The sequence below is a fragment of the Podarcis pityusensis genome (genome assembly GCF_964106645.2).
Source record: "Podarcis pityusensis genome assembly, chromosome: 9".
Lineage (NCBI taxonomy): Eukaryota > Metazoa > Chordata > Lepidosauria > Squamata > Lacertidae > Podarcis > Podarcis pityusensis.
In genome coordinates, this window is record NC_138034.1 from 78006525 (window position 1) to 78120634 (window position 114110).

At 55.8% G+C, this 114110-nt stretch overlaps 8 protein-coding genes and 1 long non-coding RNA gene across 27 annotated transcripts; 4 read left to right on the forward strand and 5 right to left on the reverse strand.

The window, feature by feature from the left end:
• The first annotated feature begins 9110 nt into the window (after positions 1 to 9110).
• LOC308484718 (uncharacterized protein) lies at positions 9111 to 19533 on the forward strand. The gene is made up of 4 exons (XM_081019726.1): positions 9111 to 9521; positions 13995 to 15615; positions 16812 to 16886; positions 19113 to 19533. The coding sequence occupies exons 2-4, from the start codon at positions 14423 to 14425 to the stop codon at positions 19309 to 19311; spliced, it is 1467 nt and encodes a 488-aa protein (XP_080875852.1). The 5' UTR covers positions 9111 to 9521; positions 13995 to 14422; the 3' UTR covers positions 19312 to 19533.
• A 2437-nt stretch (positions 19534 to 21970) lies between these two features.
• Positions 21971 to 26583, reverse strand: LOC308485384 (BCL2/adenovirus E1B 19 kDa protein-interacting protein 3-like). Its single transcript, XM_081021244.1, has 6 exons — positions 25293 to 26583; positions 24967 to 25093; positions 23596 to 23647; positions 23251 to 23324; positions 22994 to 23134; positions 21971 to 22511 (listed from the first exon to the last, which is right to left on the reverse strand). The coding sequence occupies exons 1-6, from the start codon at positions 25582 to 25584 to the stop codon at positions 22463 to 22465; spliced, it is 735 nt and encodes a 244-aa protein (XP_080877370.1). The 5' UTR covers positions 25585 to 26583; the 3' UTR covers positions 21971 to 22462.
• Positions 26584 to 27687: 1104 nt separating this feature from the next.
• On the reverse strand, positions 27688 to 32512 carry AUP1 (AUP1 lipid droplet regulating VLDL assembly factor). Its single transcript, XM_081020978.1, has 11 exons — positions 32392 to 32512; positions 31965 to 32256; positions 30431 to 30618; positions 30176 to 30248; positions 29914 to 29987; positions 29623 to 29689; positions 29319 to 29427; positions 28924 to 29064; positions 28421 to 28566; positions 28209 to 28297; positions 27688 to 28053 (listed from the first exon to the last, which is right to left on the reverse strand). Exons 1-11 carry the CDS (start codon positions 32451 to 32453, stop codon positions 28005 to 28007), a joined length of 1290 nt encoding a protein of 429 aa, XP_080877104.1. The 5' UTR covers positions 32454 to 32512; the 3' UTR covers positions 27688 to 28004.
• A 118-nt stretch (positions 32513 to 32630) lies between these two features.
• Positions 32631 to 37009, forward strand: HTRA2 (HtrA serine peptidase 2; the record flags this gene model as incomplete). Its single annotated transcript, XM_081022213.1, has 8 exons — positions 32631 to 33025; positions 33484 to 33688; positions 34098 to 34292; positions 34521 to 34553; positions 35136 to 35244; positions 35448 to 35517; positions 35765 to 35860; positions 36041 to 37009. 8 exons carry the CDS (start codon positions 32631 to 32633, stop codon positions 36204 to 36206), a joined length of 1269 nt encoding a protein of 422 aa, XP_080878339.1. The 3' UTR covers positions 36207 to 37009.
• A 1286-nt stretch (positions 37010 to 38295) lies between these two features.
• LOXL3 (lysyl oxidase like 3) lies at positions 38296 to 54614 on the reverse strand (the record flags this gene model as incomplete). Of its 3 annotated transcripts, XM_081020790.1 has the most annotated exons (15): positions 38296 to 38824; positions 38907 to 39018; positions 40007 to 40143; positions 40369 to 40484; positions 40743 to 40986; positions 41274 to 41433; positions 41947 to 42102; positions 42420 to 42574; positions 42939 to 43119; positions 43521 to 43740; positions 43991 to 44050; positions 46020 to 46070; positions 51663 to 51874; positions 53403 to 53566; positions 54305 to 54614. In XM_081020790.1, 15 exons carry the CDS (start codon positions 54612 to 54614, stop codon positions 38751 to 38753), a joined length of 2352 nt encoding a protein of 783 aa, XP_080876916.1. In that variant the 3' UTR covers positions 38296 to 38750. The 3 variants fall into 3 exon arrangements, with proteins under 3 accessions (XP_080876916.1, XP_080876914.1, XP_080876915.1); XM_081020788.1 differs by lacking the exon at positions 46020 to 46070; XM_081020789.1 differs by lacking the exons at positions 43991 to 44050; positions 46020 to 46070.
• A 2610-nt stretch (positions 54615 to 57224) lies between these two features.
• On the reverse strand, positions 57225 to 58070 carry LOC308486014. Its single transcript, XR_013990900.1, has 2 exons — positions 57746 to 58070; positions 57225 to 57612 (listed from the first exon to the last, which is right to left on the reverse strand). It is a non-coding gene; the product is annotated as an uncharacterized lncRNA (long non-coding RNA).
• A 4702-nt stretch (positions 58071 to 62772) lies between these two features.
• Positions 62773 to 66536, forward strand: DOK1 (docking protein 1). The gene is made up of 5 exons (XM_081020904.1): positions 62773 to 62913; positions 63672 to 63968; positions 64305 to 64401; positions 64691 to 64863; positions 65361 to 66536. The coding sequence occupies exons 1-5, from the start codon at positions 62845 to 62847 to the stop codon at positions 66420 to 66422; spliced, it is 1698 nt and encodes a 565-aa protein (XP_080877030.1). The 5' UTR covers positions 62773 to 62844; the 3' UTR covers positions 66423 to 66536.
• Positions 66537 to 67100: 564 nt separating this feature from the next.
• Positions 67101 to 85664, reverse strand: M1AP (meiosis 1 associated protein). Of its 17 annotated transcripts, XM_081020896.1 has the most exons (14): positions 84456 to 85128; positions 83941 to 84230; positions 83544 to 83582; positions 80747 to 80828; positions 79556 to 79687; positions 77485 to 77774; positions 76194 to 76379; positions 75229 to 75427; positions 71915 to 72091; positions 70730 to 70886; positions 68643 to 68784; positions 68199 to 68417; positions 67717 to 67860; positions 67101 to 67515 (listed from the first exon to the last, which is right to left on the reverse strand). In XM_081020896.1, the coding sequence occupies exons 6-14, from the start codon at positions 77740 to 77742 to the stop codon at positions 67384 to 67386; spliced, it is 1614 nt and encodes a 537-aa protein (XP_080877022.1). In that variant the 5' UTR covers positions 77743 to 77774; positions 79556 to 79687; positions 80747 to 80828; positions 83544 to 83582; positions 83941 to 84230; positions 84456 to 85128; the 3' UTR covers positions 67101 to 67383. The 17 variants fall into 17 exon arrangements, with proteins under 17 accessions (XP_080877022.1, XP_080877015.1, XP_080877024.1 ...); XM_081020889.1 differs by lacking the exons at positions 80747 to 80828; positions 83941 to 84230; positions 84456 to 85128 and adding exons at positions 79771 to 79946; positions 85492 to 85664; XM_081020898.1 differs by lacking the exons at positions 83941 to 84230; positions 84456 to 85128 and adding an exon at positions 85201 to 85400.
• A 10680-nt stretch (positions 85665 to 96344) lies between these two features.
• On the forward strand, positions 96345 to 113505 carry SEMA4F (ssemaphorin 4F). Its single transcript, XM_081020787.1, has 14 exons — positions 96345 to 96501; positions 106752 to 106903; positions 107244 to 107303; positions 107506 to 107604; positions 107843 to 107936; positions 108256 to 108375; positions 108496 to 108638; positions 108901 to 109076; positions 109843 to 109984; positions 110092 to 110314; positions 110405 to 110517; positions 111064 to 111221; positions 111648 to 111712; positions 111955 to 113505. Exons 1-14 carry the CDS (start codon positions 96360 to 96362, stop codon positions 112578 to 112580), a joined length of 2313 nt encoding a protein of 770 aa, XP_080876913.1. The 5' UTR covers positions 96345 to 96359; the 3' UTR covers positions 112581 to 113505.
• The last annotated feature ends 605 nt before the right edge of the window (positions 113506 to 114110 follow it).

The window sequence follows — 114110 nt, forward strand, 5'->3', positions numbered from 1 at the left end:
TGGGAGGAACCTGAGAGGAGAAGGAGGAAGACATCTGAACCTTTGCACCAGATCTCTCCTCCTGGAAATGGAATCCAGATGGTTTAGTCATAGGTTGTTTTACCTCAGCAGAGCCATTGGAGATGGCCTAACAGGGGCAATGACAGTGAGTTATGATCAAAGGTTTACTGACATAGCATTTTCAAACAACAGAAGTGACTCTCATGGCTGATGTCGGCGGTTTAGGAGCAAAACAATGTGCAATACTCATTAGGTTGTGCAGGTTAAATGACAGAGAACACACCAGGCTTCAGGAAGAAAACTTGCTATGAGCAGTGCAAGCTTCCACATTTCTGTATTGGAGCTTACATGGTTGGGAGACCAAGCCCAGGAGAACCAGCCAGCGCTCTGGTGCTGTTTTCAGGGGCCACTGGTCAGCTGAAGACAGCAGACCTTTCTCCAGTTCCTGCAGTGACTTGGCTGGCAGCAGTCATGCAGCTGCTTGCATCAAATAATGTGACCCATGGAAGAAAAGAAAGGAGGAAAGGGGTGGGCACGCTGGACTCTTGGTGTCCCCGCTGTCCCTCTTTTGCTCTGTGCAAGAGTCTCTGTGAAGCAGGAGGAAAGGCTTCTTCATCCCCACCGCAGAGCGTGGAGTTTGCTCTTTTCTTCCCAGTGCAAGAAAATGTTGGTAGCTTCACTTTCCTAATAGCCTCTGTCAGCGCCTTTGATTTGTGAACAAAACGTTCCCCTCCAAGCTGTACACCAGCATCATGTCCCTGTTCTCGGAACGAGAGGTGACACTCTGTGCACACACCGCTTGATGGGGAAGGGATGGAAGTGGCACGGACCGACACCCCAAAACCAGCTCACGATGCGCCCGGACTCAAGGCTGTTGTCTGGCCAAGCGACTCAGGAGGAGGAGGGCTGGTCTGTGACGTTTCGCTCCGTCGAACCCCATAAACATTTGTTCTGGCCAGAACTTTTGTGGCATCCCAGACCTGTCCCCACTCAGGTATTTGTGTCGGTCAGTCAGTTTGGCCAGGGATGTATCCTCCACCAGGGTTCTTCTGCCCGGTAAGGGCAACACCATCAGCTAATGAACTGACCCAAACCCTGAGATCATCATCGGAGGCCCTTCTTCGTGTGTCTCCTCCCCAAGAGGTCTGGAACACAAGAACAAGCCTTTTCTGTGGTGGCTCCCCATTTGCGGGATGCTCTCCGCTGGGAGACTCACTTGGCGCCTTCATTACATCTCTTTAGGCACCAGGCACACACATTCCTCTCCTCCCAGAGCTTGGGCTAACTAAAATATCTATAAGGGGGAATTGTTTTTGTTTGTTACTATGTTATGCATTTTTGTGTTTCTGTATTGTAAATCACCATGATTCTAGGATGAAGGGCAGCATATAAATTTATAAATAAAAATAAAATAATGGTACCCAGTTAGTCTGGGCATGGCCTGAGGATTGTCTGCTTGTGGTACCACAGAGGTGGCCTTTTTCATGGGTGGCACCAGTCTTGCGGAATGCCCTCCCTTTGAGATTGGAGAGGCATTGCCCCGACTCCTGAAGACACTGAATTTGAGATTATGGACTTCCGGTTTAGCACGATCTCGTCGCAAGCGGGGATTTTTCCTAACGGAGAATCCCATGTTTTTCGGAGAAAAATAGGGGTTCCACAGGGCGCCGTGGTCCCCTGAAAAGTACCTGGAGGGTGTCCAGATACACTGGTTCCCGCAGAGCCGAAAACGCGGACCTCCCGGCCGTCAGGTAACTCCCGTTAGGGAGCGAAGAGTACGGCGGGGGATACGCGGGCTGAGGGGAAGCCATAGCTATCTCCGGAAAACAAAGCCCCGAGCTTGCAGGGTGAGCGCTGGATTCTCAAAAGAAAGAAATTCGATCCTAAAGATTCTAAAAGAAGCTGATTTGTACCAAAGGAAGGATTCGGGGAAAAAGGGAAGTCAAAAGAGCTCAGCTGTCATCTGGAATCAGCTCAGACGCAGCAATACAAGCAAAGCGGGATAAAGAGTGAGTGTCGCTAGCGGCTAAAGTTTCTCTCTCCCTTCTAACTTTCTAACTATCCAAGAAGATACAAAGTAATTTAAAGAGGGGAAAAGTCAGAAGGGGGGAGCAAAGGGACTAATATATCGTTACTTTAAGTTCTCTTTGTAACGGTGAGACGAAAGGAGAAGATTGAAAGTACTTTGGTTTCACTTTTAAAAAGTTCTGAGCAACGGAAGTGAAGCTTCCAACTCCATTGTTCTTTTCTTTGCATGACAGAGTTAACGGGGAAGAAGAAGACATATCTTACTTGGAATTTTTATTTTTATTTTATTTTTTGGGACTTTGACTTAAAGTAATTTTTTATTGTCTGGCCACTATTACCATTTGATATTTTGGATTTAAAAACTGGCAGATAAAGCTGGGAAACTAAATTGCGGACTCTGCTTATAGTTAAATTGCAGATCCCTGGTGGATGGGAGAGAAATTACAACTTGTTTTTCTTGTGTCTGCTGCTCTTCGCTCTGGACTGGGGGATGGTTTGCCATAAGGAAGTGATTTCAGGAATGAGTGCCACTTTATTTAATTTCTAATATTTTGGAGGTTGCCAGTTCTTTCTGGAAGAAAATAACGGAACTCTCTGTATTTATTGGGATATTAAATATTATTAAGGAAAAATTTTCTTCTTTTCTTTTGGATAATTTGTGGATTATTTTTGGATTATTTTTAGAATTGGAAGTTTTTTCAAACAAATAAAAAAAGGACACATTTGGTTTATAATTAAAGAGTTAACTGGACTTTAGAGATTTTTGTGAGGATTTAGCCTAATTGGTGGCAAGAAGACTAAGACCAAATCTGAGGGAAGTTTATTTTTCTTTTGGGGGTGTGATTGGAGCTTTGAGGGGTTTATAAGTATCATAAAAGGTTCCAAAGAGGATTGGCCTAATTGGTGGCATGAAGATTTGTGACAGTGGAATTAACCTGGACTATACTTTGGAAGGACTATAATTGGATTTTGAATTACAATACTTTCACAGGGGCTTCTTGAAGGATTAGCCTAATTGGTGGCAAGAAGATTGAGTACACATTTGGGTCTCCCCTGGAGTATTATTTATTGAAGTAATAAGGCCCTGTTTGGGCCGAAGATTGGGCTGAAGACAACGGAAATTCATCAATACTGAATTATATTGAACTATATTTGTACTTTGGTTGTGTTTTGTTTTTCGAAATTGATTTGTGTTCTCTTGGTTTATGTCTTTCTGAAGTTATCGATAAAAGGGGGTGAGTGGTTACCTTTCCAGTTGTAGAAGTATTAATATAATTGGGGGAAATGTCTCATCAACCAAAGAAAGGAGGTGATGTGGGAACCCCAGCAGAGAGAAAGGGGTCAAAGCAAGAATCAGATTTCAAAACAGAAATATTAAAAATGTTTGCAGATATTAGGCAAAGTGAAAAGAACTTAGAATCAAAAGTAGAACAAGTAGATACGAGGATTGGGAAAATGGATAAAAAAATTGATGAGACAGTTAATGAACTGAAGGGATAAATTAAAGAGGTGTCTAAGAGAACACATGCGTTGGAGGAAGGAATGAAGAAGACAAGACTGGAAATGAAGGAATTGAAACGGGAAGATGAGAAGTTTAAGGTGGGGCTATTAGAAATAAACAAGTCACAGGAAGAAATGTGGGACGCGATTTCCATGAATGAACTACGACAGCGGGAAGTGAACTTAAGGCTGAGAGCCATACCAGAGATTCAGGGTGAGAATATTAGACAAAAATTAATAACAGAATTAGCACAATGGTTGGAATTACAAATTGAAGAAGTGGCAAACACAGTACAAAATGCCTTTAGGATGAGAGTGAGAACGACTAAATCAAGGAAATTTCCAGGGGATTGTTTTATAACTTTTAAGGACAGAGAAATGAGAAATTTGATACTTCAGAAAAACAGAGAAAAAAGACTATGCATAGACGGAAGTTACATAATCATTTTTAAGGACATTCCAATCAGACTATTAAAGCGAAGAGACCCATATAAACCCCTGGTGCAAATTCTTAAGAACAACATTGAATTAAAATGGGAATACCCTGAAGGGATTTCCTTTGTTTACAAAAGTAAGAGGCACAGGTTGACCAGCCCAGAGGAGATAGGCAAGTTTCAGAGAAAATATAAGGAATTAACAACAGAAGAAGAAGAAGAGAAAGGTGCAATAGGAGGAATTGGAGCCACAGGCGGGACGGATTTAGACGAAAAAGAGAAGAACGGAGAAAAGACAGATGAAGAAGAAGAAGAAGAAGAAGAAGAAGAAGAAGAAGAAGTAGACAGATTATAGAAAAGTAATTTATAAATTTTTTAATCAGGAAGCATTATGGCGCTAAAAATATGGAATTGGAATATTAATGGGATGAATGAAAAGAAAAAACGGAATAAAGTGGAACAATATTTAAAAAAGAAAAATTTGGACATTATCTGTCTACAAGAGACACATGTGGCAAGAAGACATAGAAAAATTTTGATCAACAAAAGACTTGGGAATGAATTCATATCCTCTGATAAAGAAAAGAAAAGAGGAGTAGTTTTGTACATTAAAAATAAAATTGAAGCCCAGCAAATTTTCAAGGATGAAGAAGGAAGAATCATCGCTGTACAGATCAATTGGCAAGGCGAAAAATTAATAATTGTCGGGATCTATGCACCTAATGGAAATAAGACTGATTTGTATAAAAACTTGGAAGAAAAACTGTTTGAATACATGGACCAAAAGATAATTGTGATGGGAGATATGAATGGGGTAGTTTCAACAGAAACGGACAGACTAAGAGATAAAGGGACGAAAGAAGGTAAACTACCCAAAACTTTCTTTGAAATGTCAAAAAAATGTAATTTGATCGATATTTGGAGACTAAGACATCCACTCGAGAAACAGTTTACATTTTATTCAGAACCAAACCAGTCAATGTCTAGAATCGATCAAATCTGGATTTCTAATGAACTAACTCCAAGAATCCTTCAAATCGAAATCCAACCAAGAGTAATTTCAGATCACAGTCCGATTAAACTGGAGATGAAAGGCTTTGAAGAAAGAACATTTAGATGGAGAATGAATGATTATCTCTTTGACGACCAAAAAATTCTACAAGATGCGCAAAAGACGTTGACGGAATACTTTGTGGATAACTGTAATAAAGGTACGAAGATGAGTATAGTCTGGGATGCAAGCAAGGCGGTGATGAGAGGGTTTTTCATACAACAGAATTCAATCAAAAAGAAGAATAGAGAGAAAGAAAAGAAAGATTTTAAAACAAATAATGGACAATGAGCAAAAATTAATTAAAAAACCAAACAATTCAAAAATCAAACAAAGTATTAAGGTCTTGCAAACACAATTTGCCATGATAATAAATAAAGAAGTGGAGTGGAATATCAAAAAGTTAAGACAAAGAAATTTTGAATTTGCTAATAAATCTGGTAAATGGCTTGCTTGGCAAATCAAGAAAAGAAAAGAACAAAGCACAATCAACAAAATTATGGTGGAAGGAGAAGAGATAAACAATCCGAAAGGTATTAGAAAAGGATTCCTGGACTTTTACAGACAACTGTACAGAAGCAAAGAAAAGAATAATATATAATATATAATATGTGTGTACTCCCAAAGATGTTATTCCTATTTCAGATGATTCCAATACTTAAAGGGACAATGATTTTCAGAAAGTGGCAAAGAGTGATTTCAAGATATATCTGGCAGGGCAAAAAGCCGAGAATTCAATATAAGTTACTAACAGATGCAAGAGAAAGAGGAGGCTTTGCCCTGCCAGACTTGAAACTATATTATGAGGCATCATGTCTCTGTTGGCTAAAAGAATGGATAAAACTAAAGTTGGCTAAAAGAATGGATAAAACTAAAGAATACAAAATTGTTGGATCTAGAAGGATTTGATAACAGATTTGGGTGGCACGCGTATTTATGGTTGGAGAAGAAGAAGAGTCATAAAGCTTTTGAAAACCACATCTTCCGGAAATCGTTAATCGAAGTATGGGATAGATATAAAAATTTACTGGAATCAGGAGTCCCACACTGGTTGTCCCCATTAGAGGTTATGTGTGTTAAGAAAATTAATATGAGAGGTAATTGGATTACTTATGGAGATCTGGTGGTTAAAGATGGAGAGAAATGGAGATTGAAGCCATATGAACAAGTAAAAGAATATGTATTTGATTGGTTGCATTATCAGATAAATGACATGTTTAAAAAAGATGTGAAAGAGAAGGGTTATATAGAAAAAGACTCAAAATTCCAAACAGAAATAGTAAACAATGATTGTAAGATAATTTCAAAAATGTATAAAATGTTATTGGAATGGTATACGATGGATGAGGAAGTTAAGTCGGTAATGATTCATTGGGCCAGAGATTTTGGGTACAATATATATTTTGAAGATTGGGTTAAAGTATGGAATGATAACTTGAAGTTCACAGCATGCATTACGCTAAAGGAAAATGTTATGAAAATGGTATACAGATGGTACATTACACCAGTTAAATTAGCAAAAATGTTTAAAACTTGTAATAAGTGTTGGAAATGTAAAGAGAAAGAAGGAACCTTTATTCATATGTGGTGGGAATGTAAAAAAGTGAAGGGGTTCTGGGAGATGATATATAATGAGTTAAAGAAGATGTTGAAATATAGTTTTGTAAAGAAACCAGAAACCTTCCTTCTAGGAATAACGAGAAATGAAATAAACGAAAAGGGCTGTAAACTTTTTCAGTATGCGATAACAGCAGCGAGAATATTAATGGCCCAAAAATGGAAGCAGGAAGAACTACCGACTCTGGAGGAATGGAGAATGAAGCTAACGGATTATGCAGAACTGGACAAGTTAACCGGGAAAATTAGATATCAACGAGATCACAAGTTCATTGAGGACTGGGAAAAATTTTCAGATTATTTGAAGAGTGTATGTGATGAGCAAACAACGCTAGTGGGTTTTAAAGAAGCTTTGTGAAAAAATAAGGAATATTGCAAGAATGCAAATAAGGCTATAAAGGTATTTTTAAAAGGCAATACTAAATTTGAGGAATGCGTAGACAAAAATTTAAATACGGATGATTGTCAGAGAAGCTGAGGGAAGTCCAAAAGTTGAAAATATGTTATTTGGGAAATTGTTTAATTGGAGATATTTGTGCAAAATTTAATAAAAATTTATTTTTTTAAAAAAAAAGAATTTGAGATTATGTTGCCTTAACATGTTTTTTTTAACCTATTTAAATTGTTTCACTTCTTATCTGCTTGTTTTATTGTATATTTTAATTAAGAATGTTTTGATTTAATTAATTATGGACTGATTTTACAGCTGGGCAGTTTTTGCACCCTTCCCTCTGTGCACCTAAGGAGGAAGAGTCCTTGTCCACAGGCCGGACTTAAGGAGCCACTTTGCCTTCCTTGCCACTTGAAATCAGGAGCCTTGAAGGGCCACCAGCCACACCTGGGGGGGGGGGTTGCCCTGCAGGGCAGAATCTGCATAGTTTGGGTCCAAAAGCGGCGCTCTCGGCCCAAGCGGCTGATCAATGTTCAATTTCTATTCCCATCAGCCTCCAGAGCGTAGCTGTTGTCTTCATTCACACAAATTGTGCCTCGGACAACCCCACTGTCCTTTGCTCCAGGGTCACTGTGGGCCTTTCCAGCAGCTCCATTCACCTTCAGGATGAGGAGTGTCTCAGTTTCACAGAATCTTAGAAGGGTAGAGTTGGAAGAGAACTCCAAGGGTCATCTAATCCAACCCCCTGCAATGCGGCTAAGGAATCCCTGACAAGTGGCCCCCCATGTCTTTGCTATGGGGGGGGGCTTTCCCCCGGAGACATTTCTACTTCTGGCTCACAAAGGAGTCTGTTATATTTCATTCGTTTAATCAGATGTCTATGCCCCTGAATCATCTTAGAGATTGCCCCAGGCCACACACTGGCCCGGAAGGGGGCCTTCCAAAATAGCCCCCGACCTTCGGAACGAGGCAGCCCCGAGGGGCCGCGGGGGCTTCATCGGCTCAGGCGGGGGTCCAGATCCAGCAGGGGTGGGGGAGCAGAAGCAGCAGCAAACCCCAGCCCCCCAAGAGGGCCACTCCTGCCAGGAAGCGGGGGGGGGGGGCGCCACGCCCTCTGCACATGCTCGGAGGATCTTCTCCCGAGCCAGGGCCAACCCGGGAGGCAGAGGAGCATCCCCGCGACGACGCGCAGCTGCTGCCGGGGCTCCGCTCGGGGTCGCGCACGTGGCCGGGCCGCCCGCCGAAGCCAAGCCCCGCCCAGGGAAGGCGCCGCGCCCCCCGCCCGCCCCCCGGCTCCGCCTCTCCCGGCCGAGCGCTGCTCGTCCTCCTCGCGGCCGGAGGACCCTCTCGCCGGGGAGCGAGCAGGCAGGCAGGCAGGCAAGGAGCGCGCAGGGGGACGGAGGGGATCCGGAGCAGCCGCCGCCGCCGCCAGGGATGGCAGGGCGCGGGATTGGCAGGGGTCTCTTTTGTGGCTGCCATGGGGGGGGGGGTCGGCAGCCCCTCTTCCGCGCCAGGGCAGCTGCTTGGCATGCAGAAGGCTCGCCCGCGAATGGCTTCGCCGGCCTGGCTTCCCCGGAAGAGAGCCGCTGCTGCCAGCCCGTGTCGAGAAGGCTGAGCTAGGTGGACCAAGCCTCGGCTTGGCTACTCCACACACTCACACGCACCCCCTGCTACGGAGCCGCGGCTGCTGCCTCGGCCGGGCGGATGCTGCCAACCAACGCCTTTCTGGGTCGCGGCGCGGCGGCTGGGCGCGCAAGCGGAATGGGGGCCGGTGGAAGCCTTTGGGGAGCCCTTGGAAGCGGGTGGGGGCTAGTCTGCGGCGCCTGCGGGGGTTATATTGCCCCCACCCCCCAAAACCCTTTGAAAGAGACCGTAAGGCGCCGAGGGTGATCTGTCCTGGGGGTGGAAAGTTTGCTCCGCGGCGCCTGCGGTGTTTCGGGGAACTTCGGAGAGTCGCCGCTTCACGTCCGCAACTCCCTTGGCGGGGGGGGGGGGGCGGCTGGTGGTGACGATTGTTTTATCCGGTGTCTTAAAGTTTAGGCTGGGGCCAAAAGTCCTGAGGTGCGGGGGCTGGCTCCGCCTGGGTTTTAAGGGGGGTTCTGGGGATTATTGGAGGGGGACCCCAAGACATGTCTGACCCCCGTCTCCTCCCCCCCCCCGCCCCTTGCCAGCAGGCCAAGGGAGCAGGGACCAACGCAGAGGCTTAAAGACCTACCCCTTCATTGTGGGATGTGCTTTTGGGGAGCAGGCTCCAGCCCCCCAGGCTTCAGGCTGCCCTGAGAAATGCGTCTGCCATGCAAGTGCTGCTTTGGCTGCATCAGACTGAGCAGCTGCCCTTCAGGGGATCTTGGAAGGGGGAGGCAGCCAGGGGCCACCTTCTTCTGGGCTTCCCACTCCTTTCTTCTTTGCAGCTTGGACCCTGGATCTCTCCCCCGCCCTCTGGACTCTGGCTGGGAGCTCCTGAGCCGCTTCTCTGCTTGTGTGTGACCCTGAGGGCCAGGTGAGAGCCTGAGGCAGGGCTGGGCTGGCGCTCCCTCTTGGCGCCAGCTTGGCTTAGAATCATAGAACCATAGAGTTGGAAGGGACTGCAAGGGTCATCTAGTCCAGCCCCCTTGCAATGCAGGAATCGCAGCTGAAGAATCTCTGACGGGACCACCAAACGGCTGCCTGGAAGCCTCTGTTCTGCCGTCAAGCGGTTTGTACTGGCAGAAAGTTCTTCCCAATGCTTCATTGGAATCTCTTTTCCTGCAGGAGGGGCTTCTTTCTCCCCGGGGGGGGGGCACCCTCACATTGGAGCAAGGTCCCCAGTCCATCTGGCTGGCCACTGCTTGGTCTCCCCCTTCCAGGGCGGCCACCCTAGAGGTTCAGCTTTATGTGGGGCACAGCCGACCAGCCTTGAGGCGTGGGCAACGGAAGCTCTCCTTGGATAGTGCCCCACAGCTCCAACCTGCCCCTCTCCTGTTCTTCTGGCCTCCAGGGCCCCCTGGAGTCTCCTCTTCTGGCCCCTGCCTCACTTTCCCTGAGTGCCTTTGCCCCCTGCGGGGGGGGAGTGGAGGAGCCCCCTTCCTGCCTTCCCTGGACTCGGAGGTAGAAGCCTGGCTCCCACCTGCCTCACTGGGCACCCATTATTTCTGGGGTCTCCGTTTCCAGGCTTGTGGGCTGGGGGGAAGGGGGAGGTGTTTTTTGCATCTTACCCTTCGGAGGAGGGTGACCAAGATGGCGAAGCCTCTGGAAACCAAGCCTGATGAGGAAGGGTTGAAGGAGCTGGTGATGTTTTGCCTGGAAAAAAGGAGACCGAGAGGAGATGAGGCAGCCACCTTCAAGTACCTGAAAGGCTGTTACCTGGAAGAGGCACCTGTCCTGGATCCTTTAGCTGAGATTCCTGCATTGCAGGGGGTTGGACTAGATGACCCTTGGGATCCCTTCCAGCTCTGCAGTTCTACTATTCTGAGAGCTCTTGAGCTGGATCAGGCAAGAGGTGGCCCCTTCCGGCCAGCATCCTGCTCCCACATTGGCCGGCCAGATGCTCCCAGGCAGGATCTGAGTGCAGCAGCCGCACTTGGGATGATCTCCTGCGACTGACATGCCGAGGCGTCTTTGCAGGGGTTGGAGAGCGTGGCCAGTGTGTCTTTTGCTCTCTGTCCTTCTGCTCATTGCCTCTTAGGCCTGCAGCCCCCAGCCGCCTGCTCCAGGCTGGTTGTCTCGTTCTGCAGAACATTCGTAGAATCACAGCATGCTAGTGTGGGAAGGGACCCTGAGGGTCATCCAGCCCAACCCCCTGCAATGCAGGAATCTTGACGAAGGCATCCATGGCAGATGCTCCTCCAACCTCTGCTTGAAAGCCCCCAAGGAAGGAGACCGTTCTCTCCCCCCATCTGCCCTCAGGGAGGGGTCCTGCTTGTGATCATGGGCAGCCGGCTGGGCATTGGGTGTGCTGTAAGCCACGCACAGGCGCATGCCCCCCCCCGCCACTCTCCTCACCCGGTGTTGCCAATACTAATGAGAGGCCCTTCCAGTCAGGTCTGGGTCTGGGCACAGCTCCAGGAACAGGAAGAAAATTGCCCAGGTGTCTGCCTGGGTGGCAGGTGGTCCAGAATCCTCAATTCTGCTGCAGCAAAATGGGTGGGGGGAGCAGGCAGGCAGGCAGGCAGGCAGGCTCCCTTCTCCTCCTCCTCCTCCTCCTCCTGGGGTGCTCTGAGGAAGGCCAGTGATTCGCTCGCTCAGCAGTTGGAAACTTTGCTTGTTAGCAGTGCGGGAGAAAGTCTGGGCGGCTGTGCTGAGCTGGCAACTCCCTTCCTGCTGGGGAGAAGCGATGGCACAGTGGGGGGGGGGAGGCACTGCAGCTGGGCAGAAAGGGGCTCTTCTGGCCTGGCCCTCTTGCCAGGAGGCACTGGCCTGCCTGGGACGCCCCTCCTGCGCAACCTGGAGGCCTCTGCCCTTCATTCTCCCTCCTTTCTGCCAAGTCAGCTGCAGGAGGGGAGAGTGTTGTGCACAGGGCACGGCTTTGGGGGCTCCCACCCGGCTAAAGGGCTTTCCCTTGGCTCTCTGGGAATTCCCACCTTAAAGAGGGAGCTCCTGGCACCTTCTTTAGGCCTTTTTAGAGCTCTGCTGGATCAGGCCAGCAGCCCATCGAGTCCGCCATCCTGTTCTCATGGCCCCTGACAGTCCTGTGGGACAGTTTCCATTGCATGCTGAAGACACACCATTTACTCTGCCCTCGATGGCACCTGGGGTTTTATTTCTTTATTGAATTTCCATTCCACCTTTTTCTACAAGGAGCTCAGGAGGGCAGGTGCATGGTTCTCCCTTCCTCCTAATTTAATCCCCACAACAACCTTGTGAGGTAGGTCAGGCTGAGAGGAGCATTGACTGACCCCTGAGATCCCCCAAGGAGTTTCCTGGCCGAGGAGGGATTAGACCCCTAGTCTTTCCCAGGTCCTAACCCAGCACTAACCACTGGCTCTCTATTGAAGATACCGGTAGACAGAGCCCACAATAATTCATATTAGACTGTTTTTAATACTGCATTTTTAAATGGCTGTAACCTTCCTTTCCTTTGTTGTCAGTTGTTAAGCAGAGGTCAGATGGACATTTGTCAGAATCATGGACTCAGTTGTGATTCCTGCAAGGGGAAGGCCTGGTCTGGATGACCTTTCTGTCATTCTGTATCCTGGGACCTTACGGTGGTGGGCAGGCAAGAAAATCAAGAGCCATTGATAAAAATGACAGCAATGTAAAATGTTCACAGGCTTGCTACCTATTGCTTTCTCCCCCCAGTTCCCAAAGGTGCCCCCCCCCAGCACAGCCACTTGGAGGTCAGCTGGGAAACTGAGTGGCGGGGGGAAAGGGACGCCAGCCGGGGAATGCTCTCTGTGGCAAAGAGAGGCTGTGGCCTCCTCCTGCCTCTGGGCTGGGAGATGGACCCCCTAGTCGGTTTGAGGGGGCACAGCAAAGGCTCTTTGGGGGTGTCCCCTCCCTGATGCTCCTCTTGGAGGCCGACACAGGCGGTGGGATGGCTGTCCTCGTCCTCCTCCTCTTCCTGCTCCCCATGAAGGCCAGGCTGCTATTCTTAGCTGTGGCTTCTGCCTGGCTGGCGTTCCTGGCCTGTTTACGCTGAAGGGCCCCTTCTCTCTCCCCCCCCTTCCCTCTCTCTCTTCCTCTCTCTCTCTTTTTTCGAACAGAGGCAGCAGCAGCACCAAAGACCAGAGCTTGTCGCTTTGTGTTTTGTGATCCTGCCTGAGACTGGAGGTGGCAGAGGGACGGGAGAGGGGTGGTTTTAGGGGGTGGCCACGTGGCAGAGGGGGTTGTGGGAGCCTCCGAAAGGAAACTGGGCACGTTTGGGAGGGGCTTTAAGAACATCAGAAGAGCCTGCCGGGTCAGGCTGGGGGCCCATCGAGTCCAGCATCCTGTCCTCACAGGGGCCGACCTGTGGGAGCCCCCCAAGCAGGAGCTGAGCACATGGCAGCGCTCCCCTCCTGCCACTGGGATTCAGAAGCATTGCAGATTCCGACTGTGGAGGTGGAGCAGGGCATCCTGGCTAGTGGCCCTCGATCGATCGCCCTCTCGTCCTCCACGAATGTCTGTTTCACCAGACCTTCAGTGGGATGGGTGGGTGACAGGCTTGGGGAGTTATTTCAGAAGAAAAGTGAATGGAAAGGAAAGGGTTAAGCCCTCCCCCTCAGCCCTACTCTGATGCAACCCCCCCCCCACAGCCGCTCTTAAATGGTCAGCCCCTTTAGTGGCCTGATCCAGCTGCTACAGAGCTCCCTTTAGGTTCTTGTGATTCCTAAGTGGAGCCTCATGGATAGCATCAGTCTACCTTAGAAAGGTGGAGAACAAGAGGGGGAGAGGGCTGCTGCTCCCAAGTCCCTTTGAGGGCATCTGGCTGGCCAGGGGGAACAGGGGGCTGGACTAGGAGGCTCCACTTTGGTGGCCTCATCCCGCAGCAGGCTCTCCTCCTCTCCTTGGCGCCTGGGCCACTTGATCTGAGCCTCCCCATCTGCTCTGCATAGCGTTAAGGCCGGTTTATAGGCCAAGTCAGGGATTCTTGTCAGTGTGGTGTAGTGGTTAAGAGCGGTAGTCTCGTAATCTGGTGAACTGGGTTCGATTACCCGCTCCTCCACCTGCAGCCGCTGGGTGACCTTGGGCCAGTCACACTTCTCTGAAGTCTCTCAGCCCCACTCACCTCACAGAGTGTTTGTTGTGGGGGAGGAAGGGAAAGGAGAATGTTAGCCGCTTTGAGACTCCTTAAAGGGAGTGAAAGGTGGGATATCAAATCCAAACTCTTCTTCTTCTTGCATTGCATTGCAGGGGGTTGGACTGGATGTCCTTTGAGGGTCCCTTGCAGCTCTACACTTCTCTTATTTTCATTATTCCTGTCTTACTTTTGCACTGTTTTTCTTAGCCCTGGTTGTAGTGTGGAATATAATTGGAACGGGTTCCCACCCATTCATCTCCTCTCTTCTCTCTGCAGGTCCATTGCCCAGGGAGGCTATGGGCTGGTGCTGTGCCTGCCGGCCCTACAAGTGACCAAACCTCAGGAAGCGGAAGCAGCAGCCGTGAGCAGGATGGGCTCCCTTCTCCCCTCTCCCTTCTCCCGGCCCAGAGAGAGGCCCTTGGTGGCCAGGGACGGACCCTAGAGAGGGGGGAGGGGGGGAGGAGAGCAGGCCATGGGGTTCCTGCCGGCTGGGGGGCAAAGGCCAGGCCTCCTCCAGCCATGAGGCGCCGGCTGCCCCCTTGGGAGTCGCTGAGGCTGAGCCCCAGGCAGCAGCACCCACGGGAGAGATGCTTTGCGCCCCGGCAGAGGGGGCAGCCGAATCGACGCTTTCTGGGGAACGGCTTGCGGTCATGCGGGGCAGGAGGCTGTGAGGCCCCCCTGGCGGGCGGGGCAAAGGGGCTGCCATGGCCAGCCAGGAGGCAGCCCCGGAGGCCGGCCAAGAGAAGGCTGTCGCCGGGGTCCGCTCCGTCTTGCTGAAGCGCGACTCACCGGGTGCTGAGGACCGCCTGCAGCGCCGCCGCCGCCATCGCGCCCAGCAGGTCCGCTTCAAGGACCTGGAGGAGGGCGGAGAGGAGCCCCCGGCCAGCCACCCCCCACGTGCCTCTGCCGCAAACTGCGCCAGGCGGAGCTGGCCCCAATCCGGGCCCCGCCTGCTGCTCGCCCTGCCGGATCCCCACGGGGCGACCGGCATCAGCACCGCCAGCCAGACGTCACCCAGCCTGCAGCGGCCCCCCCGCAGCAAGAGCTCCTGCGACCTCGCCCAGGAGGGGGCGCCCTGTGCAGTGGGCCGCAGCCAGGATCCGCCCCTGGGGGGCACCACCAGCCTTGCTGCCCTTGGTTGCTCCCTCGCCTCACCCCACGCCCAGCAGTGCCCCAGATCTCCTGCCACCCTGTGCCCCGGGCTGCCACCTCCCCGGGGGTCATGCCCCCCGTACCCTGGGTGGGGGGCCCCGTGCCTCTCAGCCAGCTGCTCTTCCCAGCGCAAGCACCGTGCCCCCTCCTCCACGCAGCCCCATGGCACCCCAAGCAGCTGCGGCAGCTCTGGCGCCCCCTGGCTGTGCCCACCCCCTCTCTGTCAGACTCCCTCTGAGCAGGCCTCGAGAGCCCCTCCCTGTGCCCCCCAGAGGGGCATCCCTGCCCCCTGCCCCCTTGCTCAGGGCCCCCCCACCGAAGATCCCACCTCTGCCTTCCTGCTTCCCACAGCAGGGCCCCCTACGTCAGGAAAACCAGCAGCACCTGCGGCCTCCCCAGGGAGCCTCACCACCACTCAGGCCCAGCCCCCAGCCCCCACGCCTTCCCAGAAGCCTCCGGACCCCCTTCTGCCCTCCTCCGGTCGCAGCTGCCCCCCTGAGACCTGCCTCTCCGCCAGACCAGGGGAGACGTTTCCCCGCGGCCAGGACCACCTTCTGCAGCTGGTGTCTGTGGCTGCCGCGCAGAGGGAGCCCCCGCCAGCATCTCAGGACCTCCCCAGGCGGGTGGGTGACATCCACTCCCAGCTGCAGTCCCTCGAGGGGGTGCTGGAGACCAGCCAACGAACCATCAAGGTGCTACTCGATGTCATTCAGGATCTGGAGAAGAAGGAGGCGCAGCGCGATGGGTGAGGCGGGTCTGGGGGGGGGTCTGGGTTGCCCCCACTGGCCAGGCTAGAGCCGCCTTGACCCTTTGGAGCCAGGGATGTTGAATAGATGCCAGGAGAGGCTGTATTTATTAGATATTCTCCTTCCACACATCTGTGAGTTCTGCAGAGTGATATCCCTTTTGCGGCTTAAAAAGAAGCTTAGATGGGCTAGTTTAACCTTTCCGTTTAAGTAATCTAGGATGTTTTAAGGCAGATTGGATTCTCCTGATATTTCCCCCTTTTCTCCCCCTTTTAAAACAATAATCACACAGTCTTGTAATAGAGTAAAATAACATCTACTCACTCAGAGTTTCTGAGGCTGAATAACAGCAGCTTTATTCAGGCAGGCTGAAAATGGTAATTCAGTTACAGAGACAAAATTTGTCGAGCCTCTAGGGACCCTGAGGGTCATCTAGTCCAACCCCCTGCAGTGGAGGAATATGCAGCTATCCCATATGGGGATCAAACCTGTGACCTTTGTTTTCAGCACCAGGCTCCAACCAAATGAGCCAATTTGAGAGGCAGACCTAAGTTTAGCTTAAAATGGTGTCTGAGCATTGGAGCTCAGACTTCGCAGTTGTTCTCCCATTTCTGGCTTGGGGATGAAGAGACAAAAACGAGAGCATGTGCCCAGGCAGGCAAGGAGAATGGATCTATGGCTGTGCCCTCTGCCCGTCTGGGCTCCGTGGGACTGTCTCTCACAGAGTTCTCTCCAGCAAACACACAGGGAAATGCTGTGAGCTTCAGCTGTCCAGCAAAACACTACTTTTTGGTTTGACTGCGCTTTAAATAATGGAGCGTTTTTATGGTGGCAGCAGCGGGTTCTGCGGGCCACAAGCCAGCCTTGGCATCGCCTGGCACTGTGCCTGCTCACTTTGGAAGCCGAAGCAGTGCCACTGTGGGGCCAGCCCCCTTGCCTTGGGGCGGCCTCTGCGCTGTGAGGCCTGAAGGAGTCCTTGCCTGCCTTGCGCTTCCCTCCCTGAGACCTCCCGGGGGTCTCCTGGCCCCCCAAGCCAGCCCTAATGCTTCCCCTCCCCCTGGTCCCTGCTGTTTGACCAGATGCCCTTTGGGCATTGCTGCTTGTGCCCCCCCCCGGCACCAAAGGGGGCCCTGCGACCAGGTAGGGAGGCGACTTCTGGGCCTTCTGCTCATGGGCTCCTTCTGCTCCATTTCAGGCGGCAGTCCTACCGGACAGGGCAGGACACCACCAACTGCGGGACGTGCCGGGACTGCGCCTGCATCATCTACAGGTAGGAGGGGCCTGGGAGCGGGGGTGGGGTGGGGTTTGGGGGTGCCCAGTCACACCAGGCCCCCTGGCGTCCCCCACCTCCTCTGCTCTTGGCTGCTGGCCACAGCATCCACCGGCAGCCCAGACATCGGCTGCTGACCTTCACATTTCACATCAACATAAAATGTACGCCTCTTCAATATTATTGATGTTGATGATCCTGCACAAAGGGGGCTCTGGAGAGAGAGGAAGGCTGTATCATTGGCCCGGCTTCAGAATGGGGTCTGGGGTGAAGAGGACCCCCTCCCTAAAGGGCCAGCATCTCCCCACCCCTTCAACCCACTTTCAGGCTAAGCCCACCCAGCTCCTTTGTCTTTTGTCTGCTTTCCAGTCTGGGGGTCCTGCTGGGTCTCAGGCAGGCCACTCTTCTCCCTGCCCAGCAGATTTTCCTCTCGCCTTCTCCCGCCCCAGACCACCCACTTCTCCAGCAGAGCCCCTTCCCTGCTTTGGCCTATGGCTGAAGAGCTGGAGGTGGCCAGGCTTCAGACGGTGAGGCTGCCCCCAGTCCTGCTTAGAGACACCTGGGCCCTTGGTTGGATGGCCACCTGTCTTGCATGCTTTAGCTGAGATTCCTGCATTGCAGGGGGTTGGCCCAGATGACCCCTGAGGTCCCTCCAACTCTCCAATTCTATGAGTCTGTGTTCTTGACTCTGACATTTCATACATTCATAGAGTTGGGTTGCACAAGAAGAGTCTGGCTGCTGGATCAGGCCAGTGGACCACCTAGTCCATTATTGTGCTCTCGCAATGGCCAGCTGGATGCTGGTGGGCTGGGTTCAGGGTGCCCTGGGGGCTGCCAGAGGTCTTGGGTGCTGGAGAGCTCCCAAGGGAGCTGGCAAGGGCTCCCATGCCTGCCCGCCCGCCTGCCCCAGTCAAGTTCTTGAGGGAAGTGGAGGCAAGCGTTTCTGGCAGATGTGATATGAAGGATGCCTGCGAAGAATGACAGGCCGCCACAGCCTGTCTCCTCCTGCCAGAGATTCTCAGGAGGACAGAGTCCCTGCAGTGGCAGCCCCCCCCCCAGCATGGCACGAGAACGGAGGCTGTGTCTCTGGCCTTGCCCCTCCCTCGCTTTAGTCCTGGGACGCTGAGTCAGCCAATGACTCCCACTGCCTTGAGGCTGGGGAGGGATGCCAGGATGCCCCCCAGCCCTGGGCACCAATCTATCTATGGTGCCCCCTGCTTCAGTGGGTGTTAAGGAGGGTAGGTAGTTGGTCTGACGCAGTCAAAATAAACTAAAAAATTAAAAAATTGTCCAGTAGCACCTTAGAGACCAACTCAGTTTGTTCTGGGTCTAAGCTTTCTACTCCTGAAGAAGTGTGAAGGCACAGGGAAGCTTCTATCCAGAACAAACTGAGTTGGTCTCTAAGGTGCTACTGGACAATTTGTTAAGGAGGGGTTAGAGGAGGGTTGTGAGCCAGGATGGTGAAAGGGCTTCCATGCCCAGGGAGAAGCGGGTGTCTCTGCCAGTTCCTTGCCGGGGGCAGAGGTGGGCTGAGCTCTGGGTTCCATAGAATCAGAGTCCTAGAGGGCTCTTGCTCTCAGCCCTGGCTGTTTGGCACAAGGAAGACATCTTCCGCAGACCATAGAATCCTAGACTTGTAGAGTTGGAAGGGACCCCTGAGGGTCATCTAGACCAGCCCCCTGCAAGCATCCCTGGCAGACGGGCTCCCGACCTCTGCTTAAAAACCTCCAAGGAAGGAGAGCCCGGCAGCCTCTGCTCCTTGGAGCCTTTTCTCTGTGTTCCTCCCCTACGTTTCCACTGACCTTCGGAGGCTGTTTCGGAGGTGGGGGTGCTGGCTGTGGAGAGCCTCCCTGGCAGGACTGGGCCCTCTTCCTCTCCCCGCCACCCTGCCTGCCCCCCCGTCTGCCCGCTGGCTCCTCCTGGCCTCCTGCCTGTGTGGCTCACACAAGGCCTCAGCACTAATTGGGATTGACGGGTCTGTCTCTGCCGCTGCAGCGACGGGTGAGACATGCCAGGGTCGGCGGAGGCAGGCGGGCTCCCATTGGTGGCCCCCCCAGGCTCCTGCCAGCTGAGCTGCCTCCTCTGCACCAGCTCCCACGGCCCCCCAGGAGGGATGGGGCAGCCCAGCCCAGCCAGGCCCCCATCTCTGCCCCCAATCACTAGCGTTGGCTGAGGGGGGTTCCTTGGGAGACGCCTCCCTCTGACTTGCTCCCCGCCTCCCCACAGCGTGGAACATGATTTCCGGAAGCAGGAGGGGCGTTTGCAGCAGGTGCTGAGCACCATTGAGCCTGAGCTGAGCCACAGCCCCCCGGTGGCCACGCGAGCTGCCACGCCGAGCCACCAGGAGCCGTCGCCAACGCTGAATCTGCCCGTGGTCAAAGCGGAGCCCAAGAAGTCCCGGCGAAAGTGTTTCTGGTTCCTGTGATGGTGCCGTGCCCAGAAGGGTCCGGGGGTCTCCCTCCCCAGTCAACCTGCCACAGAGCCGCAGCGTGGAGGGATTGCACCAGCCTTTTTATTGTTCAAATCTGTCCAGTTTAACTTGCAGAGCCCCCCACCCTCGATGAAAGGATGGGAGGAGAGAAGGGAAGACACACACACTGTATCCGAGGAGGTCTCAATAAACTCCTGTGAGGCACCTGTTTTCAAACTGCTGCTTCTTCAGTCTTTCTTCAGGGAAGGGGGGGGAGGCTGCTTTATCCCAGAATCAGGACAAGCCCCTCCCCACCCCTGGCAGCAAGGTAACTTCCTAGTCTGTGGCTTAGGAAGGGGGGTGCAGGGAGTGCGGTCTACCTTGGGTGTCATCACTGAGGGGGGTGACAAAAAATAACTCCCGCACCCACCGCACGCCCCTTCCTACGCCACTGCAGAAGCCCAGATAGCTGGGTGAGGTGGGGGGCACTGGGCGCCACACCGGGGGGCCTGCAGCCTGCCTGAGCCATGCATCTTTCCTGTGGGGGGGGGGCGGACTGCCTGCAAGCTCCGGGCTGCTTTTTCGAGGGCTTGCATCTGCCCACCGCCCCAGTCGCCCTACAGCTGAGGGGGAGGTTGCGGAGAGGCTCCACGAAGCACACCCCACCTTGGCTCACCCCGTCCCCATGGGCGGCTTGCTCTGCCCCCGGCTGCAGGGCGTGCGCCCCACCCCAGGCACCTGAGTGGCTAGCTACGCTGCTGTTCCTAGTCACCTGGCGGGGGGGGGGGGCACTGCAGGACCCAAACTGGGGCACCAGTAAAGCTCAACCAATGATCTTTATTATAAGATACTGACTATTGGGGAAGTGACCCCCACATTTGGGTTTATTGTTTCAAGCACTGAAATATTTTGGCCACAACTGATGCAAAGTGTGTAAAATCAAAGACCCACATCACATGGGAATCTAACCAGCAGTTCTTAAAATTGTAGCTGGAGTGGGGAGATTCCTCCCCTTCTGTCTCATCTGCTAGAAAAAACGGGGGTGTCGTCACCCAGTGAAGTTGATTGGCCAGAGGATCAAGTCCTTCTGTGGGCCAGAGGCAAGTGCCTGGGTGAGGAGACACTTTCTGGTGGCCCCGAGGAACTAAAGGGGAGGGGGCAACCCCCTTGCCCTCATCTGCCATGGCCAGTCTTGATCGGGGAGGGTCCCTTTCTGCACCCGCAAGGCCCTCAGGGTGACCACGAACCTCCAATTTATTCCTTGCACAACAGAGTGAGGCTTCTGGAGCTCTTGGCTTGGCCTGGACTTGGCAGGGAACCAGGCCCACGTGGGCTCCTGACCTCTGGCTTGGCATCCCCGATGGGCCTTTCCCAGTCAGTGGCTGCAGCAGCAGCAGCAGCAGCAGCAAAGGAAGCTTGTGTCCTGCCTGCCCCCTTTGCCCCCCATGGAGGGATCCAGTGGGGAAGAGACTGAGCTGCTCGGCAGGGAGGCTGTCAGCCCCCGCGGTCCCAGAGGTGGAAGGTGCTGGGGGGCGCCCAGTAATCAGAGCACAGGAAGAGCCTGCTGGATGAGGCCAGTGGCCAGCCAATGGGAAGAAGTCCACAAGCAGGACCAAAGCTCAAGAGCCAAACTCTGATTCCTTGTGATTCCCAGCAACTGGTATTGAGAGACCTCTGTCTCTGATTCTGGAAGCAGGATACGGCCATTGTAGCTCGTGACCATTACTAGCCTTCTTTGCCACAACCTCGTTTAAAGCCATCCAAGTGGGCTTTTCCTCTTGTGGCAGTGAGTTCCACAGGTCTATCGAGGGGCTGTGTGAAGTCCGTTCTCCTGCCTGTTCCAAATCTCACTATGATTTCAGCTTCCATGGATGCATGTCCAGATAAGCAGCTCTAGTAGCAAGACCAAGGAAGGGAGGAGCTGCCAGTCAGAGTGGGCTATGCTGGGCGCACAGAGGCAAGTGGAACCTTCCCTTGGTTTTGCCTTGTGCAACAAGGTCAGGACTAGGAGACCTTGGCTTGCAGACCAGCATGGAGGCGCCAGGAGAAGGCCAAATGCTGGACTGCAGCACCCTCTGCTGGTGGCGAGGAGAAGTGTGGGCTCCATATGGAGTGTTAAAAGTTAAAGGATAAATACAGAACATCATGGAAGGGGGAAGTCAGTGAATAAATTCAGTGCTTTTTTCTATTAAAAAAATGTTGAGGGGTGCTCTCATTTTGACTCAAGAAAACCACAATTTTATAGTTCAAATCGCACCCCTGCGTCCCTCCAGAAAACAAACACTGGATAAATTAGATGTTAAAGTATGTAAACTTTTGAAAACTAAATAGACAAAAATAAGAGCAGTGTGGGGTCCAGCCAGGGACTGGAGAAAAGAGAGGTGCCCCCAGCCAGGCTGAGAGCAGCTGCTCCCCCCAGCAACATGGGGTGCTCCCCCCAGTGACGGAGGAGGCCTCAATCCAAGGCAGCCCACGCTTCTACAGGTACACAGGAGCCAACTCCGAGGGTCTGAGGTCCCTTTGGCTCCCCCAATAACATATTTGAGGGGGTTTCTTACCCCATGGCATTGCCAGGACATGGTGCCCCTCCACACCCAAAGCACAACTACTCTCCTCCGTACATTAAAAATAAACACCTGGTAGAGGTTTTTTTTAGGATTTTGAAAAACAGGATTTATTTTGAATGAAGCAACGGCATGTTCCAGTAGATCAGCTGCCATGCTTTGATGCAGATTGTCTTTCCGAAGCTCCTTGGATTGGCATGGTGGGGGGGGGGTGTAGCGCAACCTCCAGATGTGGACTTCCAGATGTGTCCAGGCTCTAACTCCCAGCTGCTAGCAGGACCCACAGGAGAGGAGGGGGAGGAAGGGAGCTGCTGCTGCCACCGCTGGAGTCCAGCAACCCAATCCCCTCTGCCCCACTGCAGCAGGGAAAGTGGAGAGGGGGCTTTGGGGCTAAGTCTTTATGAAGGCTGGGCTCCACAGCGGAGGCAAGGAAGGTTGTGTACACGGAAGTGGGTGGGTGAGGGTATCAGGTTTGATGCTGGGCTCTGCACCACTTCTCAGGTGGTCTTGGGCAAGAGGGGGCCGTGCAACAGTTCAGTGGGGAGCGTGGAGAAAGGGGAGCTGGGGTGGGGGGGGTGTCCCAGGAGGCCCCTCGCGGCTTCTCACAGGCTGCTTGCTGGGGAGGCAGCCAGACGCTTCCCGATGCAAATGCTGGAGAGAGGAGAGGAAGAGGGCAGTGAGTGAGGGGCTTGGTCAGGAGAGACAAGGCCAGCAGCCCCCTCTCTTGCTACGCTCCTCCAGGCAAGGGCACCCACAAGAGAAGGCTCTGAGCAGCAGAAGAACATGAGAAGAGGCTGCTGGATCAGGCCAGAGGAGACCCATCTAATCCAGCACCCACTTCTGCAGCAGCCAGCCAGGTGCCTGTGGGGAAGCAGTGCTCAGAGACTTCACCGCAGGTCTCAATATGTTTTGGAGGGGAGGGGGTAGGAGACAGACACTATAGGGGGCTGGCTGCACTGGGCAGAATTAAGGGTGTTTCCGTAAAGGGAGAGAAAAATCAACCCCCATCCCCATGTTTTGCCACGATCCCATTTCTCCTCAGCTGATGGGCCACTGCTGTGTGTGAGAGAGGAGTCCAGGCAAGAGGTTTGTGCCTGGTTCATTGCCTCCCCCCCCCCCCCACCCTGACTCACCCAAGGCCAAAGGCCAAGACGTGGCTGAGCAGCAGAGAGGGGATGACCAGAAGCAGCAGCTGGGGGTCCCGCAGCCCCCTCCTCCTGTGTAGAACTGGGCTGAGCAGGGGGGCACACGCAGGGGGCAGGCAGGCCAGCTCCCTGCAGAGAGACAGACAGACAGAGTCCAAAGTGGAGCAGGCAGTGGGGTGAGAGTCTGGGGGGGGGTTGCCTGAAGCCAGGACCCCCGGGGAAAGGCAGTGAAGAGCCATCCTTACTTTTGGTGCTCAGGGGGGCTGGGCCACGACCAGGGCAGGGTCCCCAGCTGGACAGACCCTTCAGCGTCTTCCCTCTGCAAAGAGAAAGTGCAGCATCCCATAATATTTTTTTAAGGGTGAAGGGGGACATGTCACCAGGGCAACCATCTGGGCATGTCTTGTGGGTGGGTGTGAACACACCTGTCTATGGAACTCGAGGTGCTTCATGGGTCAGTCACCACAATGATCCCTGAGATTAAACCTTTCAAGACCCCAGTTTGGTTGGCGCCTTCTCAATCTGAGGCTACAAGACCACAAGCCCATGGCCCAGGTGGGTCCTTTGCACACCTCAGCATTGACACTCACCTGCCCTGGGCTCAGGTCCTCCACACCAGGAGCCTTCAGTGCAAGGAAGGAGCTGGAAACACAAGAAATGGAATCTGCTGGTGAGAAATTGCTCTCGCTGTCTGTGTGTTTATGCACAAGAGAGATTTCGCTGCCATGCTGTTTGTGAGCATGCTCAGAAGCTGCTGATGCCCTCACTGGACCTAAATCTCTACCAGGCAAGAGCTGTCCACAGCCCGTGAGGATGCTCAGGTGAGCCCTTCAGAAGGCAGGAGCCTCCTGTCCTCCTGGGCAGGTGAAGAGGCTGGCCAATGGAGCCCTGCCTCAGACAGGAGAAGGGAGCTGAGTTGTCACCCCACAGAAGCAGCCCAAGTCATCCTTGCAGGGGCTTTTGTGTGTCATGACTGGTGGCCACTCCCAGGCCGGTCTTTCTGGGGGAGCAGCTGTAGAAACCAGAGCCCACACAGCAAAGGCTCCTCGTGACTAAACCCCAGGAAGAACTTTCTGAGCTGGCTGACAGTGGAACAGACTCTCTAGGGAGGCAGTGGAGTCTCCTTCCTTGGAGATTTTAAAGCAGAGGTTGGATGGCCCTCTGTCATGTTGTTGAGTTCCTGCATTTCAGGGGTTGGACTAGATGGGCCTTGGCGGTCCCTTCTAACTCTACAATTCTGTGATTCCATGATTCTTCCAGCTCTGGTACATTTATAATGGCAGGATGTGGGGTTCACATCCCCAGGTTCGTGTGGCAAAGTGGAGCCCAAAGAAAATCATCCAGACTTTCCAATTTCTCAGTGAGAAGTTCAGAAATACAAATCTCAAGAGAGGCGATTTGGTTCAAACTTTGACGTTTCAGAGCATCCCAAAAGGGAAGGGAACAGAACCGCGAGTACTGAGGGAACATCTGTGCAATAATTGGCATTAAAAGGAGCTGACCGGAATTTGCTTAGGAGCGCAGTTATGCCAACTCCAGTAAAAGCCTAAGGAGCCCCACATGCAGCCCCATAGCCTGGGTGGGGGGAGTCGAGTCAGGCTCACGGGAGGACTTTGGGAGCACTTGGAAGGAAGAGCTGGCCTCCCCCAGGCAGTGGGCCGCCCCCTGGGTACGCAGCCCTGAGCAGGGGTTAAGGAAGGGGCGAAGAGCCAGGGATGCCCAGTAGCGCCTGTCTGACTCCGAGGGGCTGATCTGCCGTCCCCTCACCCGAGACCCGGCAGTCCAAGCTTGGTCTCCCACCGCCCCCCGGTGTCGTTGCTTCCCGGCCCTTCGGAGCTAGCAGCCGCCGCCCGCTTGTCCACCGCAGAGCCTCCCTTTTGCCTGCTGCGCTCACGGCCAGTTGCAAGGAGTTCCGCCGACCCCGCTGCCCACGAAAGAGTCATCCGCCCACGGCCACCTACCCCTCGGCCCGCGGCGGCTCCACCTCCAGCTGCGCTTCCAGCAGGATCCGTTCCATGTCGCGGTGGGGGGCACAGGCCGGCGTGGGGGGCTCCTCCAGGTCAAGTGGGGGCACCTCCACCCAGGAGCCTAGGAAGCGGGCAGGCAGGCAGGCAGGAAGGGGCAGTTAGAGGGACCGAACTGGATCCCCCCACCGCCTGGGGGATGCTGCTGCAGCTGCTGGGGGGGGGAGTCCCAGAGCCCCTACCCCAGTCTGGCCCCGCAAGGGACTCGGCGCGGGAGCGCGCTTCTCCTCCCTCCCCCCGCCCGCCCGCCCAGGGCCACTCACTCTGCAGGGCGTCTTCCCGGGGCGCCTCCATCGCTCCGCTGCCTGGGGCTCCCTCCCGGTGCCAGGCAGGTGCCCGTCCCATTAGCCAGCCGGCCAGCTGGAGGCCACGTGACGCCCAGCCGGCTCCCTTCTGTAAACAGAAGCGCCGGGCACCCTCGCGCCTTAAAAGGGCGACGCCAGCCTGCTCCGGGGAGGGGTGGGGACCCCAACCGGCAAGGGACAGGGGAGGGGGCACCGCCCCATATGCCAATATCGGACGGGCTGCTGCCCCAGGAAGACGGAGCCGGCTCATTTCCAGCTGCTCCGAACCACTGGAGTCAAAGGCTAAGGAACGAAATTCTGTCTTTCGACAGGAAGAGCCGTTCTTCCTCGGAAGCAGCGGAGTCTCTCCCTCGTAGGAGGGATGCTTTTGCAGGGATGCCTGCAGTGCCGAGGGTTGGACTAGATGACCCTTGGGTGACTTCCATCTCTGCAATTCTAGGATCCTAAGGGGAAGGCTTTCTGAACATCACACCATCGAGTCAGAATCAGAATTCAAAATGACCGGAACAGATTGGAGAACTGGGCGCAAGCTAAGAAAATGAATTTCAAGAGGGACAAATGCTGGGACAAATGCACTTAGGCAGGAAGAACCAGATGCACAAATATAGGACGGGCAGCGCCGAATTTACGTATAAGCTAAACAAGCTCTAGCTTAGGGTCCCACTCTCTTGGGGCCCCCAAAGTTACCATATAGCATATACTGCATTCAACACAAAAAACAGCAACAATTTGTTGTTGACAACGGGCAGCTGGACACATAAAGGACCCCATTACCTTCAGGAGCTGAGGGCCTCATCAAACCTCAATCCGGCCCTGAGGACGGGGGACACCTGGCTCACTAGCAGGACATGTGAAAAGGATCTCGGGGTCTTGCTGGACCACAAGCTTCACGCGAGTCCACAGTGTGAGGCAGCAGCAAAAAATGGCGAATGCTATCCCAGGCCGCATCAAGAGAAGTCCTAGTCCTGCTCTGTTTCTTTCGGCCTCGCGCTGCCCGCTGGTATTTCAACGGGGCGCCGCCGAAGCCCCGGAAGGAGGGAGCCGGAGGAAGGCAACTCCGGGCCGCCTCCTGTCGCCCCTTTAAGAGTAGCCGGCTACGTGCTCCATGAATGAATGCGCGCCCGGGAGGGGCGCAGCCAGACATGCCGAGCTGCACGCATCTCCCGCCCGGGAGGAGGAGGCTGACCTGGGCCGACCCCGCGAGCCGAGCAGAAGGGAGTAGCTGCCCGCCCCCCGCCCAGCATCCTCCGGAGCGCGCCGCGCGCCCCCGTCTCCCGGGTAGACTTCCTCGCCCCTCTCCTCCTCGCAGCATCATCTGCCCACGACTGCGGGGCGGGGGAAAACCCCCCCCCAAGGGACATCTAGTCTAGCGCCCACCCACCCCCGTGCAGGAAGCGCTCATCGAAAGGATGCCCAGAATACAGGCAGCAAGGATACAGAGTTCCTCCTGCCACCCTCGTAGCCACTGGATTCTGGCAGGTGTGGGGAGCACCCCCCTTGCCCCCTCAGGGTCGCCTAAGACCTCCCCCTGGAACCCGGTTCCCTCCAGGAACTGCCACCCTCCCCAAGTGGTCAGGAAGGTTCCCTTTGTCTAAAGCACAGGCAGCCAATTGGACAGAGTGCCAACCACCCACTTTCAACTCCTATGTGATTTTCAAGGCTCAGGTTGCTTGTAATGGATCCCCCTCTCAAGGAAAACAGCATGCAGGTGGCTGGGCTTTCTTTTCTGGGGGGAGCAGAAGGGCTGGCCCCACAGCCCTCCTCAAGGATCCAAAGGCTTCCCCTTTGGGGCACCTGCTCTACATTCTGGCTGTGCCTGGATTTTGCGGCAAGGCTGCCGCCCCAAGGAGACCAAAGGAAAGAAGCAGCCATCCTGCTAAGGGAAGAGCAGCTATAAAAGGCCGCCAGGCATTGGAAGGGAGCCCATGGGTCATCGAGGCCACCCCTCACAATGCAAGAATCACCCCCAACACTACAATCACCCCTCCATCCCACTATCCAGCAGCCCCTCCACCGCACAAAGCTAAAGCAGACTCTCACCACACAGAAACAGAAACCAGAGACTCAAGATGGTGAGGACACAAAAACCAGCCACTCAAAAGCACTTGGGATGGAGCTTCGTGTAGCTCAGGCTGGGTCAGGACAGGAGGACCTGGCTGGAGGCAGGAGACAGCTCAGCCCACCAGCTGAGTGACTCGGGGCCCACCCCCTCCGGAGCCAGGGCACAGAGGGCAGAGCCAGAGGGAAGGCAGCCTGCCCCCCCCCCCCCGTCCTAGCAGCTTCTCCCTTTGCGGGGCTGCTGCTGCCTCTCAAGCAGAGTCAACAGCAGCGAAGGAAGGCGCGTCCGAGAGGATGAGAATTAGAGTAACGTTTATTTTGATAGTGAAAGCTTGCCCCCTCCCACCCGCACTCTGAGGCAGGCCGTCGGTGGCCCCGGTTGTGTGGCAGGGCGATGTGGAGTCCGGGCCTTGCAGTGGGCAGGGTGGGGGCTGGGAGCCTCCCTCTTGCCCTGCGGAAACGTCAGGCGGGATGGGCGCACACCACTCAGGGGCAGCCACGGACACACTGCCAACCCCACACGGGTCCAGCGGGGCGGCAGTGTCCACAGCAACCCTCCACAAAGATCCAGAGTTGATCAAGCCAGCAGTCCTCAAGAAAAACACCAGCTGGTCAGTGGCTCCCCTCCTTCGGCGTCATCCCATGCTTCTCCATGAATCTCCTGCGAAGGCAAGAGAAGCCTTTCATCAGCACACGGTGGCGCACAGCTGCTCAGCCAGAGAAAGCGCAGACGGGTGGGGGGGGTGTCAGAGAGAGACTGCTGGGGAGGGTCCATCCCTTGCTCCTTCTGCGACAGGGAAAGGGTCCCGGCCTCACCTCCTGGCGTAGTCGTACAGCAGCCGCTTCCGCTCCTGGAGGGAAATGTGCCTTGCCTCTGGGGACCGGGCAAAGAGCTTCATGGGGGCCTGCAGAGAGAGTGGGGGGGCAGAAGCTCAGCCTTGAGAAGCCCCAGCACCTCTTCAGCCCCCCCACATAGCCCCCCAGCGCCTGCTCCCTCCCTCCTCCTTGGGGTGGGGAGTGTTGGATACCGGGGTCAGGGGAGTAGAGGCGAGGTAGTGAGCGCCAGAGACGGACGGGGCAGCTGAGGAATCCTCTGCCTCCGCCTCGCTGGGGATGAAGGGAACCCGCCCCTCCAGCAGATTGGCAATGGTCGCATCCACACAGTTCGTCCGAGCTGGAAGAGAGAGAGAGCAGGAGGCCAGACTTAGAACTGAGCGCAGGCTGGGTGGTCCTCTCTCAGGGGCGCTTCAGTTGGGATGCCTGCGTTGCAGGGGGCTGGACTAGGGTCCCTGTGCAAGCCTTAGACAGATACACGTTACTCTGGTGCAAGACCTAACTTTTTATTAAAACTAAATGGAAATATATGACTAAGCCTCAAATATCTAACAGACCACCTCCTTCTAGTGTCATGATGAGAGATTCTGTGTTTCTAGTGGGGGGAAGCTGCCCTCCCCAACCCTCCTGGGTATGAGAATCCCCCCTCAAGCTCTTACCCAAATGCTTTCGCCTCGCCCCCCTCCATACCACGCACCTAGATCCTTGCGGATGACTGCCAGGGGCACGTGGGGCAGGACTTCTTTGACACGCTGGGCCATGCCACTCCAGCGGACATCCTCTGCAGAGGTGACACTGGGAAAAGCTCGGTCCTGGGTCCCCAAAGGCTGGCTTGGAGCTGAGAGAAAGGAAGGAAGGCAAGGGGAAAGGGGGCGGCTGAGGCACAGAGGCCTGGGGGGGGGGACACAGCCCCCATGGTGGCCTGGATCCTCCCTGCCAGCTACTGCTAAGCAGAGTGGGCAAGACCCTTGCCACCACCAGGAGAGAGCTGGGAGCAGGCAGAGCCCAGGCAGGAGTCACCCAGGGCTTGGAGCTCTGCCAGCAAGCAGACCTATGGCGGCAGGGGAGACGAACCGCTTCCACCCCACTCACCTGGGGGGCTGTAGGGGGCTGAGGGGCTGTGGCGCAATCGCTTCAGGTGCTCAGCTTTGTCAGCAGCAGTGAGTCGAGTCGACACCACACCCAGCTCCAGCGCCAGGAGCTGCAGGGAGGAGAGACGCAGGCCGGGGCTCAGCTGGGAAGCTCCCCAGTCCAGGCTCTGACACAGCCTGAGCAGGCAGAGGCAGCACCTCAGCACGGGCATCACGCCCCCCCCCCCACCGCTGAGGAACATGCAAGACCACAGCCATGCCAGTCAGTCTTTCATGCCACCCCCCCCCGAGGCCTCTGCTCCTACCTCCTGAACCCGCAGCGCAAACTCCTCACGGGTTTCTTCAACTAGTCTGCCGATGGGCGGAAGCCACCTGGGGAGGAAGGAAGGGAAAAGGGGAGGACAAGCCCCAGGCTACCCAGGTGACCTGCCTCCCCCTCCCCAAAACGAGGACCAAACTTCCCCCGTTGGCAAAGGCAGAGAGAGGGGCTCAAGGGCAGAGGCTTCCTTCCCTTCCGCTCTGAGAGCCTCTCCCCTCTCCTTCCGTCCAGGCCCCCCTCCTCCCCCATGCAAGGAAGTAGCAGAGACTGTTAGTACCTTACTTGATAAACAGTGAAGGGCACAAAGAACGTCCAGAGCAGCTCCGTCACCCAGGAGGCGTCAGCCACACTCTTGGGGGAGAGAGGAGAGAAAGAAAACAGTAAAAAGCCAAGAGGGGTGGGGGCTGCTGCAAGCGCAAGCCCTGGCCCTTGGGATGGGGGAGGAAGCACCCATCACAAACACCCATTGCTGGCGGGAGGTTCCTGTGGGTTCTGCTTAACAGCAGCAAATAGACAGCCCCCTGCCCCCCCCCACTCACCACAGCGACAAAAGGCCTCTGGACTTGCAGAGCCACTGGCTGGACGCTGTCCAAGATGGAGAACGGCCATGAGCTGGAGAGGGAAGGGTGCAGTCAGTGGGGCAACGAGCAGGAGACTCCCCCCACCCCGCTGTTTGCTGGCTTCCCCCTGAGGCACCTGGTCGGCCAAAATCAGAACCAGATTGTGGGCTGGATGGCCCTTGGCCTGATCCCGGGGGATCTTCTCGGGCGCCGGGCGCCAGAGGCTCTGCCCACCTGAAGCGCAGGAGACCCACGCGGCCGTTGGTGGTCGTCTCCTCGGGGAAGAGCAGCAGGGGCGGGTTGCTCCCCTGGGAGGAGTAGGCCTTCAGGGACTCCAGCAGCTCGGCTCGGCTCTCTGCACCCCCCACCTCCAGGAAGCCCCGGGACCAGCAGATGAAGCCGGAGGTGCCGTTCAGCACGGGCTGTTGGGAAGAGACTCCGTCAGGGCCTGCCTGGCTCTTCACTGGTGGGGACTGGGACCTGCAGCCCTGGGGAAGCCAGCCCCCAGGGACCACAAGGACATGAGCATTCAAGGGCATGCGCTGCCTTCTGCCCCAGAGGCAGGGGGAGCCATCAGGGCTGGAGCCCCCTCCTCTGCTGTGAATCTGTCTCATCCACTTTTAAAGCCATCCAAGTTGGTGGCCAGCACAAACTCCGGTGGGAGCTAAATCCATTGTTTCAATTATGTGCTGCATGAAACCGTATCCATTATTATCATTTATTATTTCTTAAAATTCCATTCTGCCCTACATCTGTAGCAGTTCACAACATAGAGTTACAATATAAAAATCACAAAGTACACAATAAAAACAAAAACAAAGACAACCCAATAATCCCCCATTCCACAACACATTTAAAAGGTCAATCAGCCCAAGACCCGGTTGAAGAGGAGCATTTTCACCTGGCGCCTAAAGGTGTATAATGAAGGTTCCAGCCAAACATCCCTAGAGAGAGCATTTCACAAATGGGGAGCCACCACAGAAAAGGCCTGTTCTTGTGTATATGAACACACGTACAATCACACATACACACAAAAGGCAATGATTATTACGTTAAGGTGAAATCCCAAAGGTGGACATTCAAGGCTGAGAGTTGGAAAAATTAGGACAAAGAAAATAAAGTTGCTCTTCATGCAGTGCATAGTTAAACTATGGAACTCTCTCCCGCAGGAGCCAGTGATGGCAGCCAGCTTGGATGGTTTATAAAGAGAATGGGAGAACTGCATTGTGCTAACCACAATGGCTCAGCTCTGCTTTCCCAGTCGGATGCAACAACACTTTTGGAGGCCAGAAACCAGAGGAGGGGTGAGGGCTCTTGTGCCGAAATCCTGCTGGGGCATCTGGTGGGCCCCCGGGGGGAGAACACGGGCCTGATCCAGCGGGTACTTCTTACCTTGCCAAAGGCTGCGCTAACAAGACCTGCATCTCTCTGAAGCAAGAGGAGAAATTGCGTGAGGCCCGGAGGCGGCCGAGCAAGCCAGACCGACGCCTCTGCACCGCCCGGAAGGCGCATTTCCTCAGGCAGAAGCGTGCGGGGGGGGGGGTCCTTTGCTCTGCCTCCGGCCCCTGGCAGGGGCTTCGCTGCCGCCCCCCCCAGGAGCAGCCTCTCCCCCCCCGCCCCCCCCAGGAGCAGCCTCTCCTCCTCCCCCCCCGCCCCCCCCAGGAGCAGCCTCTCCTCCTCCCCCCCCGCCCCCCCGAGGAGCAGCCTCTCCCCCCCTCCCCCCCAGGAGCAGCCTCTCCCCCTCCCCCCCGCCCCCCCCCCCGCTCACCGCGTTGCAGGAGGTGAGCAGGTTGAGGACGTTGTGGTCGAAGTGGGTGACGTGGTTGGCGATGAAGACGCGCGCGCGGAGGCTGCGCTGGCGGGGGTCGCCCTGGCGCACGAGCACGCCCAGCACCGAGCACATCACGCGCACGATGAAGCGGCGCGGGGCGCTGTCCGGGAGCGCGCAGCTGACCAGGAAGACGTGCAGCCCGACGAAGAGGCGCAGCAGCAGCAGCGCCAGCCCCACCGGCGCGTAGAGCAGCAGCGAGAGCAGCACGCGCGGGCCCTCGCCGGGGAGCCTGCGGGGAGAAGGAGGAGGAGGAGGAGGAGGGCCGAGGGGTGAGCGCGGAAGAGGGAGGCAGGGAAGGAGGGAGGGGGCCCCGGCCCCGCCGCCCCCCCGCCCCGCCCCGCCCCCGCCCCGGAGGCCCCCTCACCGGTGCGCGTCGAAGAGCCGGTCGGGCGCCACGGGGGCGGCGGCGGAGGCGGAGGCGTCCATGCTGCCTGCCCGGGTCCGGAGGCGCCGCTCAGCGGGAAGGGGCCTGACGGGCCGCCGCTGCCATCTTGGTCGCGCCCGCTCCGAGCGGAAGCGCGTCACCGCGCCCGCCCCGCCCCTTCCGCCGCCGCCCGCCCGGACTACGTTTCCCGGCGTGCCCCGCGAGGCGGCCCCAGCAGCATGGCGGCGGCCGGGTCTCGGGCGGCGGCGCGGCGCTGGGCGGCGGCGGCGGCGGGGCTGCGGAGCGGGGTGGTGGGCGCCTGGGCGGCGGGGCCGGGCGGCGGCCGGAGGCCTCCTCCTCCTCCTCCTCGGGGGGGGTGGCGCTGCTGGGCGGCGGCGGGGGCGCTGCTGGGGGGCTGGGCGCTGCTCCGGGGCCGGGGCGAGGGCCAGGGCGGGGCGCGGCGGGCCTCCCTCGGGCCGGGCCTCCCTCGGCTGCTGGCCGCCGTGCCCTCGCCGCCGCCCTCGCCGCCGCCCTCGCCCCCCCCGCCGGGCTCCCCCCGCGCCACCTACAACTTCATCGCCGACGTGGTGGAGCGGACGGCGCCGGCGCTGGTCTACATCGAGATCCTGGGCAGGTACTGGGCGCCGGGGCAGCCGGCGGGAAAGGCGCGGCAACGGGGGGCAAGGCGGGACGCTTCGGCTGCGTTGAGGTATAAGCCGCCTTTTCCCTGGGCTCCAGGCGGCTTACGGCTCCAATGGGCGCCGCTCAAAGCATCCGGGCGAGGAAGCAAGAGTTGAGAAGCCGTGCATTCAAAGCAGTGCATTTCCAAAAGTAGAGGGACAGCAAGCAGGCAGCCAGTCCGGCTTCTCTAGGGAAGGACTCCCAAGTGGTCTGGCAGCAGCCACCACTGAGAAGGCCCTGTCCTGCTTACGTTTTCCCATGGGGGCACCTGGTTGGCCACTGTGAGAACCGGAGGCTCCTCTAGGTGCCCATTGGCCTGATCCTGGCTCTGCTGGAGTCCTTGACGTGTGCCTGGCTGTGTGTCCCCCTCGCCTGGTTCCCATGTCCCTCTTTCCGTCCTCCCTCCCACAGGCACCCATTTTCCGGCCGGGAGGTGCCCATCTCCAACGGCTCCGGCTTCGTGGTGTCTGCGGATGGGCTGATAGTCACCAACGCCCACGTGGTGGCCAACCGGAAGCGGGTGCGGGTGCGCCTGGCCAGCGGGGAGCTCTATGACGCCGTCGTGAGGCAGGTGGACCAGGTGGCCGACATTGCCACCATCAAGATCAATGCCAAGGTGAGCGCACTGGGGCAGTGGGTGATTTGCAGCAGTGCCCCTTGGCTCTGTGAGCTGGGCAGGGAGGGGGCAGCGGTGGCATCATCCTAGACCCTGTTGGAAAGTTGAGATTGGTGGGCCAGAAGCCAAGAGCAGTTCCTGGTTTGGTGGGGGCATGGAGGGCAACCAGCCTCAGGCGGCCATCTAAGCTGCCCCACACCAACTCCTTCCCCCTCCCAAGCTGGGCTGACGCCAGTCTCCTGGTGATTTCCTGACCCCCAGAAGTGGGGCCATGCTTCTGCCCCTCACCCGTGGGAGAGGAGTCCAGACGAGGCCAGAAGGAGAGCTCAGCATGTGGGGGGGGGGGGGTTCTCCCATGCTGTGTCCTGGTACTGACACCTGTCTCTTTCCTCCTCCTCCTCCCCCCCAGCGCCCGCTGCCCACACTGCCCCTGGGCCGCTCCTCTGATGTGCGCCAGGGGGAGTTTGTGGTGGCCATGGGCAGCCCCTTTGCCCTGCAGAACACCATCACCTCGGGCATCGTCAGCTCTGCCCAGCGAGGGGGCCGGGAGCTGGGCTTGGCAGCTTCAGACATGGAGTACATCCAGACGGACGCAGCTATTGACGTAAGGCCCGCTGGGCATGAGAGCCAGGGGGGGGGCAGCGTGGTGGTGGGGCTTTTTGTTGGCCTGTCCCCTCAGTGGTGCAGGTGCTGCCTCTGCCATGTGGGGGGGGGCTGGGTGATTCCTGGGCCTCCCTCCTGTCCCTTGTGGCCAGGGTGGGGGTGCCCAGAGGCACCAGGGGCAGCTCTGGGTCACCCCAAGTGACTTCCTGTTCGGTTTTCTGCTCTGCAGTTTGGAAACTCCGGGGGACCCCTCCTCAACTTGGTAAGTCCCTCGTCCTCTGCATATTTCCTGGGAATGGGGGCTTCTGCTTGCACAGGGTGGGGATCTTTGCTTGTTGACTAGGTGGGGAACAGGCCCTTCATTTCCCAGGTGGCACAGGGGGCTTGGCTCCTAAGAGCCTGCTGCTGCTGGATCAGGCCGGGGGGGGGCATTTGGTCCCACATCCTGTTCTCACAGTGGCTGACCAGACGTCACCAAGGGATACCTGCAAGCAGGATCTGGGCCCAGGAGCAACTCTGTCCTCCTGCGGTTTCCAGCAAGTGGCATTCAGAAGCGGGGCTGTTTCGGGGGGGGGACCCCCCCCACAGCCTCCTCCTCCACGCAGTCTCATCCTCTGAAGCCATTTAGGCTGGCGGCCACCCCTGCTTCCTGTGGGAGGGAGTTCCACGGTTTAACAATGCATTGCATAAAGAGGGATTTCCTTCTATCAGTCCCAAATCGCCCAATGTTCATCTTGGTTGGATGGCTAGGAGTGTTAGGAGGGTTTGAGCAAAGCTTTTCTCCCCCGCCCCCCGAAAGCCAACCTGAAGTGACTGCCCTGGGGCTCCTCTCCCTGCCTCCTAGGACGGCGAGGTGATTGGGGTGAACACCATGAAGGTGACCCCTGGGATCTCCTTCGCCATCCCCTCTGACCGACTGAGAGCCTTCCTGGAGCAGGAGGAGAAGCGCAAGGGTGAGGATCTGCCCCCCCTCCATAGGTGCTGAGCCTGCCAGGGGAGAGAGGTGGGGTTGGCCTCTATGGTGAGGCTGCCTGAGCCCCTACAACCCAGGGATGTTCCTCCTGGCAGCCTTGAGTCTCTCTTAGGCTGGGTTGGCTTCAAGCATGGAGGAGTCTCCTTCCTCCCAGGGTCAATGACAGCCTCTCCCCCTCCCCAGACTCCTGGTTTGGCAGCACAGATGGCAAGAGGCGCTACATTGGGGTGATGATGCTGACCTTGACGCCCAGGTAGGTGCTCAGCGCCAGATCCTTCCAGGCCCAAGGGGGGCGGCAGCGCAGGTCTCCCCGCCTTGGGCCGGTTGCTCCAGAGTGGGCCCTGGTTCCCCCTAAGCTGCTGGGGCAGAGGGTCTTCTCTGCTGCCCCCAGGAAAGCAGTGCCCCACTTCCTTGGGTGTCTGCACAGAGCCTTCTCTCCCCCTCCTCCCCCCCCCCAGCCTGCTGGAATCCTAACCTTGTGGCTCCCTCTCCCACTCCAGTATCCTGTCTGAGTTGAAGATAAGGGATCCTGCCTTCCCCGATGTCTCCTACGGGGTCCTCATCCACAAGGTCATCATTGGCTCTCCGGCACATCAGTAAGTGCGACACTCACCTGCCCACCTGATGGGGGTTGGACTAGATGACCCCTGAGGTCCCTCCCCACCCTAGAATTCTAGGCTTTGGGTTCCCAGTTCCCCCTGGCTGGAGGGCAGAGCAAGGCGTATGGCCCCTGGCCTGTCTCTCTGCCCTCACCCCGTACTCTGCTCTCACCGCAGGGCAGGCCTCAAGGCGGGGGACGTGGTCATGGAGATCAATGGCCAGGCGTCCCGGCGGGCAGAGGACATCTACGAGGCGGTGCGGAGCCAGAAGACGCTCACGCTGCTGGTCCGGCGCGGCTACGAGGCGCTGCTGCTGAACATTGTCCCCGAAGTCACAGAGTAGGGGCGGGTGGGGGTTGTGGCCGCTGTGTTTGGGGTTCTGGGCAGGAAGACGGACTTTGCCTTGAGCCTGGAGAGGACTGATCCTGCCCTCTGTCCCCACAGAAGGAGGGGGGCCCAGCGGGTATCGGGTGGCAGTTCAGTGGGTCTCCGGGGGCTCTCTCTGATGTGGCAGGAAAGGCCCTTTGTGGGGGGCAGTGCTTTCCTTTTTCCCTTTCCCCATTGGCTATTGACCTGTCCAGGCCCACATTTTCTGGAGAGCAGGGGTCATCCTCCTTTGTCGCACTGCTGCTCAAATGGTCATTGAAGGCCAGGCCAGCTGCGGGCTCTGGTTTGCCCCTTGCCCAGCTGTTTTAAAAGGGGCCAAGAGGCCAAGCCATGGGGCAAGTGGCCATCCCTCTGGGGGGGAATTGGCAGCAAGGTGGTCCCTTTTGCTATCCCCCCCCCAACTCAGAATCATGTGGCACGAGCCGAGCAGGGCCCAATCTGCAGCCCCTTCTGCTCCCAACTGGTGCTGCAGTGAAGCAGGAATCCTTAAGGAGAGTCTCTTGCCACTGCAAGGCTGGGGGGGGGGGGGAGGGCTGAGGGGTCCGTCTGCAGTGGGTGCCATAAAGGGTGGGGTAAGTTAATGGAGGCTGGGAGGGCTGGTGGTTGTGCCATCCACAGGGTCCTTAAGGACTAGAAAGTTGTTTTTAAACCCTTCAGAGCTAGCCGCTGCTCAGCCTGACCTGACTTGCTGCAGAGCCAGGCGGGGACGGGCTTTGTGGCTCGGTCCTTTCTGCTCCAATAAAGGGTTCTGCCAAGGGGGCAGCATTCGTCTTTATTATGGGGTGCTCAAGGGTGTTTAATTTAGCAGCTCTGCAGTGGCTCCTGCTGCCCCCATTTGAGGCGGGGGCTGCACAACGGCTGCGTGGGTGGCTCAAAGGACTGGCACATTTGTTGCCTCGCCCTGGAGGAACGGGGGGGGGGGCGCTCTTCCTTCCCCCCCAAAAAACAAGGCCTGCATTGAGGGAGGGCTACTGGAGGTGGGCACAGAAGAGCCGCCCCCTGACCAAAGAGACGTGCCACCTCAGCATTTAGCGATGGCGACACAGATTTCCTTTCTGCTCTGCCACTGTCCTTGCTCCCGAGTGGGCTGATTTCTGCCGGGGGTGGTTTGCCTTGGAAGTGGTCTTGCTAAGCCCCAGGAATTTTGAGGGGTGGAGTGGGGGGCTGTTTGTTTTTGAGGGGCTTGGCTGCGTCTCACCGGGAGGGGTGGCGAGTCCCTCTGTGCCACCACCGGCTGCCCAGACAGGCCTCTCTTTCACCTCCAGCCGTGGAATTTGTTTCTCTGCAGCCCAGCCAGGAAGGAAAACAGGACACGGAAAGTAAGTGGGGGGGGGGTTCTTGCAGGAGAATTAGGCCGGGCCGGCCGACTGACCGCAGAGCTCCCTTAGGACATTTCTCGCATAGCTCTGAAGTGGCCCAGGGAGGGGGGTCCCGTGGGGCGGGGTGGCTGTCCTAAATGCCCCTTTTTCTTCTTGGCTGTCTCCATCTGAGACGCCCCACCCAGATTAATAGGGGGAAATAGAGCAGATAGAGAAGTTTTTCTCCTACTCTCTTAAAACTAGAAATTGTGGACTTCCAAGAAGCTGGGTGTTGGAAGGCTCAGGACGGGTAAAAGGACGTCACACGGTGGAATCTGTGGAACTCCCTCCCACAGAAGGCAGGATGGCCATCAACTGGAATGGCTTTAAAGAAAGTGACAGATTCATGGAGGAGATGATTATTGATGGCCCTCCTTTGCCGTGACGATGGGTCGGCGTCCCTTTGGGGCATCCGATTGGCCGCTGTGAGAACAGGATGCTGGGCCACTGGCCAGATTCTGCAGCTTCTTGTGATCTCGCGTAATCCTGGCACTTTGGGGGCTACAGGACCCATCCCTCCACCACGCTGAGGGGCTGCCAGACCTGGCTCCCTCCCAGGTGCAGCTGGCTCTGGCCAGGCGATGCAAGTGCCTTTGGGGGGCATGCAATGGGGGGTGGGGTGGGATGGGAGCTTTTCCTGTCTCAGAGCTGAGCTGCCCCTTCCTCACACATCAGCTGGGAGGCAAGTTGGACAAAAGACATGAACTTTATATAGGAAACAAGAACTGGCCTCGGAGCCTGCAGCACCAGAAAGGGGGGGGGGGGCTGTGCAGGGGGGCAGAAGGAGCAGCTCCTGAGCAGGCAGGCAGGAGTGGTGTAGACAGCCTTCCTCCTGACCCCCCCCCCCTGCAATTTCTCCATCATGTCAGATGCTCCCATTTGTGGGAAAGAAAGCAAACAGCTTTGAGGTGGGGGTTTTGGGGGAAGGGGGGTTTGGCCTTGCAGTTCAGTCCCAGCTCCCCTATGGAGGGGGGGGAGCAGGGGGTCAGCAGCCTGCTTTCCTTCTGCCCATTGCCAGCCGGCTTCTTTGCACCGTCCAGGTCCGTGGCGCGCCAGGTGAGCCACTGTCTGTCTGTCATGGGCTTTCAGGGTTCAGCCCCCCTTCTGTGGGGCAGGCCAGCCGGTGGCGCTTGTGGTCTGGCCTATAAAATCTGGTTATTGAGCTGTCCTGGGTACTGTTCAAAGCGCCTGTTTGCCTCCTCACTGAGAGCATCACCTGCAGCAGAAGGACCAGAGGAGGGCATGAGGAAGAGGAGGGGACCCCCAGCAAGCCCCCCCCCAAACCCCTCGGAAAGTACCTATATGACAGCTGTGCACCCAGATGCGATGGCCGTCATACTTGCAGTTGCACTTCATGGCGTTGTTGGTGAAGTCACTCTCCGCCACTTCGTACCGGGGGTTAATCACCACCTGGAGGGAGGGAGGGAGGCTGAAGGGAGCCCTGTGCCCCACGGGCTGCTGGGAAGAACTGGCACCCATCCGGGGAGGGGCAGGGAGCGCTCTGAGAGCTGGAGGGTAGGAGGGTAGGAGGAGTGAGGCGGAAGCTCCACAGGTGCAGCGCCCCCTGCCATGCCTGTCCCACTGATTTCAAGAGGGCCTGATTTGGTGCCCAGCCTTTGATGGCCTTTTGCTCAGAAGTACATCCTATGGGGCTCGCTGCCAGATCAGTGTCTATAGAGTTGCATCCACAGGGCTGGATCAGGCCCTATTTATGGCAAACTAGGCGGGGGGGGGGGTAGAGAGAGGAAATCACTTCCTGCCTCTCATAAGACCAGGCTTGGCAGGGACTCCCTTAATAGAAATGGAGAGGTGGAAGTGTGTCTCCTTTGGGAGGAAATTCTGTGACAATCCCTTGCCCTCCCTGCCCACCATGCTCTCAAGCTAAGCAGTCATGTGCCTGGGGGCGCCAGACAAACACACCCTGTTCTGAGACTACCAACCTTTATTTTACTGTAACTTAAAAGTGTCGTTATGCTTCTACTTTCCTGTATTTGCTGCCTGCACTGAAATGTAAGTAAACAATTTTTGTTTGTCTTACTAAAACGTGTAGTACCTTTTCTGCAGCAGGTAAAGAGAGGAAGGTCAGTAAACGGCAAATAAAGGTATAAAAAGGTATAACTGCCCCATTCCTAAAATTCAGGAAGCTGCAAAAAGACTTAAGTGTGTTTACTTTGCCAAAAAGGCTTCACAGCCCACTTAGCTTTTCCATTTCTCCCACACGTGCGATAGGTTTTAATCTACAGATTTAATCCTGAATTCATCTCCTACCGAAGGGACTCCCAGGGCCATATAGTTCAACTCCTGCAATGCAGGAACCACAGCTATAGCATCCCTGACAGTTGCCATTCATACAACCTGCGGAGTTTGTTGCCCCCTCCCCTCCCTCTTCTGGTCTCACCTGCAGGATGTAGTTGCCAGCCTTGACGTCGGTGATGTCTATCCACTGGCAGTCAATGTCGTGGCGATAGAGGTCCCAGCAGCCCACCGTGATGCCCTGCTCCCCAAAGTTGGCACATTCATAGCGCTTGCTCACGTCTGTCCAAAAAAGGGGAGGGGGGTCAAGTCCTGCCAGGGGGCAGCAAACCCCTCCCTGAACCCCTGGGAAGCTGCCGCTGCTGCCAGTCAGTGTAGGCAAACCTGAGCTCATTGGACTCCTTTCGATCCCATGCCTATCTGGGCTTCTGAGCCTCAGAGCAAAGGCAGCTGCTGCCCCCCTGCTCCCCCCCCCACGGCCACAGGCACCCTGGCAGCTTCACCCACCCTCGTGGCATTCAGTGTCCTCCAGGCAGAAGCTGGCCTTGTGTCCCTCTGCGACTTTGGTGCCGTTGGAAGTCAGGAGGTCGTAGTGGGTGAAGACGTCCATGCTGTGGTAGTGCCTGGGGTGAGACATGGCAGGGTTGTGCAGTGGTTAGAGCATCGGACAAGGAGAGACCAGGGTCCATGAAGCTCCCTGGGCAACTAGCCTACCTTGCAGGGTGTTGGGGGTATTTAAATGAAAAGGGCAGGGAGAGAACCATGTCTTCGCCACCTTTAGTTCCTTGGAGGAAAAGGTGGGATATAAAGGCAACAGAATAAAAAGAGCGAGAGACCCAGGCCTGAGCCCAGAGGAGAGCGAGGGAGCGAAGGGTGCTCACCCGTGACATTCGTGCCAGACCCAGGAGTGGCGCCCTGCCTTGGGGCGAAAGTCGGCCCGGCCGTTGTTGTGGATCTGCGAGGAGAAGCGCAGGAGGCGGCGGTGGCCGTAGGGCCAGTTGGCATTGCGGGCACTGCTGGACAGGCAGTTCTCCTCCGCAGCGCAGTAGAGCATGTGCAGAGGGCGGTCCTCAATGTACGCCGTCTCTTGTACCAGGGCGGCATGCAGCAGCAAGTCCGAGGCAGCTGTGAAGAGAGAAGGGGAGGGGGCCGGCCCCAGCAGCTGTGGGGCTAGCTCAAGGCATAGGGCCGGCTGAAGAGCCAGCCTCTGCTGTGGGGCTGGCCCCTCTTCCTCTCAGTGACCCCACACCCGGGGCTTCAGAGCCGGCCCCCAGTGAAGGTGGGAGGGCATGTCTCTCAAAGGAGCCCCTTCCTCCCCTAACCCCCAACGGGCTTCCAGGTGGGTTTGATCCCAGGAGCAGCCCAGGCCCAGGGGTCTCTCTCTGCCCCCCAGCAGCCCCTCCCAGCCTCACTTTCTGAGCAGATGACTCCAGCGGCGAATCGGGTGCCCGTCTTGGGGCAGTTGAGGGTGCTGTGGTGCTGGCAGTGGCTCAGCGCCATCTCGTGCCCCCCACACTTCACCCCGCTCAGCACCATCTCCGTCACGTTGCTGGCATCCCAGTACCACGTTTCCTGGGGACGGAGCACAAGAGGCAGGGCAGTGGGGCACCTTTGCCCCTCTCTGTGGCCAGCACAAGCAGAAGCACCAAACAGAAGGGCCCTCCAAGGGCCATCTAGTCCAGCCCCCTGAAATGCAGGAATCGCAACAAAAGCCTCTGGGACAGAGGGCCATCCAGCCTCTGCTTCCAACCTCCTGAGGGAGTCTGTTGTGCTGGTTCCCAAATCCTGTTCCTGCAGTGTCCAACCAGAGACCAGAGCACCAGATCCAATGGACTCTCCTGCCTTGTTGGAGCAGAGCAGCTGGCCATCTGCCAGGGCTGCTTCAGCTGCCATACCGGCATTGCAGGGGGTCAGACTAGATGGCCTCTGGCGTCCCTCCCAACTCCACAGTTCTTTTGGCTAGTAGTAGCCCCCACATCCCTCTTCTCCTCCACTGGGCCTCTTCTCCTTCACCCAGCTGCCCTCCCAGGAAACCCCTCCCCCCCGACTGCCTCCTTCCCAGCCCCACGGCTGCCCCACACCTACCGTCACAGCATGCATGGCGTAGCCCAGGCCGAGTTGGCGACAGGCCACCATGGCCTCGGTGGTGCTCCAGCCTGTGCTGCAGACGGTGCCCCAGCGGCCGGCGTGCTTCACCTCCACGCGCCCCTCAAAGGCGGTTCGGCCCCCGGCGATGCGGATCTGTGGGGAAGCCCAGCGATGAGCCGGCGGCTGTCCCTCCCCATCCTGGCTCGCTGCCCCTTCCCACCAGCCAAGGCCAGGAAGGCAGGCAGTGGCCAATGGGGGGCACGTCATCATGGCCTCAAGGGTTCCCCAGCCCTGACCTCAAACCAAGCACTGGGGGTTGGCAGTCCCAACCAGGATAGGGGGAGTTGTGGGCTGGGCAAAGCCTGCAGGCAGCCTAGTGAAGTTCCCAGTCCTTTGGGAGGAGCTGCTGCTGCTACTTGGGGGGTGGAGAGAGGATAAAGCCCCTCTTCCCTGGGGCCCCCAGTGCTGACCGTGGTTTCATGGCCCATGTAGGGGACGTTGCAGCGGACGGCCGCGTCCTCAGTGTGCTTGCAGTCCTCCTGCGTGATGTTCTTGTGGGGGCAGCTCCAGAGGGACTTCTCGGTGCCCAAGCAGCGCACCTCATTCAGGTGGATCTGGCCCATTCCTGTGGCAGGAGAGGAAACGTTGGGCCTCTGAGAATGGCCAGCTGAGAGCCCCTTTTGGGGGGCAGTCTATGGGGAAGGTGGTGGTGGGGAGTCAGAGATGGCCTGTGCCCCCTTTCTTCACCCCAAGCCACCACCCACATTTCATTTGCCAGGCTAGTCTTTTCTGGAGAAGTATATTTCCAAAGTCAGCACATATCTGCCTGGTGGGGGCGCATGCAGAGTTAGGGACCCCCCCCCATGAACATGGAGTGCCAGGCCTTTCTGGCACCTGTGGCAGTCCAGACGGCTGTGGGGGGGGGTGGAGGGACTGTTGGACTGGGGGGCACCCCTGAAGGAGCAGCCCAGGCCCCCCCAGCGGCTCACCTTGGCCCATGCGTGCCCCCGTCAGAGCCTCCTTGGCGCTCCCAAAGCCCAGCTCCCGGCACACGACGCTGGCGGACGCCAGGCTCCACCGGTCGTCGCAGACGGTGCCCCACTCACCGTTCTTCAGCACCTCGACCCGCCCCTCGCCGGGCTTGGCCCCTCCCTTCAACCGTACGCGCTGCTGTGGGGAGCAAACGGCAGTTGAGACGCCCAGGAGGTGGGGCCCTGAGGCTGCCCCACTCCCTTGTCCTCAGAGGTAGTGCAGCGCAGTGGTTCGAGAGCTGGGACCTGGGAGAGACTCCAGCACCCTGGAGCTCACAGGCCGATCTTTGGGCAGCTGCCATCTCTCAGCCTGACCTGCCTTCCAGGGTTGTTGCAGGACAAAATGGGAAGAGGGTGCCAACTTGCGCTCCATTTGGAGGAAAGGAGGGATGTTTAGGTCATAATAAAGAGCTGTGTCCTGCGTTCCAGGGGTTGGACTAGATGACCCTTGGGGGTCCCTTCCAACTCCACAATTCTAGGATTCTGTGAAAGAGCCGGCAGGCTGGGCAAGCGCCCCCTGCTCCCTCCTTCCTCGCTCACCTGCCCCGTCTGCTGCCGCTGCCTCTTCTTCTTCTGGGTGTTCCCGGTGGCAAACAGCGGCCCAGGGACGCAGCTGACCACGGCCGGCATCCCCGCCCTGCAGACGCCCGTGGCATTGCCCTTGTAGAACTCAAAGGAGCAGAGGGAGAGGTGCACCTCCGTCCCCAGGCAGGCCACCGAGTGCAGGCGGTAGTTGAGCGGCTGCCGCTCCAGGGAGAGCCTGCAGGGAAGAGGAGAGGGGTCAGAGGGCAGGGCTGGAAGGAGCACACAGGTGGGGCACCTGTGGGGCAGGCGTGCATCGTAGCATCTGGCCCCCTTCCGCTGTCCCCTGCACTCCCATACCAAGCAGGGCCCTCGGCTTCTCTGGACCTGGAATGACGGCTGCAGAAGAGCCTCTGGCTCCCTCCGAGGGCAGCAGCCGGGTGCCAGTCCTGCCCTCAGGCTCCCAGGGACTCACAAGGCCCCATTACCTCTTGGTGCCCCTAACGTCCTCCCTGCGTCTATGTTTGGGGCGAGACCTGGAGACCGGCCTGGAAGACAGACAGACAAGGTGAGTGACGGAGCCCACCATGAACCCCTCCCTCCCTGGGGCCGGATCCTTGCAAACTCTCTGCTCATTTGCACTGCTCCGGGATGGATCAGGCCGCACAGGCCAGCCCAGGCTTGTCAGAAGCAAGCGTGGCATCCATTCCCCCAGGACTCATGCCAGCAGCCCCAGCCCCACGCAGAGAAGCCATGCAGCCCCACACCGGCAGTCATGCATTACGGGGTGAGGTCTCTTCCAGCTCTGCAGTTCTATGGCTCAATGTCTCATTTCTGCCTTGGGACACTGAAGAACAGGAGAATGCCATGCCCCCTCCCGCCCTCGCTGGGCATTCAGAGCCTCCCTCTAGCCCACCCCACTGTGCACCACGGCACCACGCAAAGTGCTGTGAGAAACCTGATCGCAGTCCCCATTTTCTCCCCAGCAGCTGGCACATGTAGGATGGTAGACTGCTTCTGTAAAAGGAGGCTCCATTTAGCCAGGAGGGATCCTAGCTCAGCAGCAGAGGACATGGTGTTTTGAATGCAGAAGAGCCCAGGATACCCCCCCCAAAAAAAATCTCTCTCACACACACAAAAGGCTGGGAAATATCTTTTTTCCACCTGGTGGGACCTTTGGGGAGTCATAACAGAGAGCTCAGGGCAGGATGGGCCAGGGAATGAGGCAGGGCAAACCCACTTCCTCTGGGCTTCAGGAATTTGTCTAATTCCCTTCTAAAGTGCCCCATCTGACTTGTGGAAGTAGATTCCGTGTTCTGCAATGAAGAGCTGCCTTTTTGCCCACTGGAACTCTCCCAACATTGGATCACTTCCTGAGTCCTGGAATTATGAAAGAGAGAGCCCCCCCCCCCAAAGAAGCACTTTCTGTGTGATTTTATAAACCTTCCTCCTATACCTCCTTTTGCCCTCAGGCTGAGCTGAAGAGCCTCCCAGAATTTGCCCTTTTAGGGAAGACTCAGAGAGGAAACGGATGATGCCACACAGTGGACCCAGGTTACACGGCGACTGTGTTGCGGTGGGACCTGGGTGCTCAGCTCCCTCCCAGCGCCCCCCCCCCTTGCAGCCCACCTTTGCTTGCCTGCCTGCAAAGACGCCTCTTTCTTCCCAGCTGAAGGCACACAGAGGTGCCCTCAGCCCAGCAGTGAGTCACCGCTCAGACATCCCTGGACCAGACAGAGCACACACTGCCGCCTTTGTCCAAAGTCCTCCGCGGCCAGACGCCCATTCACATGGCTCAGGTGCTGCCCCACTTTCCTTCTCCCCCCGCCCTGCCCGCTCCTTTCCTCGGAAACATTCCGGCGTCTTCCCGTGCCAGTGACACACCAGCTCCCCAGGCCAAGTCAGGGTGATGGAGACGGGCAAGCATCCATCGCAAGGCCAGAGGGCTTCTCTCCTGTCTGTCTGTCTTGTCTGTCAAATGACCCTCAGGTCCCTTCCAACTCTATAATGCTATGATTCCAACTCTGCATAGAGGGGGGGGCGCTCCAAAGGGTCCTATCAAGACAAATGCTGCCCCCCCCAACTCTCCATGTTCCTCAGTGCCAGCCCCCGTCCGCAGAGCAGAAATGGCTCAGCTCCAGGGCAGCCTAAGGCCATGAGACACTCATGCCCCTGGCAAGACAAGAAATGTCATCCGCACCTGGGGAACGCCCCAGAGAGAGGTGCTGCCCCACTGAGAGGCAGAGGAGGCAGAAAGCAGAGAGCTCAGCCCTCCAGCAGCGTCTCTGAGTCACCGGTGAACCTCCTGCCCTCAAACCCGCAGGGGAAGCATTGCAGAAAGGGGCGCTCGGTTTGGGGAGGAGGTTCACCACCTCCCCTTCTGGATCCACAGCCAGTGAATCCGGACTGAGCAGGACAGCATGGCCCCCTGTCAGGTGGGGGGTAGGGCAGGACTCAGGAGCCGGGGGGCCAGGGGCCACCTGCTGCACAGAAGCAGGGGCCTCCTGGCTCTGTTACCTCTTCCGGGGGCCTGGCTTCCTCCGGCCCTTGGCAGCTCGCTTGGCCCGCCTGCGGGAGGAAAGTCAACATGGCCTCTTCAGGAAGACAGGCGAGGGGCCTGGCAGGGGGAGGTGGGGGAGCCCCCAGGGCAACATCTGGCCAAGTTGGTCCCCAATCCTCCCATTCTCTAGCTGCAAGAGCTGGAGGTGCTTCCGCTGAGCAGCTTCCCACCTCCCACCTCCCACCCAGACACCGTCCCCAAATCTAACCGTCTGAATTCAAAGCAGCTTAGCTGGCAAGACAGGAAGGTCCAAGGCAAGACAGCAACCTCCTCCAAAGACCTTGGCTCCTTGCAAGGCAAGATGGACATTGCTAGACGGGAGCTGTAGGATAGCTCAGCTCCAGGGTGGTGATGTCATTTACAGCAGTCCAAACCTATAAATTTTGGTGCCCAGAACTGGACATGGGACTCCAGGTGGAGGCTGACCAAGACAGACTAGAGCAGGACTCTGACTTCCCTTGATCAGTACACTAGACTTCTGTTGATGCAGCCTAGAATTGCATTAGCTTTTTTTTTTTGCTGCTGCATCACACTGTGGACTCATGTCAAGCTTGTGATCGTAGAAGACCCCAAGATCCTTTTCACATGACCTGCTGTCAAGGCAGGTGTCCCCCATTCTATATACAAAGCTGGTTATCCTTGCCTAAGTGTAGAAACTGAAATTTGTCCCTATTAAACTCTATTTTGCCAGTTTTAACCCAGTTTCCCAATCTGTTAAAGGTCATCTTGAATCCAGATTCTGACTTCTGTGGCATTTGCGACACCTCCCAGTTTGGCGTAATCCTTGACAGGAATTTGCACTCAGGGGGGCAGAGCCTTAAAGGGGTCTTGACAGACTTCCGGGTTGGCGCCTCCAGGCAATGGCGGAGTTCCTCCGATTGGGAGGAATTTGCTCTGCGGAAATTAGGGTCTGACCGCCACGGCGAAGGCGGAGACCCACTGAAATCACAGGCGGGAGAAGCCTGTGAACTTGGGATTCGACTGGCACCCTGTGCGCCTCCCCTACTCGCGGGGAAACCCTGATTTGGGGATCCGGAGCGAAGTGGGGTGAGTGGCGCGGTGCTTCGAATTGACTGCTTCTTTCACGGAGTGAAGCCGCATCGCTGTTGCCGGAGAGCGCTGACTTTTTCCTGTGGACAATTGGATTTTAAACAACTACCCGTGAGTAGAACAGAAAATTAGATCCTTAAATTCATTAATTTGGCATCAAAACGGGAAGGTTCTAAACAGGAAGTCCGCCTTCCTTTTTTGTAAACAGATTGAAGCAAAGAAGTTGCAAGTTAAAGCCTTGGAAAGTTTATTTTTGTAAAGGATTAAATTTCCATCAGTTAAAACTATTAAACCCCCCTTGGAAGCAGGAGAAGAGGGGGGAAATTTTGGACCTAGTGAGCCTGCAGGAGAGAGTGAAAAACCAAATTACCACTGCTCCAAACCTGGGAACGGGCTGCCAGAAAGAGTGACGTTTTTTTGACAGCTAGCAATAAGAGAAATATATTGTTTCCATTGTACTCATCTGCGTTTAAAAAGTGGGAAAAGAAACTAACTTTATAGTTTAAATTGTGTTTGAAAGGATTGATACAAGTGGAGACTGTTTCCCTCTAGAGGGAGCTTTTGAAACTGTTACAAGAGTGGAGCTGGGGTTTTTCCAGTCGCAAGATAAGAACTGTGTGAAATAGAGATTGACCTTGGACTTTAAGAATGTTGACAGAAGGAGCCTTAGTGACTGTATTATGTAAGATAAGCTATTCGTTGGAACAGCTCCACAAGAAGACAGATGCTATGAATACCCAACTTGAGAACTTGGGACAAAAAGTGACTAATTTGGAACAAAAAGTGACCATTAATACAGAAATTGTTCAGGATTTGACACAGGAACTTACCTTGACAGGACAAACTGGGGAGAAGACGAAGGAGAATGTTGGTGTTGTTAAACCTAAAATAATACAAGTGGAAGCCCCAGTTTTACAGGGGCAAACTGAGGACTATAAGTGGAGGCCTTTTGACTTCCGGGGTGGCGCCATCGGGACTTCCGGGGTGGCGCCATCGGCAATGGCGAACTCCCTCTGAACTGGAGGGACTAGCTCCGCGGGAAACGGGTCTTCTCCGCTACGGCGAAGTGGGGACCCTTTTAAAAATCACAGGCGGATGAAGCCTGTGACCATGGGACTCGGCGGGCACCTTTAGCGCCCCCCCAACTCGCTAAGGGACCCACTAACGGGCTCCGAAGTGAAGAGGGGGAAGTGGCACGGTGCTGTGAGTCAACTGCTATTTCCGTGGAGCGAAGCCGCATAGCCGTTGCCGGAGAGCGCTGCCTTTTTCCTGGGACAATTTGGACTCTAAAATAAGCACCTGTGAGTACTTAGACTTTGAACAACTGGACATTAGATGGGGACTTGCGAGCAGAAAGGAATTGGATCTTAAAAATCTATTTCAATTTGGTACGGAACGGGAAGGTCTAAACAGGAAGTCAGCCTTCAGTTCTTCTGTAGACAGAATAAAGCAAAGACAACATAAACTAGAGCTCAGAAAATCGCTTTTAAAGGATTGGATTTCATCATTTAAAATTGTGGAACCCCCCTTCGACAGCAGGAGAAGAAGGGGGATCTTTTTTGGACTGTTTAAAGTGAGTTTAAAGTAAAGCAACTTTCCTCCGTCCTGATCCTGGAGCGGGGTGTCAGGACTGACGTTTGAAGTTCATTGACCAGAGACAAACGTTTTTGACAGATAGCTAAAAGAAGAGAAACATAGTGATTCCACTGTTTCCCTTCGCATTTCAAAGGGACAAATATTGACAAAGTATCTCAAAAAGGGAAACTTTGTTGCAAGATCAAATAGAAGTTTTCCCCCTAGAGGGAGACTGTGAAACTGTAACCAACTCCAGGGAGCTGTTTACAGATTACAATCGTGGGAATAGGCATTTGACCTTGCAGGACAATGTATTCAGAAGCTTTGTTGTGTGCTTTCTACAAAACAAATGCCCTACTGGAACAGTTACATGAGAAGGTGAATTTGATGACGACTTCAACTAGAAAATTTGAACAGGCAGTGGGAAATTTTGAACAGACAGTGGGAAAATATGTGGAGCCCACCCAGGAATTAAATCAGGAGTGTGTCCTGACAGAACAGGCCCAACAGGAATATGAGTTTTCGGATTTGACAAATGAACTTGGAAAAAGCCAGATTTGGAAAGAAAAAGTTTGGTTTGGCTTGGAAATGGGGGGCTGGATTGACGCCCCTATGCTGGGATGTTTGGACTTTTCAAATCTGGCAATGGGCCGTGAGATGTTTGGGATTGTGGGGGCTCTTAACTTTGGAGGGTCTTTGAAACATGCTTTTAAATACCACATGGAATTCAGCGCTGAATATGGAAAAGGGGCTGATCTGTCAAGAAGGGTTAAAAATATTGCCAAGTTGGAGTTACCACGAGCAGGAGACAAGGGAAAATATAGTTACAAATATGAAGAAGAGCTGCGAAAGGGACATGGAAGAGACTTGAGGGCCTCGGATATAAGGTTGCCAGGTTAATGGGTCAGATCGATGGGATAATAAGGACTGACAAAACCCGGAACCAGGAGGAAGGGACGTTGGATGAAGATTGGATCTGTTTGTATTTCTTTTTTCTACCATTAGAACTGTTTTATAAAATTGATGAATGTCAGAAAAATGTTGGAATGAAATTACTCGGCTTTAGTAAAGATGTTTAAAGAATTATGAAAGAATATTATGGTTATGAGAAGTTGGTAAGGATAAGATTTAAGTTTTAAGCTTTAAGATTTATTTTCTTATAGAAAGATAAGATTAAAACTGTTTAGGGTAATGTAATGACAGAATATTATGAAATATGGAAAGGATTTGCTGGGATAATTAATAACTAGGATACAAAGAAAGGGAGGAGGAGGAGGTCAAAGAAAGAAGGTAATGACAGTTGAGGATTCGAGAATAATGAATTTGTTTTTAAATGTTCTTAAATTGTATTTTTGGTTTTTTTCCTGTCTTTTTTTCTTATTTTTGAATTTGTATTCGTATGGTTGGAAGGGGTTTGTTTTTTTTCCTTTTTCTACTTCGTTAACTATTTTTATTTTGTATTTTCATCTGCTTTTATTTTATGTTGTAACACTTTGAAAATTTCAATAAATATTTTATAAAAATATATATATATAAGTGGAGGCCTTTTATGAATGAATATAGAAAAAGTCAGAATTTGAAGATTGGAGCCCTGCTTGGATTGAAGAAGGAAGGTTGGATAGACTCTTTCAAGCAGAGATTTACTGACCCTTGGGTCCTGAATTTGGGTGAGGAGGTGATTGGAGTTGTGGGGGCCTTTGGATCTGGAGGAGCCTTGAAACATGATTTGAGACATTGTATGGACACTGGTTTTAGCTGTGGAGAGTTGGTTGGTCTGTTGAGAGGGAATGGGGGCATGGTTGGATCGGGGCCCCCCCAAGACCTGTGCTTCAGCACCCTCAGCATCAAAGAATATGAAGAAAAACTGCAGAAGGGACTTGGAAAAGATTTAAGAGCCTCGGACAGAAGATCTCCAGGTTGATGAACTATATGGAATGGACGGAAATGACTGGCAGAATCCGAGACCAGGGAGAAGAGATGGTGGTAGAAGATTGGGAAAGTTTAAAGTTAATATATAGAAATATTGTAAATTTAATGAGTGTTAGAAAATTGTTGGAATGAAATTTTATGGCTTTAGCAGAAATGTTATAAGGAGTTAGGTATAATTAAGTATTTCAGTTTTAATGGAAAATAAGGTACAAAATATGTTAAGATATTCATAATGATAAAAATAGAGAAAGATGGAAAGGAATTGCTGAAACAAGTAATAGAAGTGGAATACAAAAAGGGAGGTGAGAGGAGGTCGATGAAATAAGGGAATGAAAGATAGAGTAATGAAATGGTATGGTATATGTTTTTAAATTGTTGTTCTTTTGCTTTGTTTAGGTTAATGTGTTAAGGTTGTGTTTTGTATTGTTTATTGTATTGTTTTTTTCTTTTCTCTCTCTCTTTTTTTCCCTCTGTTCTATTTTGTCTTTTTCTTTCGCCTAATTTCTTCCTTTTTCTTTTATTGTAAGTTTTAAAAGCAATAAAGATTATTTTTTTAAAAAAATTTAGGGGTCTTGACACATGGCTATGATGACGACAGTATCCAAGACTTAAGTGCAGAGGATGGGGAAGAGCCCAAAGGTCCTCTCCTGATTTCCCAACAGATGACCGCAGTGCCTGGAGACAGACAGTGAGGTCATGCATCTATAGCAGTGACCAGAGGAGGAATGACCACTGGCAGGAGCGCAGAGAGAAGAAATGCCATGGTGCAACTGACCGCCTTTCTCTGCCCCAGCTGCAACAAAACATATCTCTCCCTTATTGGTCTCTCCAGTCACAGCTGGAACTCTTCAACAGTCTGACTTCACTCCCAAAGACACCCTCCTCCATTGTCTCCAGAGACAGACACTGTTAACCAGCAATTTCGCAGCATGTGACCAGTCCATTCCCCCTGCCCCCTCCCCCATCGAGGTCAGTGGCAAGACTGTCCTCCAAGGGTCTGAATGGGGGGGGCATCTCGGTTCTCCCCCCTCCACGCAGTCACTCACTTGTAGAAATTGCGGTTGACCTTCTTCTCGGCAGGGAAGCCCAGCATCCCGCAGATGACGCGGCTGTTGCGGCTGCTCCAGTTCTCATCGCAGATCTGTGCCCAGCTGCCCCGGTGGCGGACTTCCACAATGCCCTCCGCCACGGGCAGTGGTCGCTTGGCGTGGGAGACAACGGGGCGCAGGCGCAGCTCCTCCACCTGGTTCTGCTCTGTCTGGAGGGAGGGAGGGAGGGTCAGCCCCAGGCAGAGACCTCTGCCCTGACTGCACGGCCTGGCAGGGGATTGGGTTCCACCCCGAGAAAGGATGCTTGAGTTGAGATTCCCACATTGCTGGGGGTTTGGAGAGGGTTGCCAGGAGGAGGAGTTGGAGGATGGAAGGTGGGACCTATCTGGTGGGAGCCTGTTGGGAAAACAACTTTTAACACCGCCCCCAAACACACACAGAAAACCAGCAGGGTTTCTAAAGTGGGGGGGAGGGGGAGGAGGAGGAGGGCAGAGACTCTTTTGCTGAGAGGAAGGAGGCGGCTGGGGTGGAACCTCCTGCTGTTGAGAAAAGAATCCCTGGGCCCAAAAATGCAGCCACAGGGGTGTGGGGCCTGCTTAATAGAAAGCAGCATGGCTTTGCTGTGGCCAAGTGACGCCAGGCGGCCCCTACTTTCCCCTCGAGTGACGAGTCACAGAACGGAATGCTGTGGGTGTAAAACGCCTCTGGCCTTCTGCCCAGCTGGTGCCCCAGTTCCAGCGGTGATGTCACCCCGCCAGCTGGAGACGGGAGGCCGTCAGGGTGGTGTGAGGAGGAAGCCCTGAGCAGAGGAAGGAAGAGCCAAGGGGGCTCTGTGGGGTGAGGGGTCTGCTGTAGCTTCCCAGGAGGACTTACTGAGTTGGGCCTGGCCAGCTGGGAAAGACTTGCAGGGAAGCCCAAAACTGGGGGTGGGGAAGAGTTCACCCACCTCAAATTTCTCCAGAATATAATATGGGCAAACTGGCAATGGAAAATGGAAGGAATGTGGCCCCAAACCAGCCCTGCCCAACTCCCAGGGACACCTCAGGCCAGGCTCCCTCTTGCCCCCCACTCCTTCCCCGCTTCCGCAGTGATCCCCTTACACCCCCAGGGCTAGATCCCAGACTGCGCTAACAGTGACATTAAAGCCCCACATAGGAATGCGCCTGGAAAAGTCTGTGCGCTGGAGCCACGAGACATTTTTCCTGGAAAATCACCCTCCAACTGAACATTTGCTCTCCCTTCGTGGAGGAAACGCGTCCCAGCCAGCTGGCCACAGGCAGCTGCAAGAGGAACATCTGGCCAGAACTGCCTTGCTCTCGCTTGCTGTTTCCTACTCTTTCTCGCCTGCCATAGATGCATAAACACCCACACCTGGGCAACCCATGAAGCTGAGGTTGGAAGATTCAGGGTAGCTGAATCCTTCCTCCCGAGGGACTGAGCCCCAAGCTACAGGCCCAGGCACGAAGGCAGGCCTGGCCCAACTGGGGGCCCTTCTTCCTTCCTTCCACCCCCCACCGCCCCGCTTGGGCCTCCTCCAGTCTCTTTCAGGGAACATCCTGTGCTCTTCCAAGCCTTCCATTTCTGACTAATGCAGCCTTGTTCAGACCCACATGCTTAGGGAGCAGTTGTCTGCAGCAGGAACGGGGGTCCCCCTAGCTCCCACTGCCTCTGCTCCCACAGGCACAGCAGCCCTGCCGGCCTCCCCCCCTGCCCCCAAGCAAATGTCCCCCCACCCACCTCAATCACATTGGAGTCCACAAAGCCAGTAATGCGCTCGTCTTTGCAGATGACACCAGCGTCTTCCTCGTGGGAGCAGTCGCTGTTGCCCCAGCCCCTCGACCGGCAGTCCGTGATGCTCTTCTCGCTGCCCCCACAGTTCACGTTGTCCAGCCAGATGCGCCCTGCAAAGCCATAGCCAGGAGGAGTCAGGTGAGTGATGGAGAGGGAGAAAAAGAAAGAAAGAAAGAAAGAAAGAAAGAAAGAAAGAAAGAAAGAAAGAAAAGGAGAGAGCACTCAACCTGACCTGAGAGCATCTCTAGCCAGAGACTGTTCCGAAGTCTGGCTGTGCTTACCCAGCAAAGAGGAGAAATGCTCTCTGCATATGCTTAAATGCACAATCTTTTAGTATTCCTTCACTGGTTCTGCAAGATTGTGGCCTAGAAAGCGAGGAGCCAGGGTGGTTTTGTGGTTAGAGTGTCAAACCAGGAGAGACCAGGGTTCATGTCTCCGTTTGGCCATAAAGCTCACTGGGTGACCATGGGCCAGTCCGTGCCTTTCAGCCTTACCCACCTCACAGGGTTGGTGTGCAGATTAAACGAGGAGTGGGAGAAGCACGTGGTCCACTGTGAGCTCCTTATTTAAGTGCAATAAACAATTACATAATGACACATAATATTATGTATTTAAACAATCTGTGGCTTTTTAAACTGCATGGCGTGTTTGTTACTATGTTATGTATTTTGTGATTTTTTTATATTGTGAAGCACCCTGGGATCTTCTAGAAATTTAATAAAATAAAATGTGAAGCCTGGCTCAGATCAAGGCTGCCGCTTATGAGTGTCTCCTCTTCTCAAGGACAGGCTGCCCCGCCCCCGCCCTGCCCCATCCCAGCGCCCCTTGCCCCGGCCCTCGGTGCTCACCGATGCCTTTGCCATACTTGGCGCTGTGAGTCCAGCCGGTGGCGGCCACAAAGCCCAAGTGGCGGCAGAGAACGTGGGCGTTGGCCAGAGTGAAGTCGTCATCGCAAATGGTGCCCCACTCCTGGCCGTAGAAGACCTCAATGCGCCCCTCGTTGTGCTTGCGGGGGTAGCCAGCCAGCCGGAACTGCAGCTTGGGGCCAGCCGGGGTGCTCTGCGCTGGGGGTGCCGCTGGGGTGCTCTGCTGGGCGGCGCTCACCCCCAGCCAGACACCGCACAGCAGCCCAAGCACCTCCCACGGGCCAAGACCCATCGTCCTGGCTGCCTGGACCTGGAGGGGAAGAGAGGGAGGTTGAGGGGGGAGACCCCCGGCCCAGGCAGGCAGGCAGGCGGGCCGTCGCGGCCCTGCAAGTTCAGCCTCCTCGTCGTCCTGCCCCAGCGAGGCCATTCCTCCACCCAGGAGCACAGACAAATCCCCGCGGCCATCCTGTGCCCTTGCCCAGGACCAGAGGCGCCCGGCCCCGCTTCTCCTGCTGCACTGGCGCGGATGCTGCTCCCAAGGGGTCGGAACAAGCCCCCCCGCCGCATAAGAAGCCTCTCGTCCACAGGAGCCCCTTCCGCTGGCCCAGGTGGGCGCCACTTGGGGATCGAGTCACCCTGCGGAACTGTCGAGGGGCTTTTAACTTTCGCAAAAAAGGGGGGTTGCCGGTGGGCAACCTGAGACGCGCGGAGGGAAGGAAAGCGGAGGCGGCTTTGGCCCCTCCTGGGCCGGGCAGAGAGCCCTTCGGGCGGAGGAGGCAGCCGGCGGCCGCATTGGCCGAGCCGGGACTTTCAAAAGGAGAAGGTGGTTGCGAGCCGGGAGAGCGAGATGGAGCCTCCACGGGCAGAGCCGTCTACCTTCTCCCGTCGGGGCCTTGCGAGAGAGGAACCGCGGCCCGCCCGCCCGCCCGCCCCGCGAGGAGTCCTAGCCTCCAGTGGCCGGGCGGGGAGGCGTCTGGAGACCCCCTTCCTCCCCGTCCCCTGGCCCGGGATGCCGCGGGGTCCCACGCAGCCGCCGACCCCGGAGCTCCCCCGTCCTCCCGGAGCTGGGCAGGGCTGGCCAGCCAGCCAGGCTCGGGGGCGGCCTCTGCCATGGGCGCCTGCTTCCGAGACGGCGGCGGCGTCTTCCAAGTTCCCCCTCCCGCTCGCCCAGCTCCATCTCATCCCGAAGGAGCGCGCGCCTCCGGTGCGCTCTCCCCGCAAGAGCCGTCCTCGTCGCCCCGCGCGGGGTCCCCGCTGACCTCGGCTGAGCTGCGCCGCCTCCACTGCGTCCCCGCCGCCGCCTCCGAGCCGCGCTGCCCCGCTGTTCAAGGCCAGGCGACTAACGGGCCGCCCCCGGCCGGCCTCTCCTTCACCCCGCCCCCGGCCGGCCTGCTCGCGCTTGGCTCGGGCCGGCGGGGCGGGCGCAGGGAGCAGCCCCCGGGCAGCGGGAGAGGCGCAGGCGCGCCGCCACCGAAGAGCATCGGGGGCTCCGCTTCGGACGGGGCGGGCGCAGCTCCGCGGCGGGACGGGAGGGAGGGAGAAGCCTGGCTGGAAGGTCCCTCCCTACTTAAGGCACGACGGGGAGCTCCCGGGAGCCGAGAGGGTCTCGAGCCGGCAGCAACAGCAAGAGGAGGCGCGCAGGGTGATCCTATAGCGGAGACCAATGGCTGGGCCACGGCAGCCTACTTTCCGCCAGAAAACCACCTTGGAGAGGAAAAGAGGCACATCTTGAGGTCGAAGGAAGGAGACCTCTCCAAGGAGTGGGGTGTGGTCGGGACTCCACTTCAGACCCCACAAGGGGCGTCTCCTCCAGGGCCTTCGACTAGCTCTGGGCCAGGAGAGGACGCCGGATTAAGCAATGGAACTCCCTGCCTCAGGATGCAGTGATGGCCACCAACTTGGATGACTTTAGAAGAGGATTCGCAAATTCATGGAGAAGCCTACTTGGTGTTTTCCTGGTATGCAGGCATTCCCCTAGAGCATATCCCCCCGTTTTCTTCTTCCCCCACAAACCCCCTCCCCCCCCCAAGAAACCAAAATAAAAAAGGAGTCATGGCAGCTTTTAAACTGATTGAGGGATGAAAGCCCCAGAGTAATTTAGTCCTGGAAACATGCCATAGTCCGTCCCCCCCCCATCCAAATGCTCAAGGAGACCTTGACAGGATGAATGAAATCAAGGAAGCATCCGAAAGCAGAGGCACGGACGCAAGGGGCGACTTCCGCTGTGCTCACCTAGGCGGGCTGCATGTGGGCACGACAAAGAGGCCGGGTTTCTAGGCGTCCTAAATGCGCTGGAACAGCTGGTGCTGGAACCAAGCAGGGCGCAAGCGCCCTCTAGTGAGGAAACAGCAGCCCTGCCCGGCCGCCCGCTACTGATTTCAGAGGACTCTGAAAGAGCAGGGACGTCACTTGTGGCTGCTGTACTTCTTGAGGCTCAGTTGATCTGAGTGACGTGGAAACTGGGAAAACCCTCCATCAACTTTGGCTGGTGACCCAGCTGCATCCTTATCTGGACAGGGACAGCCTAACTTCCATTGTCTATGCTCTCCTCATCTCTAAATTAGATTACTGCAAGGCATTATACGAGGGGCTGCCTCTGGAGACAGTTCGGAAACTTCAGCTGGTGCAGAATTCAGAAGCCAGGTTGCTCACCAGGGCAAGAGGGTTGGAGAATATGACACTGATCCTGGTGCAACTGCACTGGCTGCCAGTGTTTCTGGGCCCAATTCAAAGCACTGGTTTTGACCTATTAAAGCCTTAAATAGCTCAGGATCGCAATACCTCCTTCAATATGAACGTACTTGGACCCTGAGATCATCTTCTGAGGCCCTTCTTTGTTCCCTTTCAAGCAGGCCTTCAATGATACTCTCTTAAACGTTGTGGGGACGGGGTTATTGGTTGGTTTGTTTTTGTTCTTGTTTTTATTGCGTATTTTGTGTTTTTCTCTTTTATTTTATGTTGTGATTGCCCCAAAATCTAGGGATGAAGTGTGATATACAAACAAACAAACAAAATAAAATAAAAATTCCATACTCCAGATGCCTCTCAGCTGAGAGGCCATGGGGTTCAGCAGAAGCCCCCTTCCCATGCCAGAGAAGAGCCACCCTCAGCAGGAGCTCTGCCCGCCTCCTCTGGGCTCCAAGGGCAGGAGAGGCTTTGGCCCCGCCCTGCTGGGATCCTAAGCTGGATGCCAGTCCTTCTTGAGGGCCCAGGTCAGGCCGTTGTCTGTGCTGGGAGGGTCCAGTGGTCAAGCGCAGGTCATTCCCCAGCGGCATTTGTGTTCCCTCCTCCTGGATGTGCAATATGTGTCCTCCTGCGTGGTCTCTAGGGGGAAAGGTGGGGCAGGAAGGCATCACAGAAATGTAGAGTGGGAAGGGACCCTAGGGTCATCTAGTCCAACCCCCAGAATGCAGGAATCTCAACTAAAGCATCCATGATGGAAACGGAACAAGTGCCCTGTGGCTGCTGCTAGATCACCCCAAAGCGGACCCCGCTCGTCCAGCCTCCTGGCTACCCCCCCCCCCCGTTGCCAGACAGATGCCCATCCTGGGAAACCCGTCAGCGAGTCCAGAGTGCGACAGACCCCACTCCTCTCTTGCGGCTTCCCTGCCCGGGCCGACTCCGCATTGCGGCCGAGAAGCTCTTCGGGGGTCCAGGACAGACCTGCAGCGTGGGGATCCTCCCGCCCACGGACACGCGCGCTCCCACCCGAGACCTACGAGCTCCGGAGTCACGAAGCAAAAGTTTCGGAAACACATATAACAAGATTACACAGGAAATTGTTGATAAATAAAAGACTTGGTCAGGAGTTTATTTCATCGGACAAAGTTAAAAAAAGAGGGGTTGTGATTTATGCAAAGGACAGATTATCACCGAAATTTGTTTTTAAAGATGACCAAGGAAGATTTGTGGCAATTGAAATTCAAACACAAGGAGAAAAATTTTTGATAGTAGGAATCTACGCACCAAATGATGGGAAATCTGAATTTTTTAAGAAGTTGCATGAGACCCTGATGGACCATATGGATTACAACATGATTTTGATGGGAGATATGAATGGAGTGGTATCCACATATATGGACAAGGCACAAAGACAGGTAGTCACCAAGGATGGTAGACTACCGAAAACTTTTTTTGACATGACAGACAACTTGGATTTAGTTGACATTTGGAGAATAAGAAACCCCATGGCTAAAGAGGGAACTTTCTTTTTTGAAGCCAAAATGACATGGACAAGAATTGACCAAATTTGGATAACTAGAGGAATGGCACCAAAGACAAGAAAGGTGGAAATCTGCCCGAAAACTTGCTCCGACCATAATGCTGTTAAGATGGAAATGAGACTAACACCAACTGGCTCCTTCAGATGGAAGATGAATGACACCTTATTTAGATATGAAGAAGTACTTAAGAAGGCCCAAAAAACCCTGAGAGATTACTTTGAGATAAACCTCAGTACCAACGTGGAGAGAAGAGTAATCTGGGACGCAAGTAAAGCGGTTATGAGAGGGTTCTTAATACAACAGAATGCAATAAAGAAAAGAACTCAAAATGAGAAAAAGGATAAGATAATGGACAAAATAAAGGAATGTGAAAAAAGACTGAGAGTAAACCCAAAATCTCAAGAGATTCTGAGAGAGTTAAAGTTATATCAAGTACAATATATGAAAATGATGAATCAGGAAATAGAATGGAAAATTAAACAAATGAGACAAAAGACTTTTGAGTCGGCCAATAAATGTGGTAAACTGTTGGCATGGCAAATGAAAAAGAGACAAAAATTAAATACAATTACGAACTTAGAAGTGGAAGGAAGAAATATACAGAACCCTGCAGAGATCAGAAGTTGTTTCCAGAGGTATTTTAAACGATTATACACTCAAGGGCCATTGAAAGAAACAGACCTAGACCAATTTTTGAAAACAAATGGATTACAAAAAATATCTCAAGAAAATAAATTAATTTTGAATCATAGAATAACCAAACAGGAAATAGAAGGTGCCATTCAAAACATGCAATTGGGTAAATCTCCAGGACCAGACGGCTTGACTTCTAGATACTACAGATCTTTAAAAGAATGGTTAATTCAACCTTTGAAAGAGGTCTGCAACGAAATAATGGAGGGGAAAAGAGCACCAGAGTCGTGGAAAGAAGCATATATTACACTTGTACCAAAAACAGAGACTGAAAAGACACAGCTTAAGAACTACCGCCCTATATCATTACTTAATGTGGATTACAAAATTTTTGCAGATATTTTGGCGAAGAGATTTAAAAAAGTGTTGATGGAAGAGATTCATAAAGACCAAGCGGGCTTTCTCCCAGGAAGACATTTGTCTGACAATTTGAGGAATATAATTGATATTTTGGAAAAATTAGAAGTGAATATAAACACTAAAGCAGTTTTGATATTTGTAGACGTGGAGAAAGCCTTTGACAATATTTCTTGGAATTTTATGAAGAAGAATCTACAGGGTATGGGGGTAGGCCAAGGTTTTGAGAATGGTATAAGTGCAATTTATTCAGAACAAAAGGCTAAACTAATTGTAAATAATGTTGTGACGGAAGAACTTAAAATTGAAAAAGGGACATGACAAGGTTGCCCAATTTCCCCACTTATTTTTATTTCGGTCCTGGAGGTTCTGCTGAATATGATTAGAAGGGACCAGTTGGTTAAAGGTATACAGGTCAGAACTAAACAGTACAAATTGAGAGCATTTGCAGATGACCTAGTATTGACGTTACAGGAGCCAGAATCTAGTACTAAAAGGGTTTTAGAACTGATTCAAGAATTTGGTCAAGTGGCAGGATTTAAATTGAACAAGTAAAAAACCAAGGTTTTAGAGAAAAATTTAACACCGATTGAAAGAGAGAGGTTTCAGAATGAGACAGGTTTAACAGTGGTTAAGAAAGTTAAATACCTGGGGATTAACATGACGGCAAAAAATGGGAATTTTTCATAGTTAAATAAAGTTAAATAAAGATAACTATGAAAAATGTTGGTCTGAAGTGAAAAAAGATTTAGAAATTTGGTCAAATTTGAAGCTTTCACTGCTGGGCCGTATTGCTGTGATAAAAATGAATGTATTGCCTAGAATGTTGTTTTTGTTTCAAACTTTGCAGATCGTGGACAAAATGGATTGTTTCAAGAGGTGGCAGAAAGATATTTCTAAATTTGTGTGGCAGGGCAAGAAGCCCAGAATAAAATTTAAAATACTAACGGATGCAAAGGAAAGAGGTGGATTTGCCCTGCCAGACCTCAAACTTTACTATGAATCAGCAGCTTTTTGCTGGTTGAAAGAATGGCTACTTCTTGAAAACACTGACATTTTGGACTTGGAAGGTTTTAACAATGTATTTGGATGGCATGCATATCTATGGTATGATAAGGTCAAAGCACATAAAGCATTTAAAAACCACATTGTCAGGAAAGCGCTGTTTAATGTTTGGATAAGATATAAGGATTTGCTAGAAAATAAAACCCCAAGGTGGCTGTCACCAATGGAAGCGAAAGCCTTGAAAAAGGTCAATATGGAGGTCAAATGGCCGAAATATTGGGAAATTTTGGAACAAGACGGAGATAGACTGAAATTGCAGAGTTTTGAAAAATTAAAAAACAAAGTGCGAGACTGGCTTCATTATTTTCAGATAATGGAGGCATTTAAATTGGACAAGGAAATTGGCTTCCAGGTGGAAAGATCAAAATTAGAAACTGAACTGTTAGAACCCAAAACTAAGAATTTGTCAAGAATGTATAACTTGCTGCTGAAATGGAATACTCAGGATGAAACGGTAAAATCGGCTATGATTAAATGGGCACAGGACGTTGGACATAACATTATGTTTGCTGACTGGGAACAGTTGTGGACCACAGGTATGAAATTTACGGCATGTAATGCCTTAAGAGAGACTATTATGAAAATGATATACAGGTGGTACATAACCCCAGTCAAGCTTGCAAAAATTTATCACTTGCCCGATAATAAATGTTGGAAATGTAAAGAAACTGAAGGTACATTTTTTCACCTTTGGTGGACGTGCCCAAAGATTAAGGCTTTCTGGGAAATGATATATAATGAATTAAAAAAGGTATTTAAATATACCTTCCCTAAGAAACCAGAGGCCTTTCTCCTGGGCATAGTCGGCCAAATGGTGGTAAAAAAGGATAGAACTTTCTTTATGTATGCAACAACAGCAGCAAGAATACTCATCGCAAAGTATTGGAAGACACAAGAGCTTCCCACACTGGAGGAATGGCAGATGAAACTGATGGACTATATGGAACTGGCGGAAATGACTGGCAGAATCCGTGACCAGGGAGAAGAGTCGGTGGAGGAAGATTGGAAGAAATTCAAAGATTATCTACAGAAACACTGCAAAATTAATGAATGTTAGAGTGATGTTGGATTGAAAATAAGTGGTTTCCAGCTGTACAGGATAAAGTTATAGATAGATCAAGATTAAAGATTAGGATTAAAGAAGTTTAAGGAAATGGAAATTTGGTACTTAAGAGGTAAAATTTTAAAGTTATACTACAGTGAGATTAAAGATTAGGATTAAAGAAGTTTAAGGAAATGGAAATTTGGTACTAAAGAGGTAAAATTTTGATGTTATATTATATTAAGATTAAAGACTGGGATTAAAAAAGTGGAAAAGAAATTGCTGGACAAACAATTTGGACTGGAATACAAAAGAGGGAGGTATGAGGAAGTCCAGAAAATAAGTAAATTTAAAAATGGAAATGAAAAAGTGATATTGTTTTTAATTGTTCGGTTTATTCTGTTTTATTTGCTTTTTGTTTTTTGTGTGTTTATTTTCCTTTTTTTGGATTATGTATAGTGTATTTGTGTATTTTTTTTATGTCTTTCTGTCTAACTTTTTTTCTGAAACTTTAATAAAAATCATTTATAAAAAAAAAAGAAGAAGCAAAAGTTTCGACAACGTTTCTGACGTCGCAGCCAACCCCCCCCCCCCGGGGGACTTGCCACCACGCTTCCAAATACAAACGCGCTTCTTTCTTCTTTTTTTGCGTCGGTTGGGGATTATTTTTTCCTTTAAGGTGGCCTCTCGCCTGAATGTCCGCTCCAGAAAGCGGAGTATTTTCTCAAACTTTTTTTTGTCCCGTCGAAGTTCTGATGTTTCTGGTCTTGTAACGTCCCAAATGCTGAGGCAAACTTTGGATCGCGAAACCAGTTCGCTCCGAAGCTTTCCTCGGCGGGGGCCACGTCGTCCGGGATGAGGCCCCCGAGCCGAGAAAGGGCCCCCGGGCCGGCCGTCCTTCGAGGCTGCTTCCGGCCAGAGGCGGCCCCGAGCGCGGCCGCCCGCCCCCTCCGGCCCGCCCCTTGGCGGCAGGGCTGAGCCAGGCCAGCGCCCCCTTCCCTGGCTGGCCCGGGGCGGAGCCGCCCCTCCCCGCCCGCCGGCTTCCGCTCCGTCGGCCAAGCCCCTCCCCGCGCCGAGAGGCGGCGGCGGCGGCGGCGCTGACAGATCCGGAGCGGCTGGGCTGCCCGCGGCGACTCTTCCGGATGGACCCGCCGGTCAAGGCCGGGCCGCTCCTGCTCCAGCAGCCGTCGGGGCTGCGCATCGGCGCCAAGGTAAGGGCCGGGGCTCCTCGGCGGGGGTTGCTCCCAGCGCCGCCGCCCGCCTGCCTGCCGGCGCTTCCGGGATGGGGCGCTGCCGGCAGCGCGGTCTCTGCGCGGGGCGAAAGCGCGGGCGGCCGAGGGGCGACTCTCCTGGACCCGGCGCCGCCCCGTCCCCGCCGCCCCTTCGGGATGGGGGCCCGTGGGCTGCTCGGCCTCGACGAAACGCCCCGGCCCCCTCCCTGCCCGAGGCCCATCCTGGGCTGCTCGGGGCACCTCCCGTGCTCTCCCTTCTTCTGACGCCCCGTCGAAGCCAGAGGAGCCGCGCGCGGAGGAAGCGGCGGCAGCGTTCATTCCTGCCGCTCGGGCGCCTTGTCTCGCCCTCCGGGGCCGCCCGTCCAGCTTCCAGCTCTGGGTCCGGTCCCGCGACGGGCTCTGCTCTCTCCTCAGGGCTTCCCGGCCCTTTCCACAAACGTGCGCCAGACGAGCGCACCCCCCCAGCGCCCCGGGGTGCTAATAGGGGTCCCTGCTTTGGCCCAGACGGAGTGGGGCGTCGTGGCCGCTGCAGGGAGCAGAACTGGACCAGGCCGGATTGACCACTCTCCTTGAACCCTGACTTGGAGGCACCTGTTGGGCCTCTCATATGCCAGCTGAGGGCAGACCCTTCCCTGGTTATATGCAAATTCCCTGCTTGCAGAAAGGCAGGCTCCAAGTGCACCACTGTGTGTCCCTGCGGCTCCTCTGCCCCATTTCCGCTCTGCCTCTCGTTGCAGCGATGGAAGAAGAGCTGGTTTGTGCTCTACCCGGCCAGCCCGCATGGTGTGGCGCGCCTGGAGTTCTTCGACGGCAAGGAGGGTCCCGTGCCGGCGGAGCGAGTGGGCACCAGGCGCCTGGACAAGAAGATTGTGCGCCTGGCGGACTGCGTGAGCGTGGCCCCCGCCCCAGACGGCAGCCCCAAGGAGGGCCTTTCCGCCTTCCGCCTGGAGACCAGCGAGCGCAGCTACCTCTTTGCTGCTGAGCCCCACGAGGCGGCCGACTGGATGGCCAGGCTCTGCGAGGCAGCCTTTCTGGTGAGCCCACCCTGGGGTGGCGGGGGGGGGGTCTCGGCACCTTGCAGGGAGAGGCCCTTGCCTGAAACCCTGCTCAGCTGCTGCTGCCAGCCAGTGTAGACAATACTGTGCTGGCTCTGCATAAGGCAGCTCCCGATTTTCCAGGGACGGTGGAGGGCTGGTCCGCCTTGGCTGGTGGGAAGAGCCCCCCACTTCACTCCTTGCCCCCCCGGCTGTGCTCAGGGGCGGCAGGGGTGCTGTGCATGCCAGGGATGCCCTGGATGCCCCCTGCAGCAGAGGAGCTGCCATTCCTGGGAAGGGCTGGGGGTGTCTGCTGACGTTCTTCTCTCCCGGCAGGGCAACCCTGGCAAAGCAGCACAGCCTGCAGCCGACTGCGCTGGGGGGCGACCCCTGGAGATGGCCATGAACGCCATTTATTACTCCCGAGAGGAAGGTAGGAGGCGCTCAGGAGCAGAGCTGGCTCCATCCTGTCCCTGTCAGACTTTCAGCCCATTCCCCCCCCCCCCCCCGTAGTTTGGGTGGTGGGGCAGAGGGAGTGCCATAGGAAGTCACGGCTGCTGCAGGACAGAATTGCATGCTGGGAGTCCCCCGCTTTGGAAAACGCAGCTTAGGCTGGGAGGATTCTGGCTGCCAGGGCTGCTGATTCTGGGGTGACGGCTGCTGGGCGGGTGCCTGCCCCCCCCCCGAGGGTCGCCTGCTCTGACTCTCCCTCTTGGCCACAGTCAGCGAGTTCTGGGTGACGGTGCAGAAGACGGAGGCTGCTGAGCGCTGCAAGCTGCAGGGGGTCTACGTGCTCAAGGCGTCCGGCGAGGGCCTCATCCTTGGGGACCCCCACTCCAACCAGCCCCTCTTCACCTGGCCCTACCGCCTGCTCCGCAGATATGGCCGGGACAAGGTGGGTCCAGGAGGAGGGGTGCATGTGGGAGGGAGAGGCAGGTAGGCGGGGGGGGGGGGCTGCATTACTGGGGGCCGGACCATGGGGGCAGGATCATGGAAGCCCAAGGAGTGATTTAGTTGAGATTCCTGCATTGCAGGGGGGTTGGACTAGATGCCCCTCAGGGGCCCTTTCAGGAGGAGCTGCTCTTGCTCCCTGACTGTCAAAGAGCTGCCCTGGGAGAGCTGGTGATGGGGGCTGGGCTCCCTCAGTGGTTGAGGAGGTGCCCAGCTGGCCCTGGGTGGGGCAGTGGGGAGCAGTCCCCGGCCTTCTGTGGTGCCCAAGAGCTTGACGGCCAGCTCAGGGCTCTTGCTGGCCCTGTGGGATTCTGGCTGGCGGGGCTTGTGCTCAGAGCAGGCAGAGCAGGGGCGGGGGAGGTTCCTGTGCCCCTCAAAGGGTGCCTCTTGGCCCCGGGGCTCCTTTGCGGCCCCTGACTGTGCCCGCTCTCTGTCCCGCAGGTGATGTTTTCCTTTGAAGCCGGCCGGCGCTGTGAGTCTGGGCCAGGCAACTTCACCTTTGAGACCAAGCAGGGCAACGAGATCTTCCACGTGGTGGAGGCGGCCATTCAGGCGCAGAAGGCACAGGTGGTTGAGCATCGCCACAGCACCTGCTCCCTGGACGCCGAGGTGGGCCAGCTCCCGGGCGCCCTGGCCGGCTCGCTCAGCCTGGAGGGGGAGAGCCTGGCGCCCGCTCTGGCCCCTGAGAGACCCGGCCTGCGCCCGGCCCTGGCCGCCAAGCTCAGCGCTGCCACTGCTGCGGAGGAAGAGGAGGTGGTGGCCCCCACCAAGGGGCTGGGCCTGCGGGACCCTCTGGCCAAGTGGCCCAGCACTCCCCCCCGCTCCCCACTCCCTGAGGTGCCAGGACACCCGCTGCCCCCCGAGGATGCGGGCAACGTCTACTCCGAGCCTCTGGACGCGCTCAGGGCCCCTCGCCCCCGGCCGGACGCCCTCTATGCGGAACCCGTGGACAGCCGGCGTGAGGGGGGCAAGGAGCGTTGCCCTCCCCAGAGCAAACTGCTGTATGAGGAGGTGGGCCCTGGCGGCGGCCAGGACAAGCACACCAGCAAGGTGCACATCTACGACGAGCCGGAGGGGCGGGCCCAGTGGCCGGTGCCCACACCCACTGCCATCTACGACGAGGCCCGCCTCCCCTGCGAGGCCTGGCGGACGCAGGGCATGGAGAGCCCGGCTGGCTACGAGCTGCCCTGCCTGCTGGGGACGGGGGAATATTCAGTGCCGGCCTTCCCCCTGAAGCAAGGCCTCCCCAAGCCCCCCAAGCCCTGCCCTGCCCCCAAGCCCCCCCGCACCCACAAGAAGCCCCCCCAGCCTGGAGCCCCAAGGCCGGCCCCCGGCAACAGCAACAACAACAACAGTGGCCGCGGGGGGGAGGAGCCCCTCTACAGCAAGGTGGTGAAACCACCCCTGGCCAGCCCCCGTCGCTCAGGGGGGAGCAGTCGGGAGGAGCAGTCGGTGGACGAGAGCCGGCCGGCCTCCATCTACGAAGACCTGGGTGAGATTTGATGGCTCCCAGGGAAGTCGGGGGGGGGCAGAGGACCCCCTTGGGTCCTTGCAGGATCCGTCTTGGGCAATATTTTTCTACAGATGTCTATTTTCATATTAAAGCATTTTGTTTCAGTGGAGCTGAATACACTTGGGGGGGCTGAGTGCCCCAGGGGGGCAACGGGTGGGTGGGGGGCTGAGCAAAGCAGGTTTTTGGAGCTGCTTTGGGAGGCTGCAGTTTGGAGCAGGCCAGGAGAGGGGAAGCTGAGCCCTGCCAACTGTCAGGGGGTGGGTTCCCCCCATCTTCCCCTGGTCCTAAGGGCCCCTCCAATGTGGGGTGCCCTGCTTCAGAGCATTGGACTATCTCCTTCAACTGGGGGGTCTGCCCCACTTCATTTTTTCTTGGTGGGGGGAGAGACGCCCCTTTCCCGGCCCCTGAACTGCCTGGGAGTATTGAGCCCCCCCCCCCCGCTTCCTTCTACTAGTCCCAGGCAGAACTCCCTCCCCCAAAAGATGCAGCCTGGGGGTGCCAAGGCGGAAGAGGCCCAGGGAGCGGCTGCAGCCCCCGCCTCCTGCGCTGCTTCCTCCTCTGTGGCTTCCCAGCAGGTTCCCTCTTCTGTCTTCCCCACAGCTGGGCGGGGGGGGGGGAGTGCCCTGCTCTTGTGGGGGGACGGACGGACAAAAGGGCACAGCTCAAGGTTTGGTGCAACAAAGACAAAAGTTTATTGAAGGGGGTCTCCAGAAACCAGAAACTGGGGAGGGGGCTTCTAGCCACATTCGTCCCCCTAAGTAGACAAAGATCCAGGCATTGCTGCAGAGGGTCCAGTTTTGCCACACGAAAGGGAGGGACAACTCCAGGCCCCCCCTCAGGTGCTCAACAGGGTCCTTGTCATGGGGTGCCTGTCTGGGTTGGGCTCCTCTTTTTGTGGGAGCTCTGGCTCAACGGGGCCTCCATGGGGCAAAGGGAGTGGCCCCTGCGGTGTCACATGGCGTCCAGGAACTCTTCTTCGTCTCCAGAGAACAGGGAGAAGGCGGGTGGGCGGGGGGCAGCGGGTGCCATGCGCAGGGGGGCCACCATGGCCCTGGCCTTGCCCAGGTGGGGGCGGGTGCCCTGCTGTGGGCAGAAGGAGGAGGTGGAAGAGGCAGCGTGACCCCCAGGCGAAGGCTGGGTCCCCCTTGCCACTCCTGGGGGGCACCGGTTCCCTTTGCATCTCAAGCGGTTTGGCACAAGTGGGGTGGACCTCCGCCCCCCAAGAGCCACTGGGGTGGCCCTTTGCAGCCCCGTCCGTGGGGTGAGGGTGCCTGCCATACCTACCTGACGGGGCAGGTGCCGATCTGCCTTGCGCTCGGGCCGGGAGGGTGGTGGGCGCCCCAGGCTGCTCCTCAGGGCTTGGTACAGGGGGGGCCCCCCACTCAGGGGACTGTAGGCCGGCTCCAGGTCCAGGCCGTCCAGGAGGTTCTGCAGGGAAGGAGCCAGCGGGAAAAGGTGGTTTCATCATGGAATCAGAGGGAGCATCCCAAGCCGCTGGCGCCCAGCCAGGCCCCTCCTGCCACCCACCCGCCAAAGCCCCCTCCCAGCAAGGATGAGGTGCAAGCCCTGTATCTCCACACCCTCAGGGCAGGAGGGTTGAAAGCAGGCAGAGCCTGAGGGTGGGACCACAAGGGTGCAGCCCCTGGGACCCTCTCCCGGGACCACCCCCCTTCCTCATGTTTTCTCTCTGGTGGGCCAGTCCCTGCCTGCTGGGGTTGTTGGTGGGGTGTGCTGCCTGGCTCCCTGCCCCCCCCCCCGCTACTTGCCTCCATTTGGCTGAGAGTGTCCTGGGGAGGCTCTGCTGGCAGGAGAGGGAAGCTGCAGGGCAGGAGGAGCTCCCGGCCCACCAGGGAGCAGAGCAGCAGCGAGGCGGCCCCTTCGGAGGGCAGGAGGACCTGGAGGGGGCTCGGCCAGGGGGGACCACAGCCAGGACCGGGGGCCCCTGGTGGGGTCTCATATTTGGCCAGCAGCAGCCAGTTTCGCTTCTGAAAGAGGAAATTACAGTCTCAGCACCCCCCTCCCGGGGGGATGTGTGGTTCTCCTTCCTCTTTCCCAGGGACCCTGTGCCAGGGAGAAGGGGGGTGCCCTCTCCTGAAGGCAGGCACCATCACATGGCGGGGGTCACTGGCTTAGCCCTGCAGGCGTGGAACCTCCCCCCCCCCCCCCATAACTCAGTGCCTTGCGACTCTGCACCCTCCACCCCAACTCACCCACAGACAGTGGCAGAGGGCCCGGAAGAGCTGCTGGTTGGCCTCCAGTTCATCCCAGTTCATCCGCCAGCAGCTTGTGGGCCGGATGACCAGAGGCAGCCCATAGAGCAGCGAGGTGCACAGGCCTTTGGCCTCCAGGGCCCTGCAAGAGACGGGAGGCAGGGCCTTGGTTGGGGGGCAGAGCCTGCCTCCGGCTCCCAGGCAGCACCCAGGGCCCCCCAGGACTGGGAATGATCTAGGGGCAAGTGACTCCCCAGTGGAGGAAGGTTGCCGCATCTGCAGCTTTTTAGTTTGCAGAAAAGGCAAGTTTTAGACAGCATCAAAGTTTATAAAGCAATGCTTGGCATGGAGAGAGTGGATGGAGGAAAGATTTCCTCTCTGAAAACCATGGAGCTGGTGGACATGGCAGAAAGCTGAACGTTGGAAGACTCTGGACAGATAAAAGGAACTTCTTCATGCAGAGCAGAGTTCACCAGTGGAACTCCCTCCCTCAGGAGGCAGGGATGGCCACCAGCTTGGAAGGCTAACCAAGAGGATGAGCCTAGTCCTGGGCCCAAGGGCTCTGGTCTGCCTCCGGGGCCCCAGGCAGCCGTGCTTCTGATTCCCAGGGGCTGGAAGCCCCAGGAGGGGAGTTGCCCTTGGATCCCTTTGGGGCATCAGGATTCTGGGCTGGAGAAGCCACTGGCTGGACCCCGCAGGCTCTCTTCGGTTCGTCTCACAAGAAGACTTGGGAGGGAGAGGGGTTCTCAGAGAGACCATTTCTGCAAAGCAGTCTGCATTTCCTGGCAGGATGTCCTGCACCAAAGGGGAACCTGCAGCAGCCTGGCTGTCAGCAACTGCCAGAACAGCCAAGAAGGGGAAGCTGGTGCTGCTGTTTGTGTGCCTGTCAGCTACTTGCCTGCCTGGCAGCTCCCTTGGGGGGGGGGGGGCTCTGTGCTGAGCTGCTGGGGGTGGAGTGGGGGTGTGTGGCTGTCCCCAAGCAGAGCGCCAACCAGCCTCTGCCCTGCCATGGCACTTTTGCAAACAGTGCACTCCCTCCCACCCCGCAATGCACATCTTGCCACCAACTGGGGTTATATCCGCAGACAAAAAACCAGGCCACTTGATAGGCCTGTGACTTGCCCAGTGTGGCTCCAAGGTCTTCTATGACACCCACTCCTCTGCCCCCTTTGTCCACCTGCCCATGCCCGGGGGGAGGGGGGTGGAGAGGGAGAGCTGTTAAGGTGCTCCTGCTTCCTGGCCTGCCAGAGCCTCGCGATCTGTGGCTGCACCTCATGACACAGTTTGTCCACACTGGTGGGGGCACTTGGCCCCCCATGCAGATGGGAAGTGGGGAGCAGGGAAGAGGCTGCTGAACTCCTCGCTCTGCTGCATTTAAAAAGGCAAAACAGGAAGTGGGTGGGTGGGTGAGTTGGGGTCTCCTTCATTCAGTCAGGAACAGCCTTGCTGGGCTTCCTCCAAGCAGCCATTTCTTTGTTGCTATTTTTCAGGCTTTGTGTTGTGTCTTCTGCCTCAGGCTCTCCCAAGGGAGGAGGATCCTCCCCCCAGGCTGTCTGCAATTGTGGAAGCCAGTGGGGGCTGCTGCTTGTCCTCCCCACCCTCCTCAAGCGCCCCTGAGCCAGGCAAGCCAGAGCAGGTTCAGGGGAAGGGAGCAGCCGGCCCAGAACAGGAAGCGCAGGGGGGAAGGACAGCGGCAGAGAAGCACACTGGCTCCAGCACAGCAGCTGCCCCCCCCATGGAGCTCCTCCCCCAGGTGCCGCTTGAGGGGCCCTTTGGCCAAAAGGTCCTGTAGCCCAGTGAGTGGGTGGCCAAAGCCAGATTTCCTGAGTTTTAACAAGAGCCCCTTTTTGTGTTAAGAGTGCATCTAAGCATGGACAGAGTGCTTCTCGCTGCAGTCACTCCTCTTGAACATGGGACACGGCTCCCAGGGCAGCTGATGTGGCCACAACACGATTTTTCCATTGGAATCTGGGAACCGGGGAAGGGCTGAGGGGCATGGCAGGCTGGCCCTCTTCTCAAAGGGGCCCTTGGGGGCGCTCCCAGTGTGTCTCCCCCCCGCCCCGCTCGGATGGCTCCTGGGCAGGTACCTGAGGATGCGGAGCTTGCGTGGCACCAGGCCTGGGCCAGCTGCCATCCAGAAGGGGCCACTGGCATCCTCCCATTGTGCGGTGGGGCCATCTCCGCAGGCGGAAGTAAGCAGAGCAGGGCTGAGGAGCCTCTCCTGGGCATCGCATTTCACGCACACTGCAAGGGCAGAAGGCAGCAGGGCTAAGGGGGCGCAGGGCATGCTTCTGCCAAGCCATGGCAGCTGGGGACCCAGAGCCACTGCCAGCCAGAGCGGGCAGCACTGCCTGCCCAGGATGAATCTCAGGGCAGAGGGCGAGGGCTGTGCCAAGGACTGGAGAGGTCAGGTTTGTGTCTTTGGGCTGATGTCCAGGGCAGAAGACCCCGCTACCCCATGGGAACCCTTTGGAGAGGCTGCCCTGGCCTGGTCCAGCTCCAGGCGGGGGACGGGGAAGGGGGGAGCTCAGCCTGGGGCCTCGGGCACAGCCACCGCCAGGCCCCGTCCAAATTCAAGACACCACTCTTGGCATTTAATGCCCCCAAGGACTCCCCTCACAGACTACAGCACCAACACTCTGAAACTCAGAGCCGATGGGAACGATGCTAGCACTTTTGCTGCAGCACTTTGGAGACCTAATTATTATTATTATTTGCTTCAGTAAGCTTACCCGTGTATGTAAATTTGATATGTATTCAAATATATGGTTTTATTTTTTCAAAACCATTGGGTTTATTTAAATTTTGATTCTTTTTTTACGTCAGCTTCCTTGTAACATTTCATTGTATCAGTCATTATAGTACGTGTGTGCATTTATTTGTGTAAATAATAATTTCATTTATGAGTGGCTTCCCATGAGGGATGCCAAAGCAATTTACTATGCAATAATTTATATGAAACAAATACGGAAATAGCAAGAACAACTGCACACAGGGAAACAATTTAAAAAACCAAAACATTTGTAAATGTAAAGGGAGTTTAGAATACTGGACAAACACTGAATGGGATAGAGATGTTTAGCAGCGGAGGCAAGAGAGGAGGGCACCCGTCTCTCTCCCACAACAGCAAGGGGTCCCAAAGGGTAGGTGCTGGGTGTGGTGTCAGCAGGCTCACAGAAGCAGGGAATCGTAGAGTTGGAGAGACTCCCTGAAGAGGAAGCTTTCGGTCTGGGTGAAGAAGCAACACAGGAATCCCATTGGCTCACACTTACCTGGGCAGCTCTGGGCTGCAGTAGGGGGGCAGAGCGCTCCAGCGGGCAGGAGGAGGTGGAGGTGCTCCTGGTCTGGGCTGTGGTCGTGGAACCAGCCCTTGAAGAAGGTCTCCAGGGCCACCACATCATTCTCCACAGTCTGGAGGTCAAGGACTGCGCCCAGGGTCACAGCGCTCTCTGCAGGGAGAGGAAAGGAGCCCCATCTGCACATGCCTGGGTATCCCCCCCACCACCACAATGGCTCAGCCTGGGCATCCCAACAAGTTCCTGCCACCCCCCAGAACAAAGAGACAGCTCCCTTAGAGCAGCGCCCCCCCCCGATGCCCACAGCTGCATAAACAAAGTCTGGGGCTCCTGGAGGGTCAGCGTGTCCTTTGAGTGCCCCACTCCCAGGCCTCAGGAGGAAAGGAGCTGCCAGCCTGGCCAGCCCATCCTGTGCCACCCAACCAAGGCCCATCCTCCAGGGCCATGAGCTGCCTGAGTTCTCTTCTAAGTCATCCCACTTGGTGGCAGCCGTCTCTGCCTCTTCTGGGGGCCAAATCTGTGTGGCGTGTCCTGAGCCTCCCAGCCTCCAGCTTCCAGCCTTGTGAAACGCTCTCGCTCCACTTTCTCCGCACCAGGTACCCTCCTATAAGCTACCATATCCCCCTCCTCCCCCAAAGCCTTACTATTTTTCTGAACAAAAAGCCCTGAATATTGTACCGTCTCCTCCTACGAACATGAGAAGAACCCGCTGGATCAGGCCAGTGGCCCATCTACTCCAGCATCCTGTTCTCGCAGGGGCCAAGTGGATGCCCCAAGGGACCTGGGCGCAAGAGCAGGACTCTGCTCTCCTGGGCTTTCTGGCATTCACAAGCCTGGCTGTCTCCGCGGGTAAAGGCAGAGCAGAGCCCTCTCCTCATAGGAGGGTCCCTCCAGCCCATGGATCACGTTGGCTGCCCTTTTCCGGGCCAAATGTTGTCTCTTCTTGCAGCTCTACTCTCTTCTCTGAGGGGGACAAGAGGAACTGCCCAGAATAGGCCAAGCACAGATGCAAAACATTTAGGAAGCACCTTGAAGTGGTTCCCCATGGCAAGAAGAACACATAAGACCACTGTGTATCTAAAGACAATTTCAAGTCCAGCAGAGACCCTGCCTGGGACTCGCATCTCTGCTGGGGAAGCTCCTTGCAGGAGGAAAGTCTCCAGCAGAGGTGATGGTGATCTCTGGGACCAGGGTGACCTTGTCCCACCTCATCCCCCAGTGCAGAGACCCCCTGGGCACTGGGGGCAGGAGGCCCACCAGCCGCTGCTGCAGGAATACAAGAGCACGAGGGCCACGGTTCCGGCCACTGCTGCTCAGAAACAGGCACCCAGCAGGGGCTGGGGTCTCTCCCCACAGGAAGCCTGTCCCTCTCTGGAAGCAGAGCCCTAAGTCGGTGGCTGTGAGAAGGGAGAAGTGGGAATCCTGCCTGCCTGGTTAGCAACAGAGAGAGGACCAGTCACAGCTCAAGGAGGGTGGCTGGCTTAATCCGGGCTGAGCAGGGGGATCAGGCCAGCAGGGGGTGGGGGCCAAAATCTGCGCCTGAGAAGGAGGCGGCTCCGGATTAAGAACGACAGATGCCACCATCTGTCCCTCCCCAGCAGCCCCACTGAGGAGGCAGGGAGCACACAGCCCTCCAGCGCCCAGCCAGGGGGCAGCCGCCTTGCAAAGGGAAGAGCCCGCAGCCCAAGCGAGGGCAGAGACAGGGTGGCCGTGCACACTAGGGGGCAGCAGAAGGCCATTGCTAAAAATCCTGGCGGCTGCAGCAAGGCGTTCCTGCGGCTGTGCATTATGATATTGACGGTCTCTTTTCCCTTCCCTTCCTAGGAGCCCTAGCCTGGAATCTGCTACTTGGTGCCTCCAGCACCAGGGGTAGTCTGCCTCTGAACTTTGTGGGGCTTCCCAGGGGCATCTGGGGGGCCAGGGTGGGGCACTGGGGGCTGGGCAGACTGGATGGGCCTCCGTTCTGATCCAGCAGAGCTCTGCCCCAGTCCCGTCAGGGAGCCACACTCCAGATCCTCAAGAGACCCAGGCGGATCAAGGCTCCCTGCAGCTAGCAAGAGGGGAGGAAGCAGACCCAGTGCACAGCCCAGCCACACACCAAGGCTGGGCCCCTTTCACTGCTTTCCCTTCTGCATCTGGGGTGAGACTGAAAGCAAGAAGTCCCCAGCGGTTTCTTTGGCTTTCCCCAGAGAAGGGCTTCTGTCAGCCGGCCTGGCCAAAGGGTGACTTGGGGTGGGGAGTGCATTTGTCTCTCCACATCAAGTCAAGTCGCCTCTGCTGGGCCTGTCTGGCCCATGGCCCTCTCAGGATCTCTTTGCAACCGGCAGTGTGATGGTTGCGCAAAGGGCAGAAAGAGCTGCCCTGGCTCCTGCCCTCCCGAGGCTCCTGCCGGCTCCCTTTCAGGCGCTGCTGGTGCCAACCCACAGCTGTGCGCCAGAGTTTCCTGCCTCATCCTCCTGCCTTTTCCCCCAAGATCTGATTTGTGGTGATTTCCCCCCACTTAAAATTCAGCGCCAGCGCCAGCCAGCCCAGAGGGGGCAGGCCAAGTGCCGCAGAGGCTTTCCTGGGCTCTCGCGCCTTTAATTAGAGGTTTCCCCCTTTGGGCCGAGCGGCTTCCTCCGCCTCTAAGTGCTTCCTCCTCAGCAGAGCTTGGGATGAGGCATGAATTATTCACTGAGCACCAAGATCTGCGACTGGATTTCCCGACTGTCTAAGTCTCAGCAAAGAGCAGCCCTGGATGCCCTGGGAAACCCGTCTCTGCCCTGAGTGTCACCCTTTTAGGTGACACTCAAGCGCAATTACCTAAGTTCCTCCTAATCCAGCCAGATTCAGCTGGTTCCTCTCCAGCTGCTCTCTGCTACAACTGAGCAGCCTGGGAGGTCCCAGTGCAGATCTCTGGCAAGCCTCTTCTGTCAATTTCTCCTCCCCGCCTGGTCGGGGTGGGCTTCAATTAGTGGCATCCTTTCATTGTCTTTATTTTATTTTAATGTGCTGTAAAAGCCAGAGAAGAAAATGTAAAAACCCATGAGAGGACCCAAGGAATTAACGCCACCTTTCCCATTGCCCTGCAGGGAACAGAAACTGACTTCCTGTGCACTTAGGGGGCACTTTGCCAGCCATTCACCGCTAATCAGGCGCAGAAGCCTTGAGCACCAAGTTCCCTTTCATGAATGGCGCTTGCTCTGGAGCAGACACCAGAGGAGCATCTCGGAGTGATAATCACACCCAGCGGGAGGCGAGGGGCCGCTTGGAAGCTTCATTTGAAATGCCACAGGTTGGGAGGCACTTACCCCCACGGCTGCCGCTGCTGCTGCTGCTGGGGGTGGCTCCCTCTCTGTCCTCCGCTGCAGCCTCAGGCGCCTCCTGCAGCCCCCTTGTGGAGACCTCCACCACCTGCAGCTGGCGGAGGTTGACCAGGTCAATGCCCTGCAGCCCAGCCTCCAACTGCCTGGCCACCTTGGCGCTGGGCTGGCCAGTCAGGATGGTCATCTGGAAGAGAAGCCCATGGCTGCCGGAGACTCAGAGGGGAGTCCAGAGGGGTGGGGTGGCGGCGCTTCAGATCCCGGCTCAGCCAGGAACCTCACTGGGTGACCTTGGTCCAGTTCAATGCACCTCACCAGGATGCTGAGTGGATAAATTTGGGGAGGGATAGATGGACATGTGCCCTGAGCTTCTTGACGCAACAGATGGCAGTGTCAGCAACCATCTGCCCAGGTTTCCTAGTGCCCCTCTGCCATGAACATCCCTGGCAGTAGTGGGACACACGAGAGGGAATCTGCCACTCCCCAGATTCTGGCCCCTGTCATGCTGGATTCTGTGCAAGGAATCAACTTGCTCTTTCCATGCAAACTGATGCTTTGAGGAGCTCCTTGTATTGCCTGCAGGATGGCAGAGGTGGGTTTGCAAGGCCTCCTCGTCTTGCTGGAGGCTGCAGAAGAGGCAGGCAGAGAGGGGGCAACTCAGGAATGGATGTGGTCCTGGAGGGCACCAGAGGCTCCTGCCCACTACTACTACTATTATTATTATTAGCGCCTCAAAGTCAGCTTCTGCTTGGGGAAAGGCGTTTGGGCAGAAATCTCCTAGGGACACCGAGGATCATCTAATCCAACCCCCTGCAGTGGAAGACCCCCAACCTGGCTGGAAGGGGATGGGGGAGATGGAAGTGGAGAGAAACAGCGACCCTCCTCCCTAATTGGGCAGGTGCTAGTTGGTGTGCAGCAGACACAGGGGGCCCCTCCCTCTGGCCTCCTCTTACCTCCAGGGAAGAGCTGCTCAGGGAGGCCCCCGCCATGCCTTGCCCCGTGTACTGCTTGAACTGTTGGAGCCCATCCTGCACGGCCTGGACTATGGCGTCCTCCTTGAGGTGGAAGACCCCCTCGGAGGGCAAGGCGCGCAGCTCCGCCAGGCAGCTCTGGAGCCGAGAGAAGCTCCCTCTCACCGGCTGCAACGACAGTGGGCAGGAGATGTGCCTCAGCAAGGCCCCAATGCCTCCCCTGTGAGGGGTGCTCACCCCTGGGGTGGGGGTGGGGAAATAGCTGCTTCTCGTCTCCTTTCCCAGGAGGAAGACCCTGGCCATGCACTCTGCCCACAGCTTCTGCCTGCTCCCCTGGTCTCTGGGATGGGCATGAAGTGGGACACATTGGGCATTGGAAAGCCCCCCCCCGAGATGCAGCTGCTTGGGCTGTTGCTGGGGCCGGCCTGGGGGCGATGGCTGGGGGCCAAGGCAGAGACACAGCCAGGGTGCTGAGCGCAGTTTTGCTGCCAGTTAGCCTGAGTTAATGAGCCCCTCTGTGGGCAGGAGACACCCGAGTCTAGACATGCTTGGCCAGGAATGAGCTGCAGCCCAGCCGAGGCGCTCTGGGAGTCTGCTGCAGGAACCATGCAAGGAGACAACTGACTTGTCTGCTCGGGACGAGAAAAATGTCTAATCCGCTTTTAAAGCCATTGGTGCCTCCTGTGGGAAGGAGTTCCATAGTCTAACGACACTTTGCATGGAAAAGCACTTTCTTTCTCTGTCCTGAACCTTCCACCATCCAGCATCACTGGATTGGCCATTACGAGAGAGAGAGAGAGAGAAAAAGCTCCTCACATTCTGCAGGCAGTGCAGCATTGCACACACTTCTAGCCTGTCACTTTTTACACACCTTTTCTGTAACTTAACCCCCCCCCCCCAGCACTGCCATTGCTCCTTCTTGGGGAGTCGCTCCATTCCCTGGATCACTTTGGCTGCCCCTTCCTGGACCTTTTCCAGCTCTGCAGCACCATTTCTGAGGTGAGCTTCTTCCAAGCTGCCCCATCTGCCCAGAAGTGCTGCCGCCTGAAGCTGCTCCATTTTACCCCTCCAGAAAACACAAAGGAGCCCTCCATGGCACAAGGCCCCTTGAAAGTGGGCATTTGGAGCCCTTTAAATCGGCTGGCGTGTGCTGGGATGGCAAGCCAAGGAGCAGGACAAGGACTCTGCATGGACAGACCAGCAGAGAGATGCCCCCTTCAGAGATATGCCTCCCCCCAGCTGCTCACTGTGCCCCCCAGCAGCACTCACTCACCACAAAGGGCAGAAGGCACTCCTGCTGGCTCTGGACCACGTAGAGGCTGAGCAGAGGGATGCGGGGTGGACCCGCCAGACTGCAGGCCAGAGAGAAGACGTTTTCCAGGGCATCGCAGAGCTTGTGGCAGGTGTGGGCCCAGTGGGAGGGGTGGGCCTCCACCACCAGGATGTGAGGGGGCTGCCAGGAGTGAGAGGCGGCCCTAGCCAGGCCTTTGCCAGCACCATCTCTGCTGCCTCCTCGCGGTCCAGAACTCATGGTGGTCCAAGGGAAACAGAGCTTGCAGCTGCCTCTGAAGAGGGGAGAGCTAGAATGAATGTGCTTTCCTCACCCACCAGCACCACCATCCCCCCCCCCACTGGGAAAAGACCCCCCATCACCAACAAATAGGCAGTGGAGAGGGCAGCAGATGCAAAGCGGCCCATTGCGGCCATGCCCACTCCTCCCTGCCTCCCTCAAGCTCCCAGGGCTTCTTCCTGTGCCCACGCCAATTCTGGGTCTGGAGGCAGGCAGGCTGGTGGGGGACAAAGAGGACTGTGCCCCAAAGGGGGGATGGCTTCCTTGTTCAGGGACAGAGGGCAGCCCACCTTCCTCCTGTTAGGGAGGCAAGGCCCCCAGGGAGACTCCGGGGAATGTGGGGCATCCCTGTCACATTCCAAGGCCCTCCCGGCTGCTGCCGCAGCCGTATCCTGGCACCGCAGGCCTAGCCCCGGTTGGCAGCAGGAGTCAAGGTGAGTCAAGGTGGAGAGCAGCTGGCTGTCGGTTCTGCTTCATCTCTGTGTTCAGAGAGTCTTGTCTAGCCAGCCAGTTTCTCACCAGCTTGACAGGGATCTCTGGGAGGCGTCTGGGGGGGGGGGCATGAGGCTCAAGAGCACTGGACACACCTTCCTTGCCCCATGCTGCCCCTTGAGTTCTCTTCTTAAGGCTTATTTACTCCCCTGCAATACTGATACATTGCCCAATAACAAAGGCTCTCTGCCATTTACAGTAAAAATGAAAAGACTACCAAATAATAAAACTCAAATGTGAAATCTAAAAGTAAACTAACCCCAAGCCGGCCAGAGAGAGCAATATCAGGATGTGGGATCTCACGAGTACCGAAGAGGCTAAAGAGAATGACATGTCTGAGGAAATGAAAACGTCTTTAGCTGGTGCAGAAAAAGGCCATAGCGTGGGCCTCAGGAGAGCCTGGCTGGGGGGACACAAAACTGAAGAGAATCTCGCTCAAGGAACCTTCTCCTTCCCCCACATCCAGAAAAGGGCCTTGACCCTTCAGCTGCCCCAGCCTCAAGCCTTTGGGCCTTAAAGGGTAACAGCAGCACTTTGAGTCGGGCCCAATAACGGGATTTACTCAATAAAAGGGTTGCAAACAGATTGTTTCTTTCTGGAAAAAACTAGCCCTGAATTGAGTGCTAAAGTTCCACTACATTTCCAGAAGTGGTCTTTATGCCCCGTGAAAGATCACTAAAAATGCAAAAATTAACTGGCAAGGACACCTTGGGAAAGCAGCGCAGGCAGCATGGTGTGACCCTGTCAGCCAGACGCTGCTGCTGGCCTGTTTTGGACCAGCTGGAGTTTCCTGGCCATGTTCAAAGACAGGCCCACCCAAGACACATAGGAGAACATCCCCCACTCCTTTGCATTAACACCAGTGGCCGGAGGGCAATTCCCCCCAGGGCAAGGGCAGGCAGGTGAAATGGGGGGGTCACTCTGTCCAGGGCTGATTAAACTGGCAGAGAAGGGGTGGCTGCAGCCCCAGGGCAGGGCAGCAGAGGCAGAGCAGATCTGCCCCACAGGGCTGCCTTGAGCAGCCTGGCAGGGACAGGGGAGGAAGAGAGTGGCATTCTTGGCAGGGACTCTAGATTAGGCTCATTCTAAGTGGCTTCATTAGAGAAGGGCTGGCGGCCAGCCTGGGCTGCTCTTGCATGAGCAACACAGGCTGCCTTCGCAGACACCCCCCCCCACCCAGCAGCTGGCTACAGCCTGGGACTTGCCCTTCAATTATATATCCTTCATTCCATCTAGAAAGCTATGGGGGGGGGGTAATGCTACATCATCCCAAAAGGAAGACTTTTATTACTCTGGTCAAATGAGGCGATAAAGAGATCTCTTCCTCCAGTGCAGCAGCAGGTGGGCTGAGCGGCTTTGGAGCTTGATTGAGAGTGGAGCCTGAGAGTCACCAACTCGCAAGGAGAGCAGCAGCCTGAGAGAGAAAGTGGAATGTCAGAGGCACAAGAGGGGAGCAGGAGGGAGGGAGGGGACCCAGTCACCACCTGCTCAGTGCACCTGGTGCTGAGCTGACAGGCGAACCAATGAGCACGAAGAAGGACTCCAGGGCACAGGTGGGGGGGCAGGGAGGGGGGGCAGCGTGGCAGCAGGGTGGAGCTCCAGGCCTGGACCTGAGCACTTCACTTCCTGGATGGCTGGACAAGGTTGAGTTGGAACCATGGAAGCAGCTGCTCCTGGGATGGAAGGGAGCAAGCATGGGGAGAAAAACAAGTGGGACAGGGCTAGGAGAACACTAGAAATGTGCTACCAGGGTACAGTAATAATATAACATTCTTATAATACTAGGGTGGTAATCAACAAAGTTTTACTCAAAGTAGACTACTGAAATTAATGAATGTGACTAAGGTAGGTCCATTACTTTCAGTAAGTCTACTCTGTGCAAAACTTAGATAAACAATGTCTGTAATCGAAACAAAATAAAAAAATCCCTTCCAGTAGCACATTAGAGACCAACTAAGTTTGTTATTGGTATGAGCTTCCGTGTGCATGCGCACTTCTTCAGATACTTGCGGCAGACCAACATGGCTACCTACGTGTAACTAATGTCTCTAATGTTTTAGTCCTCCAGAAAAGGGTTCTGGAGAATGCAGAAGGGCCTTGAGAAGCTGCAGCCTTTTGCTCTGGCTGAAGACGCAAAGTGCCAGGGAGACCCAGGGCTGCAAGAGCAAAGGGGCGCCTCCTGAGGCAGGAGGAAGAGGTTGCGCCTTTGACTACTGGGGGGCAGAGGCAGCAGCGGGCAAACTGTGTTGTCAACCGCTTTGCTATGATGTCCTACGATTTAGCCGTTCTCCCTGGTCAGGCAGGTTAAAGCTCAGAAAGCACTCAGTCCTGCGAGAGAGGTTAAAAATAATAAGGGGTTTTTCAGCTTTGTTCAAAGCAAGAGGAAGAACAAGCAAGTAGTAGGTCCTCTGTGTGGAGAAGATGGAGAAATACTGTTGGGGACAGAGGAAAGGCAGAACTGATCAACACCTACTTTGCCTGGGTCTTCGCGCAAAACGAGAGCAGAGCCCAACCTGGTGATAACAGAATAAACGCCGCAAGGAGGGAGCTGCTGCCTAAGACAGGGAAAGAGGTGGTCAGGGAAGACCTAGCTATTTTGAATTAATTCAAATCTCCAGGGCCTGCTGAGCTGCACACAAGGGTGTGAAAGGAGCTTGCTGGTATAATATCAGAGCCTCTGTCTATAATCTTCGGGAATTGTTGGAGAACAGGTGAGGTTCCTGCAGACTGGAGTCCGGCAAATGGGGGTCAGACTTGATGACCCTTGGGGTCCCTTCCAACTCTAAAAGTCTCTGTTTGTTTATATGGTGCCATCAGTATGAATGACACTTTACAGAGTACAGGTCCCTGTCCCAAGGGGCTTATCATTTAAAACTTGACAGAGGGGAGAAAACAGAGGAAGGAGAGGCATAGGGTTTCAGTTATACATGCCTAGGGTCAGCTATAGGGCCTGGGAGGTAGAGGAAAGGGGTTAGTTAGATGTTAGGAAATGGGCCTCACACCCTGTTAGTGAGCGTTGCAGGGCCATCCGACTGGCCACTCTTGGGGACCAGACCCTTGACCAGCGAAACAAGATGAGGCAGCCTGGCAAGATGTTCCCACCAACCACGCAAGTCCAGAGTGTCTTGCTCTTGCAGTGGACGGGAAGGCCAGTTCTGTGGAAGGCCTAGTCAGAACTCAGGGAAGCACTGTCTAATTTGCCTTCTAGTGGGTTATTTAACAGGCCCCAATTCTGGAGTTAGCCCAAGAGAAGGTTAATGAAAAGCTGTCTGAACATATTCTGGATGTGCCTTTACAAGCTGGTAGATGCAACCCTTTTATCTCACCATCAAAGGCAGAGCAAAAGCCAGCAGATTAAGGTAATAGTTCAACAGACTGAAGATGTGCCCAGTTTCCCGGGAGGGGACTGGCGCTAGACGGATTGCCCGGCCCAAGATTTGAGGGTGTGTGTGCTCCCCACCAACTTATTGTCTGGCTGCTGCAGTTCTGTGGCCTCTGCTGCCAAGCAGGCGTCCAGGCCATGCCCACAACCGCAGCAGATCAGAAAACAAGCCACAGCCAAGTTGTGCAAGCCCCTGCCCCCAGGAGGTCACATCGGAGGCTGTTCCCCAGGGGCTGCCCAAGCCGCTTGTCATGGCTTATGGGACTTGCACTGTCCTTTCACTCTCTCTCTTCATTCTTCTTCCTTCCAGATTGTTCCTTTTTATTGTATTTACATACCACTTTTCCTCCCAAGAGCTCAAGGTTGCACGCATGCCTCCCCCATGGAACACGATCCTCACAACAACCCTGAGAGATGGGGCAAGTCTAAGAGACCGTAACTGCCCCAAGGCTCATAGCTGAGTGGGCATCTGCAGCCTGTCTCCCAGCTCTACCCCACACTGACAGTTTCTGATGTAACGCGCCCCGGGTGCAAAGCGGAAGGGCTGCTGCCAAATTCCGGCATATCTGCTTCTTTGTTAATCAGCAAGTAGATGGAGCCTCCAGCTGCAAGAAGAGTCTGGTCAGCCAGGAAAGAGGGGCATTGTTCACAGAAAAAGGGGGCTTCTCACGTGATGCCAGTGGCTCCCATTTTGGCCCCAGACGGGGGAAACTTCCCTCCAACCTGCCTTCCCCACGTGCGCAGAAGTCCCCCATCATCTGTTGTAAATATAAATATGCCCTTTTCCCTTATGGGGTATCCAAGAGCCCATATAGAGTCCTTACGTGGGTTCCCTATTGGTAGGAGAAATTAACAGAGGCCAACCAGAGAATATTGAGAAGCAAAGCAGCTAGTAAGCTTGATCTTTATTTATCTGTCGCAACAGGGTGCTCCCCTCACATGCAGGAAAGGAGGAGGACCCAGAAAAATGGCCTGCAAGGCCTTATAAAGACTTTTGAAATTCCCATCCTGTAGATCAAGACCACCCCCTGGAACATCAGACATACATCACAGAAAAGGTGGTCTTAAAACAGAAATTTCAATATTGTTTTTCTCCTGTCCTTATTTATCTCCTGTTTGGCAGGTTACTTGATTGGATTTCCTGGGTAGCCTGGCCATTCTTTTGTAATGATAAATACTTAGTTCCTGAGCCAGGTCACAGGCTCACACCCTTATTCAAACACAGACATACCCTTAAAACAGGATTTGTGAAGGAAAAGACAATGGGGGGGCTTTTCCAGTTTGACCTTGCAGAGGAAACATTTGCTCAGTTTAGGAATCAAAATGGTTCCAGGTTGGCCTTCCTGTGCTGATCTATGTATGTGCTTGGTTGGTACACTTATGAACATTACCATATATCTAAGACCATAAAATTCCTATCACACTTCCTACCTAGGACATTCTATACAAGATCTCAAAGTAACTGTTTTACTACAAAGGAATTTCAGAAATAGACTGGAAAGAGAAGCTGCTGAATTGCAACTCATTACCAAACTTAAAACCATGGAGAAACCTGGTTTGAACAAAGACATTGGATTCTTATCCCATTATACATGACTAAGCAATTTCTCACCTTCTCACCCCTTGCCTTTTCCTGTAAGACCCATTACAGTCGTTAAGAGTCGTCAGCAGGCTCATCTCAGCTATCTGCCAATCTCCCATTCCCACCACCCTTCTGAGTAATACCCCTCCCCACCTTCTCACTATATAGAAGGATCTGGCAACTTCTGTTTCAGTGTATCTGAAGAAGTGTGCTTGCACACGAAAGCTCATACCAAGAACTAACTTAGTTGGTCTTAAAGGTGCTACTGGAAGGATTTTTTATTTTATTTATTTTGACACTTCCTACCTGTTACACGAAGGAAAAGCCTCTAAGCCCAAAGCAGACCTGGAATGGAGACAAGAGAGGAGAGAGCGAGTCAGAGGTGGGCAGGCAAAGGCCACCAAGGCCAGTCCCAGCCCAGGCAAAGGGGGCTCCTGAGTGCCCCCCACCAGACATTCAGGAGATGGTGCCTGACTAGACCAGGCCAGTGGCTTCCCCAGGGGAGGGGAGGACTTTCTCACCCCCCAGGTGCAGGGGGGCTGACGTGGCCTTCACTGCCTGAGGACTGGGGGCCAGGCCACTGTGTCTACTGGGGGGGGCAGACATGGGGGGGTGACAAAGCGGCTTCTCCCTGCTCTGCCCCAAGGTCCAGCCCCCCCAGCCCAGATTCCCCCATGAGGGGTCCCCAGACGAGGCAGGAGACCTGGGCGGGGAGTTGCGGCTCCAGCTGCCCCCCTTCAGGGCAGGGCCTTGTCCTCTTGCTGCCCCGGGGGTGCCCCCTCCCCGAAGGGGCGGCTCTGGGCCTGCCGGTCCTGAGGGAGCAGGGGCAGGAGGGCAGGCAAGGCCCCAGCCTGGTCTGGGCCTCCATCTGGGCCTCCTCCTCCTCCTCCCCAGTCAGGCTCCTGGGCCTGCAGCTGCCATCTAGGCTGTCTGTCCCTTTGCGGTGCTTCTTATCTTAGTCTTGGGTGTTTTATGCCTGCGGTTTCTTGATACCTTGAACAAATGAAAAGAATAAGAAGACCGTATTTACGCAAATCTAAATGCACACCCTAATACCGTATTTTTCCGTGGAGAACACCCCCTTGTATAAGACACCCCTTATTTTGGGGTACTCAAATTAAAGGAAATGGGGGGAGATAGCCCATAGTTGTTGGGGGGGGGGTTGCCAAGATTTCTTGAGCTTCTTGGGGGGGGGGGGGACTGCAGAAAATCGCTAACCAGAATGGAAAACGCTCAGATTCGCTCGTGACGCCGAAGACAGGAAGCGCCTTGCCGCTCGCCAACAGCAGCCGGATATCGAACTCCCGATTGTGGCAGCAACAGCCAACCCACGGCAGCCCTTGCCACAGCAGCCAACAATCACCCACCAAATCACTAATAATAATAATAAATTTATACCCCGCCTATCTGGCTGGGTTTCCAACAAAATATTAAAATACAAGAGTCCTTCAGATATTAAAAACTTCCCTAAACAGGGCTGCCCTCAGATGCCTCCTAAAAGTCTGGCAGTTGTTTTTTCCTTTGACGTCTGGTGGGAGGGTGTTCCACAGGGCGGGTGCCACCACCAAGAAGGCCCCCAATGACAAGCTGCACCTCGCGGCTGCAACCAATCGCCTGGCCCCACAATGCACCGCCTGTGTGTAAGACAAGTCCCATTTTGTAACCTTTTTTTTGAGTAAAAAAAACCTCGTCTTATACAAGAAAAAGTATGGTAATTTGGACAAAAAAGGTGTGCATGACATTTGAGTAAATACGGTAATAACCACCCTGGGGGCAGAGGAAGGGTCAGCTGGGGGGGGCACCTCCAAGGAGGGGGTCCTCTGCCTGAGAGACCCCATATCCCTTTTCTGCCTGGGGTGACTCTGGGCAGGAGGCAGGGGGACCCCAACTCTGGGGGAGCCCCACTTCCCCCACCCCAAGCTGAACCCCAAGCAAGAGGCCCACCTGGGCGGGTGCCACCCACCTGCTTGAGCTGGCCTTTGACCTGCCCTCGGCCAGGGAGGACAATGGCCGGCCGGCCGGGGGTGGGCCTAAGGCCAAAAGAGAAGAGGCTGACTCCTGGGCTCCAGCCTCTTTTGCTGTTCTTCCTTCCAGGACCCCAAGCAAGAGGGCCTCAGGCGGCAGATCGGCTGTTCTCTCATAAGTGCCCCCCAGGAAACAAACCCCACCCTGGACACCAAAAGGCACCCAGTCACTGAGGGCCAGTCATGGAGAGCGCTGCTGCTTTCAAAAGGATTTTTAATAGATTTCTTACACGCAATTAAAACCCCCCCCCCAATGATTTTGAAGAGTTGTCAGACTTAATGCCAAAGCAGGGAACCTGGATCTAGTGCCAACTGGCACTCGATTCTTCTCTGGGTTCCTGGATACCGCCCCCACATTGGGCCCCAGATTATGAAGAGTTTGTGGGTCCCAGACTCCCCTAAATTCCTGGGTCTAGTAGGTGTTAGAATGTAATCAATGCTTGGAGTGTTGAAACTGGATACTAGACCCATGTGCATTAAGCTGAGTGATAGACATTTCTATTTAAAAATAATATTTTATTGGTTTTCCTAACAACAACAACAACAACACACAATAAAAAAAAACAAATTGATTTCCCTCTAGTCCCTTCCCTAGTTCCATTATTTGTCGATATACTGCATGTCCATTATTAAATTTATAATTTATTTAAATTTATTTAAATTGAGAGCCAGTGTGGTGTAGTGGTTAAGAGCGGTAGTCTCGTAATCTGGGGAACCGGGTTCGCGTCTCCGCTCCTCCACATGCAGCCGCTGGGTGACCTTGGGCCAGTCACACTTCTCTGAAGTCTCTCAGCCCCACTCACCTCACAGAGTGTTTGTTGTGGGGCAGGAAGGGAAAGGAGAATGTTAGCTGCTTTGAGACTCCTTAAAGGGAGTGAAAGGCGGGATATCAAATCCAAACTCTTCTTCTCTTCTTCTTCATCACTATTTTTCATTCATTCTGAAATTGCAAGTACTTTTAAAACCCTGCTAATGTATTAACCTGTGTACAATGCTTCTGTATATATGCAATAAACATCTTCCATTCTTCCTTAAATTCATTGTCGTCTCTGTTTTTTAGTTTCATTGTCAGTTTTGCCATTTAACTTGCCAATCTTCTTTGGTTAGGGCACCTTCTTCTTTCCAAAGTTGTGCTAGTAATGTCCGTGTGGCGGTAGTTGCATACATAAATAAATAATTTTGTGCTTTTGGTAAGTCCACTTCTGTAATATCTAGTAGGAAAGCTTCTGGATTTTTTTTAAAACAAAGTTTATTTTAAACATCTTCTTCAGTTCATTATAAATCATTTCCCAATATTTCTTTATAATTTTACAATCCCACCACATGGGGAAATAAGTCCCTTTTGTTATTTTACATTTCCAACACTTGCTTTCCTTAGTTTTATACATTTTTGCTAGTTAAGTACCATCTATACATCATTTTCATATAATTTTCTTTAATCGCCACACATGCTGTAAATTTAAACTAATTCTTCCATAATTTTTCCCATTCCTCCATCTGAATATTGTGTCCCACATCTTGTGCCCAATTAATCATAACTGATTTAACCTCTTCATCTTTCGTTTTCCATTCTAGCAGCAGATTGTACATTTTTGATATTAACTTTATATCATTTTCTATTCTTTATCTCTGAAAAATTGAAATTTTGTGCAAAAATCCTATCTTTTTATGATTCTTAAATATTTCATTTAACTGTAAATATTGTAACCAATCTGTTACATTCTCTCTAACTTTGTTAAATTATTTCAATTTTAATTGACTTTCTGATTCTATTAACTCTCTGTACGTAGCCCATATTTATTCCCCCCCCATATTGCCTCTAGTGGAGAAAGCCACCATGGTGTTTTTTGTTCTAGTATTCCTTTATACTTCTCCCAAACTTTAAATATTGCTTTTTTTATAATATGATTTTGAAAACTTTGATGTACTCTTGCCTTTTCGTACCATAAGTATGCATGCTAGCCAAATCTATTGTCATGATATATACTTGTCAGGGGTTCAGGAGCAGAGGCAAGGGCAAGGGAGGAAACAGAGAGCGAGGGGGAGGAGGCAGAAGAAAAGATGAGTGATGACGACGACCCGAGATCTCCGAGTCTTTCCAGTGAATCAGAAGATTCACAGAAAGGAGCACCAGTGGCCAGGGCAAGGGGGGAGCCTAGGGGGACACCCCAGGAAGATAGAGCCAGAGGGGACTCAGAGGGGAGCAGTTGGAAATCGGGACCAGCGTCACCGCCAGAGAGCAGGGAAGAGGAAGGGCGCCAGGGATCAAGCGCTGGCAGCTCACAACAGGGGGGAGGGCACGAGTCAGGAGTGGCCACACCTCCATCGGGGAGCGAAGAAACGGTCAGACGGAAGGTGGAAGGTTGGGCGCGCGCGCCAAGTTCAAATGCACAGGAAAGTGGCGCAGTAGGCAGCCCGGAAAGGGAGCCAGGTCCTAAAGCCCGCCGAAAGGAGGGAGAAGAGTCAGGGGGGTCAGCGTCAGCGTCAGAGGAATCCCGGAAGGAAGAGACCCCGGGGGGCAGAGGGACCCAGAGAAGAACAGTCAGGCGGAAAAGGTGGAGCAAGGCTAGGATATTAAGTTGGTGTACAAGGGGCGGAGACTCAGATGGAGCTTCGCCGATCTAACCATTAGACGTAGGGTTGCACGCAGCAGCTTGAGAATGGAAACTGTAACTCAATAAAGACTTTTATTTAATGATCGCTGGCTAGCGTGATCCTCTGTGAGCTAGGATCTGGAAGCAACTCTGACAGTAAGCTCCATCTCAGTAAATTGTGGGCATCTACAGCCTCGCGGAGAGGAGAGAAAGCGGGTGCCTACTAGCGAGCTCACGAACGGCAGACAACATGACGGCCGAACAGCAGATAGCGGAACTCAGAGAAGCAGTGTCGCGACTGAATGCCGAGGCTCTTGCATCCAGGAAGAGAGAGGAGGACGCAGCTGCCGCCTACAGGGATCTCCAAGTCAGGTTGGAAGTGCTTACGAAGCAAGGGCAACTGACACCCAAACCGGAGGGGATTGGGTTGGGGAGACGAACAGGCGGTCTGGTCTCTCACTTTGATGGGAATTTGCAACAGTACCCCAACTTTAGAGCAGATGTAATGTGTGCACTGCAACTGCTGAACAAAGACTTTAGAGATGAGCAAGAGAAGGTGGGATTCATCATGTCCCATTTGCATGGAGATGCTAAAGCATGGCTGCGCAATTTGTGGAGAGATAAGGATCCGGCACTCCAAAATGCGGATGCCTTTATTAAAGCGATGGATGGGTGCTTTTTATCAAGCATTGACGTGGATCTTGCTCGGCAGCAGATACATGGACTGAAGCAAGGGAGGGCCAGCGTAAGGCAGTACCATGCCCGCTTTTTCGCTTTGGTCAGTGCTCTGGAATGGGACAGAGATTCGGCTCCTGTAAGAGACCTGTTTTGGGAGGGATTGCACGGCTCGGTTAAAGATGAAATTGCGAGGGGGGAGAGACCCCGGACCACGCAGGAGATCGTTCAGAGGGCGCTGGCGGTGGGGGTGCGGCTGGAAGAACGTCCGTGGAGCAGTGGCGAAGGGCGTGGAGGGCGCGAACCAGCCAGGGGCTCCTCCTTCCTTCCCAGAGAAGCAGCGCGTGCGCAATCCACGCCTCCGCCAGGAGGAGGAGCGGAACCTATGGAGGTTGGAGGTGCAAGGGCTCAGTCAGCAGCCAGAGCCCTAGCACCGGCAGCAGTGAAAGCGAAGCCTCCTAGAGGGAACAGGAAGTGTTACATCTGCGATGATCCACAGCATATGGCGAAAGAGTGTCCCCAGAGGTTCCACAAGCACACTGCAGCCTCAGCAATGGTAACTGCAGCAACGCAGCAAGGACAACCACAGCAGGGAAACGACGGAGTCTGGTTGGAGGAAGAGGCACTGGGGCCCAGCCAGACGTGTCAGTGAAGCAGTCCCCAGAGATTTTACAGCCCATGGACCCCCTCCCGCCCAAACCGGTAGTGAGGCTCACCGCGTCGCTCCAGCTGCCCAATGGAATCACCATGGACGTGCCAATCACCATTGACTCCGGAAGCAATGCGGACTTTATAGGGCAGGACTTTGTCGACCGGCACGCTATACAGTTGCTGCCTGCCACGCTGCCCCTGCAGGTTGTCACGGTGGATGGCAGGGAGCTGCTAGGGGGGCAAGTGGTGAAGCAGACGCCACCAATGGTGATGCGACTTGGGAATCACAGGGAAATCATCAGCTTCAATGTCACTCAACTATCGGACACGCCCATTGTATTGGGCATGAGTTGGCTGGACAAGCACAGCCCGACGCTGGCTTGGTACCAGAGGCAGCTGACCTTCGGCTCTTCCTTTTGCGCTGAACACTGCATCGTGCCCAGGCAGGAAGGAGGGGAAGAGGAGTCACAGCTGCAGCTAGGCACGCTGCAAGCGGTTCCCCACAAGTACGCGGAATTTTTGGAGGTTTTCTGCGAGAAGGAGGCAGACAGGCTACCCCCCCACAGACCATATGACTGCAAAATTGACCTGCTGCCGGGGGCGGCGCTGCCCAAAGGGAAGCTGTATTCCATGTCTGAGGACGAACTGCAGGAACTCAAAGAGTTCATAGATCATAATTTGGAGCGCGGTTTCATCCGAGAGTCCAAGGCAGCGGGGGGCAGTCCGGTATTCTTTGTTAAGAAGCGGGACACGCCCCAAAAAAGACTTGTAGTGGACTTTCGCATCTTGAACAGTGTGACCAAGCCATCGGACTTCCCCATGCCCCGAATCGACGACCTCCTCGCAAAGGTACGGAAGGGCAGAGTGTTCACCAAGTTGGACCTGCGAGGGGCATACAACCTCATTCGCATGCGGGAAGGAGATGAGTGGAAGACAGCCATGTTCACGCCCCTGGGCACCTACGAATATAGAGTTATGCCTTTTGGATTGCAAAATGGCTCCCACGTTTTTCAAGCTTTCATGCATCACGTGTTGGCGGGGCTCCTCTACAAGACGTGCGTCTGTTTCTTGGATGACATCCTGATCTTTTCGGAATCGCAGCAGGAGCATGACAGACACGTCAAGGAAGTGCTGAGCAGGCTACAGCAACATAGGCTTTACGCCAAGCTGGAGAAGTGCCAATTCGACGTGACGGAGGTGGATTTCCTGGGCTACAAGTTGTCTGATAAAGGGCTCGCCATGGACAGCGCCAAGGTCCGAGCAGTGTTGGATTGGAAAAGCCCACGCAACCGGAAGGAGGTCCAACGGTTTGTCGGCTTCGCGAACTTCTATCGCAAGTTTATCAAAGGCTTTGCGATGCAGACAGCGGCCATCACGGACACGCTCAGCTCCAAGAAAAAGAAGTTCATCTGGACAGAGCAGGCGGAGCAGTCCTTTCAGGCACTCAAGCGTCTCTTCGCGTCGGAAGAGCAGCTGCTTCATGTCAACCCCAGCAGGCCGATGAGGGTGGAGACAGACGCTTCGGACAGAGCCGTGGGAGCAGTCCTGCTGCAGAAAGACCCGCAGGGGGTTTGGAGGCCGGGAGCGTTTTACTCAAGGAAGCTCAGCAAGTCCGAACAGAACTACACCATCTGGGACAGGGAGTTGCTGGCCATTCATGCAGCGTTCAAAGCGTGGAGGCACTTCCTGATCGGCGCCAAGCACACGGTGCAGGTCTGCACGGACCACAAGAATCTAGAGCACTGGCGCACGGCACAGTTCCTGAACCAGAGGCAGATACGTTGGGCTGAGTTCTTTGCGAATTTCGACTTCCGAATAGAGTATGTCCCGGGGGACACCAACATCATGGCGGATGCTCTCTCCCGTAAGCCACAGTATCTGGAGGAGGCAACGCCAGCGGCCGCCATGCACATCTTCGCACCGACAGTGTGGGCGTGCGCGGCGGCGACAGTTGACCTGGATGCGGTGCGACGAGCGTTGCAGGATGACTCCTTCGCGCAAGCAAAGATGGCAGAGGTGCACAGGGGCACGGCAGCGACCGACGAGTTCCAGCTGCGAGATGGTTTGCTCATCCGTAAAGGGGCCATCTACGTGCCGGGAGACGAACTTCGCGCCAAGGTACTGCAGCAGCTGCACGACGCGCCCACTGCCGGGCACTTTGGCAAGGAGAAGACGGTGGAATTAGTAGCCAGAGACTTCTGGTGGCCCGGAATGAGAGGGGAAGTCGCGGACTACGTGGCGAGGTGTGACACCTGCCAGAGGTCCAAACCAGTGCACAGACCGCCGGCCGGACTGCTGGAACCGCTGCAAACTCCGTTCGAACCATGGGAGAGAGTGGCCCTGGACTTTGTCACGGATCTGCCCAGCTCGAGGGGCAAGACGGCTGTGCTGGTGGTGGTGGATTTGTTCTCCAAGATGGCACATTTCATTCCGTGTGCGAAGGTGGCCACGGCGGAACAAACTGCCAAACTGTTCATAGACCACGTGTTCAAGGTTCACGGTCTGCCGCGGTCTATTCTGTCCGACCGAGGGCGACAGTTCATCTCGAACTTCTGGCAGAGGCTGATGGGCTTCCTGAACGTCAAGATCAACCTGGCGTCGGCTAGACACCCGCAGACCAACGGGCAAGCGGAGCGGGTCAATGCCATCATGCAGCAGTACCTGAGATGTTATGCGAATCAACAGCCTGCGACGTGGGTGGATTACCTGCCTCTCGCCGAGTTCGCCTACAACAACACGAAGCACGTGTCCACGGGGGTCATGCCGTTCTTCGCCAACAACGGGAGGCACCCTAGAACCTTCCCGGGACTGGAAAGAATGGGGGAGGGGGAGCCGCAGACAGCAGATGCGTTCGCGTCGGAGTTGCAGGAGGTCCACGATCAGCTGCGGCGGCACCTGGAGCTGGCTAAACACGCATACAAGGTACAAGCGGACAAACACAGAAGGGTTGGCGAAGAGATCCATGTGGGAGACTGGGTCTGGTTAGCAGCCCACGCAGTGCCGGCCAGGTCGTTGGCGAAGAAGAAACTAGGGCATAAACAACTGGGGCCCTACCAAGTCGAAGAACAGGTCAACCCGGTGGCTTTCAGGCTGGCTCTTCCGGAGGGTTCCAGAATGCATCCGGTGTTCCACAGATCGGTGCTCACTCCCTACAAGGCACCTCACAGGTTTCAGGAACCAGGAACGGCACCGGGTCCGCTCCGAGAGAGAACCGGGCAAGGGGGAGTGGCACAGGAGGAGCGCATCAACGAAGTCACGGAGATTTTGGACTCCAGATGGGGGGAAGAGGGGGTAGAATACCTTCTCGCCAAGGAGGGCACCCCGGCCAGTGCCAACAGCTGGGTGCCGGGCTACGCTTTAGACGAACCTCTGCTCAAAGAAGAGTTTCATGCCCTCTTCCCACATAGGCCAATGCCAGCAGACTTTTTCGACGACTGGCTTTTCACGCCCACGCTTTCAGCCAGCACGTTCCGGGGGTTCGACTCGGACGAGGAACCGACACGAGACGCCCGTTCCCCGGAGGGGTCACCCTCGGGATCTGCTTCAGAACCCTCGTATTGGTGGGATGATCGACCAGAGGAGCAGTTCCGCAGAAGGTGGCTGGAGGGTCCAGGACGAGCAACGTCTCCAGAAGGCAACGAGGGAGAGACGGACATGGACGTTTTCGGGGACGACCCGGGTTTCGACCACGGCGGCACAGAGATGGAAGCGGAGGTGACCGTCGTCAACGAGAGCAGGGAGGAAGAACCGGAAGACTTCGGATGGCGGCCCGCCACGGGAAGCGAACTGTATCCGACATTCGTCCCCCTGACACGGCAGCACCCAGATCCCGCACCGGAAGGAGGGGAGGGGGGAAGAGGGGGCTTCGAGGGGGGGATGGATGTCAGGGGTTCAGGAGCAGAGGCAAGGGCAAGGGAGGAAACAGAGAGCGAGGGGGAGGAGGCAGAAGAAAAGATGAGTGATGACGACGACCCGAGATCTCCGAGTCTTTCCAGTGAATCAGAAGATTCACAGAAAGGAGCACCAGTGGCCAGGGCAAGGGGGGAGCCTAGGGGGACACCCCAGGAAGATAGAGCCAGAGGGGACTCAGAGGGGAGCAGTTGGAAATCGGGACCAGCGTCACCGCCAGAGAGCAGGGAAGAGGAAGGGCGCCAGGGATCAAGCGCTGGCAGCTCACAACAGGGGGGAGGGCACGAGTCAGGAGTGGCCACACCTCCATCGGGGAGCGAAGAAACGGTCAGACGGAAGGTGGAAGGTTGGGCGCGCGCGCCAAGTTCAAATGCACAGGAAAGTGGCGCAGTAGGCAGCCCGGAAAGGGAGCCAGGTCCTAAAGCCCGCCGAAAGGAGGGAGAAGAGTCAGGGGGGTCAGCGTCAGCGTCAGAGGAATCCCGGAAGGAAGAGACCCCGGGGGGCAGAGGGACCCAGAGAAGAACAGTCAGGCGGAAAAGGTGGAGCAAGGCTAGGATATTAAGTTGGTGTACAAGGGGCGGAGACTCAGATGGAGCTTCGCCGATCTAACCATTAGACGTAGGGTTGCACGCAGCAGCTTGAGAATGGAAACTGTAACTCAATAAAGACTTTTATTTAATGATCGCTGGCTAGCGTGATCCTCTGTGAGCTAGGATCTGGAAGCAACTCTGACAATACTGAATTAAAAAAGGTATTTAAGTATACCTTCCCTAAGAAACCAGAGGCCTTCCTCCTGGGCATAGTCGGCCAAATGGTGTTAAAAAAGGATAGAACTTTCTTTATGTATGCAACAACAGCAGCAAGAATACTCATCGCAAAGTATTGGAAGACACAAGAACTTCCCACGCTGGAGGAATGGCAGATGAAATTTATGGACTATATGGAATTGGCGGAAATGACTGGTAGAATCCGTGACCAGGGAGAAGAGTCGATGGAGGAAGATTGGAAGAAATTTAAAGACTATCTTCAGAAACACTGCAAAATTAAGGAATGTTACGAGTGATGTTGGACTGAAAATAAGCGGTTTCCAGCTGTACAGGTTAAAGCTAATGATAGACTAAGATTATGATTAGGATTAATGATGTTTAAAGAAATGGAAATTTGACAATTAAGAGGAAAAATTTTAATATTATATTATATTAAGATTAAAGATTAGGTTTAAAGAAGTGGAAGATATATATTTTAATATCTTATTAAAGCTAAAGATTGGGATTAAAAAAGTGGAAAAGAAACTGCTGGACAAACAATTTGGATTGGAATACAAAAGAGGGAGGTATGAGGAAGTCCAGAAAATAAGTAATTTAAAAATGGAAATGGAAAAGAGATTGTTTTTAATTGTTATGCTTTTTGTTTTTTTATTGTTGAATTTTGTTTTGTTTTTTGTGTGTGTTGTTGTTATATGTATTGTGTATGTTTTTTTTTCTTTCTTTGTTGTTCAAAACTTTAATAAAAATTATTTAAAAAAAAAAAATCTATTGTCATGACCTTCCAAATCTAATTGATCTGTATTTTTAAATTTTATCCCTTCCCGGATCCAACAAATACATTTGTATTTGTATTTGTTGGGTGCTAGACATTTCTAATCCCCTGGAATCAGCAAATTTTAAGAGCTAATTAAGCTAGGCTAAGCTTCCCATGTCCAGGAAATAGCCTGGTTGAAGGGCCATTAAGACACAAAGGATCAAAAAGACTTGGTGCAAGACGGCAAATGAGTGGTGCCTTTCCCTAAACAGATAAAGCCAGAGCTTAGAGAGGCTAGAATTAGGAGTTGTGTGACTGAGATGCAAAGCAGCAAACAGAGAACAATGTCTAGTGTCTGTCTGGATCCAAGGCTGTGCCCATGGGAGAAGCAAAACCCCCTTGGAGTGCCGATGCAATGAATCCCTCCATCATTGGGGTTTCCAAAAGGAACCACTGGGATCTGGCACTCTTGAGATTGGGGTGGTATACAGCAATAGGTATGATAAGTTACCCGCCCTTCACCCTAAGGTCCCAGGGCGGTTTACGACAATTAAAACGCCATGTTAAAAGCAGTTTAAAACCCCCACAGATATAAGGTGGGTTCTACACCTGTCCACCCCAGGTGTCAAACATCCTGCCTGTCTCATCCTGGCTCTGTCCTCTCCCTGAACCCACAGGCTGACCCACTCGGCTTCTGCCTGGAAATGCCCCCCAAGTGATGCTTCTCTTCCTTCCGTCTGCCAAGGCAGAGCAGCTGCACTGAGCGGACACCTGGAAAGGAAGCACCTGGGTCATTGGGCTTGCTGGGGTTGCCACAGGATCCTGTGGGGCAGCCAACCAGAGGGCGCCGCTCAGAGGGGAACCAGGGCCTGAAAGCGAAGCAGGGGCAGAAGTGGGTCAGCCCCCTGCTCAGCCGAATTCCCCCTTCTGCTGTCCTGGCCTCAGGCCAACTTCCTTCAGGTAGAATGAGGAACTGAGGCAGCAGGGAGAGGAGCTGGTGTTTGCAGTGAGCAGCTTATTCCTGCCATTCAAGGAGCCCCCAAATGAAGTTCTCCCCCCCCCCCCCCCAGTCTGCCGCTCCAGCCCTCCAAGGAAGCAGCAGCTGCAGCCTCTAATCCGGAGGCCTTTCACCAACCTGACCTACATTCCCGTCCGGAGAACATGGGAGCCGCTTCAGACCCCCACCCCCCACCAGCTGGAGATGCGCCACCATCCCTCTCGCCTACTTCGGATCCAGACGCCGGTCCAGAAGCATCTTGCAACCAGGAGCAAGAGCTCTGTGCTGAGCAGCCTCGCCTTGGCACGGGCAGGATCTGGCCCTGCCCCCCCCCCGACTCAGGGCTGGCCTGGCGGGCCCATCTCCCCCCGCCCCCCCCGCGGGGCTCCTTCCTTAAGGCGCTTTGCCACCTGAGGCTGGGCCAAGGTGCCTGCGGAACCTCCCGGGGCGCCGCGCTTCTGCCTGGGCGGAGCCAGCCCCGCCAAGCCCCGCCCCCGGCCGCACCTGATCCTCCTGCCGGCGACGCTACCTGCGCGGCGGGCGGGGCTGGGAGTGCGGACCCAGTGACGTCAGCGCCCCACCTGGGAGTGGGCGGGGCCACGCGGCAGCCCAGCGAGCAGCCAGCGAGCGAGCGAGCGAGGAAGAAGGACGACGACACGCCGCCGCCGCCGCCGCCAGCACCGGGAGCGAGCGAGCGAGAGAGAGCGCGCGCGCGCGCCCCGACGGCTGGGTGGGCCTGGCTGTGGCCGGGATGGGGCTGGCGCGGCGCCCTCCGCCCGCGCCCCTCCGCCGCCTGCTCCTCGCCGGCCACCTCCTGCTGCTCCTGCCGCCGCCGCCGGGGTCCTCGGGGGCGCCGCCCGCCGCGCGGCCCCGCATCGCGCGCCTCTTCCCGGGTAAGACCCCCGGGATCGCCGCCCTCGCCGCCCGGCGCGCCCAGGGAAGCGGCATCTCGGGGCGCCCCGCCCGCCTGGCACGGCGATGCCCGAGCGCCTTTGCCGCAGCCGCGCCGGGAGGGGAGGGGAGGGGGGCCGCGCCCGGGCTATTGTCTCCGTCCCCTGCTGCGCGGACCCGGCTGGGCGCGGAAGGGCGAGGCTGGGAGGGGGCTGCCCGGGCTCGGGGGCGGCAGTCTGGTCCCCCGCTCGGAAGCCAGCATGGCCAGCCCCGGAGCAAGACTCCCCCAGGGGCGAGGGTCCCTCGCGGGCCGGAGCGCTGGGGTGCTTGGGGTGCTGCGGGCCGCCAGCCAAGCCTGCGAGATCTTGTTGGCCTCGACGCGGTCGAAGCGCTTCCCTGGGGCCAAGCCCCGACCCCCGAAATAGAAGGAGTGGGACGGGGCGGGTTCGGCGTCCAGGCTTTGCTGGAGCAGCACTGCGCAACAAGCAGCGGGAGAGAGGCAAAGGAATCGAGCAGAAAAGGGTGAGGGTGGATTTAATGGCAAGAATGGTTGCAGAATTTTAAGGAGGGGGTTACAATAATCCAGCACTTTGACAACTCAGAATGTAGGATTGAAAACAGCAAATTACAAGCAAGCAGCATGTGGTCAAACTCGACTTCACTGGCACAAGCTGTAGTGATGATCCTCACCTTGGGGGGCTTTAAAAGAGAATTAAGACAAATTAATGGGGGATGAGACTATAGGTGGCTCCTGCCATGACAGCCATGCTCTGTCTGGGGATGCCCAGCAACTGGCAGCCTCAGGCCCCAAAGGCCTCTGGGAATCCCAAGCAGGGAGGGGCTGCTCCCAGGTCCTGCTTCCTGGAATAGGCATTGACAGGCTTGATCCTATACTGTGCAGGTCCAGCTATGGAAGGGAGATGCTCTTGCGCCAGCCACTTGCAGCCATCCGCAGCCTGGTCCCTTCAATAGACGGCAGCTGAAATGTGCTCTTTGTGGGGCTGCCCTTGAAGACTATGCAGAAGACACATATTATACCAGGACTGGTTGGTGCTATGCTTGAGGGCCTGAGTCAAAGTGCTTCTGTGGCTTCTGTTTGCTTTTTAAATATGTTTTTATTAAGATTTTCCAAATGTAATAAGTGTGTGTCTATTTTCAAATCTTCTGTGGCTTCTGTTGGCATGCGGAGCCCTCACTGACTTGGCCCCAAACACCTGAAGCAGTGACATCTGTCCAGACCCACCTAGATGTTGGGGTCTGCAGGGAGGCCTTGCTGGCAGCTCCACTGGGGGGGTGTATGAGAGAAAGGGGGGCTCTTCTTCCTGGTGGCCCCTGAGATGGTGGGATGCCCTTCCTGGCACCCAGCAGCACCTGCCCTTATTACTGTATTCATGTCATGTTAGGCAACAATGAGCCTTTTGGGGTGAAGGATGAGATCAGAATATCCCTCCTCTCATCATAGTGTTGTTGCTGTTTCTGACTCCTCTTGATTCAGTTCGTTTATGGTCTTGTAACATTTCTGTGTTTCATAGTTTGCTTCTTGTAATGTGTTGTCCATCATCCACCCTTGGACTGCATGGTGAAGGGCAGGCTGTAAATGCACAGCAACATATAAAATCCTGCAGCAAAGCGTTCTGCAAGTGTTGCATCTCTTTGGCTTGATTCTGCCGCCAGTTGTTTTGGCTGTGTTTGCCCAGGGCTGCCATGAAGAACGCTTGGTTCCCTCTGTGCCTTGCAAGTCCTGCTATGTCCTCTAATTGGTTCCTTCCCAGCAACTGCTCTGGCTTCCTCCTTGAGGACGTTGTTGCAGGTTGTGGTTGCTTGAGTTGCCCTGCATTTTTAGTTATGCTCCTGGAGGCCCTCAGTCCTACTCAGTGCATTCCAGACATGAGCCAGGGCAGGGGGCACATCTAGAAACTTTGCATTCCTCCCTACTTTAGTGCAATGCAGGGGGCCCAGGAGAAGGAAGTCTCTTGTTCAAATCTCACTTCTGGCCTGAAGTGACTAAGTAGCCTCAGGCATCATCACGACTTTCCCGCTTTACCCCAGTGATGGCTAAGTGTGATGATGTACAGGAAGTGCTTAGCACACTCTAAAGCTTTATACCAATGCTCAAGACTGTTACTTATTTTCAACTCACATAAGATGAAGCAGCAAACACAGCTGATGTGATCAGTTCTTGTTTTTCTCTCTGTGCATTAACCTCCTGGTATCTCAGGGAGCAAACAGAGCGGAGGAGAATCCCTCTCCCTTGTTCTGCCAGAGGGCAAGGCAAGTGCGATGGGCCAATGCCCCCCCTTGCTTCTGGCTTGTTTTCTGCTTGGCAGGGGGTTGGACTCGATGGCCCTTGTGGTCTCTTCCAACTCTATGAGTCTATGATTCTATGATAAGACCATCAGGAGAACCTGACTGCTGCTGAATCAGACCACTGGGGGCTTGGCTAGCCAGCCGGTGGGTGGAGGTTCCCGTGCAGGACTTGAGGGCGATTCCCAGCTTCCTCCCACAGCAGAGGGAGACTTCCTAGCCTAGCTGCTGAGCACTTGCTTCAAGCCCTGCTATGCTGGAGAGCTCCAGTTGGGAACTCCAGGGAGGACCCATTCCCACAGGAGCTTTTGTTTAGTGCCTAATGCAAGCCCCCCTCCCCGAACAACAGGGAGCACATTTTAAGGCTCGCAGTTCTTCCCTTTACTTGCCCCACACCCGACCCCCTGCCGGAAATATGAATATGTTCAAAAGCGCTGGTCCCAATATGGACCTTTGGGGGACTCCACTTTCTACATCCCTCCTTTTGCAAAATTTATTCCCACGCTCTGCTTCCTGCTTATTAAGCAGTTCCTGGGCTCCCTCTCCTCTTACTCCTCTGGAGTCTTTGCCAGGTAGTTGACATCTGAAGTGTGGTGTCTGTTGGAGGTGCCAGTTCAGTCCATGGCTTGCAGATACTCTTCAGAGAACCCCAACAACAGCCTGGGAGGCAGGAGCTTCCCCGCAGAATCTGCTCTGCCCTGCTTCAGTCCTGCCTGCTCTGCTATCTGCTTGGTCATTGTGTCTCTGACAATATGTTCCACCACTTAAGCTAAGCGGTTTGTAATTTCCAGGATCCTCCTGGATCTCTTTTTAAAAACTGGTCTGTGTTGGTCATGTTCCAGTCCTCAGATATGGAGGCTGATCTGAGAGACAAGGGACATTTTTTTGTTTGCTGATCCGCCATTTCACATTTTTGCTCTTTGAGAACTCTCGGGTGGGCCAGAGGTTTGGGCCAAAGTGTGTGTTCCCTTTTTGCCTCATTTCTCAGGGAAGCTGCTCTGACTCTGCTCATTCACCATGCTGGCATCCTCTTGGCCTTCCTTGATCTGCGGATATATGGAGATATTAGCTTTCATTATTGTGGCTTTGAAACACCCCCAGGCATTCCATAGCGAATGGCCCTTTTTACACGGCCTTTTTAACAGCCCCCTCATTTGGGGAAAGTTTCTTCTTTTGAAGTCAAACGTGCCTGTTGATGCTTATCTCGAATGGGAGAGCACTTGGGTCACTGTTCTCAGTCCATTCAACAACACCTAACACCACTTTGGATTAAGCCCAAGATCGCCCTGTCTCTGGTTGGTTCCTTGGCCAGCTATTCTCGCAGACAGTGCTGGTCTAATTGAAATTGCCCGTGGCTGCAGCACTTCCTCCTTGGGAGGCCTTGGGAGTTCATTCTCCATCTCAAGATCACCCTGGGCATTTGGGTCCCCAGGACTAAATGTCTTTAGGGCCCCCCACTGTGCAGGCCCTATGCTTGACTCCCTGCATGTAGACTGGCATCCTCACATCTGTAGCCAGCCAGCATCCAGGCCAAGCAGCCTGAGGGCCTGCTCCCTTGGCAAGGGCTTGCCTGGATCAGGGCTGCCCTCCTCCCGAAGCCAGGTCTGGTGGGAGAGCTGAGCCGAGGTGCCCAGTGTCCTCCGAAAGGGAACAAGCCTGGCCGGCCTTTGTGGGCAGTGGGGATAGGCTGCATGCCTGGCAGGGGTGAGGCCTTGCTTCTCTTCAGGGAAGGACTCGGCCGCTTCCCGCCCAACTGGGGAGCCTGGCCTCCCCCCCCCCCGGCCTCTGGTCACACACGGCCTGCCTTGTCTCTGTGTTGTGCCTGAGGCCCTTAGCCTTGGCCTCCTGCCCCTGGAGCACACTGGGGTGTTTGTCTGGGGGCTGTGAAGGGGCCGCCCTGCAGCTCAGCCCCCGTGGAATGTGGGGCCACATCCAGCTGGGTGCTCAGTAGCTTGCCGGGAAAGGGCAGGGCTGAGTGCCGGGATTCTGCTGCAAGAGGGCGGAGGCCAGGATCTCTGGGGTGCCCAGCTGGGCTCTCCCCTGGGGCTGCTCCGAAAGGGGCCTGGGCTGGGGCAGGATGGCTTCCTTACCCTGCCTGATCTGACCACCTCCAGGGTTCCTCCTCTGGGGTGCTGAGGAGACGTGGGGCAGCAGGAGCCTCTGCAGGGAGGGGCCCCATTGTCTGGGCAGGAGTCACTGTAGCAAGGGCTCTTCTCCTGGTCACTGCCTGGCAGCGTGTTGTGGTGGCTGGGGGCCTGTGCCAGGTTTCCAGGGCTGTGGGTTTAGGCAAGCCACTGAACAGTGCTGCACAGGGAACCGCAAATACCTGCAGAATAAGGAGCCAAAACGGACTGAATTCTGTACATCAATAGATTTTAGCAGGGAGGCAAAACATTTCAGTGTAGGAATGCTGCCTTAAGACAAGTCTTAGCCATTGGGGTCCCTGTAGCTCAGCATGGGCAGGCAGCAGCAGCCCTGCAGGGCCCAGGCAGATGTCTCAACCGACCCTCCTGGCAGCCGCCGATGGTCTTGTCCTGGGCTACAGGGTCTCTGGGTGCTCCTTTCCCATGGCTTTGGGGTGTGCCCTCCTGTGTAGCTCCCCAGGCCTGCAGTCGGGGGCAGATCCTCCGCCTTCCTTTGCAGTGGCCAGGCGGGTGACGCTCCTTCGCCAGGTGGGCAGGGACGTTCTTGCCTAGGCGGAATGATGTGGCCTGTGCATCTGACTGTGGCCCGGGGCTAGTTTAAGTGGCGGCTGCCAATCCCTGAGAAGGGAGGAGCCCAGCTGGCAAGAGGCCCCAGGGGGAGGCTGGTTCTCTGGCATGTTCAGGGGCCGCCCAGGTGTCGGGAACAAGCCACCGGCAGATGGGTGGGGCTGTGGGTGGGGAGTCCCTCTTGGCACTGGGGAGTGCCTGGCACAGGGGGGTGGCATGTATGAGCCCCTGGGCCCCGTTCCCCTTGGTCAGAGGGTGGTCTTGAGGGGTGGGGGACTGGCACTTCTTGTAGGGGAGCTGCTTCCCTTGGCCCCACTCCCTCCAGCTGCCTGGCCTACTCTGCAAAGTGGAATGGGGCCTGTTTCCTCTCTGGGGCTGCATGCCCTCCATTAGCCTGCCTGTGTCGAGCAGACGCAGGATCTCTCCCTCTGGCAACAGCAGGGCAGCCGTGGAGCGGGGAAGGGCCCTTTGCTGTGAAACGGCCCCCCTGGGGCTGTGGGGCTGCCTCTCTGGGACCGCCAGAGCCCCCAGCCCTGCTTTGCCCGTTGTGCGGCCCCTGACTGCTTGCAGCCGTGGAGGTTCCTCTTTAATTAGCGGCAGGGATTTCTCCGAGCAAAGCCAGCGGCCGCCTTATCGGGAACTGCCATCACCCACAGAGATCAAGTTCCCACACTCTGGTGCTTCCCACACAGGCTCTTGCTGGGGGGGGGGGTGCTGGGGGGGGGTCAGTGGTTACTTGAAGGCTACTGAAATGGCAGACTTGACACTGATTCCTTCCTGGGTGGGGGCAACTCCCTTTGTCTCCAGTGAGTCTTCAGGCCCCCCCCCAATGCAACCCCCCATGCTGTTCAGATGGCCCTTCCTGGAGCTGAAGAGCTTTGAGAAGCAGTTGTGGGTGTTGTGGGAAAGGGGCAGGATGGGGGGGGACCCAAGGAGAGGGGAGCCCCACATGCTCTGGGTCCTTCCAGCTCTGGAGCTCTCCTCAGGTGCTTCTGAGACTGGCTGGGGGTGCCAGGCCCCTTGGTTCTGCTTCTGTTGTGGGGGGGGGGGGCAAGCAGAGCAGAACACCTTTTGAGGGACCCTCCTTCCCTCATTGTGAAGCCCCCCAATATCTACTGATTCTTCTTTCCACTTCTTCATTCACCTGCCTGCCTTGCCTGGGCCCTGATCTCTCACTCGCTCAACCTGGGGATCAGTAGCAGAAACCCCCCCATGATATGGTTGCAGTGGGGAGGGGGTCCCTTTGCTGCAAGGCAGACCCCCCTACAAAGGGCCTAGGCTCAGAACCTGCTTTCTGTGTGGAAGCTTCCAGGTTCAAGCCCCAACTGCTGCCAGTCAGTGTGGGCAGTGCTGAGCTTGATGGACAACGGGGTCTGACTCAAGCAAAGGCCACTGCCTCCATTTGCCCCGCTTGTGTTGCTGCCGCTTTAAGGGCCGTGATGACAGATGTGCGTAGAGAGCAGAGCAGGATCCTTGCAGCTACAGCAGTCCTTGCAGATGTCCCCCCTCACTGGTTGAAAACCTCCAGAGGTGGGATGGGGGAGAGTCCACATCCCGGACGGGTGGCTCTCCAGTCTCTGCTCTAAATCTTCCACCCTTTGTGGCTCCCAGGCAGAATCTGCTCCTTTGCATGTGGCTCACCCTTCCTAGTGTTGGGTCTCAATCCAAACTCTCTCCCTTGTCATTTGAACCCTCAGCAGCAGAAAGCAGATCTGCTCCATCCTCCTGCAAAGTGGCAGCGCTTCCAATGCCCGCATGTGGCTGTTGTGTCGCCCCTTCTTTGGGTGGAGCATCTCTCATAGCTTCCCACCGACAGGATTTTGTCTTCAGCCCCCCATCCTTGCGGCCGTCCTCTGGACACTTTCCCATTTGTCCAGCCCTAGACACGGCCCTTTAGGTGAGATGGCAAGGCTAAGCGAAAGCGAGTGGGTCCATTAGGACAGGTCTGCATCAGGCCTTTGGGCTGCCATATCCCGCAGCTGACTCATTCTGTAACTTGTGGTCTCCTCCGAAACCCTGAGTTCCTTTCTATATGACTGGATGACCTTTAAGGTTCCTCCCAATTCTCTGATTCTATCAGACAGATGACACCCAGCCTGTTTTTTGTGCATCAGTTTATTCTTCCCTGCTTAAGTGCAGAATTTTACATTTAATCTCTGTTGAAATTCCTTTTGTTAGTTTTCTCCATCTGTTTCTGTTGACTTCAAACTCCAGCAATGGCTGGACTTCACCATCTCAGGCCTTTTGTAAAGGGCGGCTGGAGGCAGTGATGGCTACCAGCTTGAATGGCTTTAAAAGAGGATTAGACAAATTCATGGCGGAGGAGAGGGCTCTCAGAGGCTCCTAGCCCTGGTGACTCTGTTCCTCCTCAGCTACTAGGGACAGAATCCAATGAAACTGAATGTTGGAAGATTCAGATAGATAAGAGGAAGGAGGCAGAGGCAGTAATGTCTCTGAAGGCCAGTTTCTGGAAACCACGGGAGGAGAGAAGTCTCTCGTTCTCACATACTGCTTGTGGTTTTCCGGAGGCATCTAGGAGAACAGGATGCTGGACTAGATGGGGGGGGGGGGCTGTTGTAGTTCTCGGCAACTTCGATGGCTTCTGAAAAAAGGCTATTTAACTGACATGGTAGATTCTGGTGGCAGACGTGGCGTGCAGAGCCCGGATGGAGGTGGGGGGCAGGTTGGGAGAGGGGCCCTCCTTCCGTGGGGCAGCATGGCGAGGCAGGGAGGCCCTGGCTCTGGGAGCCCCATGGCTTGTGCTGTGGAGATGGGCTCAAAACAAGGTGTGGAAAGATGGTTTCCTGCCTTGGATGGCCACGTGGGATTATCTGGGCCCTGGGCTGGGGCATTGAGCCCTGACCCAGAAGAATGTGGGCCCAGCCCAAGGCTTTGCTGTCTGAGCCCCAGCCTGGCTACAGAGCCACCGCCGCTCCCTGCCAACCCAGCCATGGGGGACTTGGCTGTGCCTGGCCACCTTGCATGCCACTCTGGCCACGGCCTGCTGTCACCGCGGAGCATCTGGCCTGGCCGGGGACGATGGTGGCAGCTGCCCCTGCCTCTCTTCCCCACTCTCAGCAAGGCGGTTAGTGCAGAAGCCTTTCTGCAGCGCTGCTCTGGCCTCTGGCTGCTCCTTCAGATTTCTGCTCTCAAAAGATGTGATTGTTTGTGGCTCTCTGCGTGCTTGTGCTCAGACAATGCCTGCCAGGCCAGGCCCTGAGGCGCCAGCCCCCTCACAGGCTGCCCCACCCGCCCTCAGCCTTGAGCCTCTGTGCGCTGACAAGGAAGCAGTTTGAAAGCATACCAGTGCTGGTAGATAAATCGGTATAGCTGCAGCAGGAAGGTAAACAGTGTTTCTGTGCGCTCTGGTTTCTGTCACGGGTCCCGTTGTGCCAGAAGCGGCTTAGTCCTGCTGGCCACATGACCCGGAAAGCTGTCTGTGGACAAACGCCGGCTCCCTCGGCCTGAAAGCGAGATGAGCGCTGCAACCCCAGAGTCGCCTTTGACTGGACTTAACCATCCAGGGGTCCTTGACCTTAGATCCTCTGGAGTGGGCCCACGAAAGGAGTGCCTGGGGTGGGTGGGTGGGGGGCAGGCCACCCCATTCCCACCAGTTCATTGGCTGCAGCAGCACTGGAACTTGTCAGATGGGGAGGGACAGGTCTTGTCTGCATCACTTCTGCATGCACACAAACGGGAAGGGAGGGGAGCAGTGGCCTTTGGGGTGCAAGGAAATTGAAGGAAGGTCTGGTTGCTTTCCCTCAGAAATATTGCAGAGCTGCGCGGGGGGCGGGGGGTTGACTCTCCTGTGAGGAAAGGACTTTTTTGTTTAGGGAAAAGGCAAGGGAAGTGGGGCATGGAAGAGGTGCATAGAGCCAGGCCTGGCCGGGAGAACATGGGCAGAACAATGTTCTCCTCTCTTTCTCTTAACCCTGGGAGTTCTGGGCATCCGGTGAAGCTGAGGGTTGGGAGGTTCAGGTCTCCTCTGCAAGTGCCACCAGCTGCCCACCTGGCTGGCAGTCCCTGAAGGCGACTGGCAGGCAGTCTCTGTGCTGCTGCCCTTTTCTGTTGGCCCTTCCTGCAACGCCCTTCCCCTGCCAAGAGCCTCCTGGGATGTTTGCTGAGAAGTCGGTGGCTGCCAAAGGTCAGCCTAATAATCTTTCTTGGAAGCTTCCTGCTGGCAGCGCTGCCCCTTTTCTTCCTGCTCTTTGAGGGGGGCTGAGAAATGTCCTGATAACTGCCCCCCAACAGCCTTCTCTTTGTTGGGCCTTTCTCTTTGCCCTTTATAGCAAAATAGGGACCCCACCAACTGCTATGCGAAAAAGGAAAGGAAAGCAGCAATTAAAGCACATCCTGTTGAAAGTGGCTGATTCTGCAGCAAAAGCCCAGCCCTTCCCCATGAGGCCCCTCTTTCGCTCCCCACCCCAGGGACCCCCACCCCACAGCAAGCAGGAACTTGTGGTGCCCCACATCCAGCCAGTCGCTGAGAGCCAGGCCCCACAGCAGGAGATGAGGGGAGCCTGCAGCCCTTCTTGGGGCGAGAGCAGCATGGCCAGAGGACTGTCATCTGCTGGGTCCTCCCTTGGCCTAAGAGGCTGCGGATGAGCTACTCAGGCAACCCTGCAAGTGGTCCAGGACTGGGCGCTGAGCGTGGCGACTGCCTCTGTGCCCGGGCAGCTCTGGACATAGGGCAGGTGGCACCCAGGCATGGCTGGCATTGGGTGGGTGCAGCTGGCACAGGCTGTGGCCCCACTCCTTGGAGGGCGAAGGCTGGAGGTGATGCTTGCTGCCACCATTTATTTTATTTTTACTGAATTTTTATACCTCCCTATAGCTGGATGTCTCTGGGCAGTTCACAGAAAATATCACAATATATAAAGTCAAAATAAGAACAATAACCCAGTAACACCCAGTAACATGGGAGGGAGGGTGGCCTTCCTGTCTGGACGTGCCCAGTCCCCTCTCTGCCCAGGGCTGCACACAAGCCCTGTGGGGATGGAGGCTCTGGGGCGATGCCTCCCCAGGGCTAAAGGAGGCACTCCTGCCCCCCAACTCCTTCTCCTATGCTGCGTCTTTCAATGCACTGTGGGGAGGGGGGCAGAGCTGGCCCCTCCTGGCATTGGCCGGGGGCTTGCATGTCTTTGGCTGCTCCCCACCTTTGAATTGCTGCCCCCATGCCTGGCATACGCCTTGGGTGCTGTGTGCCGGCCAGTCACCCGCGGGTGCTCTCTTTGCAGAGGTGGAGGGTCTGGTGCAGCGATTCTCTCACGAGGCCATTTCCAACTACAGCACCTTCCGGGTGGATCCCCGATCCCACACGCTCTACGTGGGAGCCAAGGACACCCTCCTCGCCCTGCCTGTGGGCACCATCAGTCAGGGGGCCAAGAAGGTGAGCTGGGTGGCAGCCGAGTCCCCAGGGATGGCTGGGGGGCCTGAGCCCTGTGGCCCCTGCCCTCCTTTTACCTCTGTCGCTTGGGCAGGGAGCAATTGGGGCGGGGCAAGGCGGTGGGTTTTTTTGGTGGGGGGAGGTGTTTCTGCCATCCTGGCCAAGGTGCCTCTGCTGGGCCAGGAGCGTCAGATGGTGGCCCTGCCTGCTTCCCCCTTGTTTGCGTGGGGATCACAAGCCCCGCCACATGGGGCAGGAAGGGTCCTCTTTGCCCCACTCCCCTGGTGTGGGAGGGGAAGATGGCCACTGGCAAGCCTTGGGGCTTTTCTTCACTGTCTTCCAGATAGCCTGGAATGTGCCTGAGAATCTCCAGATCTCTTGCACCTTGAAAGGGAAAAAAGAGGTAAGTGCTGCTGGGGGCTTGTGGGGGGGGACCCTTGGCCTCTTCCTCCTCATCTTCCCGAGGGCTCTGAGTGTTGCTGTGGAGCTGCCCATATCCTGGAGCCCCACAGAGCAAAAGGCTCCCCTCAAAGCCAGGAGGGTGGGGGGTTCCTGGCCTCTCCCTCTTGCACCCGGCTGACGGCTGCTTCCCTCTCGCCTCTCAGGCCGAATGCCACAACTTCATTCGCATCCTGGAGTTTGCCAACCAGACGCACCTCTTTGTCTGTGGGACCTTCTCCTTCAGCCCCCAATGTGGCTACATTGTGAGTGGCTGCCTGGCTCAGCCGTGTGTGTGTGTCTTGCAAGCGCTACCTTTCAACTTGGGGGGGGGGTCTGTATTGCTTCCACCCTGACTGGGACAGATGTCTTTCAGCCTTGGGGAGGGGCAACTCCGCAAAACCCCTTGGCACCTGCTGGAGGGTTTCAGAGGGTAGGGGCCCCACACCCCCTTCCATGCCATTCACGTGCAGACATGGCTGGGGGGTCCTTCCTCTCTTGCAGAAAGTGAGCGACTTCCGCACTGTGGAGCGGCAGGAGAGCGGGCGGGGGAGGTGCCCCTTTGAGCCCCTGCAGCCGTCTGCAGCCATCATGGCAGGTATGGTGGGAGGGGCACATCAAGGGGGGGGGGGCTTGTGAGGGTCTGGCAGAACAGTGCAGCACCCACAAGCCAGGGGCCACCTCAGGGGCCTCCATGGGTGGCTGGGGAGTGCCAAGCCCCTTGTTCCTGCTTCTGTTGTGGGGTGGGGGCCAGATCCTTCCCTGCCCTTTGCCCCTCTTGGCTCCTCCCCTTTCGTCTTCAGCCTGGCCGCTCTGCTGGGGTGCGGCCACTTGCACCCCCATCTATGAAGCCTTGAGGAGGCCCTTCCCGCCCCCCCATGTCCTGCCCTTTCCTGCTATGCCTCTTTGCCCCCTAGATGGCGTCCTGTATGCAGCCACAGTCAACAACTTCTTGGCCACGGAGCCCATCATCTCCAGAGCCACAGGGAACCCTACAGAGTTCATCCGAACAGAAAACTCCGTGGCCTGGCTGAATGGTGAGCTGGCGAAGGCAGCGGCTGCTGTGGTTGGGCAGGGTGGTGTCTTGGGATCAGGGCCTGGCGGGGGGGCTGGAGAAGTCCTTGCATGGAGCTTTGCTTGTTTCTTCCGCTGCCCAGATCCCGAATTTGTGGCCTCGGCTTTTGTGCGGGAGAGTGAGAACGGCGAAGATGACAAGATCTACTTCTTCTTCACGGAGACTGCGCGCGAGTACGACTTCTACGAGAAAGTCAAGGTTGCGCGCGTGGCCAGAGTCTGCAAGGTCAGTGCCCTGATGGGGGGTGGGGGGCTCTGGGGCGGAGGCCTGGTGCCCAGCTGGTTCTCCCTCTTCCCTGGAAGCCCCATGTCCTCCTTCCTTATGGGCCTGTGACCCACTTCCTGCTTCAGCCGGCCTTCCACTCTTTGCCCCAACCACCTTGGCTCAGTCCCCCTGCACCATCTCCCCCAACCCAAAATGTCTGCTGGGGTGGGGGCTCCTTGCTGTGCCTGCATTGCCCCCTCCATCTCTGCCCACTTGTCTGCAGGGAGACTTGGGAGGCCAGAAGACGCTGCAGAAGAGGTGGACAACCTTCCTCAAGACGCAGCTGGTCTGCTCAGACCCTCAGAGCGGCACCGTCTTTGGCATCCTGAAGGACGTGGTCACTTTGTCGTCAGACAACTGGAATGCCACCATTTTCTATGGGGTCTTTGCAGCCCACAGGTGAGGGAGGCGAAACCCATGGCAAGGCCACCTTTGGGGCGGGCAGGGTAGGAGGGAAGGTGCCTCCCTCTGGGCTGCTCCACCAGGCAGGCTTTTCTCTGCCCAGATGTGGGTGCTCTGTGGGGGGGGGGAGGGTGAGGCGGCAACATCAACATGGGCTCTTGCTTCTCTCTTGCTGGGACACCTTGTCCTGCCTGCCACGCCTGGGCACAGTGCCAGCCAGCCTTGGCAGAGGCAGCCAGCACTGAAGAGGGAGGAGCAGGACTTGGCTTGGTCTGTTTCTGGAAGGCGGAAGGAGTGGCAGGACGCCTTTGCAAGGCTTGGCTGCTGGATCAGACCAGAGGGGAAGCCCCAAAGCTGGACCTGAATGCCAGCTGCCTCTTTCCTGTGCTTGTTGCTTAGCAAAGAGGTTTCAGAGGTAGACTGCCCTTGGAAATGGGGGCTCCACTCACCTGCTGTGACACACAACTGGCAACCAGCTTCTTTCCTTGCTCCTTTCCAAGCCATCCCTGCTTGGGGGTTGGGGTCAGTCTCCACGAATCCTTTCTGGGTTGCATAATGGAGGACTTTGCTCTTGACTTTCCTGGATTCCTTCCCAGCCAGTTTCATTGGGGGCCGAGATGGAGGTGAAAGGGGAAGCCCAGTGGCAGAATGGCTGGCCTGGCAGGGGGAGGCTGCTTTGCTGGGGGGTGCTGTCTCAGCTGGCAGAGCAGGGCTCCACTCCCCCCGCCCCCCTGAGTGAGGCTGCCTTGCTGGTGCCTTTCAGGAAGGAGGGGAGTGCCATTTGCGCCTACAGCCTGCAGGATATCCAGAGGGCCATGGCTGGACGCTTCAAGGAGTTCCGGCGCGACTGCGACAAGTGGACAAGTGTCATGCAGGACGATGTTCCTGACCCACGGCCGGGGGCAGTGAGTGAGGCCCAGGGGGGTGCTGCATTGGGGGCTGGGTGGCCTGGGTCCCCTGGGCTTGAGCAAAGCCCCCCGATCCTGAGCCCCCCATCCTCTCTTCCCCTCAGTGTGTCACCAACAGCCTGAAGCTGGAGGGGATTGGGTCCACGCTGGCCCTCCCAGACCGAGTCCTGACCTTTGTTCGTGACCATCCTCTCATGGACGAGCCTGTCCACCCGCAGCAGGGCTCTCCGCTGCTGGTCCAGCTGAACACCCAGTACTGCCGGCTGGCTGCCCACCGGGTCAGGGCGCTCTCTGGGCAAGAGTATGATGTCCTGTACCTGGGAACAGGTAAGGAGGTGGCTGGGCAGCAGGTAGGCATGCCAAGTGGGGAGGCAGGTATCGGAGGGGGCCAGGCTGAACTGCCCTTCTGCTCCCCAGAGGACGGACACCTGCACAAGGTGGTCAGGACCAGCCAAGAAACCTCCCGGGTGATAGAGGACCTGGAGCTGTTTGCTGAGCCTCAGCCCATCCGCAACCTGCAGCTCCACCAGGTGAGTGGCTGGTGGGTCTGGCCTGGCCCAGAAGGCTCAAGGGGGACAAGGGCCAATGGGATCTTCTCTCTCTGGCCCTGGGACCCCCATCCAAAAGGGCTGGACTTGGCCTTCCTTGCCCTCCTTTTGGAGGAAGGGGGGGGCCTGGCTCCTCTTCAGGGTCCAGCCCTTCGTGGCCCCTGCCAGACAGTGGGAAGCTGAACTGGGAGCTCACTGGTTGCCAAAGCAGCTTTTGGGGGGGGGGCTGTGAACTGCTATGGAAGGACCATTCCCCAAACAGCCAGGATGGCGGCCTGTTGAGGGAACAGGGAAAACTGCCCCTCCTTCCTTCTTGGAAAGGGAACAGTTCCTGATCCTCCCAACTGTGCTCCTCTGTCTCTGCAGAATGGCTGCTCCGCATTTGCCCCCCAATGGCCACAGCTGGCCCCATGTGGGAGATGCTGCGCACCTGAGGGACCTTTTCCTCAAATGCATCTTTGCAGACTCCCTCCCTGGGACACCCCCAATCTCCCAATGAGCAACTCTCTCTTCTTGCTTCCTCTGCAGAACTGGCTCTTTGTGGCTTCCGACAGCGAAGTGACCCAGATCAGCACCTCCACCTGTGCCACGTACAGGACATGCCAGCAGTGTGTCCTGGCCAGAGACCCAGCCTGTGCTTGGAGCAGGGAGCAGGGGGCCTGCAGGGACCACCACGGGCAGGCTGGGTGAGTGAGGGTGGGGGCTTGGGGGCCCAGCTGCGAAAGCAGCTTCAGGAGCACCTCTGCTTGGAGTTGGGGGAGCCTGGAGGGATAGACTCTGCTGCCAGCCAGTGTTGGGGTTGGGGAGGTCACCACGGACATTATTACTATTAATTATTGAACTTATATACTGCCCTATATTGGGAGGTCTCAGGGCGATTCATAAAATAAAATCAAGATATAAAACCACAAAATACCTAATAAAAATAAAACCAACCCAATAGCCCCCCCCCCCCAAACCACATTTTAAAAGGACATCACTGTGCACTGCCAGCGGGCAGCAAGCAGAGCCTTCTCTCAAAGCAGGAGGCTCGTTGGGTGCTGGGCCTCTCGGAAGGCTGCCTCTTTGCCCAGCTGCTTTGCTCAGCAACTGCCCCCTTTCCCTCTCCTCAGCCTGGTCCAGGATATGACGGCAACCAAGGTGCTGGCGCTGTGCCCCACGGAGGAAGGCCTTGCAGGTGCGTCCGACCTTCTCCTGCAGAGAGGAAGTGCCCAGGGAGAGATGACCTGTGGGGGGCTAGTGGGGGAATTGTGAAGCGGGGAAGGTTTCGGTGGGGTGCCGCCTGGGCATCAGCTGCCACAGTATGAAGATTTGGGGGGATGGGCACCTCAGCCTCTGCTCATGGGCTGTCCTGGTGCTTCCACCCCCTCCTCAGTTCCTGCTGCCCTCTGACTCCCTTGCCTGCCTTTTCCCCGACAGAGGCTGCCCCGGTGGTCGAAATCCTGGCCCCCCTGTCTGCCCGCGTGGTCCTGCCTTGCGCCCCACAGTCTGCCTGGTCCAGCTGCGAGTGGCAGAGGCCTTCCCAAGACACCTCCGCCTACGTCCTGCGCAGGGATGGGCTGGAGTTCACGGCTGCCGCAGCCACGCTGGGCGAGTACACCTGCCGCTGCACAGAGCGTGGGGTGGGTGGGGTGGTGGCTGCCTACAGCCTGGTGCTTGGCGGGCGGGGGGCCAGCAGTGCCCCTCGCTCAGAGGAGCGCAGCTACAGCGTCCTGGTGGGGGTGCTCTGCTTTGTGCTGGGCGTCTTGGTGAGCAGCGGCTGCCTCCTCGTGCACGAGCGGCGGCGGAGGGAGCGCCTCCAGCGGGAGCTGATTTGCCGCGAGCGGAACGGGCTGGACCTGATGCAGTCGACCACCACCAGCTGCAGCCACGAGCCCCAGACGCCCAGCTCCCCCGAGGATGAGCGCCACCCGCTGGCCAACAGCAAGAAGAACGGCAGCCTCAACGGCTACCCCCACCTCTACATCAACGAGCTGGACACGGAGCAGGCCCGCATCTACCTGGCAGGGGTCCCCCTGGCCAAGTGTGACGAAACCTCCATCTAGAAGGGGGCGTCCAGCTCACTCTTGCCGGATGGCTCTCCGGAAGTGGCTGCCCCACTGCAGCCAGGCTGCTGAGATCTCTCTGGGGCCAGGGCAAGTTTGTCTGGGGGCCAGCTGGGCTGCTGCTGATGCTCCTGGCAGAAGGCCAGGCTGAGCAACTCCTTCCTATGTTGGGAGACCAGAGGGTCCCTCTGGCTTTCTGGTGGCCAGGGAGAAGCAGGGGGCTGTGAGAGAGGCCGCAGGGCTGGTTTCCAGGGCCTAGAGAAGCCCCCGACTGTGCCTGTGTGATGCGTACTGGAAAGTTCAGTTTGCCTGCCTGCCGCCCTCTCTGCAGAGGCCCTTCTGCCACTCTGCCTGAGCCACTCAGGCTCAGCCATGTTGCCCGAGGGGGCCGTGAGCGCCTGTCCCTGGGACCTGCTGTGAAGGACGTGCCAAAGTGCCCAGTGAGGGGTGGTGCCTTGGCACATGGAGCCCCCTTGCCAGCTGCAGCGGCAGCACCTGGAATGTTTACTGGGGGGTGACCTGTTCCCCTCACCACCCACCTCCATTTCAATCCCTGCAGCTGCTCTTTGGACAGGAGAAGGCAGGCAGACTGCCCCCCTTTCCTAGCAGATTCGGACTGATAAATGTGAAGGATGCTCCGTGTGGGAGCAAAGGACCTTTTGGAATACCTCCCTCCTGCTCAGTCTCGGAGGGACACAGACTCTGTGGTTCCCCACCTTTTGAATGTGGCCAAATGTGTACCCCCTTTGATCTCATATCCCGGATCTCTGCCTCCCCCCCCTTTGATGTCCCACAGGGTTTTTGCTTCCTAAGAAGCTGTACCAGGGACCATCTTTCTGTGAAACGGGTGTTGTGCTCTCCTACTGTTGTATTTTGGTTGTTTTAATTTCTTGGTTTTGTGACTTATTAAAAGGGATGAAACTTAGGAGCCCAGTCTCTCTTGTGCTCGAATCCTGCTTGCTGGTTTCCCACAGGCTGCTGCTCCAGGTGGGCCAGTGGTCTGACCCAGCAGGCCCTGCTTATGTTTTTAGTTCCAACTAGTAGGAGGAGGGGGGGCCTGGCCAGTGGGGGGTGGGGGTGGCCTGTGCTAGAAGTACCCCTCCCCCTGCTGGCCTGGCCACAATCCCAAACAAGCCAAGTTGCAGCGGGGAGGCTAGGCTGTGAACCCTCCTGCCTGGCCTTCCACAGCAGCCCCTTAACTGCCTGCTCTGCAGCCTTTCAGAGAGCCTTTGTGTCTGTCTCCAAGGCATGTTTCTTCACCTGCTCTGAAGTGCATTTGTGCCCAATTGTTTGAAATTCACCAGAGCTACCTGGTTGGCATAATTGGAAGGGATCCAAAGGATCATCTAGTCCCACCCCCTAAATATACCCAGGTCCTTCAAGCACTCCTTGTAAGGCTTAGTTTCCAGAGCCTTGATCATCTTGGTTGCCCTTCTGTGCACAGGTTCCACATAATGTGGGACAGTTGGAAGGGGACCCCCAAGGGTCATGTAGGCCAATCTGGAGAACCCCTGCCAGAGGACCGCACCA

Coding starts and splice junctions, on each gene's coding strand:
- LOC308484718 (XM_081019726.1), top strand. CDS start 14,423: ATGGCCAGCCAGGAGGCAGCCCCGGAGGCCGGCCAAGAGAAGGCTGTC. Junction 15,616..16,811: donor AAGGAGGCGCAGCGCGATGG/GTGAGGCGGGTC, acceptor GCTCCATTTCAG/GCGGCAGTCCTACCGGACAG. Junction 16,887..19,112: donor TGCGCCTGCATCATCTACAG/GTAGGAGGGGCC, acceptor GCCTCCCCACAG/CGTGGAACATGATTTCCGGA.
- LOC308485384 (XM_081021244.1), bottom strand. CDS start 25,584: ATGAGCCGGCTCCGTCTTCCTGGGGCAGCAGCCCGTCCGATATTGGCA. Junction 25,094..25,292: donor CCGGGAAGACGCCCTGCAGA/GTGAGTGGCCCT, acceptor CCCGCTTCCTAG/GCTCCTGGGTGGAGGTGCCC. Junction 23,648..24,966: donor GAGCCGCCGCGGGCCGAGGG/GTAGGTGGCCGT, acceptor TTGTGTTTCCAG/CTCCTTCCTTGCACTGAAGG.
- AUP1 (XM_081020978.1), bottom strand. CDS start 32,453: ATGGACGCCTCCGCCTCCGCCGCCGCCCCCGTGGCGCCCGACCGGCTC. Junction 29,690..29,913: donor TTCACTGTTTATCAAGTAAG/GTACTAACAGTC, acceptor CTTCCTCCCCAG/GTGGCTTCCGCCCATCGGCA. Junction 28,298..28,420: donor CCTCTACTCCCCTGACCCCG/GTATCCAACACT, acceptor CTCTCTCTGCAG/GCCCCCATGAAGCTCTTTGC.
- DOK1 (XM_081020904.1), top strand. CDS start 62,845: ATGGACCCGCCGGTCAAGGCCGGGCCGCTCCTGCTCCAGCAGCCGTCG. Junction 62,914..63,671: donor GGCTGCGCATCGGCGCCAAG/GTAAGGGCCGGG, acceptor CTCTCGTTGCAG/CGATGGAAGAAGAGCTGGTT. Junction 64,402..64,690: donor TTATTACTCCCGAGAGGAAG/GTAGGAGGCGCT, acceptor TCTTGGCCACAG/TCAGCGAGTTCTGGGTGACG.
- M1AP (XM_081020889.1), bottom strand. CDS start 77,742: ATGAGTTCTGGACCGCGAGGAGGCAGCAGAGATGGTGCTGGCAAAGGC. Junction 75,428..76,193: donor TGAGCAGCTCTTCCCTGGAG/GTAAGAGGAGGC, acceptor CTTCTCTTCCAG/ATGACCATCCTGACTGGCCA. Junction 67,861..68,198: donor ACACTCTCAGCCAAATGGAG/GCAAGTAGCGGG, acceptor CCTTCCCTGCAG/AACCTCCTGGACGGCCTGGA.
- SEMA4F (XM_081020787.1), top strand. CDS start 96,360: ATGGGGCTGGCGCGGCGCCCTCCGCCCGCGCCCCTCCGCCGCCTGCTC. Junction 107,605..107,842: donor GCCCCCAATGTGGCTACATT/GTGAGTGGCTGC, acceptor CCTCTCTTGCAG/AAAGTGAGCGACTTCCGCAC. Junction 109,985..110,091: donor CTGACCCACGGCCGGGGGCA/GTGAGTGAGGCC, acceptor TCTTCCCCTCAG/TGTGTCACCAACAGCCTGAA.